Source organism: Salmo salar, chromosome 28 (assembly GCF_965601325.2).
Source record: "Salmo salar chromosome 28, fSalSal1, whole genome shotgun sequence".
NCBI lineage: Eukaryota > Metazoa > Chordata > Actinopteri > Salmoniformes > Salmonidae > Salmo > Salmo salar.
The window spans coordinates 12,992,012-13,135,000 of NC_138318.1; the positions used below are offsets into that span (position 1 = coordinate 12,992,012).

The 142,989-nt window shown below is 43.7% G+C and overlaps 1 protein-coding gene across 1 annotated transcript; it reads left to right on the top strand.

The window, feature by feature from the left end:
* The first annotated feature begins 5,760 nt into the window (after window positions 1-5,760).
* spata20 (spermatogenesis associated 20) lies at window positions 5,761-70,572 on the top strand. The gene is made up of 15 exons (XM_014179461.3): window positions 5,761-6,370; window positions 7,135-7,278; window positions 8,352-8,571; window positions 8,683-8,826; window positions 8,998-9,199; window positions 9,396-9,526; window positions 9,695-9,799; window positions 18,297-18,371; window positions 19,605-19,817; window positions 19,936-20,128; window positions 20,673-20,841; window positions 37,202-37,410; window positions 39,858-40,057; window positions 40,687-40,767; window positions 69,489-70,572. Exons 1-15 carry the CDS (start codon window positions 6,168-6,170, stop codon window positions 69,657-69,659), a joined length of 2,460 nt encoding a protein of 819 aa, XP_014034936.1. The 5' UTR covers window positions 5,761-6,167; the 3' UTR covers window positions 69,660-70,572.
* Window positions 70,573-142,989: the final 72,417 nt, after the last annotated feature.

The window sequence follows — 142,989 nt, forward strand, 5'->3', positions numbered from 1 at the left end:
TATTTATATAGCCCTTCTTACATCAGCTGATATCACAAAGTGCTGTACAGAAACCCAGCCTAAAACCCCAAACAGCAAGCAATGCAGGTGTAGAAGCACGGTGGCTAGGAAAAACTCCCCAGAAAGGCCAAAACCTAGGAAGAAACCTAGAGAGGAACCAGGCTATGAGGGGTGGCCAGTCCTCTTCTGGCTGTGCCGGGTGGAGATTATAACAGCACATGGCCTAGATGTTCAAATGTTCATAAATGACCAGTATTGTCAAATAATAATAATCATAGTAGTTGTCGAGGGTGCAACAAGTCAGTAACACAAGAGTAAGTGTCAGTTGGCTTTTTCATAGCCGATCTTTGAGAGTATCTCTACCGCTCCTGCTGTCTCTAGAGAGTTGAAAACAGCAGGAGCGGGAGCCTAGAGGAAAGTCTTTGTCCTCAGGCCTGGAGGGAAGCCAAAGTCCTTCCGCTACCTAAGAATTCTAAAGTGGCCTTTACTGGTTCTAAATGCTGACCTATCAGCTTGCTGCCAGCTCTTAGCAAACTGTTGAACAAAACTGTCTGACCAAATACAATGGTATTTCTCTCTCAAAAAATGTACAACAGACTTTTAGCATGCTTATAGAGAAGGGCACTAAACATGTACTGCGCTGACACAAATGACTGATGATTCGTTGAAAGAAATTGATGAGAAGATTGTGGGAGCTGTACTGTTAGATTTCAGCGCAGTCTATGATATTATTGACCTTTCAACCTCTGCCGTATCGTGGATTCAGAGCTCCTGTATCTAACACAACACAGAGGGTTTTCTTTAATGGAAGCTTCTCTAATGTTAAACATGTAAAGTGTGGTGTACCGGAGGGCAGTTCACTTGGCCGTCTACTCTTTTCTTATTTTACAAATGACCTACCACTGGCATTAAACAAAGCCTGTGTGTCCATGTATGCCGATGATTTAACCCTATACGTGTCAGCAACCCTAAACTAAGAGTTGCAGTCTGTTTTGGAATGGGTGGCCAGCAATAAACTGGTCCTGAACATCTCTAAATCTAAGAGCATTGTATTTGGTACAAATCATTCTCTAATTTATAGACCTCAGCTGAATCTGGTAATGAATGGTGTGCTTGTTGAGCAAAATACAGTATATTGATTCAATGGTTGTAAAGACGGGGAAAGGTCTGTCTGTGATAAAGAGGTGCTCTGCTTTTTTGGACACCACACGCCACAAAGCAAGTCCTGCATGCTCTAGTTTTATCTTATCTTGATTATTGTCCAGTCATATGGTCAAGTGATGCAAAGAATGACCTACTTAAGCTGCAGCTGGCCCAGAACAGAGCAGCATGATTTGCTCTTCATTGTAATCAGAGGGCTAATATCAATACTATGCATGCCAGTCTCTCTTGGCTAAGAGTTGAGGAAAGACTGACTGCATCACTTATTTTTTTATAAGAAACATGAATGTGTTGGAAATTCCAGATTGGTTGCATTAGTCAACAGCACTGACACACACTTACCCCTTCAGAACTGCTACCAGGGATCTTTTCACAGTACCCAGGTCCAGAACAAATTCAAGGAAATGTAAAGTATTATATAGAGTCATGATTGAATGGAACTCCCATCTCACGTAGTGCAAGTGAACAGCAAACCTGGTCTCAGAAAACAAATAAAGCAACACCTCACCGCGCAATGCCTCTCAATCAAATGTAATTCATAAAGCCCTTTTTACATCAGCTGATGTAAAAAGGGCTTGTGACCTACTTTTGTGTGTATGTACTGACATGCATGTGATAGATGCATGTACATACATATAATGTATTTAAATTGTAAAGTATTTTGTCTGTAATGTCTTTTTTGTTATGACAGACCCCAGTAAGACTAGTTGTCACCACTGGTGATGGCTAATGGGGATCCTAATAAAATCAAATAAACAGCTTTTGCTGTGTGAGGTTTTTTTAAGTCATGGTCTCTTCACACTTAATTCCTCTCTCTCCTCCCTCTATTTCTCTCTCTCTCTTTTCAGAATGTGGTGAACTGTAACATTAACAAGCCAGTAATGGTCTTCCACATCCACGGACAGGCCTGCACTCTCCCAGCCTCCACCTACATCCTGTAGGTGTGTGTGTGTAGAGCTGAAATAGCCCTGCAGTGACCATAATATTGTTTTGACTAGTTCTCTCTCTCTGCCACCCATACAGTCCCCCTACTATGGCTGACGCACTGGTCTCCATCTGGTAACTCCAACCTGTGAATCCTGGGTGGTATCAGACAGTACTATTCCATCTTCAACAGAGCCCAGAACATGGTGAGCCTTGCCTAGATAAATCGAAGATTGATCAGCGATGGATATCCCGTAAATCCATATGAACAACATTGTGTCTCTCAAGTGCAATATCTATTCTAAAGCAAGTTTGTGATTGGAAGTGAGGCATAGGGCTTTATGTGTATAATTGATTATTAGTTCACCAAAAATGATAAACTAAGGCGTAGCATTATGAGTAGTTTGATGGTCTTCTGTTTGGTTCATACATTGATTATGAATAAAGCATGCACTGCATTATCAAACCAAAAAGAATGTGCACCCATTCCCTTTCCTATAGTGCCACCATGTGGCCAATCATGTAACTACTCAAAGGCCCTAAAGTCAGTGTTGTCAATTTAGCGACTTTATCTCTATATTTAGCCAGTTTCTCTGACCCCTCCAGTGACTTTTAATCGGTAAAAAAAAAGAGGCTAGCAACAAATTCAGCTACTTTCAGGCTGCCTTTGGGGTGTTTTGCCACCGAGAGTTTCTACATTTACATTTTAGCCATTTAGCAGACGCTCTTATCCAGAGCGACATACAGTTAGTTATTCATCTTAAGATAGCTAGGTGGGACAACCACATATCACAGGCATAGTAAGTACACTTTTCCTCAATAAAGTAGCTATCAACAAAGTCAGAGCTAGAAGTGCTGTATATACTTTTTTGTGGGGGGTATTTAAGATACTCTTTGAAGAGGTAGGGTTTCAGGTGTTTTCGGAAGATGGGCAGGGACTCTGCCGTCCTAGCTTCAGAGAGAAACTGGTTCCACCATTGGGGTACCAGGACAGAGAAGTGCTTGGACTGGACTGAGCAGGAGCTGCCCTCCCGTAGGGGTTGCTCAGGTTGGGGTGTAGGGTTTGAGCATAGGCTGAAGGTAGGGAGTGGCAGTTCCTCTTGCTGCTCCATGGGCAAGCACCATGGTCTTGTAGTGAATGCGAGCTTCAACTGGAAGCCAGTGAAGTGTGTGGAGGAGCGGGGTGTCATGAAAGAACTTGGGAAGGTTGAAAACCAGGCAGGCTGCAGCGTTCTGGATAAGTTGCAGGGGTTTGATGGCACAAACAGGGAGGCCAGGCATCAGAGATTTGCACTAGTCCAGACGGGAGATGACAAGTGCCTGGATTAAGACCTGCACCGCTTCCTGTGTGAGGTAGGGTCGTACTCTATGGATGTTGTGCATGAACCTGCAGGAGCGAGTCACTGCTTTGATGTTTGCAGAGAATGACAGGGTGTTGTCCAGTGTCACGCCAAGGTTCTTTGCACTCTGGGAGGGCGACACTGTGGCATTGTCAACCGTGATGGAGAGGTCTTTGAGCGGTCAAGCCTTCCCCAGGAGGAAGAGCAGCTCCGTCTTGTCGAGGTTGTGCTTGAGGTGGTGGGCAGAGATGCGTGTCGCCATCTGGGTGTCAGAAGGGGAAAAAGGAGAAAAGTAGTTGAGTGTCATCCGCATAGCAATGGTAGGAGAGACCGTGTGAGGATATAATGGAGACGAGTGACTTGCTGTATAGAGAGAAGATGAGGGCCTAGGACCAAGCCCTGGGGGACACCAGTAGTGAGAGTATGTAGTGCAGACACAGATCCTCTCCACATCACCTGGTTGGAGCAGCCTGCCAGGTAAGATGCAATTCAAGAGTGTGCAGAGCCTGACACTCTCATCCCTGAGGGTGGAGAGGAGGATCTGATGGTTCACGGTGTCAAAGGCAGCGGATAGATCTAGGAGGATGAGACCAGAGGAGAGAGCGTCAGCTTTGGCAGTGCGGAGAGCCTCCATGACAGAGAGAAGAGCAGTCTCGGTTGAGTGACCCGTCTTGAAGCCTGATTTGTTAGAGTCAAGAAAATTGTTCCGAGAGCGATAATGAGAAAGTTGATCAGAGACATGCTCAAGTGTTTTGGAAAGAAAGGAAAGGCATACAGGTCTATAGTTTTTGATATCAGATGAGTCGAGTGTTGCTTGAGGGGGGCGACAGGCCATTTTGAAGTCAGAGGGGATGCAGCCAGTGGTCAGAGATGAGTTGATGAATGGGAAAAGGTCTCCAGAGATGGGCTGGAGAAAGGAGGAGGGGATGGGGTCGAGCGAGCAGGTTGTTGGGCGGCCATACATCACTAGTCACAGGATTTCATCTGGAGAGAGAGAGAGAGAGAGAGAGAGAGAGAGAGAGAGAGAGAGAGAGAGAGAGAAAGAGAGAGGCGTAGGGTAGTTCTGTGTGAGTGGGACAAGTGGACTCAATAGGCTGAGTGAATGTCATCAATCTTCTTTTCAAAGTGGATGACAAAGTCGTCCACAGAGAGGGAGAAGGGAGGGGGTGGAGGATTAAGGAGGGAGGAGAAGTTAGAAAAGAGAGTTTCCTATTGTTAGAGGTAGAAGCTTGAAATTTAGATTGATAGAAAGTGGCTTTTGCAGCAGATACAGACAAAGAGAAGGTAGAGAGGAGGGAGGGAAAGAATGATAGGTCCTCTGGAAATGTCATTTTCCTCCATTTTCACTCAGCTGCCCGCAGCCCTGTTCTGTAAGCTCGCAGAGTCACTTAGCCATGGAGCAGGAGAGGAGGGCCGAGCCGGCCGGGAGGAAAGGGGACAGTGCGAGTCATAGGATGCGGAAAGGGAGGAGAGTAGGGTCAAAGAGGCAGAATCAGGAGACAGAAGGGAAAAGGATTTAACAGGAGGGAGAAGGATTTAGCAGAAGGAAGAGATGATAGGATAGAAGAGAGAAGTGGGAGAGAGAGCGCGAAGATTGCGACGGCGCATTACCATCTGGGTAGGGGCTGAGTGACTAGGGTTGGAGGAAAGGGAGACAAAAGGAAACAAAAGTGATCAGAGACCTGGGGGGGGTTTGCAGTGAGTGTATTAGTGGTGGTATTGCTTGTCTTGTGAGTTGGAGGGGATTGGGAAAGGGTGAGGTCAAAAGAGGCAAAGAGGGGAAAGAGAGAGTTGGAAAGGAATTAATCGAAGGCAGACAACAGGAGGTTGAAGTCGCCAAGTATGAAGGGTGGTGAGCCATCATCAGGAAATTAGCTTATTAAGGTGTCAAGCTCATTGAGGAACTCAATGGTGAGCGATAGATGACAACAATGTTAAGCTTGAGTGGACAAGTGAAAGTGATGGACAGGTGAGGGGGAGAAAATATAAAATCTCCAGTTAGGAGAAATGAGTAGCCCTGTGCCATCCCCGCGACAACCATTTGCTCTTGGACTATGAGAGAAAACATAGTCAGATGAAGAGAGATCAGCTGGAGTAGCAGTGTCTGGACCTATAGGAGGACAGGCTCATTGTAATGGCTGGAATGGAATTAATGGAACTGAGTCAAACATGTGGTTTCCATATGTTCGATACATTCCATTTATTCAATTTCAGCCATTACAATGAGCCCGTCCTCCTACAGCTCCTCCCACCAGCCTCCTATGACAAATAAAGACTACAAGTATACTTAGCACTATCAGGAGTCCTCTAGCTAAAGAACGAAGCTATAGAATGATGCCTTTGGTAACTTTTCCCACCAAATTCAGACGCAAACGAGAGCGAGAGCAGCTGTCTGTGCAACAGAAGTCACACACACAGGCAAGGACGCACAAGTGGAGGAGATGTGCGGCGGGAGAGGGTGCGAAAACGCTACGTCGGGGACCGCATCTGTACTGCACCAAGGCAAACTGGTGCTGTGACGTCGTCGCGGCAACGGCCAAACATAGTCTAGCGACTTCTAGCGTCAAAACAAGGAGCCAATAGCGATTCTCACAAACAAAACAATAGTTGGCAACACTTCCCAAAGTCAGTGACAAAACTGTCATAGTTGGTTGGTCGGAGAGTTGCACTTGCTGTGTTTAAGCAAAGTAGGCAAACCTCCACTGAGCCAGCCCGCCCTTTGACAAAGCACATTGGATTAAGATGTTAAGACTCGCATGGGCACGGTCGTCGTCAAAAAATAGCCGCGTTGACCCAGCTCGCCTGCTAAGTATCGTTCTCCTGGGAGGTGACAACAAGCCGCACAGCCCAGAACAGAGTCGGGACATCAGCGGGCTGACACCACCCCCTGCCAGCGACAAGTCCCCCTCGCTGCTGAGTCCCAGGACGTCCCAATACTGCTTCAGGTAAAGTAGCTAATGAAAAGAGACATAACGTGACATCTTGCGACTGACTTGTCAAATTAATTGATTAATCGCTAACTAGCTAACGTTAGCTAGCTACAATAATGCAACGATTGATTAGCTGTGGATTACATCATTGTCTCGCGCCTGCCCGGGGAGCTAGCGGGTCACCAAGTGGTCTTGTACGAGCTGTTGTCAGCTAGCTAGCAGGCTAGATGCCATTCGTCCTTGGTCTAGCCAACTAGCTATTTACCCAATTGTAAATAAACCTAATTATACTCTTTGCAGTGTTGACACGATTGCCAGTGAACACTGGACACAACACGGTGATGCTTTACGGTGTGTTCTGCAGTTTGGAGAACTAAAAACCATGCTAGCTAAAAGGCTAGTGTTTTTAGCATGCTTGACAGCCAGCACTGTCTGGTTGTGACAGCTGTCACTTGATAGGGCTCGTGCATGGAGGAAGTAGCTACTGTAGCTAGCTAACTAGCTACAGTAGCTAACGATTATAGTAAGCTGCTACTGTCTAGCCAACATTGATATCATGAAGCACTCATACAATACATGCCAAGTATGCACGCAGTTCACCCAGCAATAACCTTCCTATAAACATAACAACATGTGACTTAGCTAACATGAACAGGTTTGATGGCATTGATGGCACACTCCACATAATGTTATTTTCAGTCAGTCATTTTGTTGTAGTTTACAAACAGTTTACCAATGATGATCAAAGTGCTACCTCTGTGTTTCACTTGAACCACCAGTATGACAAGCAGAGCCAGTCTGAGTATGGCGTCTGGGAGTGAGGGGCAAGGCAGCCCCCCGTCCACCCCCCAGAGACCCCCCAACCGCCTGGGACAGGAGAGGTCCCCTTACCTGCTGCAACACGCACACAACCCAGTGGACTGGTAGGTTAGACACACACACAATCCGTGGACTGGTGGGTTAGAACACACACACACACACACACACACACACACACAATCCGTGGACTGGTGGGTTAGAACACACACACACACACACACACACACACACACAACCCGGTGGACTGGTGGGTTAGACACACACACACAATCCGTGGACTGGAGGGTTAGTCCACATTATTCTCTTTCACCAGTAGGCTAAAACCTAATGAACTAAACTGAACAGAAATATAAATACAACATGTAAAGCATTGGTCCCATGTTTCATGAGCTGAATTATTATTCTCCCATATTATTATTCTCCCATATGCACAAAAAGCTTATTTCTCCCAAAATTTGTCCACACTTTTTTATATCCCTGCTAGTGAGCAGTTCTCCTTTTCCAAGATAATTCATCCACTTGACAGGTGTGGCATATCAAGAAGCTGATTAAACAGCTTGATCATTACACAGGTGCCCCTTGTGCTGGGGACAATAAAAGGCCACTTTAAAATGTGCACTTTTGTCACACAACACAATGCCACAGATGTCTCAAGTTTTGAGGGAGCGTACAATTGGCAGGCTGACCGCAGGAATGTCTACCAGAGCTGTTGCCAGATAATTTAATGTTCATTTCTCTACCATCAACGTCGTTTTAGAGAATTTGGCAGTACGTCCAACAGGACTCACAACCGCAGACCATGTGTAACCATGCCAGCCCAGGACCTCCACATCCGGCTTCTTCACCTGTGGGGGGTTGGGGGTGGTGCTGAGGAGTATTTGTGTCTGTAATAAAGCCATTTTGTGGGGGGAAAACACATTCTGATTGGCTGGACCTGGCTCCCCAGTGGGTGGCCCTGTGCCCTTCCAGGCTCACCAATGGCTGCACCCCTGCCCAGTCATGTGAAATCCATAGATTAGGGCCTAATGCTTTTATTTCAATTGACTGATTTCCTTATGAACTGTAATTCACCAAAGCCTTTGAAATTGTTGCATGTTGCGTTTTTATATTTTTGTTCAGTATATGTAAACTAATATAAGAGTGCCAGTTAAATACATTAATCTATCCCACCTCCCAGGTATCCATGGGGACAAGAGGCGTTTGACAAAGCCAGGAGTGAAGACAAGCCTATCTTCCTGTCAGTGGGCTACTCTACGTGTCACTGGTGTCATGTGATGGAGAGAGAGTCCTTCGAGGACGAGGAGATCGGAAAGACCCTCAGTGACAACTTTGTCTGTATTAAAGTTGACCGCGAAGAGAGACCTGATGTGGACAAGGTCTACATGACCTTCGTGCAGGTGTGTGTGTGTGGCTGTGTATGTTTGTGTGCCTGTGTGTGTGAACATGTAGTAATCAAGTCCCCATATCTGCTGTGTTTGTTAATCTGTGTTGCTGTCCCTGGTCTCTAGGCAACCAGCGGAGGTGGTGGTTGGCCGATGAGTGTGTGGCTGACCCCTGACCTACGACCTTTCATTGGGGGCACCTACTTCCCCCCAAAGGACAGTGGCCGGAGACCTGGACTCAAAACTGTCTTGACCAGAATTATGGAGCAGGTAATAACAATGTCCAAGCTGTATTTGAACTCTACAAATACAGCACTTCACAAAGTTCATATGTTTGTATTCAGTAGCCTACATGGATATGCCAAGTGGCTTATGGGGTGTGTGAGTGGCAAAGATATTAGTGCTGTAGCAACCGTGTGTGTGTGTTCCGCTCTCTCTCAGTGGCAGGATAACCGTGAAGCATTGGAGTCAAGTGGTGAGAGAGTTATAGAAGCTCTGAAGAAGGGAACCTCTATCGCAGCTAACCCCGGGGAAACCCCACCCCCAGCCCATGATGTGGCCAATCGCTGCTTCGTACAGCTCGCACACTCCTATGAGGAGGAATATGGTGGATTCAGGGATGCACCCAAGTTCCCCTCACCAGGTACATACGCACACAGGAGTTCTCCAGTTCTTTCTTTTTGTCTTTGCGTCTCTGTCTGTCTGACCGTTGCTCTCTCTCCTCTTTCTATCTCACGGTCTCTTTCTCTCTCTTTCCCCCTTTCTTTCTGCCTCTCTCTCTCTCTCTCTCTCTCTCTCTCTCTCTCTCTCTCTCTCTCTCTCTCTTTCTCTTTCTGTAGTGAATCTGATGTTCCTTATGTCGTTCTGGTCTGTGAACCGTTCGTCCACTGAGGGATCCGAGGCGCTCCAGATGACCCTACACACACTCCGCATGATGGCCCTGGGGGGTATCCACGACCATGTGGCACAGGTACACACTCTCATTCACACTAACGCCACTTTTGCATCATTCCTAGGACATGCTACTCCACTACACACAGCACACCACAACACAGTTGGCATGAGCAGGAGTAGAACGTTTATGTTGTATTTCTCATTCGTTTATTTCTTTCTCTCTCTCCATCTTCCTCTCTCACAGGGGTTCCATCGTTACTCTACAGACTCATCCTGGCATGTTCCCCACTTTGAGAAGATGCTTTATGACCAGGCCCAGCTGGCTGTGGTCTACATCAGCGCCTACCAGGTGTGTGCATGCGTGTGTTTGTGTGGCAGCCACATCATTTAACCCGTCTATACCATAATCGTTTTCCTGCCAAAAAAGTCTTAGTCAGCAGAATTCGCCTAGATTAATAAACTCTGTTAGGGGATGTCACATCATGTGAGGGGTATGTATAGCAATGAGAACCACTGCCGCAAAGCGTGCAATATTTTACAGCGAAACCTGCAGCAGAAGCGAACCTCTTCGTCCGCGGGAGGCTACAATAACTTAGTTTCCCGGGGAAGCTGTGAAGTGAGCTGTAGCCTCCCGGGGAAGCTGTGAAGTGAGCTGTAGCCTCCCGGGGAAGCTGTGAAGTGAGCTGTAGCCTCCCGGGGAAGCTGTGAAGTGAGCTGTAGCCTCCCGGGGAAGCTGTGAAGTGAGCTTTAGCCTCCCGGGGAAGCTGTGAAGTGAGCTGTAACATATTGTGTAATTGTGTGTGAGTCTGTATGCATAGTAATTATAAGGATACATATTTCGGTAAATTTTGCTGCCGACTAACGGCTCATTAACCGGTCAACAAACGGTAAAACAAATGTCAAACAGTAAAATGATGCGACCAACAGAAAATACTATGCATGCATACAAGAAATTAACATTTTTCAATAAGAGCTTAATGAAAACATACTACAATAGCAAGCCTATCGTCTTAGTCAAAAAGGCTCTAGCCAATTATTGAACATGCAACTTCTGTAATGCAGCTAATAAAAGCAAGATGGCGCTGACAGAGAGGGTGACCTCGCTTCTAGTCCTTAGGAAACTATGCAGTATTTTTTTTTTTATGTATTATCTCTTACATTGTTAGCCCCGAAAATCTTAAGTGTTATTACATACAGCCGGGAAGAACTATTGGATATCAGAGCGACATCAACTTACCAACATGACGACCAGGAATACGACTTTCCCGAAGCGCATCCTTTGTTCGCACCACCACCCAGGGCATTGGATCTCATTCCAGAGGCCGACCTAAAACAACGTCACCGCAGAAGAGGTAGATGGAGCGGCCTCCTTGTCAGACTTCGGAGGCGTGCACACCACCCACCTCTTCCGAGTATATTACTCTCCAATGTCCAGTCTCTAGATAACAAGGTAGACAAAATTAGGGCAAGGGTTGCTTTCCAGAGACATACTCTGTTTCAAGGAAACATGGCTCTCTCGGGATATGTTGTCGGAGTCGGTACAGCCACCGGGATTTTTTATGAGTCGTGCCAACAGAAATTAACATCTCTCTGGGAAGAAGGGCGGGGGGTGTATGCCCCATGATTAATGACTCATGGTGTAATCATAACAACATACAGGAACTCAAGTCCTTTTGTTCACCTGACCTGACAATCAAATGCCGACCATATTATCTCCCAAGAGAATTCTCATTGGTTATTGTCACAGCCGTGTATATCCCCCCCCCTCAAGCCGATACCACGACGGCCCTCAAGGAACTTCACTGTACTCTACGCAAACTGGAAACCATATATCCTGAGGCTGCATTTATTGTAGCTGGGGATTTTAACCTGTCTGGGCTAGGGGGCAGTATTTTCACGGCCGGATGAAAAACATACCCAATTTAAACAGGTTACTACTCTGGCCCAGAAACTAGAATATGCATATTATTAGTAGATTTGGATAGGAAACACTCTGAAGTTTCTAAAACTGTTTGAATGGTGTCTGTGAGTATAACAGAACTCATATGGCAGGCAAAAACCTGAGAAAAAGTCAACCAGGAACTGGAGGATCTGAGAATTGTAGTTCTTTCTAGTCCCTTTCGAAACTACAGTATCTGTGGGGTTACGTTGCACTTCCTAAGGCTTCCATTGGCTGTCAAAAGCCTTCAGAAAGTGGTTTGAGCATTCTCCTGTCACTGGGCAGATAATAGGAGCTCAGTTTCTGAGTGGACTGCCTGGCAACAAAGGGATTGGATATGCGCGGTCACGCTGTTCCTTCTTTTTCTCCTTCAATGAATACGCTATTGTCCGGTTGGAATATTATCGCAATTTTACGTTAAAAATACCACAAAGATTGATTTTAAACAGCGTTTGACATGCTTCTAAGTACGGTAATGGAACATTTTGAGGGCGGGTGAGGGCCTTGTATGCATCGTGGAAGTTAGAGTAGCAGTGATCCAGTGTATTGCCCGCACAAGTGCTACAATCAATATGCTGATAGAATTTAGGTAGCCTTGTTCTCAAATTTGCTTGTTAACTTCTATGGGCTAACCTGCGGGACACAGCCAGTGAAATATCAGGGCGGCAAATTCAAAAACAACAAAATGTCATAATTCAACTTTCTCAAACATACAACTATTTTACACCATTTTAAAGATACACTTCTCCTTGATGTAACCACATTGTCCTATTTCAAAAAGGCTTTACAGCGAAAGCAAAACATTAGATTATGTTAGGAGAGTACATAGACAAAAATAATCACACAGCCATTTTCCAGGCAAGGACATGTGTCAATAAAACCCAAAACACAGCTAAATGAAGCACTAACCTTTGACGATCTTCATCAGATGACACTCCTAGGACATTATATTACACAATACATGTATCTTTTATTCGATAAAGTTCATATTTATATCCAAAATCAACATTTTACATTGGCGCGTGATGTTCAGACAATGTATTCCCACCAAAACCTCCGGTGAATGTGCACATCAATTTACAAAAATACTCATCATAAACGTTGACAAAATATATAACAATTATTTAAAGAATTACAGACTACTCCTGGATGCAACCGCTTTGTCATATTTTAAAATAGCTTTACGGCGAAAGCACATTTTTCAATATTCTGAGTACATAGCTCAGCCATCACAGAGAGCTATACAGACACCCGCCAAGTTCGAGGCAACCTAAACTCAGAATTAGTATTAGAAATATTCTCTTACCTTTGCTGATCTTTGTCAGAATGCACTCCCAGGACTGCTACTTCCACAAGAAATGTTGTTTTTGTTCGAAATAATACATATTTATGTCCAAATACATCCGTTTTGTTCATGCGTTCAGAGCACTATCCAAAGGCATAACGCGCAAGCGCGGTACCAGAGACGAAAGTGAAAATGTTCCATTACCGTACTTAGAAGCATGTCAAACGCTGTTTAAAATCAATCTTTATGGTATTTTTTACGTAAAATTGCAATAATATTCCAACCGGACAATAGCGTATTCATTCAAGGAGAAAAAGAAGGAACGGCGCACTCGTGTGACCTCGCATATCCAATCCCTTTGTCCACAGGTAGTCCACTCAGAAACTGAGCTCCTTTTATCTGCCCAGTAACAGGAGAAGGCTGAAACAACTTTCTGAAGGCTTTTGACAGCCAATGGAAGCCTTAGGAAGTGCAACGTAACCCCACAGATACTGTAGTTTCGAAAGGGACTAGAAAGAACTACAATTCTCAGATCCTCCACTTCCTGGTTGACTTTTTCTCAGGCTTTTGCCTGCCATATGAGTTCTGTTATACTCACAGACACCATTCAAACAGTTTTAGAAACTTCAGAGTGTTTCCTATCCAAATCTACTAATAATATGCATATTCTAGTTTCTGGGCCAGAGTAGTAACCTGTTTAAATTGGGTACGTTTTTCATCCGGCCGTGAAAATACTGCCCCCTAGCCCAGACAGGTTAAACAGCCATCACTAACACAGAGAGGCTGCTGCCTACATACAGACTTGAAATCATTGGCCACTTTAATAAATGGATCACTAGTCACTTTAATAATGTTTACATATCTTGCATTACTCATCTCATATGTATATACTATATTTTATACCATCTATTGCATCTTTCCTATTCCGCTCGGTCATCGCTCATCCATATATTTATATGTATATATTGTTATTCCATCCCTTTACTTAGATTTGTGTGTATTCGGTAGTTGTTGTGGAATTGTTAGATTACTTGTGTTAGCAGTTGATGTTACTCTTCAATAACACAGACTCCAAAGCAAATCAGGGGGAGGAAAATAGGTGTATTCAAAGAGAACAAATCATGCAGGGAGGTAGATGTTCATGCTCCCCTGTCCTCAGTTATTCTCCTCTGGGATTCTCTCCACAGAACAAAGGGACAGGATGTAATTTTATAACCCAGCCATAGCCTGTGGTTGACCAATTAGAATTCCTTGCAATAAAACTCAGCCAATGGCCAAATAACGAGTATCCTATTTTAGGTTCAATGTATAAACAATTTGAACCATTGAGAACTTGCTATGAGTCCCGGACTGAAATTCCTCCCATGTCTCTGACCCATTGATATTACAGAAAAAAACACTATTTCCATTTATCGTTAGTACTCTCTTGTCCTCTGCATTGTGTATTTATCTTGAAATATTCTTACATTCCCCCGTAGACCATTTTAAAAAGAAATATACTTAAAATGTATTTTTAGAAAACAATAGAAAACATTTTTTTTAAATAGACAGTATAAAAAACATTAGCAGTAAGCATAAAATAATTTACATTAAACACCTTGCATTTCTATAAAACACAAAGGGCATATTTTACTTGCTGTTACATTAAGAAATAGATTTCAAACAAAGTTATAGAAAGTAAGTATTAACAGGTGTAATGATGATGTCCCTTACGATTCCTACCACATCCTGTATTAGGAGGAACTCACACAAAATAATAATTGTATTCAAGACAATAATATTCAATCATCCTATTGACAAGGTAATCATTCACCAAGTCCTTTAAAAGTGACCAGCTCTTCCACACTGGTATCAGACCCACATAGATAACTATTAGATAATATGTTCTGGCAGTCTGCCGGTAGTGAGGAATTATTTTTCCGTTCCACTGGTTGATAAGGACTTCTCTAATGAACACTTCACCGGTGATCTTGTATCATTTCAGGTACAGACGGTAGATTCTGATAATCTGTAACAAAGGAAACAAAAAAGTGAAAGTAACATGTCCTGGTTTCAAGAGAGATTGATATTTCACATATATTTCCTTAAGTAAGCATGTACCGATTTTCAGGAAACCGTTGGACATTTCACCTAGATATCCCTAATATGATGACTGCTGTATACAACATAGAAGCTTATCAGGTTCTGGTCATCTTACTATGCTTCTTCACCCGAGATTGATTAGCAATTAGGGGCCAATCAGTTCTTTATTCTCCAGGCTCCGCTTTGCCATCAAAATGGACAACCTTGCAATGAGTGACATGTATCCATCGTGAATTTCCCTGGACTTTCACAGCTTTTTTATTTTTTTATTTTTTATATTTCACCTTTATTTAACCAGGTAGGCAAGTTGAGAACAAGTTCTCATTTACAATTGCGACCTGGCCTGCTGACCTCGTTATGAGCAAAACTTGATAAGGACCTTCCCATTTTGGCCCTAATGTGTCTGTTACATATTTTTTTACCATCACCCACTGTCCTGGTTCTACGTCATGTCCCCCCTCGGGAGTTATTCCCAACGCCTCTTTTACTTGTCTGTCTGCTTCCCCTACTGCATTAGAGAGTTGTATGCAATAGTTAAGCATTGTCCCACTCAAAGTGAACGTCTGCTTTTCTCAAATCTAACGTGCCTGGTAGTGACATGGGTCGACCTGTGACGACCTCAAACGGACTCAACCCTGTGGTTTTGTTATGTGTTTCCCGTAATCTACATAATACCGTAGGCAATGCATCCGGCCATGCCATTCCTTGATGCATCTTTGAAAGTCTCTCTTTCAAAACTCAATTTATGCATTCTACCTGTCCACTCGATTGAGGATGATAAGGGCAGTGCAGTTGCCAGTCTATGTTCAGAAGACGAGCTACCTCCTGACACGCTTTTCCTGTGAAATTAGTACCTTGGTCTAATTGTTCCGGAAATGCCCATCTGGGAATGATTTCTCGAATCAGAATTTTAGCTGTGTGTTGTGCAGTTCCTTTCTTAGTAGGGTAGGCTTCAACCTTCAAGGCTTTTACTGTGAGAAACGATCAACGACCAGCACAACTTCGTGTCCTTTACATTTGGGCAGAGTGATGTAATCAAGCTGTAGATGTCTGAAGGGTCCGGTTGGGGCAGGCGCTCGTCGTGTCTGTACTTGCACTCGTCCTTTGGTGTTGTTTTCCATACAAATGTTGCAATTCGCCACAACAGCCTCAGCCTCTTTCCGCACACCAGGTCTCCACCATTTGCCCACACAACGATAAACTATCTTGTCCACAACAATGTGTCCCAGAGAGTGGATCTGTGTCATCAAGTAGGGTAGGAGTGCATTTGGCACTACACATCTCAGGTTGCATTTCCACACATCTTCTTGATTGAGTTTGCGTCCTGCAGCCATCCATTCCCACACTTCATCTTTTGGTGCACTGCTTTGCATATCTTTAATGTCTTGCAATGTGTCCAAGGTGTAGCTCCTAATCAGTTTAGGTGACAGAGATGTTCTCTTGGCAGCCGCCTTGGCAGCTTTGTCAGCTAAATCATTACCTTTACTCTCGTCTGTAAAGATTTTTCCATGTGCATTTTCAAAATTGCAACTTGTCCAGGTAACTGGTAGAGCCATCACCTCTGGTCCATTCTTCACAGGAGCTCCCAGTGATGTCATGAATCCTGTTTTTCCATATTTTTCCAAAATCATGGGTAACGCCAGAAGCATACCTTGAGTCTGTGTAGATATGTTTTTCCTTCAGCCTGTTTGCATGCTTCTGTCAAAGCCACCAATTCTGCCACCTGTGCTGATGTTTCTGCAGGTAACGTGCCTGTCACTATCACATTGTCCATTGTAGGAACTACCCAGCCTGCCTTCCTCACCCCCCCTCCACAATGCTTGAACCGTCTGTGTATGAGATAAACTCAGGGTTTTCCAACAGATGCCACTTAGTAAACCCATCAGAGAGCTGATCCAAAACCAACTCACAACAGTCGTGTTCAAGTAATGTGGTGTCTGTAGGATACATCAGAGTAGCTGGATTACATGGTGTGCCACGTTGTATGAGGATGTTCAGAGCTTCCAAAACAGTTGGAGGCTCCATTTCTTCCAACGAGCAGCTGTGACCTGTGCAGCTGGATTCATTGTCAAAAGAGTATGAACAGCATTTTGGCAGAATGTGTCTTTTCAACTATACCCATGTCCCATAGATCTTTAATCAGTACTTTAATAGCATCCATAGCTTCCTTGCTAATGGGATATTGTTTTGTGCAAGGTGGGGCAACACCTGACAAGCACACTGGTTCCATATCCAAAGTTCCACACTCATTTTTCTTCTTAGTCCAAATAGGATGGTTCTGAACTGTAGATCCCTGCAGTTGTCTAATTTCCACGTTTCCTTCCCTTCAGAGATGTTCAGTGTAGAGTCAAGTTGCATAATAACATCAAGACCTAAAATAGGTTGTTCAAATGAGCCTATCCACACCCCTTATTTTCAAAATATTCTTACACCTGTTAAATATTACTGTACTGCCGAAACTAGAAGCACAAGCATTTCGCTACACTCGCAATAACATCTGCTAACCATGTGTACGTGACCGCTAAAATTTGATAACATTATTTTCAACCATTTGCCAAAATGCAATTAGTGGAAAACACCCTTCTAAACAGCACACCTAATGCGAACGGTTCAATGTGACAAAAATTTTAATCTCGGTTAGAAACTAATGGCAACAACTAGGATGGGTTGCTAATATGACTAGGATTGTGCCTTTTCGCTTCTGGACAACGAAAGAAAGTTGATATGCAAACCAATACAACAGGAGAGAAACGCTGGTTAATGGCTGGAGGAAGTTTTTATAAAATAATTCACATTTATGGTTGGATTTTGGCCAGGCTACTCTGCCTCATTATTTGAAGTAAAGTAAACCGTTGATGTTTCAAACAATTATACTGCCTCAAGCTCACATTGTAAAGTGGTGGGTGATGCGCTGATAACCTGCCAACCATTGACTATAGCCTACAGTATGCACAAGAATAGTGATTAGGATTCACACTTTTTATGAGTTGAGATATGGTAGCTCTTTTTAATCGTGGCCATCAAAATGTTTTTTAACCTATAGACCAATAAGCACGACCGGTCAAATGTATTTTCAGCGGCTAACCGTTATACCTAATAGCAATGTATAGGACCATAGACGTGTCCCTTACCTTGTTGGTGGTACAGTAGAATAAATCAACACTGTAGAATACACCAACAAGACTGTCCTCTTCACTGATGTATTTTTCCAGCCTCGATGCGTAATATAGGGATATATAGGTCCTGTATTTGGGAGGTGTGCGACCAAGAGGTTGTTTTTTATAGAAGGTGTTCTACAGTGATTGGCTCAGAATACAGTTGTGATACAGGTGAGTTATCATTGCTATATGTTGTTGTGGGTGCAGGTCTCAGGAGACTGGTGCAATATTGTTAATTACAGTAGCGTGTGGTTGGTTGGGTTCCGGTTATGTAACAGTTGCAGTGTGATATGTTGTCTTCTCTGGGTGCAGGCCTGGTTGTGGTCTGCTTGTGTCATGGTTGCAGTGTGGTTTTGTGATATGTTGTCTTGTGTGGGTGCAGGTGTCGGGGGAGCAAGTCTTTGCTGATGTGGCCCGGGACATTCTCCTCTATGTCTCCAGAGACCTCAGTGACAAGGTGAGCCATCTCCCTCCTACCTCATTAACACCACTGTGTGTGTGTGTGTGTGTGTGTGTGTGTGTGTGTGTGTGTGTGTGTGTGTGTGCGCATGCGCATGTGGGGGCATGTGTGTGAGGGCCAGGTATCGCACTCTTTTAAAAAATGCCCCTGGATTACTATCAAGGTCAACCTGTTTCTCCCTCCCCCTGTTCCCTGCTCAGGCAAGGCGGTGGCCATCTTAGTTTGATTAATGTCTCGTCAGCCCACACAATTAAAACCACACTCATTGAGATCATTCTATTCACCAAGATTTATTATGTAATTATACGGTAAGGAATTACGCAAGGAAGGTAATTTACCACGGACACTGTTTCTTTTATACAGCTGCCTCAGTACAGGGCTTTCCCTCGAAAGCTCAGAGTCATTGTCGCAGAGAGAATACAGAGAATGTGCAGGCAATGGACAATAGAGTTGGCCTGAATTTTCCTTGTTTCTGGTTAATTTACCTACTGTTACACGGAGTAGTTGCATGTTATCTACCTTTAATCTCATGTGATGTGGGCACAAACAGCAGTTGATGAGTGAAACTTTTTTTTTTCTTCACACAATTATTAGGTAATAAGTTAAGTAGTTTAGACAGCACTACAGCTAGCTAGCACTTCCACACTCCAATTCCCTAGGGGGCAGCAGCTACCTTGTCCAGATGCTGAGCCTGGTTGATAAGCACATCAGGTGCTTCCAATTAGGGTGGTCGTCGGTCAGAGTCCCAGCTTGCAAGCCGTGAGGCTGCTGATTTTGTTTTGTGGCCATGAGGCCTTTCCTTTGTTTTTGAGTCTTTTAGTTTCGGCATGCCTTTTAGTTTTTTTATTTATGTTTCGCCACAACAAATAATAATCCGCTTGGACAGGCCGATCAAGAGAGAGAGAGCTGGCCCTGGACCATTTGCTGTCTCCTGGGTACATGCATTCAACACCTGGTCGCATACGATTGCTTTTCACATTTAATGCACACATTTATTCAGGTTACAAACAATGTAACTAGGCCAAGGACCCCTTGACAAAGCGAGTGCAACAATATCCTTAGGCAATTTTCTTGGTTTCGTAATCCATTACATCAGCAACAAAAAAATAAACATTCAATCCAAGGATCATGACCGGAACATTGGTTTAAGATTCATTACATTTATCTTACAGAAAATGATATTAACACTTTGTTCTCTAAACACCCCTTCTCTCTCTCTTGGGGGTTTAGTCTGGGGGCTTCTACAGTGCTGAGGACGCAGACTCTCTCCCTGCTGCGGGGGGAAGTGAAAAGAGGGAGGGGGCGTTCTGTGTGTGGATGGGGTCAGAGGTCAGAGAACTACTTCCTGTCGTGGTGGAGGGAGCAACAGGGGGCGCTACAGAGGCTGACATCTTCATGCACCACTACGGGGTCAAAGAACAAGGCAACGTCGACATGGAACAGGTGTGTGTGCGCGCAAGCTCGTTGGTCCCCAAGATAGACCTTGTCCTAAGTATCTTTTAAAGGATCATTAACATTTATCTTCTGTGTGTCTTCTGTAATTATCTTCTGGGTGTGTCAGGACCCTCATGGGGAGCTGCAGGGCCAGAACGTGTTGATTGTGCGTTACTCTGTGGAGCTGACAGCTGCACGCTTTGGCCTCAGTGTAGCAAAGGTCTCTGAGCTACTGGCCTCCGCTAGAGCCAAGATGGCCGAAGTCAGGAAGAGCCGTCCGGCCCCTCACCTCGACACCAAGATGCTGGCCTCCTGGAACGGTAAGAGCACACACACACTGCACCCAGGTCTCCATCTGATGCGGGAGTGTATCAGTATCTGTGAGGTAACGAAGCTAGGCGATTTCAGGAACCCTTCCATTAAACCTCTCTCCTCCAGTTAGTCCTTAATTAGTCAATCACTTCATTAATCAGCTGTCCCACAGTGCAGACAGCACTCTACTGGGCTTTGATGACTGGGCTGCTCCCTACCAACGCTTTGATACTGACATGAAAGATGGAGGGAGGGATAGAGGGAAGGAGAGAAAAGGAACCCAGCGACCAGGGGAACTTCAAAGCCTGGTAATCACCAAGTTGCTGCTGAACTGCCACCTCACGGAGTCACTGAGCTACTCCAGAGAGAGATAATGATACAGCGTTCCAGTATGGGACGATACCACAGAATTCCATTGAAACCATGTTGCTGGCAGTTGCTTGACAATATTTTGGGTTTGGCAATATGACAATGGGCTTCATAACCCTTTTCTCCCTCCCCCCTTTCTCTTGATCTCTTTCCTCCCGTATCTCTCCCTTGCTCTCTCTCCAGGTCTGATGTTATCAGGCTTTGCGCGTGTTGGTGCTGTGCTGGATGACAAGGCTCTGCTGGAGAGAGCGGTGCAGGCCGCTGGCTTCCTAAAGGAGCACCTGTGGGACGCGGAACGACAGATCATGCTTCGCTCCTGTTACCGTGGAGACGAGATGGAGGTGGAGCAGAGGTAAGATGGGGGGATAATGATGAGGATGTTTAGGTGACAAATCATAACTTCAGTACTTGACATCAATGTGTGATTTGCGCAAAAGTTTCAATTATCTGCACATATCGCAAGTGGGCAATGGACTAAAAAATCATAATACAATGAATTGGGCGGGTAGGTGACAACACATGAGGACCTTTCACCAACATTTATTTGACCCCATGTTATATAAGTTTCACAAACTAACACACAAATAAAATTGTATTTGTCACATGCTTCATAAACAACCGGTGTAGACTAATAGAGAAATGCTTACTTACGGGCCTTTCCCAACAGAAATAGTAGAAAAATAATAACACAAGGAATAAATAACTGTAACATGGCTATGTACCAGTACCGAGTTGATGTGCAGGGGTACGAGTTAATTGAAGTAGATATAGTGTATGTACATATAGGTAGGGAAAAAGTGACTAAGCAACAGGATTAGTGATGCACCGATAACCGATATTTTCCTTGCCCCCCCAAAAAAAAAACCGATACCGATAACTGATATTTAAAATGTTAGCGGCCTTTTAAGCATTCTAGTACAGTTAAATAGTTAACACACACGGACGCAGCGGTCTAAGGCACGGCATCTCAGTGCAAGAGTCGTCACTACAGTCCCTGGTTCGAATCCAGGCTGTATCACATCCGGCTGTGATTATGAGACCCATAGGGCGGCTTACAATTGGCCCAGCGTCGTCTGGGTTTGGCCGGGGTAGGCCGTCATTGTAAATAAGAATTTGTTCTTTTTATTTTTTTATTTTACCTTTATTTTACTAGGCAAGTCAGTTAAGAACAAATTCTTATTTTCAATGACGGCCTAGAAACAGTGGGTAAACTGCCTTGTTCAGGGGCAGAACGACAGATTTTTACCATGTCAGCTCGGGGATACGAATTTGTTCTTAACTAAAAGGTTACACACACACCACACTGACCAAAAAGTTATTTTGTTGGCATTTACGTATGTCCCATTACCAGTAAAACATAATCAAAACCTATTTCTTTCACTTACTTGCTGTGCTGTTTCGTTGTTCAGTCATTTCATTCTCAACCAGGAACGCCGTTTGGGTCTTTGCGTGTCAAAAAAGAAAACAATGACCAGTAGATAACACTATTTGATGTGTCAAATAAGCTTGTTGACCAATCAGGACCTGAAAATGACTTCACGTCACATAATTTAACGCGTTTATACATTTTTTACTTAGTGTAATCAATGTGTAATAACAATCACTTGTATTTCATGTCACAATGATTCATCGATACGTATGCTATGATGCTGGTAAAGTTGTCTCGCGCACCTACAGTACTGGTCATAAAAAAAAGTAAAGCTAGCTAGCTCATGGATGCAAACAATGTTGTTCCCCCAAAACATAGCAAAATGACATAATCTGTTTCAGTAGCTATAGCTAGTTAACTATATAACTAGGTGTCATCTAAAATAAGCATAATTTATAAGACAGTTTTTATTTGATTAATGGTGGTCGGACCCATCTATGTGAAGCTAGCCACAGTAAGGATTAGCCACAATAGTGGACTTTGCGGTTAGCCGTCAAAATAAAAGTATAGCATAATTCTACTATTTGTATTCATGTGCATCACTGTCAATGACATACTTTTCTTTTGAAGGCAAACCGCAAATTACACTATGGTGCCTAATCCTTATTGTGGCTAGCTTCACAACACATACCCAAGTCCGGTAGAGCCTCACTAGCCAGATGAAGCTAGCTGGCTGCTTATAATGTTAGCTTTGGGCAACAGGGTTAAGTAGCTGGCTAACTATTCATTTTCATGAACTGAAGTTCAATTTCAATAGGCGAACAACAAGTGGCAACCTAGCTAATACTTACAAGGATTCCTAAATCATTGCTAAGAATAATGAAAATGACAGTTTCTACTGGTCATTGTTTTCAGGCTGGTTGTATTGGTGCTAGCTAGGTACCAAGATAAAGCTAGCTATCCCAGAAGTTGCGTCGAACAAATGATGCTTTATTACCAACGCGGTATTGTAAAAACATTGTTCGTGGCCGTTGTTTGCAGACTTTTTTGTACAGCTTTGACAGGGCTTCTGTATCATTTTTGACACGCAAAGACCCAAACGGCATTCCATAGTATGTATGTCTTGAAGCTAATAGCAGTGATGCTATTACTGTGTAACTCCGGTAGGAATTCCATTATCTTGGCTTTAATGGATTTCGCCTTTTGAGTTGTCTCTCTGAAATGTTCTTACTCTTTCAAATGACTGCTCGACTTGTTGACTGATCGATCCACACAGTAGACATTGTGGGCTAGGTTATGAATGCTGTGTTGCACGTGTAGCGCAAAATTTTACGTGGCATCATTACAGCATGTACCTACGTTTATATAGGTCTGCACATCAGCTTTGACATCGGTTTTGCACATCGGTGTTAAACTAGACATCGGCCGATACCGATGTTGGCATTTTTAGCTAATATCGTCCGATTCCGATATGTTCACAGATATATCGTGCATTTCTAAAGAGGATAGATAATAAACGGTACCAACAGCTAATGTGATGAGTCAAAAGAGTTAATGCAAAAAGGTTCAATACAGATAGTCTGGGAGGTTATTTGTTAACTATTTAAATAACTATTTAGCAGTCTTATGGCTGGGGGGTAGAAGATGTTCAGGGTCCTGCTGGTTCCAGACTTGGTGCATTGGTACAGCATGCCATGCGGTAGCAGAGAGAACAGTATATGACGTGGGTGGCTGGAGTCTTTGACAATTTTTAGAGCCTTCCTCTGACACTGCCTGGTATAGAGGTCCTGTATGTCAGGGAGCACTACCCTCTGTACCGCCTTGCGGTTGGATGAAAAGCAGTTTCCTGTAGTCCACAATGTGCTCCTTTGTCTTGCTGATGTTGATGCACTTATTAATGAAGCCTGATGTGGTAAACTCCTCAATACCATCAGATCAATCCCAGGACATATTCCAGTCTTTGCTAGCGAAACAGTCCTGTAGCTTGTCATGGAAGTGGATATTGTATTATGTCCTTGATAATGTCCTTGAAGGCTCTGGATCCGCCATACACACTGGCTGGTAGGTGGGGGACCAACACATGGTTTATCCAGGTGTTGTGGTGGTTCCTGCCCCAGATGCGATGAGTGAGCGAATGTGTTCACAAACTGTGTAGGGCCCTATGAAATCCGTTTTTATTTGAATATATGTTTTTTTGCCTGATTCCGTTTTTTTCCCTAATTCTGTTTTCTCAGTAGTTTTTTTTTCAGGTTTTCGATCTCTAAAACACACTTTAAATAGAAAAACAAGTAAGTTGGATGTTCAAGTCCACAACAATGCTTGAACCACATCAGGAGACTCCTTTGAGGCCTGGGAAAAATCTAAGAAATGTTGGTTTTGGAGTGTAATGACCCTTTACTTCAAGTGTGCACTAGAGCCCTGCACGGACATGAATTTAAAGCCTGAGCCCCACCCATGCCCGCGAGGTTCAGGCCTTACACTACCCAAGCCCGATTGCTTCTGCCAAATTTAAGGCCCGGCTCAACCCGACATCAGAAATAACTTCTTTAGTAAAAACATTAGCTGCTCCTCTCTGTGTGTCACACGCTCCTGGCTCGCAGCTCGCTCATGGTGATCTGAGTCTAAGTATCCATAGCAATGGCTCCGCTTGGGCTGCTCTGCTCAATGAAGAGACACGAGAGCAGTTGGCTACTTTTCGTCACTCAGACATAACTCAAGGAACATTATTTTCTGTGAAATAATCTCTCCTGCCTTATATTTGACGAGGTTGAAGCACTTGTGTCTGAGTCAGATACGACTGTACTGCACAGCAGAGACTGAGACTGCGCAGCAGAGAATGGCTCGGCTTCAAAATGTTAGTGATCAATTTAGTGATACCCGAGCCCTGCCCATATCCTAGTTATTGATGGAAAAACAGGCCCTACCCAGCCCTAACCCAATTTGCTGTTGACTTTTCAGAAAGTTGCAGGGAATCCGAATCACTAATGCATTTAGTTCATGTCTTATGATGAACTTGGGCAAATTAATAACTTAATTAAGTTCAATAAATGTAGTTAATTTCCTACTAATTTCAATACATTTTCTAATATTGTTGAATTCCCTTTTAATGTCTGGATTCCGTGTTTCCTTCTGTGTTCTCCGCAACACAAATTTTATACGGCCCTAAATGTGGAAATGCCACTGAATCTGCAGAAAACCACGGCAGGAACCCCCACACGTGCGTGAACACATGCATACACACTCACTGGCCTGGTTCCAGTGGGCCCGTCTCATTCGTACTAGTCATTAGGGATGTAACGATTCACCGATACGCATCGGTCCCCGGCTCAAATGTTTAAGATATTCGTGCATATGTCCACGGGACCCCAAACCTATCCAAATGTAGCATACGCCGGTCAGGAAATCGATTTCAAACGTTACAAATCGCCGGGTTCGCCATTTTTTTTGTTGCTGCTTAAATTACTATCTTTTTAATTTCCGGAAATATCTCATATTTTGTGACTTCACATTTTGCATGCCGAACAACCCCAGGCAATATCAGTAGCCTAGTCAAACTGCGGGCTGTGTGCAGCTTTGTGCGCTGACCAACGAGAGGTAGGCCTAGTCCTGATCTGGTACATCTGCGTGTCACCTTCAGCATTTAAATGTTTGTGAAATTGCTTGTGCAATATTAGGCTTTATTTGTTGAGTGACAACCAATGTAATTTGCTAGGTTATTTTGATCAAATACCTAACATCCCGCTGGAGACACAACTCTCATCTGGCTGTAAATGCTGATCGGGACTTAGCCTACATTCGATTTTTATACATTTTTTGGGGTTGTTTAGCTTGAAACAATCAGTGTGTATATACACAGCTCAAAAAAATAAAGGGAACACTAAAATAACACATCCTAGATCTGAATGAATGAAATAATCGTATTAAATACTTTTATCTTTACATAGTTGAATGTGCTGACAACAAAATCACACAAAAATAATCAATGGAAATCCAATTTATCAACCCATGGAGGTCTGGATTTGGAGTCACACTCAAAATGAAAGTGGAAAACCACACTACAGGCTGATCCAACTTTGATGTAATGTCCTTAAAACAAGTCAAAATGAGGCTCAGTAGTGTGTGTGGCCTCCACGTGCCTGTATGACCTCCCTACAACGCCTGGGCATGCTCCTGATGAGGTGGCGGATGGTCTCCTGAGGGATCTCCTCCCAGACCTGGACTAAAGCATCCGCCAACTCCTAGACAGTCTGTGGTGCAACGTGGCGTTGGTGGATGGAGCGAGACATGATGTCCCAGATGTGCTCAATTGGTTTCAGGTCTGGGGACGGGCGGGCCAGTCCATAGCATCAATGCCTTCCTCTTGCAGGAACTGCTGACACTCCAGCCACATGAGGTCTAGCATTGTCTTGCATTAGGAGGAACCCAGGGCCAACCGCACCAGCATATAGTCTCACAAGAGGTCTGAGGATCTCATCTCGGTACCTAATGGCAGTCAGGCTACCTCTGGCGAGCACATGGAGGGCTGTGCGGTCCCCCAAAGAAATGCCACCCCACACCATGACTGACCCACCGCCAAACCGGTCATGCTGGAGGATGTTGCAGGCAGCAGAACGTTCTCCACGGCGTCTTGCCAATCTTGGTGTTCTCTGGAAAATGCCAAACGTCCTGCACGGTGTTGGGCTGTAAGCACAACCCCGACCTGTGGACGTCGGGCCCTCATACCACCCTCATGGAGTCTGTTTCTGACCGTTTGAGCAGACGCATGCACATTTGTGGCCTGCTGGAGGTCATTTTGCAGGGCTCTGGCAGTGCAGGGCTCTGGCAGGTGGAGGTAGCGGTCCTGCTGCTGTGTTGTTGCCCTCCTACGGCCTCCTCCACGTCTCCTGGTAGCGCCTCCATGCTCTGGACACTACGCTGACAGACACAGCAAACCTTCTTGCCACAGTTCGCATTGATGTGCTATCCTGGATGAGCTGCACTACCTGAGCCACTTGTGTGGGTTGTAGACTCCGTCTCATGCTACCACTAGAGTGAAAGCAATGCCAACATTCAAAAGTGACCAAAACATCAGCCAGGAAGCATAGGAACTGAGAAGTGGTCTGTGGTTAACACCTGCAGAACCACTCCTTTATTGGGGGTGTCTTGCTAATTGCCTATAATTTCCACCTGTTGTCTATTCCATTTGTACAACAGCATGTGAAATTTATTGTCAATCAGTGTTGCTTCCTTAGTGGACAGTTTGATTTCACAGAAGTGTGATTGACTTGGAGTTACATTGTGTTGTTTAAGTGTTCCCTTTATTTTATATATATATATATATTCATTGGCTATGTCATAGCAAATGTTCAAAGATAAATATTGATACATTACTAGCTCTAACACTTTTAATCTGCAAAAATGACTAATTAGTGAGTGATGGTGATTTCAGATCAAAAGTGGGGGGGGCAATGTTAGCTCCCCCCCCCCCCCCCCCCACACACACACACACACACTTTTGATCTGAAATGGTCATACCAGTGCGCTGGTAGATGCCCAGTTTCCCTTATGGCTCAGACATATACATCATTTTACACACACAAACAGACACACTCACACACAGACACACAGAGAAAAGTCAACTCAGACAGATCCAGCTCAGAGATGCCCAACTCATGAGCTCCATCACGAGCAGAATTTAGTTTAGAATGAGAAATGAATGTGTTTATTCAACAAATGTTACTGCATCGAATCGTATCACATCGAACCCGAATCACATCGATTCATTCCTCTAATCCAGGCCTGGGCATTTACTTTCCATGGAGGGCCACGTTAGACTATATTTTTGCCATCGTGGGCCAGAATCATATTACAGGATTGTACATCATGTGTATGGCTGTGTTGACAGATATATCTACTGTAAATCACATCCAGCTTTGCTACTTATTTTACTTTTTTAACATGCACAGAAATAAACCACATGTATTTTCATTATTAAACATGCAATGAACGACACAGAGGGAAAGTACATTGTGCATTCAGCACAACAGACAGAACTCTTGTTAACGGGTATGCACAAAAACACAAGAAGGAGAGAGAGCTCAACATTACATTTAAACTACTCAATCAGTGTGAGGAGTGTTAGTGGAATGTGATTCACATTTAACAATAAAAAATAAAAAAATCTCTTCATATTTTCAAACAGTCCATTTATATTTTCCAACAGGGCTATACATTTGGGTAAGTTTTTTTCTTTTCTTGCCTGAGTAGGCAAAATGTAATTAAACCATCTAGCGTACAGCGAAATAACAACAAGTCAAATACAGGTAGCCTAGTCAAATAATTCATATCCAATCACATTAACCGTTACTCTCTCGCGGGAATTCCACTAACGGTCCGTATGTAGCCAAACGTAGCTGCTGCTCATGTTGGTATCTGTACGGATGGCACAAAAGCCATGACAGGGAGACATAGTGGAGTGGTAACGTGCATGCAAGCAGTTGCTCCTGATACCACTTGGGTACACTACAGCATCCACCGAGAGGCTCTTGCTGCCAGGGGAATGCCTGACAGCTTGAAAGACATTTTGGACACTACAGTGAAAATGGTTAACTAAGTTCAGGGGCCTTGCTTTAACTCTCGTGTACTTTCTGCACTATGCAATGATATGGGCAGCGACCATGTAACGCTTTTACAACATACAGAAAGAAGTGCGCTGGTTGTCAAGGGGCAAAGTATTGACAGTTTTTTTAAATTGAGAGACGAGCTTAAAGTTCTTACTGACCATAATTTTCACTTGTCTGACCGCTTGTTTCTCACACGACTGGCCTACAGTGCCTTGCAAAAGTAGTCCAAATTGGTGAAGTGAAATGAACATTTTTTTTTACTTATTAATTAAAAAACGGAAAAGTGGTGCGTTCAACCCCTTTGCTATGAAGCCCCTAAATAAGATCTGATGAAACCAATTACCTTCAGAAGTCACATAATTAGTTAAATAAATTCCACCTGTGTGCAATCTAAGTGTCATATGATCTCAGTATATATACACACCTGTTCCGAAAGGCCCCAGAGTCTGCAACACCACTAAGCAAGGGGCACCACCAAGTAAGAGCCACCATGAAGATCAAGGAGCTCTTCAAACAGATCGGGGACAAAGTTGTGGAGAAGTACAGATCAGGGTTGGGTTATAAAAAAATATCTGAAACTTTGAACATCCCACGGAGCACTATTAAATCCATTATTAAAAAATTGAAAGAATATGGCACCACAGCAAACCTGCCAAGAGAGGGCCGCCCACCAAACTCACGGACCATGCAAGGAGAGCATTAATCAGAGAGGCAACAAAGAGACTGAAGATAACCCTGAAGGAGCTGCAAAGCTCCACAGAGGGGATTGGAGTATCTGTCAATAGGACCACTTTAAGCCATACACTCCACAGAGCTGGGCTTTACGGAGGAGTGGACAGAAAAAAGCCATTGCTTAAAGAAAAAAATGAGCAAACACGTTTGGTGTTTGCCAAAAGGCATGTGGGAGACTTGCCAAACATATGGAAGAAGGTACTCTAGTCAGATGAGACTAAAATTGAGCTTTTTGGCCATCAAGGAAAACGCTATGTCTGGCGCAAACCCAACACCTCTCATCACCCCGAGAACACCATCCCCACAGTGAAGCATGGTGGTGGCAGCATCATGCTGTGGGGATGTTTTCATCGGCAGAGACTGGAAAACTGGTCAGAATTTAAAGAACGATGGATGGCACTAAATACAGGGAAATTCTTGAGGGAAACCTGTTTGTCTTCCAGAGATTTGAGACGGATGGAGATTCACCTTCCAGCAGAACAATGACCCTAAGCATACTGCTAAAGCAACACTCGAGTGGTTTAAGGGAAAACATTTAAATGTCTTGTAATGGCCTAGTAAAAGCCCAGACCTCAATCCAATTGAGAATCTGTGGTATGACTTAAAGATTGCTGTACACCAGCGGAACCCATCCAACTTGAAGGAGCTGGAGCAGTTTTGCAAAAATACCAGTGGCTAGATGTGCCAAGCTTATAGAGACATACCCCAAGAGACTTGCAGCTGTAATTGCTGAAAAAGGTGGCTCTACAAAGTATTGACTTTGGAGGGGTGAATAGTTAGGCACGCTCAAGTTCAGTTTTTTTTGTGTTATTTCTTGTTTGTTTCGCAATAAAAAATATTTTGCATCCTGAAAGTGGTAGGCATGTTGTGTAAATCAAATGATACAAACCCCCTAAAAATCAGTTTTAATTTCAGGTTGTAAGGCAACAAAATAGGAAAAATGCCAAGGGGGTGAATACTTTCGCAAGCCACTGTGTCTGGGTGATGTTTTGTCTCGCCTGCATGATCTGAATCTATGATTACAGGGACTCTCCGCACCTTTATTCAATGTGCGGGACAAAATTGAGGCTATGATTAGTAAGTTGGAGCTCTTCTCTGTCTGCATTAACAAGGACAACACACAGGTCTTTCCATCATTGTATGATTTTTTTTTGGTGCAAATGAACTCAAGCTTACAGACATTGTCAAATGTGATATAGCAAAGCACCTGAGTGAGTTGGGTGCGCAATTATGCAGGTATTTTCCAGAATTGGATGACACAAACAGCTGGATTCGTTATCCCTTATGCAATGATATCGGCAGCGACCATGTAACGCTTTTACAATACACAGAAGTGCGCTGGTTATCGAGACACTTTTTTTATTGAGAGACGAGCTTAAAGTTTTTTTTACTGACCATAATTTTCACTTGTCTGACCGCTTGCATGATGACGAGTTTCTCACACGACTGGCCTATCTGAGTGATGTTTTTTCTCACCTGAGTGATCTGAATCTAGGATTACAGGGACTCCGCAACTATATTCAATGTGTGGGACAAAATTGAGGCTATGATTAAGAAGTTGGCGCTCTTCTGCATTAACAAGGACAACACGCAGGTCTTTCCATCATTGTATGTTTTTTTGTATGCAAATGGACTCAAGCTTACAGACAATGTCAAATGTGATATAGCGAAGCACCGGAGTGAGTTGGGTGTGCAATTACGAAGGGACTTACCTGAAATTGACGACATAAACAACTGGATTCATTATTCATTTAACATTTTTACATTTAAGTCATTTAGCAGACGCTCTTATCCAGAACGACTTACAAATTGGTGCATTCACCTTATAATATCCAGTGGAACAACCACTTTACAATAGTGCATCTAATTCATGTCCTGCCTCCAGTCCACTTATCAATATCTGAACAAGAGAACCTCATCGAAATTGCAACAAGCAGTTCTGTGAAAATGTAATTTCATCAGAAGCCACTGGCAGATTTCTGGTACTTACTGATCGCGCTGTTAAGACACTGATGCCTTTTGCAACCACATACCTATGTGAGAGTGGATTCTCGGCCCTCACTAGCATGAACGTAACAGGCACAGACTGTGTGTGGAAAATGATTTAAGACTGAGACTCTCTCCAGTACAGCCCAACATTGCAGAGTTATGTGCATCCTTTCAAGCACACCCTTCTCATTAAACTATAGTGAGTTATTCACAATTTTCGATGAACAAATAAGGTTTTATATGTAAGATGCTTAAATAAAATTTTAATGATTGATTATTATCATTTGTGCCCTGGTCCTATAAGAGCTCTTTGTCACTTCCCACGAGCCGGGTTGTGACATGCTCACACTCTTATGTTTAATAAATGTGTCATATAGTGTGTGTATGGCAGGCTTACAATGGCAACAAAAAAACAAACATTTGAGAGTGCATTGACCCTGGTGCTAGAGGGGATAAGCAGCTGGAGGTTGAATGTTTGAAGGGGTACGGGATTATAAAAAGTTTGGGAACCACTGCACTAGAGCGGTGTAGTCGGGTATAGTTTCTGACATCACTATGCGCAGGATTGCTGAGAGGTGAGAGTCGGTAAGAGATGATCTGTGTCTTGACTTGTTATATTTCATCACTGAAAATGTTTGTTCACATACGTAGGTTGACCCAAACAGTACAAACTTCTGAGCATGACTCCTAATCTTTGGAAAGTTTTGTTTGTCGAGAGATGCATAGAACCTCGTCAGTGACATTGTTTTGAGTAGTTCTCCAATCACTGCATCAGACTGAAGATCGATAAGCTGAAGTTGCAGGTCAGTGGGAGCGTTATCCACATTGAAGGTGAAAGGAGAGGAAACCAACAGCATGTCATTTTCCAACACTTTGAAATCCTCAAAACGATGAGAAAACTCACCGTTCAAAGCATGCAGCAGCGATGTATACTTCTCCCACTGGTCATCTGATAGGGAACAGACTAGTAGTGTCAGAAGGTGGGTGAAATTGTTTGCTTCTACTTGGCGGGTCAGGAGGAGTAATTTTCCCTTGAAGGCTTTGACAAGGCTGTACATCTGATGTGCAAAAGGCCCTTCCCTTGTAGTTTGGAATTCAGTTCATTCATGAGGGCCCTGATGTCCACGGTGAAGGTAAAATGAGCCAACCATTCTTTATCTTGCAGTTGAGGGAAATCCACATTTTCCTTTTATTTGCAAAAATTCAGCAATCTCCAACTTCAGGTCCCACATCCTTTTAAGCACCTTCCCCAAACTCAACCATCTCACGTTTGTGTGGTAGGGAAGATCTGCGTGACCCGACTCTGTCTCTTCCAACAGTGAGACAAACTGCCTGTGGTTTAAAGATTTTGCTCTTATGAAGTTTACCGCTTTAATGACTGTATCCACAGCATGGCTAATTTTCAGAACACATTTACAGAGCACCTCCTGATGAATAATGCAATGCAGGAAAATCATTTTCTGATCTGGATTTATCTCAGCTATTTGATCTTGTATCCTTTTCAATGTTTTTCCCTGTCAAGTTTGGGGACCCATCAGCGGTCACACTGGATAACTTTTCAAAACTCAGTCACAGCTTTGCCACACACTTATTAACCTCCTCCAATAAATATTTCCCTGTGATTGTGCTCTTCATTGACGGCACTGAAGCAAACTCCTCTATAATTTCAAAGTCTGGGGTTATGCCTCGTAAGAATATCAACAACTGTGCAGTGTCATGTGCACCACTGCTCTCATCCAGGGCCAAGGAGAAACAGGTGAAATCCTTTACTTTGTCTTTCAACTGTTGTTCCATATTTTCTGCGATGTCCTCAAAACGCCATGTCACTGTTCGTCTTGACAGGGAAACATTTTAAAACAGGTCTTTCTTGTCGGGGAAAAGTATTGCTGCGGAGTCAATACATTTTTTAAAAATGAATTCGCCCTCGGCTTCTCTGCGTGCTTTGTCTGGAAGTGTCGGGACAAGTTGTAGTCTTTCAAGACAGTGACACTCTCTTTGCACACTAAGCACATAGCTTTCCCTGATGCCTCAATAAAGAAATATGTTGATGTCCCCTCTTGCTGGAACACCCTACATTCATTGTCTATTTTCATTTCCTTTGAAGTCTTTGAAAAACACATTTTTGCGCAATTTCTCGCTAGCTACTATTTGTAACTGTGACGTGTATGTCAGCCTGTCAGTCACTGTTTGTCCTCGTGCAGTTGTTATTTATACGTGCCTTCAAAATAAATGTCCCACAAGCGGTGGGAGTTAAATCATTACACAAAGGCGAGTATTCATTGGGCTTTTAATTTGAATAACATATACGTTTTTCAAAACTTTACTATCCAAATTCTTTATGTGATCTGAACATGATTCCGTGGGCCGTATTGAATCAGGCCGCATACAGCCCCCGGGCCGGCCTTTGAACATAATCAAACCGAATCGTTTCAAACTTAAATGTATCGTTCCAGTATCGTATCGGAGCCCATGTATCGAATCGTCTTGAAAGGGAAAGTTGCACGTCCCTACTAGTCATATTCCCATGCCATCTGCAGGTAGCAAGTTGTAGAATGCTTATCTGGGCCTTTTCTCTCTCCGAGACTAGGCTGGGCCTAGCTATATCTCTTGACATGCCAGGTACACACAGGACAAACTAAATTGGCTGAAGGGTTGGCTAGGACGGTATAGAATTGGGTAATAGACCAAGAGGTGTTGTGGTGCTGTACTGCCTCACAGTATGATGCAGTTGTTACTAGGGAGAGAACTAGCCGGGAGAAATACTGTGGTTTAGAACAAGTTTTGACAGAGGAATTTGTGCAACACTGGTTAAACTTTGGTCCTCCTATCATGTACCCCTAACATTGTACATTTTTGGTCTAGCCCTGCAAAAACACAAGCTGATTCAACTAATCAAGGGCTCTTTTCCTCTCTCCCGCTCTCTTTCTCCCACCATTCTCTCCTTTTCAGTTATTATTGAACCCAAATCCTCAACTTTGATGGCATTCCAGTATTTGTTAACATCCCACCCCAAACTCTATTTAATGAGTCAGATGGGAAATACATAATCAGAGCTTTTCTCCCTTGTGACTTTGCTCTGCGTTTGAATTGTCTGCTACTAGGACGGCACAATGACTGTCTGTGACCTAGAGAAGGGTCTCTTTGAGACCGGTAAATGCATTAAAGTAAATTCTCAGTTTGAAATCATAAAAAGAGTGTGTGGGGGCCTCCCAAGTGGCGCAGCGGTCTAAGGCACTGCATCGCAGAGCTTGATGCGTCATTACAGACCCGAGTTCGATCCCAGGCTGTGTGACAGCCAGCCGTGACAGGGAGACCCATGAGGCGACGCACAATTGGCCCAGCGTCGTTCATGTTAGGGGACGGTTTGGCCGGATGGGATTTCTTTGTCCCATCTCGCTCTAGCGATTCCTTGTGGCGGGGCGGACGCCTGCAACTGACTTCGGTCGCCAACTGGACAGTGTTTCCTCCGACACATTGATGTGGCTGGCTTCCGGGTTAAGCGAGCAGTGTGTCAAGAAAGGTCGTGTTTTGGAGGACTCATGGCTCTCGACCTTCGCCTCTCCCGAGTCTGTAAGGGAGTTGCAGCGATGGGACAAGACTGTAACTACCAATTGGGAGAAAAAGGGGTAAAACGTTTTTAAATAAATCGGTGTGTGTGTGTGCTCAAGTGAACCAAATACATACTCAGGGTCGTGTGTACGTGCGCCTGTGCATTTATGTGTGTGTGTGTGTGTGTGCGCATATTCGCTTGTTTGTAGGTGTGTGTGTGTGTGTGTGTGTGTGTAAAGGCCTCTTCAGAGTCTGAAAGGTTTTCCATCTGATTGACTGGAGCTAGATCACGTGGGTTTCCAAACAGTTTTTCTGGCTGACAGGGGTGAGAGCAGAGACCCCCCCCCCCCCCCCCCCTCCACCTTTCTCCACATCACCCGTCTCCTTTTTCATTAATCCCTCTTGCTCTCTCTCATCCCATTAATTTCACCATCTCTCCATCGCCTTTTCCTCTATCTTCCTTACCTTCACACTTGGAGTAGATGACAGTCTGTTACCGGTGCATCCCAAATGGCTCTGGTCAAAAGTAGGTCACGACATAGAAAATGGTATGTAGCTGTGAGTCTCCTAACAGTTCCTCTCACCCCTCTCCTCAGCCTGGGAAGTCCTGTTAGGGGAAGTGTTAGCTGACCCATGGAAAGATGGATATGCCTTCTCCATCGCCCACCTCACCCCGCCACCGTCCCCAGACACAGGGCTATCTGCCCTCATGTCACCGTTTGTCCCCCACACTCACCTTCTCGGGGTGTCACCCTACGAGACAGGCTGGGAACCTAGGGGACACAGGGGCTGTGGGAGGAAGGTACTGGGGAGGTACTGGGGGTACGTGGTGGAGGGCAGGTGGGGGTGTTGGTGAGGGACTAACAGGAGCCTAGGAAATATAGTTCTGGAAGGGGGGTATAGTTTATATGAAGAGTTACTGAGGGTACTGGGGTTGAAAAACAAGATGGTAACAGCCAGTGTCAAAATGTCTTCTATTTGACTCACATAGACATTTGTTATACAGTTTATAATCAGTATTTCCATACAACTAGTATTTATAGTATAGTATTTATATATGATTTCTTGATTCTTACAGTGTATTCAGACCCCTTCACTTTTTTCATATTTTGTTACGTTGCAACCTTGTTATACAATTGATTTTAAATAATTTTTCCTCAACAATCTACACACAATACCCCATAATCACAAAGCAAAAACAGGTTTTTAGAAATGTTTGCACGTTTATAAATTAAAAACCCCCCGGCAATATCACATTTACATAAGTATTCAGACCTTTACTCAGTACTTTGTTGAAGCACCTTTGACAGCGATTACAGCCTCGAGTCTTCTTGGGTATGACGCTACCAGCTTGGCACACCTGTATTTGGGGAGTTTCTCCAATTCTTATCTGCAGCTCCTCTCAAGCTCTGTCAGGTTGGATGGGGAGTGTTGCTGCACAGCTATTTTCAGGTCTCTCCAGAGATCACGATCTAGTCTGGGCTCTGGCTGGGCCACTCAAGGACATTCAGGGACTTGTCCCGAAGCCACTCCTGCATTGTCTTTGCTGTGTGCTTAGGGTCGTTGTCTTGTTGGAAGGTGAACCTTCACCCCAGTCTGAGGTCCCGAGCGCTCTGGAGCAGGTTTTCATCAATGATCTCTCTGTACTTTGTTCAGTTCATCTCCCTCAATCCTGACTAGTCTCCCAGTCCCTGCTGTTGAAATGCATCCCCACAGCATGATACTGCCGCCACCATGCTTCACCGTAGGGAGGGTGCCTGGTTTCCTCCAGATGTGACGTTTGGCATTCAGGCCAACGAGTTCAGTCTTGTTTTCATCAGACCTGAGAATCTTGTTTCTCATGGTCTGAGAGTCTTTTAGGTGCATATTGGCAAACTCCTGTCATGTGCCTTTTACTGAGGAGTGGCTTCCATCTGGCCACTCTACCATAAAGGCCTGATTGGTGAAGTGCAGAGATGGTTGTCCTTCTGGAAAGTTCTCCCATCCCTACAGGGGAACTCTTGAGCTCTGTCTGAGTGACCATCGTCACCTCCCTGACCAAGGCCCTTCTCCTCTGATTGCTCAGTTTGGCCAGGTGGCCAGCTCTAGGAAGAGTCTTGGTGGCTCCAAACTCCTTCCATTTAAGAATGATGGAGGCCAACTAATATAAACAGGTGTGTGCCTTTCCAAATCATGTCCAGTCATTTGAATTGACCACAGGTGGACTCCAATCAAGTTGTAGAAACAGGATGCACCTGAACTCAATTTTGAGTCTCATAGCAAAGGGTCTGAATATTTTATATAAATAATGTATTTCAGTAAAGAAAATAGATATATACATTTGCTAAAAATTATGTTATTGTGTGTAGATTGATGAGGAAAATATGAATTTAATTCATTTTAGAATAAGGCTGCAACGTAATAACATTTGGAAAAAGTCAAGGAGTCTGAATACTTTCCGAATGCACTGTATCTCTCCTTTTGTCTCTCAGCGTGTCACCCATTGCTGGTTTCCTGGATGACTATGCGTATGTCATCTGTGGTCTGCTGGACCTGTACGAGGCCACGCTGCAACCAGAGTGGCTCCGCTGGGGGGAGGAGCTACAGGACCGACAGGACCTCCTCTTCTGGGACGCAGAGGGAGGGGGCTACTACTGCAGCGACCCCACAGATCCCACCGTACTGCTACGACTCAAACAGGGTCAGTTTCTTTCTCAATAATGTTGTGTAGAAAAGTAATGAAGAATGGCTCTTCAATATCACTTTAACTGTGATTTATCAATACCCACTCAATATGTCATGTTTGCCACGAGACTGGTGTTTTTCTGTCCTGGAGAAAAAAATACATGTTTGTGTAAGAGGGCCAGGTTTTATATTCTAAATGGCACAGCTCCAATCTCCAGTAATTGTACACACACAACTTTATTTTCGTAACATTTATGGACTTTTTGTTTTTTAAATTTGTATTTATTTATTTTTAGAATTTCTTTGGGGGGGTTACTTTTTACCCTTTTTTTCCCCCTCCCCAATTTCGTGATATCCAATTGGTAGTTAGTCTTGTCCCATCGCTGCAACTCCTGTACGGACTCAGGAGAGACGAAGGTCGAGAGCCATGCGTACTCCGAAACACGACCCTGCCAAACCTCACTGCTTCTTGACACACTTCTCTCTTAACCCGGAAGCCGGCCTCACCAATGTGTCCGGGGCAACACCGTACAACTGGCGACGGAAGTCAACGTGCATGCGCCCGGCCCGCCGCAAGGAGTCGCTAGAGCATGATAGGACAAGGACATCCCAGTTGGCCAAACCCTCCCCTAACCCGGATGACGCTGGGCCAATTGTGCATCACTTTAAGCTTAAAATAGCATTTGAACTAATTCAGGACATGAAAAAGTCCTGACTTTTCAAAGAAATTCTGGTTTTCCTACCTTTTCAGGATATTCAGGTGAATTGTTAGGACATTGAGGTACGGTAGGAAACACAAGTGCACATTCATACAAGCAGACAGACAGACAGGCAGACAATAGCACAAACACTAGCACAAACAAACAAACCACCTTGCCTCTTGGCTGATGTCGCTGTGCAAATGGCTCTGACAAGACATACCAAGGTAGAGAAAAAAAGTGAAATAGAAAGATAAAAAAGATGATAATTATTTTTGTTTTAGCCTGTTGACAGATTAAAACTGACTTGTGTTTGGTGTGCCTGTGTGTGTGCGACTCCACATTTGTATGCATGTGTGTCATGTGCATGTGTGTGGTGCCTGTGTGTGTGATTAGACCAGACGTGCGAGGCCTTTTCTCATCTCTGAGGATTGACGGGACCATTATGTTGCTCGCAATGTGTTGAATTCAGCACCATTAGTAATGGTGTGTGTGTGTGTGTGTGTGTGTGTGTGTGTGTGTGTGTGTGTGTGTGTGTGTGTGTGTGTGTGTGTGTGTGTGTGTGTGTGTGTGTGTGTGTGTGTGTGTGTGTGTGTGTGTGTGTGTGTGTGTTTCTGTCACAGAAAGATGGATTGCTCTACAGTCCAGTGCCACTGTGTATTTTACATTCTGACCCAAAGCTGTTTGTGTCTCACCCCGTTCCACCACTCTTTGCTGTGTGTGTGTTTCATCTCAATCCACTGTTCCGTGTGTGTATGATTTCTGCCATGGGGCTCAGGGTGAGGAGAGATATGAAAAACGATTTAGTGAACCCTATGTGGTTATGCATGACTGTGTGTGCATAGGCCTCCTGCCTTGGGGATCACAGTATGAAATTAAATGTATAAAATTATTTAGTGGACTATAGCCTCTCGCATGTGCACGTGTGTGTGTGTTTGTCAGAAGCCATCTCCTATCTGTCTGAATCAAAAGCGGATGGCTTGTGTGAGTCATCACCATCACCCATCATCCCCCCCCCCACACACACAGACAGACATTCACACAGACTCATGTGTTGGTAGACTGCTGAGAGGTAGCTGTGTAGCGTGAGATCAGAGGTCATGAGAAGTAAGGCAAGGGACCTCATGATACGATATTATCATGAAACTTAGGTGCCGATCCGATATGTATTGCGATTCTATTCTGTGATTTTATTGCGATTCGATGTTTCAAAACGAGCCACGAGAAAACTAGTTTTGATCAGTCATGGAAATAAAAGTGCTGAAAACATTGGCTCCATATTTAAAAAGAAGTTGGAAAACAAGCTGGTGCTGGTACAGCAAACTACCGCAAAAATAATATTGCAATATTGTTGATACGATGTATCATAATAATATCCTGATTTGTAACTATCAATTAAAGAACAGCGCTGGGATCTCATTGGCCACCAAAAGGAGATAAACACCAATCACTTAACAGGACTGAGTCATGAGGTCACCTGTCAGTCATTTCATGTCAACACACACGTCACATCTGACTCACATTGATGCACATACATACGCACACACACATACAGGCACACTCGGGCATAATCAGAACAAATGTTTTACCCAGCAAACGTATGTAGATGAGCTTTTTCTCTTACTGCAGGAGTCATTTGTCAAAGATATTTCATTTGAAAAAGTTGAAGTTTGCTCTGAGTCTGAATCAATAACAGTACACACTTTTTGATCTTTCACTAAACATATGAAATGAGTGTCTTTTTATGTCTCTCTGTTTCTCTCAGACCAGGATGGTGCTGAGCCCAGTGCGAACTCTGTGTCTGCCTTGAACCTACTGCGTCTGTCCCACTACACTGGTCGTAAGGACTGGTCACAGCGGTCACAACAGCTACTGGCTGCCTTTTCTGACCGGCTGACCAGAGTCCCCATAGCCCTGCCAGAGATGGTCAGGGGCCTGATGGCTAACCACTACACACTCAAACAGGTAACACAAATTGTACGGTCCACACAAACTCAAAGTTGTATAGTTTGGAGTGGAACAAACTAAACTTTTATCATACGACTGGATATTTGTGCTAAAAAAGGAGATGAAAAAACATGTAGCGAGAGAAAGAAAAAAGGCAAGAACATTGGAAGTGTTCTGTCCATCATATTTCACCTGCGGAGGAGAAGTCACCGAGGGGGCGGAGATAACAAGCTCTCTGTGTGTGTGTGTGTATGTGTGTGTATAAGTCAGATAGGGGGCGGATGATAACAAGCTAGGGATCAGACAAGGTTAGCCGAGCCCAGAACACACCTTCTCCTCTCTCGTTACTGCTACAACCACCACTCTGACCTCTAGCTCTACCTCTCTCTGGATCCTTCTCTCCTTTTCTCTCTTTTTCTCTTTCTCTCTCTTCTAATCCTCTCTGTCCTATACCTCTTTATTGCTCGGTCGCTCAGTCTTTCTCTGTCTTAGCAACTTTTCTTCATCATTCATTAATTCCTTCTCCCTTTAATGTTCCCTCCCTCCCTCCCCCCTCCCTCCCTCCCTCCCTCCCTCCCTCCCTCCCTCCCTCCCTCCCTCCCTCCCTCCCTCCCTCCCTCCCTCCCTCCCTCCCTCCCCCTCTCTAGATAGTAATCTGTGGCCAGAGGGATGCACCGGACACCTCCAGTCTGCTAGCAACAGTCAACTCTCTGTTCCTTCCACACAAGGTAAGAATTAAGGGCTCAATCCATTATTAGGCTGTTTTTAGTAGAAGTCCACCAGTACAGTACATCCTGACCAACCTCTCATAATTAGCTATTACTAGTTAGTTGTTTCTTACTGACACTCCACGTTGTGCATAGGAAAAGCCCTTAGCCGTGGTATATTTTCCATATACTACACCCCCTTGGGCTTTATTGCTTATTTAAATTATTTTGGAGTTATTTTGGAGTGACACATCCTCTTGTCCTAAAGTTTGTCTCATAATGAGTGTTACAGCAATCATACCAAAAGGTCAGGTTGTCAAATTCATCTCTCACACACACACACACACACACACACACTTTCATACTCACACACAGTCTCAAACACACACACACACACACACACACACAGCAGGGCTGGTTGTGACAGTGCCTGGGGTGTTGGCTAACCTCGTGTTGTTTAAATGTCAGGCACAGTGGCCTCGCTGTATCGCGAGTGATTATTAAGGCCTAAATGAATCCTAATGAAACTACTGATTTAGAGAACGACCGATATTGGTTTTTCACATCCGATACCAATTTTTGGAGGTCAAAGAGATCGATATGTTATGCCAATAATAAATATAATTCAATTTGAACATTTTGAGACATTTTCCCAGCGACAACCATGTATGCACTAACAAATACATTATACAACCATACAATCAATTTGACTTTGTTTTTAAAAATGTAACTACATAACAACATAATGTTAATAATTTATTTGAATGGTCAATCTCTTCATAAACTGGGTAAATCAAGATGGTATAGGCCTACTCACAATACAGGTGAATTCACATTCAATAGGAGTGTATTCATCCATTGAGGTATTGAGATCGTTTTGGCTGATTCCAGTGGTCTTTGGGGCTGCAGATGACAATCTGTTTCCCTTTCATTTGGGACCATGTTAGGCCTACTGATCAACAACATTTTCATATAAGTAGTCTATTGTTTTCTTTTAGAAAAAATATGCACTGTCTCCTGTCTCTACTCGCGCAGCCAGACAGTTGGGCTTGGGCGTTTCGTCTCGGCAAGTGAAAAACAATCAGCTTTGAAATTAGCATATTTTGCGTTATGGTTTGCTATCGCAAATAATGTTCTAGAGTAACGTTAGTGAACTGATGTTAGCTTCAAAGCTACATGTACATTCTGTATTTATTTTTTTATTGGCGGAGTAATCTAATCAATTACATTTGTGTCGATTTAGCTAAAATAGGCCGATCACATCTTTAAAAAAAAAAGATGAGACTAGTTGATTTGCAGCCAGCAGTGACGTAAAAATATTTTTAAGTACTACTTAAGTAGTTTTTTTTGCGGTATCTGTACTTTATTTTACTATTTATATTTTTGACTACTTTTACTTCTACATTCCTTAAGAAAATATTGTACTTTTTACTCCATACATTTTCCTTGACACCCAAAAGTACTCGTTACATTTTGAATGCTTCGCAGGACAGGAAAATGGTCTAATTCATGCACTTATCAACAGAACATCCCTGGTCATCCCTACTGCCTCTGATCTGGCGGACTCACTAAACACAAATGCTTTGTTTGTAAAGGATGTCTGAATGTTGGAGTGGGCCCGTGGCTTTCCGTAAACGAAAAAAACAAGAAAATGGTGCCATCTGGCTTGCTTAATATAAGGAATTTGAAATGATTTATACTTTTACTTTTGATACAAGTTATCTTTACTTTGCCTCAAGTATGACAGTTGGGTACTTTTTCCACCACTGGCAGCCAGCCACCATTAGGCTACTGTGAAGCTGTAGGCCTATTTCTAAAATAGGCCTAGTTGTTTCATTGTGTGAATAGTTTTTTCAGCAACCCTCCTTTTGTAAAATGGATACTTCTGGATTTTGGCAGTGAGGCCCTTTATCTACTTCCCAAGAGTCAAATTAACTTGTGGATATAATTTTACGTGTGGATACCATACGTCTCTGCGTGCATGTTTGAAAGAAGTTCCTAACTAGCGCATTTGCTAACTAGCATTAGTGCAGTGCCTGTAAGTCCCTCCAGTCATTGCGCTAAGGGTAGTTAGCATTGTCTCGTGAAACTACCTTTAACTTCCTTCATACTGGACCCAGATACAAAAAAATGGTAATCACCAGTTCACTTGACTCTGGGGAAGAAAATAAAGGGCCTCATTGCCAAAGTCCAGAAGTATCCCTTTAATGTATCAATTGCCCGTTACATAGCCTTATCATTTTATATCCAGTGCTTGACTTGAGCAGGAGGTCACCGGAGCTGAGTAGCCTACCAGCACCTCACATTTTCTACTGAGCTCATGTTCCTCATATAGAATATTAGCTCAAAAGTATTGTGGAGCTCTTGCACATATAAACAGTAGCCTACCAGTCCCAAAAATGAATAGGCTACCAGCACCTATTTCAGTCCTCCTAACTTTATTCATTTCATGTCATTATGAGTTTTATCAATTTCTTTGTTGTCTTTTCTTTTGTTCGCATGTTCGCATGTCGGGTTTCTGAGAGAGATGCATGGAACAATTCCAATGCCTATAATGGCAAATAGAGAAACGTTTCATCTCCTTTCTTTGCCCGGCAAAAATTTGGCCTTAGGTCTGTATAAACACATTACATGTAATTTCTAGCCTTTTACATTTTATATGACTGGAAACATCAGCAGAATCTTTTTAATACTACAGAAAATACAGGGTATAGCCTACCACTGACAGTCCACGCACTGCCACTGACAGGTCTGTGGGTTCGTTGTGTGAATGAATAAATGAATGAATTTGTTATCACATCACACCAGTGTTATCACATCACACCATAGCTACACATCGCTCTCACCATTCAAACTTCCACGACAGTTCATTGCCAACACTGTGGCCTATTTTATATCTGTTCGGCAAGCAAGTGGATCGATCGATGCTTCGCTCCTCGAATAGTTCTAGGTTTCAAACTATAGTACCAGTCCAAAGTTTTGACATAACTATTCATTCAATGGTTTTTCTTCTTTTTTTTTTACTATTTTCTGCATTGTAGAAATAATAGTGAAGACAAACTATGAAATAACACACATGGAATCATGAAGTAACCAAAAAAGTGTTAAATAAATCAAAATATATTTTATATTCTTCAAAGTAGTCACCCTTTGCCTTGATGACAGCTTTGCACACTCTTGGCATTCTCTCAACCAGCTTCATGAGGTAGTCACCTGGAATGCCTTTCAATTAACAGGTGTGCCATGTTAAAAGTTAATTTGAGTAATTTCTTTCCTCCTTAATGTGTTTGAGCCAATCCATTGTGTTGTGACAAGGTAGGGGTGTTATACAGAAGATAGCCCTATTTGATAAAATACCAATTCCATATTATGGCAAGAAGCCAAGAAAAATGACAGTCCATCATACTTTTAAGACATAAGTCAGTCAATCTGTAAAATTTCAAGAACTTTGAAAGTTTCTTAAAGTGCACAAAAACCATCAAGCGCTATGATGAAACTGGCTCTCATGAGGACCGCCACAGGAAAGGAAGACCCAGAGTTACCTCTTTTGCAGAGGATAAGTTCATTAGAGTTAACTGCACCTCAGATTGCAGCCCAAATAAATGCTTCACAGAGTTCAATTAACAGACACATCTCAACATCAACTGTTCAGGGGAGACTGCGTGAATCAGGCCTTCATGGTCGAATTGTTGCAAAGAAACCACTACTTAAGGATACCAATGAGAAGAAGAGACTTGCTTAGGCCAAGAAGCAATGGACATTAGATCGCTGGAAATCAGTCCTTTGGTCTGATGAGTCCAAATTTGAGATTTTTGGTTCCAACCGCCGTGTCTTTGGTGAGACGCAGAGTAGGTGAACGGATGATCTCTGCGTGTGTGGTTCCCACTGTGAAGAATGGAGGAGGAGGTGTGATGTTGTGGGGGTGCATTTCTGGTGACACTGTCTGTGATTTATTTAGAATTCAAGGCACACTTAACCAGCATGGCTACCACAGCACTCTGCAGCGATACGCCATCCCATCGGGTTTGCGCTTAGTGGGACTATCATTTGTTTTTCAACAGGACAATGACCCAACACACCTCCAGGCTGTGTAAGGGTTATTTGACCTAGAAGGAGAGTGCTGCATCCGATGACCTGGCCTCCACAATCACCTGACCTCAACCCTATTGAGATGGTTTGGGATGAGTTGGACCGCAGAGTGAAGGAAAAGCAGCCAACAGGTGCTCAGCACATGTGGGAACTCCTTTAAGACTGTTGGAAAAGCATTCCAGGTGAAGCTGGTTGAGAGAATGCCAAGAGTGTGCAAAGCTGTCATCAAGGCAAAGGGTGACTACTTTGAAGAATCTCAAGTATAAAATATATTTTGACTTGTTTAACACTTTTTTTCCCGTATGTGTTATTTCATAGTTTTGATGTCTTCACTATTGCTCTACAATGTAGAAAATAGTACAAATAAAGAAAAACCCTTGAATGAGTAGGTGTGTCCAAGTTTTGGACTGGTACTGTATATTGCTGTTCATTGTCTATATATAGCATAGGCTACCTGTTGAAGAGAGCGGTGAGTTGCCAGAGGATATGCATCAATTACAAGAAGGGAGCAGTGAAATATTCGCCAGAGTTTAGGCTACCCTTATCAATAAGTGATTTCACAGATTAAAATGTAGGTCTGGTGCCAACGTTACCACCCATTGGTTCACAAAAATGTGTCAACAGCAGATAGAATATGGACAGGCTGTGTGCATGTGTTTCTATTCTCTAATGGTTGTCAATTTCATCGTCATATACAGTAGCCTAGGCCTATATCACAGCTGTCTCCATATCTCCCTTAACTTTCCTTGTCAATTTATATGATGGGCTACATTGATTTGGCGTCATCCTATAGTGTAGACCAGTTGTTGATATCCTATTGAAAGGATTTGAAGCTAAGACGAGGTTTTTAATACGTTTTTTTTTTTGAGAGAGAGAGAAAGGAGAAATGTGATTTGAGTAAGATGCGCTGCAGGCGGCTTTGATTAATGGGTCCTTTTAGGTGGGTGGGTGTGCATGTATGAGTTTGCTAATTATCTCTGTCCATTCAGAAAGTTTCCTAAAATAAGTCGAGCCTGTCTGGACTTCATCTCTTTAATCAGGTAGAAAGAAAACTGTAGGCAGCAAGCGTCATGATGGTCGGCATGTGCAATTGAGGAATGATGACAGGTGCCAGTTTTGTATTTCCTCTCTTATTTAATGGGGAGCAAAAAATGAAACAGAATTCATCCTGTAGGATGATTATCCTAATATTTTCAGTAGCGTATTATTATATTATTATTACGGCGTCCTCTCTAGACACTTTTTAACAACATACCCTATTGCCACTGAGAAAGACCGCGGCAGCCTATACTTTACGAGTGGCTGACCACTGACACTTATGCACACCAACACACACACACACACTCAATACAATTCTATTGTCTTAATTGTGGGGTAGTCTGCTGCTGTTTAGCAGTCATTTGTTTGGAAAGAAAATGCTATAATGCTAATTTATTTAACATTTAAACATGTAACTTGGTGGTATCTCAGTTCAATGGGGTAATGGGAACATGTAGGAGATCACAGCATAGAGATAGACAATAAGGATTACCACCAGGACCAGTAATAACCAGTACAAATTAACATGTAGAGAGAATCTCTGCAGCGCTGGATAAGCCGTGAGTAGAATAATGCCGCACAAGAGAAGAGAGAGAATATAAAAGGAGACCGCTGGGATCCATATTCAAATGCACTAGAAGTTCTGGGAGAGGGCCATTTCAACTCTAGCTAAGAGGGTTAGGGATAGCGTGGGACCTCGTGATGTTTCTGGGGCTTAAAATGGAGAGCAAAGAAAGAGGGATAGAAAATAGAAACACTTGTTTGGGCCGATATCATCTTGAATGGAAGGAGAGATGTTCTCATTTTAACAAGCCTGTATTGAGAGAAAGAAGGAAAGAAAGAAAGAGGGTACCACAGACATGCATCTCCAGGTGCAGACAAAACAGAAACCCAATAGCAGTACCCTTGGACACACACACACACCGCAGGAGAGAGAGCCTTGGGTGGGCAGAGAGCTTATAATCTAACAGTGGTTCCCAACCGTTTTCTGAATTTTGCTCTGGCCCAGGGTTCCCCTGAAGTACCTCCTCATGTGCCAGTAGGCCTATGGTCTCATGAGTCTTCTCAAGTACCCCCTATGGATAGGCCAAGTACCCCAGGGGTCCTAGTACCCCTGGTTGCGAACCACTGATTTAATACACTAAAGGCCCCCTGAGAACAATATCGCCCCCTAGAGGGAGAACTACTGTTCCCATAACATCTGATAGGAGAGAGGGAGGAGAGGAAGGGAGGGAGAGAGAGAAGGGGGGAGAGGGGAAAAGCGGTTGAAAAAGAGTGAGGATAAGGTGGAGGTGAAAGGGAGAAGAGAGAGTGAAGGACAGATGGGAGAAAGAGAAGAGAGCGAAGGAAAGATGAGGCAATAAAATAACAAGGGAAGTGTTCTCCACGACACATTAGGCAGAGGGAGAGAAGATGTAGTTTCATTCAATCCTAATCATGAAGTAATCTGCCGGTCAGGGCTGAGGCAAGGCAGGGTTAATTGAGGGGAATGAGCTGTGTACAGTTTGATGCATTTTAACATAAGCGCACATACTTTGTTTATTCCATTTATATTCATTGCTATAGTCTAGAGCCCTCAAACTCAACTCTGGATCTCGAAGCTTGTTCCACAGTGTTTTTTCATTGTTTTAAACCTGGGACACCAGGTGGGTGCAATGAATTATCAGGTAGAATAGAAAACCAGCAGGCTCCGGACCTCGTAGCGTAAGAGTTGAATATCCCTGCCCTAGAGTTTAGATGCTCCCCTAACCCCCCCATATCAATTAATGCTTCAGACAGTGATGTGTAAAATCGGCCTTGATTGTAATTGCTGTGTGCTAAATGTTGGTAGATGTTCTATTAAAGGCCAATATGGGTTGATTATCAGGGTTGCTGGTTGTGCCTAACCTTTTTCTCACATGGGTTTTTACGACGGTTACAAGTAAACACACATCACCTTTTAACAAGTCCCCGATCTCTGTTACACACGCCCTTTCGCACTGGATCTCTTTCCTTTTCTCGCTCTTTCTTCTTCTTCTATAAATCACCTTCCTTTTCACACCCTCTCTCTCATTCACTTGCTCTTTCTATCATAGGGGAATAGGGATTAGCAGTATTTTCCACTAGTGCCGGCTGTCGGCTATACAGCCCATTACCGAGTCTTTTTCAGCCGGGTACTTTCTCCACTTAAATTGACTAGGCTATTCAGATAAAAGGTCTGCTGAGCCCGCTCCTGCTAGAATGCTGGAATATGCATATCGTTCAATCTTGGTAGGACAGGCGCCTGTCAGTCACAAAGTGAGCGATGACAGGGAAACACTGATGGTTTGACCGTCTGCTGTCAGTCCCGCCTCCCGGTACCTGGATGTGTGTGAGCGCTGTGGTTGCAGTCGAATTCCTGCACTGAGGAAGAGCGCATGAATTTGCACGTCCCATATGTGTTACTTATGAGTTGAAATCCACATAGCCTATTGTTTTCTGGCACATTCATTTATTTTATTTCACGCGCAGGGCCCGACATTAACGATGGCTCGCTGGCCCGGGGCCACTAAAAACATGTTGGGCCAGTGGATCTCGTCAGTCACTGGCCCAAGAGGGCCAGTAACTTTTCAGCGCCTTTTTGCATTCCAGTTCAACATTTACCTGCTCTGTCGCAGTCTACCATTGAAGACTACACGCGTAAATGTCATGCTATTTGTATTTGAGAAATCTGATTGGCTGTTCATTCAAGCACCACCACGCAACTTCTCGAGCAGTACTGATGTCTCACTGAGCTTATTTATGTTAAGGAAAGTGATTTGCAAAAGTTAACCTCCAATAGTGAACATACTAGCAATATGCTAGCTACTGTTGATAGTCTGCAAAAAGAAAGCTTAAAAAATACCCTGGGCATTCCTCTTGGCTAGCCTACTGTAACCATGTCATTTCTCTTTTGGTATATTTTTGGTTTGGGCTAGGCCCTTTAGTTCCAATGAAGGCAAATCTTAACAGCACACTACAGCATATAATGTCATTCTAGACGATTCTGTGCTTCTAACTTTGTGGCAACGGTTTGGAGAAGGCCCTTTCCTGTTTCAGCATGACAATGCCCCCGTGCACAAAGCGAGGTCCATACAGAAATGGTTTGTTGAGATTGGTATGGTAAAACTTTACTGTCCTGCACAGAGCCCTGACCTCAACCCCATCAAACACCTTGAGGATGTATTGGAACGGCGACTGCGAGCCAGGCCTAAGCGCCCAACATAAGTGCCGAACCTCACTAATGTTCTTGTGGATGAATGGAAGCATTTACCCGCAGTAATGCTCCAACATCTAGTGGAAAGCCTTCCCAGAAGAGTGGAGGCTGTTATTGCAGCAAAGGGGGAACCAACTCCATGTTAATGCCCATGATTTTGTAATGAGATGTTAAATGAGCAGGTGTCCACATTCTTTTAGTCATGTAGTGTACATACTTTAGAAACAAAAATTAATACAATGCAATTCTAAAGAGTAATGACTTGCATTGTTAAATTATATTCCACAGATTTTGAATACATAACATAATAACCAAATGTAGCCTTTTTAATAGACCCTGATGACCCCAGGTTAGCATGCTTTCTCTCTGCATTTAAAAACTACACCATGTCCGGGCAAGTAGAAATTATGTTCAGGCCAATACATTTTTGGCCAACTGGCCCGACCGAGCCAGTGAGAAACAAAGTTAACGTTGGACCTTGGCGTGTTTCATATGCAGCCCCAGAGTGGTGGCACATAGGCTATTTAATGTGCTTTGATTGACGAACAGCAAGCTTGACTAGTTTATAAAAGGTGTCGAACTGACTGAATAAAGTAAATCTCATATATCCTTGACATTCATAAATCATACAACGTAGTTGTTCATATAAGTAAATCAGTCAATTGAAATACAGTGCCTTTGGAAAGTATTCAGACCTCTTGACTTTTTCCACATTTTGTTACTTTACAGCCTTATTCTAAAATGGATAAAATAAGAAATTGTCCTCACCAATCTACACAAAATACCCCCATAATGACAAAGTGAAAAGGTGTTTAATTTTTTTTTTAAATTAAAAATATAAAAACAGATACATAAATAAGTTAAGTATTCATACCTTTTGCTATGAGACTCGAAATTGACCTCCAGTGCATCCTGTTTCCATTGATCATCCTTGAGATGTTTCTACAACTTCATTGGAGTACACCTGTGATAAATTCAAATGATTGGACATGATTTGGAAAGGCACACACCTGTCTATATAAGGTCCCACAGTTCACAGTGCATGTCAGAGCAAAAGCCAAGCCATGAGGTCGAAGGAATTGTTCATAGAGCTCCGAGAGAGGATTGTGTTAAGGCACAGATCTGGGAAATGGTACCAAAAAATGTCTGCATTATTGAAGGTCCCCAAGAACACAATAGCCTCCATCATTCTTAAATGGAAGAAGTTTGGAACCAAGACTCCTCCTAAAGCTGGCCGCCCGGCCAAGCTGAACAATCGGGGGTGACCAAGAACCCTATGGTCACTCTGACAGAGTTCTAGAGTTCCTCTGTGGAGATGGAGAACCTTCCAGAAGCACAACCATCTCTGCAGCATTTCACCAATCAGGCCTTTATGGTAGAGTGGCCAGATTGAAGCCACTCCTCAGTAAAAGGCACATGACAGCCCGCTTGGAGTTTGCCAAAAGGCACCTAACGGACTCTCAGACCATGAGAAACAAGATTCTCTGGTCTGATGAAACCAAGATTGGCATTCATGCCAAAGAGTTCAAACGTCACATCTGGAGGAAACCTGGCACCCTCCCTATGGTGGCGGCAGCGTCATGCTGTGGGGATGTTTTTCAGCAGCAGGGACTGGGAGACAAGTCAGGATCAAGGCAAAGATGAACGGAGCAAAGTACAGAGAGATCCTTGATGAAAACCTGCTCCAGAGCGCTCAGGACCTCAGACTGGGGCGAACGTTCATCTTCCAACAGGACAACGACCCTAAGCACACAGCCAAGACAACGCAGGAGGGGCTTCTGGACAAGTCTCTGAATGTCCTTGAGTGGCCCAGCCAGAGCCCGGACTTGAACCCGATCGAACATCTCTCAAGAGATCTGAAAATAGCTGCACAGCAACGCTCCCCTTCCGACCTGACAGAGCTTGAGAGGATCTGCAGAGAAGAATGGGAGAAACTCCACAAATACAGATGTGCCAAGCTTGTAGCTTCATACCCAAGAAGACTTGATTCTGTAATCGCTGCCAAAGGTGATTCAACAAAGTACTGAGTAAAGGGTCTGACTACTTATGTAATTGTGATATTTCAATTTTTTTTTAATTATTCTAATAAATTAGAAGAATAATCTAAAAACCTGTTTTTGCTTTGTCATATGGGGTATTGTGTGTCGATTGATGAGGGTAAAAAACTATAATTAATTTTATATTAAGTCTAACTTAACAAAATGTGTAAAAAGTCAAGGGATCTGAATACTTTCCGAATGCACTGTACATTTATAAGGCCCTAATCTATGGAGTTTACATGACTGGGAATACAGAAATGCATCTGTTGGTCACAGATTCCTTTAAAAAAAAAAGTAGGGGCGTGGATCAGAAACCAGTCAGTATCTGGTGTGACCACCATTTGCCTTGTGCAGTGTGACGCATCTCCTTTGCGTAAAGTTGATCAGGTTGTTGATTGTGGAATGTTGTCCCGTTCCTCTTCAATGGCTGTGTGAATTTGTTAGATATTGTTGGGAACTGGAACACGCTGTTCACGTCGATCCAGAGCATCCCAAACATGCTCAATGGGTGTCATGTCTGGTGAGTATGGCACATTCGCAGCATCCGTGAATTGTGTACAGATGCTTGCAACATGGGGCCGTGCATTATCATGCTGAAACATGAGGTGATGGCGGGGGATGAATGGCTCGACAATGGGCCTCCAGGATCTCGTCATTCATATCTCTGTGCATTCAAATTGCCATCGATAAAGTGCAATTGTGTTCGTTGTTCGTAGCTACCCATACCATAACCCCACCGCCATCACGGGGTACTCTGTTCACAAACCGCTCGCTCACCTAACACCATACAAGCTGTCTGCCATCTGCCCGGTGCAGTTAAAACCAAATTAATCTGAGAAGAACACACTTCTCCAGCGTGTTAGTGGAGGTGAGCATTTGCCCACTGAAGTCAGTTACGACACCAAACTGCAGTCAGGTCAAGACCCTGGTGAGGACAGCGAGCATGCAGATGAGCTTCCCTGAGACAGTTTGTGCAGAAATTCTTCAGTTGTGCAAACCCACAGTTTCATCAGCTGTCCGGGTAGCTGGGCTCAGACAATCCCGCAGGTGAAGAAGCCGGATGTGGAGGCCCTGGGCTGGCGTTGTTCACACGTGGTCTGCGGTTGGACATACTGCCAAATTCTCTAAAACGACGTTGGCGGCGGCTTTTGGTAATTGAATGTTAATTTATCTATCTGGCAACAGCTCTGGTGGACATTGCTGCAGTCAGCATGCCAATTGCACGCTCCCTCAGCTTGAGACATCTGCAGTGTCTTGAGTCAAGTATTCACCACATTTGTTATGGCAAACCTAAATACGTTCAGGAGTAAACATTTGCTTAAGTCACATAAGTGGCATAGACTCACTCTGTAAAAACTGAGGATGGATAAACAGCATTGTAGTTACTCCACAATACTGACCTAAATGACCGAGTGAAAAGAAGAAAGTCTGTACAGAATAAAAAATATGCCAATCATGCATCCTGTTTGCAATAAGACACTAAAGTAATACTGCAAAATATGTGGAAAAGAAATGTACTTTTTTGTCCTGAATATAAAGCATTATGTTTGGGGAAAATCCAACATCACTGAGTACCACTCGTCATATTTTCAAGCAGGGTAGTGGCTGCGTCATGTTATGGACATGCTCATCATCAGCAAGGACTAGGGAGTTTTGTTTGTATAAAAAAAGAGCTGAGAACAGGCACAATCCTAGAGGAAAATCTGCTTTTCAACAGACACTGGGAGACAAATTTGACCTTTTAGAAGGACAATAACCTTAAACCCAAGGCCATATATACACAAGTTACTTACCAAGACGACATTGAAGGTTCCTGAGTGGCCCATTTACAGTTTTGACTTAAATACGCTTGAAAAACTCTGGCACGACTTGAAAATGACTGTCTAATAGTGGTGCAACGGATCACAAAACTCATGGTTCGGATCACGCTTTTGAGTCACGGATCGGATCAGCAAAAAAAAGGGAGACAAATATAACTTTGCTTTCCATTTATTACTAAAAGAACACTTAAAGCAAGAAACTTTTCAATGTTTAAATAAAATATTAAAATAAAATATTCAATGCTCAATTGTTAAATTAAAGTGCAATATGAGGCATGATACCTTCTTCCTTTGAACAATAGTGAATGAAAAAATAGCCTGTGTCCACATCATCAAACAAAAGTACAAAAAGAAAGAAAGCAAAGCAGACCTGAGCTTATAAATTACAATTATTTTTCAAAAAGATGAGGATGTCTACATTGTCTGGGGAGAGGGTAGACTTATTTTCAGTCACTTTGTCCCCTGCCGTGGAGAACACCCTCTCGCTAGGAACTGAAGTGCCAGGCACAGCCAGGTAGCATCTTGTCATCATGGCAATGTGAGGGTATTTACGCTCATTGCTTTTCCACCATGCCAGTTGATCATCATCCATTGGAATGCCGCTTGCTGCCTTGTAGGACGCCAACTCCTCTTTGATGGTATTTGCAAACGTCTTGCCTGTGTCCTTGCTCGCAAAGGTCTCCCCGAAAAGCTCCTTCATGGCTTAATTATTTTGAGGAGATGCCTCTGATTCTGCTCCTGTCGGCTCTGTGGCTTGACCCTGCAGAAAGAAATGACTTGATCTATTCAACTAATTATTTATTTTCATATTTCATAGAACTATAATTGTGGCAATAACATTTAATAAAAGCCATTATTATTCCAAGTAAAAAATGGATGATTCTAATAGCAATAGCATTGACTAAGATTAGACTGCAGTATATTTATTATTTAAGTAATTCACTCTTATTTTTTCTTTTCTTTTACCTCTTCAGTGACCACAATCTCAGCGTTGAGATCACTGTATGTCCTCCGGTGTAGGTCAGGGTCTAGGTGAGACAGGGACTTAGACCTTGGATCCAGTGCAGTAGATCTATGAAGGTAGTCCTGTACATTAGGGGGGTATCTAGGGTTCAGGTCCTCTCTAATGGCAGCCTTCACATCTCTAGTGATGGTGCTGTCTTCCTCACTTGGGGCCATGGATTGTAGGATCCTTGTTTTCAGAGGTAGGATTCAGAGGTAGGATCATGGACACAGACGGTGCAGTTTCAGTGCTCAGATTGTAACCGTTTTGAGGGGTTTGAGCACCTGGAGAACCTCCTCTGCCACTTTCACGTCATCATGAGACAAGGTGACGATGTCTTTGTTTTTTTCAGGGTTTTGTCTGTCAGTGCAGAGTATACAGCTGCCTGCTGCTCAAGATAGCTCTCCAACGTGTCATAAGTGGAGTTCCATCTTGTTGTGACATGGTGTATGAGCTTGTGGGTCAGTAGCTGTAACATTTCCTGCTTGGTGTTAAGCACATGAGTGGCTGTTGTGCTCCGGTGGAAAAAAGAAACCACCTTCCTGATCCTCCCAAGGAGGCGGTCCATCTGGTTCACTGAGATTCCCCTTTGGGATGCTAAATTGATCACATGTGCAAAGCAAGCTATCTGTGGCCCCAGTCCAGCCTATATCACTGCATTTACTTGATTCTTGGCATTATCTGTGGTGGTTGGGATATTGCTATTGGGCCTCTCTAGCTTCCACTCTGCTTACTGCTCTTAGCAGTACCTGCGCCAGATTTGTGCCTCTCATAGAGGGGGCATGTCTGTAGCACCGGACATCACATCTCCCACTCCTCTGTGGTGTAGTGAGCAGTCAGTCACGTTGCTTTCTGTTACCCTGGAGGACCACTCCTCTGTGGTGTGGTGTAGTGAACAGTCACAGTCACGTAGCTTCCTGTTACCCTGGAGGTCCACTCCTCTGTGGTGTAGTGAGCAGTCACAGTCACGTAGCTTTCCGTTGCCCTGGAGGTCCACCCGTCTGTGGTGAGGGCAACAGAGGATGCCTTGGATAATTCGTCGACAATTTTTATATTTACCTGCTCATAAAGATCTGACACGATCTTCATACTGAAGTGGGTGCGCCAGGGGATTTCGTAGTGTGGCTCAAGCACTTTCACCATATTTTTAAACCCTTTGTTTTCCACAACAGAGTATGGCCTCATGTCTGCAGAGATAAACATCCCAATAGATTTGGTGATGGCTTTAGCCAGGTCTGATTCTGCAGCAAAAGGCTGCTTAAATGCCGCGGTGAGAAGTTGTCTCTTGGCTGAGTTGGCTCCCGTCACTGACACACCAGGGTGATGACGCTTTAAATGTGTTGCCACGCTCCATGTATTTCCATGATCATACGGCTTTCTTGTGGCACAATGCCTACACACCGTAATGGTGTTGTCCACCACCCTTCTTCCGTCATCATATTTGACAGGGAAGCCAACATGCTCCAATACATGAGACTTAAATGAAGCGGGAGGCTTTCCCAGTCTTCAGTTCTTTTTTTCTTCTTTGCTTTTTGCAACGCGAGCATCCAGGATTGATTCGTTGGGATTCAACATGCCCCCTTCACGTGAACAGTACACACAACTGCTTTTTTTTTTTTTAAATGATCAAATCATCCTTCAGGCTTCAGAGTAAAACGCAGCACGCATCTGTCTTGTCTTTATCTTTTCACTGCAACTCTGCATCGAGGTTTAGGGAATTATTACTTTAAAAAGTAACAGCGGCAGAAAAACTGTTTCTAACTATGATGGTTCAACTTTGCAATTGATCTGCGGTTCACATGCGTGCCGAACCGTGGGGAGTGATCCATACGGATCAGCTACGGTCCGGTACACCACTACTGTCTAACAATGATGAACAACCAACTTGACAGAGCTTTAAGAGTATAAAAAAGAATAATGGGCAAATACATGTATTGACTCGGGGGGGGGTTGAATATTTACTTAATCAAGATTAGATAAATATTCAACCCCTTGAGTCAATACATGTTAGAATCACCTTTGGCAGCGATTACAGCTGTGTCTTTTTGGGTACGTCTCTAAGAGATTTGTACACCTGGATTGTACAATATTTGCCCATGTATTATTTTTTATACTCTTAAAGCTCTGTCAAGTTGGTTGTTCATCATTGTTAGACGGTAGTGGTGTAACGGACCGTAGTTGATCCGTACGGATCACCCCCCCACGGTTCGACACGCACGTGAACTGCAGATCAATTGCCGAGTTGAACCAAAGTGGTGTTGACAGTGAAGTAGTCAAATGCTGCTGTCTGTGTAGCAAAGCCCATGTTTAACACCTGCTTCATTCTTCAATCATACCTGGATTGTAGATAGCTGAAAAAATGCCTCTTAAAAGAAAGCTTGAAGCCTAAAGGCCCAGACAGTCGAAATTAAGTTTTCCCTGTTTTTTCTATAATATTGTACGACAGCTGATGAAACTAACACTGTACAAGTGTGAACACATTTGATCAGTGTTATTTCCTGATAGTTGCTGGTTGAAAATACAATCTAGCATTAGAATGTACCAGAGGCCACCAAAATCGAGCATGTTCAGCAAAACATACATTTGAACACCTCCCAGCCCGGGGGAGCCTGGCTGGCTACTTTGTCTTGTGGAAAACATCTCAGTTAGACTGTATGTACCTCCACTTTAAACTATACCTTTTCTAGGAAGACTGTCTGCACTAGTACTGTCTGCAGTACACCATTAGACCCAGAGAAGAGCATGAGAAAGGTTACTCTAGGTCGTTTCCTAGGGAGTGTACTAAGTAGTGCAGCAGGGAGGGATTCGGGTATGTGGAGGGGTTGTTAGGGCCCTTAAATGTCTGTGGCAGGTGTTGAAGGGGCCCTTGGAGTACTTGTATTTGGGAGGGTTGTTGGGGGTGGTATTTCGGCGTGTCTGGGGGTTCCTTTCAGGTGATTTGGGAAGGAGGGAAACGGGTAAGAAAGGACAAGAGCGGAAAGGGGAATGGAGAGATAAAAGACGAGAAGGCAAAATAAGGAGAGGACTCAGGAGAGTTAATGGAAAGAGAGGGATGAGAAGAGGACAGAGGTGTGTGTGGCCTCTAACAGCCAGGCCTTTAGAATGGTCTGTAATAAATGCTGGAGACAAATTACTTCTCTAACAACACCTCTGAGACACCAACTGAGTGAGGGGGAGGGAGGGAAGGCGGGGGAGAGATGAAGGGGGGAATTAGTAAGATGGAGGGGTGGAAGGGATGGGGGAAAGAGGGAGCAGGAGAGCTGAGAGAGGAGAGAGGAGCACTGGTAACAACCCTGCTGTCGACACAGAGGATTACAGCAGATTTAACCAGCATAGCACAGTATGCCACCTTACACACTACTGATCTATCACTACTGCTTCTCTCTCTTTTACCAACTCCCTTCACTTATTCCCGCTTTTCTCTCATTCGGTCTTCTCCCTTACATTCTCTCCTCCTTTTTCTCTTATCCTCTATCCTCCCTTCCCTCTTCCCCTCATGTCTTTTTCTGAGCTGTAGGTGTTCTCGGAGCTACCCAGCATGCAACAGCTTGACTCGTCCCCCACCTGCTCTCCTCCCTTCTTTCCTCTCCTCCTCCTGTCGTCCAGTTCTGTCGGGGGTTCTCATCGCCCACTCTGAGAGAGTGCGTGTGTGTGTTAGCCATTGTATTGCACTCTGTTAATCGCCTGCTGAGCCTATCGACCAGTCAGAGGCCAGACCATAGTTTGATTGACAGCTCTAGACATTCTAGCAGACGGATTCCATCTCAGGGAGCTGTCTGCAGCCTTCCCAACATCTCCATTTCTCCTTCCTTCACGATTACACTCCAATCAACTCCTATCATCATCACTCTATCGTCACGTCTCCATCCATCTGTCCCTCACCTTCTCGTCTCCCGTAGGGAAAAGAAAGAGGGAGAAGTTGGGATGGATGGGGGGGGTGGGAAGGAGAAGTGTGCATGTGTGAAGTTTGCGAACTCAGTCAGTGTTTAAACTCCGACCAGTCTCTGCCAATGACTCCAGTTCTAGTCCACGTCAGATCCTCTCTGGCTGTCTCTCTCCGTGGTTTCGTCTCCTGTTGTCTGTCACTCCTCAACAAGCTCAGCTCTTATCCACACTGCAGCTGTGTAAATAATACCCACGGCAAACTGATAAGACACACACGGACCCTAGAGAATCAGGAATATGTAGCCAATCGCGTTTGTGCGTCGGAACAATACAGAGTGGGGATGTTGACTGATTGTAGAGGCTGATACACACACAAACACCCACCAACTCTGGAGGATGCAACCTATGTGTGTGTGTGTGTGTGTGTGTGTGCGTGCGTGAGTGCTTTGGAACAATAGGGAGTGGAGGTGTTTGTGGTGACTGATACACACTCACTTAGGTAGCTAGTCAATGGCGCCGAGCAAGCATCCTCTCCTTCAGTCTTTTCTCTCTTGGCAGTCCTATAGGGTCTGATAGCATCTATCAGCGTCTGAGACTGAGATCTGTCTCTCTCACTCTCCGCTACCTCTAACTCAACCCTCTCTTCTTTTTCTGTCTCTTTCCCTAACTCTCCTCCTCTTCCTCTCCACTCTCTTCCTCTCCTCTCTGGCACTTCTTTGACACACACAAATGTGCTCGTGCGCACACTCACTCTCTCCAGTTCCAGTGGACTAATCGTATTAATGGATTAAATCAGGGTTTCCCAAACTCGGTCCTAGCCTTCGCACTACACAGCTGATTCAAATAACCAACTCATTATCAAGCTTTGATGATTTGAATCAGCTGTGTAATGCTAGGACAAAAAAACAAAATGTGCAGGACCGAGTTTGGGAACGCATGGATTAAATAGCTTAATGCCATTGATTGGCCAGTGAGTCCGGACAAGACAGGTAGGCCCTGGGCGGCTTTCACCACTCGGTGTCCAGCTACTAATTCAACACTCTAATTTAGTGTGTACCTAATCTCGTCCACTAGCACCGTCTGGTTTCACAGTTCCTCAGAACGAGACTTGACTGGAAGTGTGAGGCAGGAGCGGCTGAAACAACCACTGGTTTTAATTGGCTGATCTCTGTCAATTACCACCGAGCATAGCTCTTACAAACTCGCCCTTACTAACTCGCTCCTACATTGTGGACTTCAAAGCGTGAGCAGCGCAAGTGATTTTCACAAAAAAACGAAAAGTACAAGTCTTTAGAAATAGATTTCACAGATAACCGTTATATGCACGAACTCGGAATCAATTGGGCTTCCCCCAAAATAATATGGTCAATGTGGTAGAACGTTTATTTTGATTTGCTGATTTTCTGCATTTTTAACAGTCCCATCTAATACAGCTGTAGCGGGCTCTCTCCCTGTCCCGCCTCCATTTTAACCACACCCCTTTTCAAGTCCCACTTTGTTGCACGGTGTTACCAGGCTCTGTGCCACCAATTAGTGTGTACCCAGTTCCAAATCGTCCCGAGCATAAGACCACCCTCGCAGCCTCTTCAGTCCTTCACATACTCATTTTCAGTTTAGTGTGAAAGCAGTAGTTTGACCCAATCTGATCTTTTGGTAATTGCTGAGCTGTGGGTGATAACGTTAGTGGGACGTAGGTGGAATGAACAGGGACTTTTTAAACGGACTAATGTCCCAGTGGTATTTTAGCATTTAGAGAGAATAATAATTCCTAGGCAAGTGCCGTTATTTATTATGGATAAATGAGCGTCAGTCTTAATGATATCTTTTTATCGACGCCTAACTTCAACACCACTGGTTTTGAAGCGACGTAGGCTGTCCGTGGTTGGTTATACGGAACGCGGTAGGGCTTCCGGTGTCTCCTCACCGTGTGATCTAGTAGACGGTCTGTAGACTCGCTGATAGAACTCCTAATTCACTCGGACAATATCCAGACCCTATGTCCACAACTATACCTCTCACTCTCTCGCCTGGTCTCTCTCCCTCTTCCTCTCACCCTCCCTCTCGTTAAATATTACATTAATAAATGTGTCTTGTGATGATGTGAGCGGCTGACTGCGTGTGTGTTTTGCATGTGTGCCCGCTCTGTTCGCCACACACGTCAGAGCGGTGTCTGTGTTGCCTGTGGGGATGTCCAGATGCCAGGTTGTTTCAGTGACTGAACAGGTCCTCGACTCTGTGTGAGTGAGTGGGTGTAAGTGAGAGAGGGAGAGGGAGAGAGAGAGGGAGAGAGAGAGAGAGAGTACGTCTCTTCATGCATGGCTGCACAAAGCCCAGGATTTCAGAGCTGTTATGCTCATCACTCTTCCTCAGGTGTGTCAGAATTCGGGAGCTCATATTGTGTGTGTGTGTGTGTGTGTGTGTGTGTGTGTGTGTGTGTGTGTGTGTGTGTGTGTGTGTGTGTGTGTGTGTGTGTGTGTGTGTGTGTGTGTGTGTGTGTGTGTGTGTGTGTGTGTGTGTGTGTGTGTGTGTGTTTATTAGTGGCAGTGAAGGTAGGCTACACTATGTTAGTTGTATTACTCGCTGTGTCATAAGCCTGGGCCATCTGTTCTCTAGCGCGTGCGCACGCACACACACGCACACAGGTGGGACAGCTCATAATATCTCTCCACTGTTGAAACTTCATGGAAGAAGTGGAGTTTGGCACAAATACAACGCAGCGGTGTATGTGCCTGCGGTAGCAGGGTCAGTCAGAGTATGAGGGGACGAAGCCTGTGGGAGTTTAGCAATGCTGTTGTGTGCAGCCAACTGTGCCGTCTGTGCTAACGAACTACAGACTCACTCACCTAGAACACTAACACACATACACACACAGACTACCAATCCAACTATACACACACTCACATAGAGCCTTTGCCATGTATTGTCCCCAGGTGTATGACATGTTGTGCTGGATATAGATAGAAACATGACCTCCATAGGGAGGTTACTTACAAGTGTGTATGCTATCTGACAAGTGACAGATGAAGAAAGAAAGAGACCGAGAGAGAATAAGAGTGAGGAAGAGAGAGAGAAAAGAGGTGGGAGTGGAACAGAGAGAAAGAAAGAAAGAAAGAAAGAAAGAAAGAAAGAAAGAAAGAAAGAAAGAAAGAAAGAAAGAAAGAAAGAAAGAAAGAAAGACAGACAGACAGACAGACAGACAGACAGACAGACAGACAGACAGACAGACAGACAGACAGACAGACAGACAGACAGACAGACAGACAGACAGACAGACAGACAGACAGACAGACAGACAGACAGACAGACAGACAGACAGACAGACAGACAGACAGACAGACAGACAGACAGACAGACAGACAGACAGACAGACAGACAGACAGACAGAAGGGTTCAGTAGAAGGGTTCAGCAGGCTGGGGAAATCCTTCTTTGGTCTCCATGGCAACAGTCATGCTGTTCTGCCCACATTCCATCACACTTCTCGCCAGTGTTCCCCGAAGATAAATAAAATAAAACATATTTTGGTGTTATGCCAAACAAAAGCTCTTTCTCTCGCTCTGTAAATATAGTTTCCTGCCACGTCTCTGTATTAAAGCCCACTGCTCACTAAACCTGGGGCCTTGTTCCAAATTCACTACTAGCCCCTACTCCCGAGTCATTTCACTCAGATCTGAGAGGATAAGCACTGAAAAGGACATTTTACTTAGAGGGAGAGTTAATTACAACATTTTTAATATCCATCCAATCCTGTCAGATCTATGAAGAGCCAAGGGGTTAGGTGCTAGGGACTAGCAGTTGAAATGGAACCAGCCCATTAGTGACATGACAGCAACAAGAAGCTTGATCCATGTAGATAAACTAGAGACCGACCACAATTCCTCAGGTGAAAGGTCAGCAGCGGGTCACCCTCTCTCTCCTCCTCTTCTCATGAGTCCTCCTGTTCTCCATCCATCCCTCCCTCCATCTTTCTCTCCCCCACTCTTTGGGGAGCCAGATTGTCTGACAGGCTAAAGGAAGTGACACGCATTTGACAGGAAGCAGACTGAGGAACATTGATGTCCTGCTGCCTCTCAGTGACCACACACACACACACACACACATTCTTTCTTACTGTAACTGGAGTGATGGGGGGCATCGACCCTAGTCTTATGAAGTTATTTCGGGGAGAGGGGGAGGCACAGGGAGGTGGAAAGGTGATCGATATGAATGTGGCGCTTCCTGATGAGAAGTCTGGAAAACAGCCCCCCCTACCTCCACACACATACACACACCCTAGTCTCACACACTGTGAGTCATGCACAGTGCAGAGCTGCCCTCGTCGATAAAAAGAGTGATTGTTGATTGAAAAAGCTACCTCCTTGTTATCATCACCCCCCCTTCTCTCTGATAGGGCTACATTCTCGGAAGGGTAGGGTTAGGGTACAGTATTGTTCCCTGGGGTACAACAATGTCAAAATACACAATGTACCTTCAGAGGTACACATAATCTCACATGGTACTATTCGGTACCATTTAGTGTACATGTGTGGATAATTTAGTGTACATTTCTGTACCCCATATTTTTCGGAAACATAATCTTCAGTGCGCCGTAGAATTGGCGCCTTTCCCTATGTTGCTATGTGCATAATAGCAAAATTAACCAGCATATTGGGATTGAGAACAATACAGCGGAGGAAGCAGAGACGAGGAAACAGCCCTTGCCTTAAGCCCTATTTGGACGGGATTAGTTTTACTGTGGGTGGTCGGGTAATGTAATTATGTGCACAAGCACAAAACACCACATCTGTAATTTTAGTTCCGTTCGAATCTGCCATGTCAGTAATTTGTACATGGCAGGAGAGTAACAATTCCAGCCAGAATAACTTACTGTTTTTGGGAGAACTCCAAGGTTCTCTGATAATACTAGTCCCATGCGAATCATCATCCCTGTGTTTTGAGAGAAATGTCTGAGTTTGACAGGTTTTGCTCACGCTTTGAACATGAAACAATAACTGATTCGATAAATTGATCGTGCTGCTCATAGCCTACAGTTGAAGTGGGAAGTTTACGTACCCCTTAGCCAAATACATTTAAACTCAGTTCTTCACAATTCCTGATATTTAATCCTAGTAAAAATTCCCTGTTTTAGGTCAGTTAGGATCACCACTTTATTTTAAGAATGTGAAATGTCAGAATAATAGTAGAGAGAATTATTTCTTTCAGCTTTTATTTCTTTCATCACATTCCCAGTGGGTCAGAAGTTTACATACACTCAATTAGTATTTGGTAGCATTGTCTTTAAATTGTTTAACTTGGGTCAAACGTTTCGGGTAGCCTTCCACAAGCTTCCCTCAATAAGTTGGGTGAATTTTGGCCCATTCCTCCTGACATAGCTGGTGTAATTGAGTCAGGTTTGTAGGCCTCCTTGCTCGCACACACTTTTTCAGTTCTGCCCACAAATGTTCTATTCGATTGAGGTCAGGACTTTGTGATGGCCACTCCAATACCTTGACTTTGCTGTCCTTAAGCCATTTTGCCACAACTTTGGAAGTATGCTTGGGGTCATGGTCCATTTGGAAGACCCATTTGCGACCAAGCTTTAACTTCCTGACTGATGTCTTGAGATGTTGCTTCAATATATCCACATCATTTTTCTTCCTCATGATGCCGTCTATTTTGTGAAGTGCACCAGTCCCTCCTGCAGCAAAGCACCCCCACAACATGATGCTGCCATCCCCGTGCTTTACGGTTGGAAAGGTGTTCTTCGGCTTGCAAGCCTCCCCCTTTTTCCTCCAAACATAACGATGGTCATTATGGTCAAACAGTTCTATTTTTGTTTCATCACACCAGAGGACATTTCTCCAAAAAGTTATTTGTCCCCATGTGCAGTTGCAAACTGCAGTTTGGCTTTTTTATGGGGGTTTTGGAGCAGTGGCTTCTTCCTTGCTGAGCGGCCTTTCAAGTTATGTTGAAATAGGACTTGTTTTACTGTGGATATAGATACTTTTGTACCTGTTTCCTCCAACATCTTCATAACGTCCTTTGCTGTTGTTCTGAGATTGATTTGCACTTTTCGCACCAAAGTATGTTCATCTCTAGGAGACAGAACGTGTCTTCTACCTGAGCGGTATGATGGCTGCGTGGTCCCATGGTGTTTATACTTGCATAATATTGTTTGTACAGATGAACGTGGCACCTTCAGGCGTTTGGAAATTGCTCCCAAGGATGAACCAGACTTGTGGAGGTCTACAATTTTTTTTCTGAGGTCTTGGCTGATTTCTTTTGATTTTCCCATGATGTCAAGCAAAGAGGCACTGAGTTTGAAGGTAGGCGTTGAAATACATCCACAGGTACACCTCCAATTGACTCAAATGATGTCAATTAGCCTATCGGAAGCTTCTAAAGCCATGACATCATTTTCTGGAATATTCCAAGCTGTTTAAAGGCACAGTCAACTTATTGTATGTAAACGTCTGACCCACTGGAATTGTGACACAGTGAATTATAAGTGAAATAATCTGTTTGTAAACAATTGTTGGAAAAATTACTTGTGTCATGCACAAAGTAGATGTCCTAACCGACTTGCCAAAACTATAGTTTGTTAACAAGAAATTTGTGGAGTGGTTGAAAAACGAGTTTTAATGACTCCAACCTAAGTGTATGTAAACTTCCGACTTCAACTGTACAAATGAAGGGACTACATGTATCAACTTTCACAGTAAATGTTTTTGTTCATGTTTTCTGCGTATGATTTGAATATTGCAAAATCCGTCAATAAAAAATATTGCGCCTTTTAAATGTAACTTATAGATCGCAATGCAGAATACAACTGACCTAAACATTTGAAAATGATAGATTCACTTTCGCATCCATAGCCTTAAAACGCATCTAAAGTGCAAGTGCACTGTTTAGCTCACATCTGAAGACTGGGGGACATTTAGAACAAAATATCCTAATGATTATGATCACACTTCCTCAATTCAAATATTATGGTAAAACTATACCAAAGATGGTTTGGTATGGTTTTGAAATTTGTGAAACAAGCTCAAGTTATCAATGTAGCTCTCTTATCGCCTGGACTTGTTGAAATATCTTCACGCCTAGAAAAAACCTCCATGGTTACGTCATAACTGTACATTTATTGGGGGGAAAAGAAAGAATTACAGGGGGTTCGTCCAAATCGTCCAACGGAATAACAGACGTTGTGGGGTAATAATTACATAACCAACGTTCTCTAGTAATACTAGTCCCATGCGAATAGGGGTTAACCTAATTGTCTGAGAAAATTGAGGAGAGAACAAACCAAAACTTAATTAGGTCTGTAATCAATAGCCTAACTGTTAAATATGCCTGGCTTTATACATCATCCATATACAATGCCTTGAAAGTATTCAGATCCCTTGACTTTTTCTACATTTTGTTAGGTTTCAGCCTTTTTCAAAAATGTTTTATTTTTTTGGGTCCTCATCGATCTACACACAATACCCAATAATGACAAAGCAAAAACTGTTTTTTTACACATTTTTGGCTAATTTATTAAAAATAAAAAACTTAAATATCACATTTACATAAGTATTCAGACTATTTACTCAGTACTTTGTTGAAGCACCTTTGGCAGCGATTGCAGCCTCAAGTCTTCTTGGGTATGATGCTATAAGCTTGGCACACCTTTATTTGGGGAGTTTCTCCCATTCTTCTCTGCAGATCCTCTCAAGCTCTGTCAGGTTGGATGGGGAACATTGCTGCACAGCTATTTTCGGAGAGCTATTTTCAGATCTCTCGAGAGATGTTCGATCGGGTTCAAGTCCGGGTTCTGGCTGGGTCAATCAAGGACATTCAGAGACTTGTCCCGAAGCCACTCCTGTGTTGTCTTGGCTGTGTGCTTAATGTCATTGTCCTGATGAAAGGTGAACCTTTGCCCCAGTCTGAGGTCCTGAGCACTCTGGAGGAGGCTTTCGTCAAGGATCTCTCTGTACTTTGCTCCGTTCATCTTTGCCTTGATCTTGACTAGTCTCCCAGTCCCTTCTGCCAGGTTTCCTTCAGACGTGACGCTTGACATTCAGGCCAAAGAGTTTAATCTTGGTTTCATCAGACCAGAGAATCTTGTTTCTCATGGTCTGAGAGTCTTTAAGTGCCTTTTGGCAAACTCCAAGCGGGCTGTCCTGTGTATTTTACTGAGGAGTGGCTTCCGTCTGGCCACTCTACCATAAAGGCCTAATTGGTGGAGTCCTGCGGAGATAGTTGTCCTTCTGGAAGGTTCTCCCATCTCCACAGAGTAAATCAAGAGCTCTGTCAGAGTGACCATCCGGGTTCTTGGTCACCTCCCTAACTAACCAAGGCCCTTCTCCCCCGATTGCTCAGTTTGGCCGGACGGCCAGCTTTCGGAAGAGTCTTGGTTGTTCCAAACTTCTTCCACTTAATAATGATGGAGACCACTGTGTTCTTGGGGAACTTCAATGCTGCAGAAATGTTTTGGTACCCTTCCCCAGATCTGTGCCTCGATACAATCCTGTCTCGAAGCTCTACGGACAATTCCTTCAACCTCATGGCTTGGTTTTTGTTCTGACATGCACTGGCAACTGTGGGAACTTATATAGACAGGTTTCAATCAGAATTTACCACAGGTGGACTCCAATCAAGTTGTAGAAACATCTCAAGGATTATCATTGGAAACAGGATGCACCTGAGCTCAATTATGAGTCTCATAGCAAAGGGTCTGAATACTTATGTAAATAAGGTATTTCTGTTTTTTATTTTCAATACATTTGCAAGCTTTTCTAAAAACCTGTTTTCACTTTGTCATTGTGTGTAGATTTGAGGTAAAAATATATTTTAGAATAAGGCTGTAACGTAACAAAATGTGGAAAAGGGAAGGGGTCTGAATAGTTTCTGAATATACTGTATATCTACAGAAATAAGACATATCTTGCTTCTGTTGCCTGTTTCAGTGTTTGTTTAATACCCTAATGATTCTGTGAGCACCAAGCCTCATGCAATGGCAAAATGTTGGATAAAGCAATTTCACAGATTTGGCTGTTTTTAATCTTTGCTTTGCTGTAATAACAGCTTCACCATGTTTTTCTCTCGTTAGAACAGACTGGTATTACTCATCATTTATTTAGTGTTCATGCTGTTCCAAACAGGCAGAAAAATAATATTGTTATCTAACAGCACCTGTTTGTCAAACATAATATATACACAGCTCTCGCTCCTTTACCCTCCTTTCTCTTGATCTCCTTCTTATTGCTATTATTTCAATGAGTATTATTATGATCATCATTATAATATTAAGTAATGTTGTTGTCATTAGTAGCCTTGTATAACCACCACCAGTGGACCTAAGGGCACATCCTGTTTAGTAATAATACTGTAACTTAGGCCTATATATGCCATCAAATCCAATCACATTTTATTAGTCACATACAACAGTGAAATGCTTACTTGTGAGAATAAGAGATAAAAGTAACAAGTAATTAAAGAGCACACAGCATTCGAGACATTCATGCTTTGAAATGAAATCAAGCATTTTAGTGTTAAAATTAAATAACAAAGGGAGCTTTGAATAATTAGCCTAAACAATAAATGAACCTTAATTCACAAATGCATGATACTGTTTTTAGTCTGCCGTAATAAAGGCTTTATATATATTTAGTTTTCTGTTAGAACAGACTCTCTGGTACTCTCTCTTATTTATTTAGTGTTGTTTACACTGTTTCAAATGGTCAGAAAATAATTATATTGTTATCTAACAGCAACTGTTTGGCACACAATACTCACACAATGCTTGCTCCTATACTCTTTTTTTTCCCCCTTTATCTCCAGTAGTTTCCACAACTAAGTCAAATGTCTTCCATAGATCTGACTTCCCCTTTCCCTCCTGAGCAACCAGTGAACATTCGGCCATTTTGAGTTTATTTTTCACTTCGTACTCATCCATTTTGCTGTCGACATTACCGTGTTCAGAGTTTGTTATAACCAATGTATTGATGTGATTATGATATATGTCAGGCCCTATTGCGATGCATACATGTTTCACATAAAGATAGAAAGGGTTGTGGGAATAGGGAATGTTTTTCCTAGACAAATTAGGGATTTCGGTAACAGAACTTTTGTCGGAAACAAATAAGAAACCTGGCTAAAAATGGCTGTAATTATGTTGCACCTTCAGCACAGACAGCGCAATAAACACTTGCTGTGGTGCCTTTTCGCTGCAGTAGTGAGGAGAGCGAGGCAACGTGCGCCAGTCACACAGGCACAAAGCTGTCATATTTTTCCAACACAGTGTGACCACCGGGTGCTTTCTTGAGTCATTTGTATGTCTTAATTATTTCATCAAACAGTGTGCTTAAGGCATCAGACAAGCTCAGTGCCTATGTTGGTTGTATTCAAACACACAGCTTGTGTCTGTCTATATATGGAAAAATAAGTTTAAACATTTCGACCAATCGATTGGATGACTCTCGGTCAGGATGACTCGGTGGACCAACATTTTTTTTAGTCGGGTACAGCCCTACTGCATTGACCCTTTCAATAACTTCACCATGCTCAAATGGATATTTTACCTATCTACCAATCTGTGCCCTTTTTTTGCGAGGCATTGGAAAACCTCCCAGGTCTTTGTGGTTGAATCTGTGCTTCAAATGCACTACTTGATTGAGGGACCTTACAGATAATTGTATGTGTGGGGTACAGCGATGGGGTAGTCATTATTAAATCATGTTAACCCCTATTATTGCACACAGAGTGAATCCATGCAACTCGTTATTTGATTTGTTAAGCACATTTTTACTCCTGAACTTATTTATGTTTGACATAACAAAGGGGTTGAGTACTTCTTGACAGAAGACCTTTTAGGTTTTCATTTTTAATTAATTTGTCAAAAATTCAAAAAACAAAATTCCACTTTGACATTATGGGTTATTGTGTGTAGCCTAGTGACACAAAATCTCAATTTTAATACATTTTCAATTCAGGCTGTAACAACAAAATGTGGAAAAAGTCAAGGGGTGTGAATACTTTCTGAAGGCACTGCACTGCATGAAATGTATTGTCATAGAGTTTAATTTCAATTATAAATATTTACTTAGTGAAGGCTAAAGTGGTTAAAGCCATTTAATGCAACAACCATGTCTGTCACTAGCAAACAGTCATGAGTGGTACTGGTAACAAAGAAATTCACTTGAAAGGCACCCTGGGAAATATGCAAGTAAGGTTTTATACACTACAGTGTAAGAACAACACCCCCAAAAATGTTTAGAGGTACATTTTTGCCACATAAAAGGAACGACTTTGTCAATTTGGTGGTAACCTAAAAATACAAATGTTTACCTTTTCTAAAGGTACGCTTTTGTACCTCTAGACTACGTGTAAGAAAGGTACTTTCTCTTCCACCAAGGTACACTATTGGCTCTTTTAAGGTACAAACTGCAAGGGTACAATTATGTACCTATAACTAAAGGTACAATGGTTGTACCTAACAGGGTACCACAACAGTGACAAGCGTTTGTACCCTTTTAAGTACACTTGTGTGTACAATATATACCAGCATTTGCTATTCCTCTGTCTGCCTCTCACTCTCTCTCTCTCTCTCTCGCTCTCTCGCTCTCTCGCTCTCTCTCTCTCTCTCTCTCTCTCTCTCTCTCTCGCTCTCTCGCTCTCTCGCTCTCTCTCTCTCCAGGTCCTGATGTTAGCTGATGGGGAGACAGAGGGCTATCTGTACCAGCGTTTGCCCATCCTCTCGTCCCTGACCTGCCAGGGTGGCAGTGCCACAGCGTACGTGTGTGAGGACTTCACCTGTGCCCTGCCCGTCACAGACCCACAGGAGCTACGCAGGCTACTGCTAGAGTAAAGAAGAGCGGGAGGGATGGCGAGAGAAATCAAGGGAGATAGGACCAGATGAACCCTGTCCTAACTTGCTCCAGCTAACCCTGTCCTAACCCTGCCCCGCTCACCTCTACCTCTACCGTAGTTTAACCTCCTGCACAGCAGGTATAACACATCCCTCTGTAACCCTACAGTAACCATACTCTCCCTGGCCCTTGCCATAAGGGCCAAGTCTAAATGCTCTGTAGATAGTGGGACCCACCACGTATATCAAGATGTGGAGGCGCGTATCTCTAGGAGTCACAAGCCAGCAGTTCCAATAACAGCAGTTGTCTGCATAACTTAGTCACAGACCTACTAAAGCAATACCAAGTAAAGGCCGTATCAGTTCTTCAGCAGTATACTAATAAGCTATATGTAGATGTCAGTGGAGGCTGCTGAGGGGAGGACGGCTCATAGTAATGGCCGGATTGGAGTCAGTGGAATGGTATCAACCAATGGCAACCACGTTTGATACCATTCCATCGACTCCATTCCGGCCATTATTAAGAGCCGTCCTCCCCTCATCAGCCTCCACTGGTAGATGTTGATTGATAGTGTCCCAGGGATGCATTGAAGAATTGGTCTGAAGATGTTGTAGAGAACTCTCTTTATGGATGAACTCATACAGAATGTTCTTCTCCTTTCCTGATATCATCACACAAGCTCTTGCATGGAGCAGACAGGAGAAGCGCGTGTGTGTGCGCGTGTGCGTGCTTGAATGCGCTATGAACTGCCCTTTTCTCTCCATAACTCACCCCCGTAGCCTGTTAATGCCCTCTAGCATGCTATGACACCCAAACTATAGTATAAAGACCCATAGATGTATAGACTATGCATACGATGTATGGAACACTACAGCTCTAACTCTGCAAATAAACAGTACTTGAATACTGTTATTATTCTGTTCTGTGTTTACTAAATGTGTGGGATGATGGATCATCAAGTGTAACTAGGGGGCCGCGATTCTGAAAGGTAAACAAAATATACACTGGAGTCTAAAGGCACCTTCTTTCCATATCCTACTCTCCCGACTCCCCACCTTGTCTGACTTTGGCTCTCTCAGTAAGATACTGAAGTATGAGGTACCATACATTTCCATGTCCCCCCCCCCCATCACTTAGCGTGATGTGTATCCTGGAATGTCACTGTGTGAAGCGTCCCTAAGAAGCCCATACAGCCAATCTCTCCTCAACCAATGTAAACAGGAATGCAGCCTATGAGAAGAGTCCCCTGTCCATAATACTTATCTCCATCTTGCGCCTCAGACTCCTGTACTATAAATACCCACACTGGTACTGGTGTTTTCGTCTCTCACTGTCTCACTGCTCTCTAGGATTCATACTGAGGAATGTAAAGTGTGTGTGTGTGTGTGTGTGTGTGTGTGTGTGTGTGGGTGTGTGTGTGTGTGTGTGTGTGTGTGTGTGTGTGTGTGTGTGTGTGTGTGTGTGTGTGTGTGTGTGTGTGTGTGTGTGTGTGTGAGACAGATGGGTCCGGGGATGTTGGAGGCTGAAGCGAGGGAGCTCGTCTCTGGAGGTCCCGCTCTGGGCTTTGGAAGCGGCAGAAACGAACACAGAAGGAAGGAAACCACAAGATGAGGAGAGGAAGGAAAACTAAATAAGCGAAAACCGTTGTGTCAAACCACCTCCATCTTCCTGTCCCCTAGAGAGAGAGTAGGAGAAAGAGAGAATGGGGGGGCTGAACTGTCCCACCGAGCCATCTACACTCGTTCACTTCTCATCCCTTCTTTCTCGCTGCCAAACCCCTCCCCAACAGAGATGGCGTGGGCCACGAGAACGACAGAATGAAAGAACACATGCTGGCAGACAAGTGCATCTGTGGAGGAACAAAGGGAGGGAGATGGAGGGAGCAGAGGGATGGGAAAAGAGAGAGGGAGGGAGATGATGGAGAGGGAGACCAGGATGAACAGAGAGCAAGGGATGCAGAGCGAGAGAAGGACGAGGGGGCCCTGTGTTCTGTTCCAGTTATGTCGTGTCCTGACTTCACTTGTTACTTGTCAGATTGGCTTCTGTCACCCTTTTGTCACTTTGCCTCATTTTCTCCTCAAACGCCTGTTCTCCTCTCTGCCTCTCTCTCCATCCCCAGCCAATGGTTTGTGAGGCAGGTTAGGGATGCTTCTACCCTTCTGCAGTTCTTCCTCTGTACTGTATCTCTGTCTCCCTCCCATTCGCCTGTCATATTCAGCTCGCTCTCACTCTCATTTTGGAAGGGATCGCATATGGAAAATGCTTCTCTAGCTCCTTCTCTCATTCCCACCCACCCCTCACTCTCCTTTCCTTCTGTTCCTCATAGAAAGACTTGCAGACAGAGAGATGCTGCTGTTGTTCCTTTCCTCCTTAACTCCCTGCCCGTCCCTGTTATTGGGAGTTAATTGTTTTGATGAGCTACACCAGCTACATTTTAATTAGAGCCTAGATTAGTGTTTGACCCTGGCTCACCCGTTGCCTTGGTAATTATGAAACTGTAATCTACATGGCATGGATGAGTGGAGACAATTTACCTGCCCAAGACCAAGGGAGTGGCAGAGGGTGTGTTTGTTTGTGTGTGTGTGTGTGACCGCTCCCTCAGTCTGCCAGGCTGATAATGAGGCCACAGGGGCCTGAGCGACATGCCAACCTGGAAAGAGAGAAAGAGGGAGGTGGAACGGAGAGATACAAAGTGCTGTACAGAAGAGAACATAACAATGATGAGAGGTAGAAAAACAGGAATGCAGAAAGGGAGGGAACAGAGCTCTATATTGAAGAAAAGAAGATGATTGAATAAAGAAGAACCAAGGACAGAGAGCAGAAAGGTAGAGAGATCTCTGTCTGTCGAAAGGAGAGATAGAGGGGGAAGAGAGAATCCGTGGAGCTGTATACAGTAGAAAAACAAAACAGACCTACCACAAAGAGATGGAAGAAGGAGAGGAGTAGTTTTATCATATCCCAATCTCGTGATGGGACATTTTTGTCCGTCTTGAAATAAGTGAGAGAAATGTCTGTTCCATTTAAGGAAACATGGCCAATAACAGTAATGTTAAGTTGCTGGCTATGTGGAAACTTTTCCAGGAATCTTAATAAGAAAAGGTTACCTGAGGCCTTCCGATCACTGGGAGTCCTCATCAGACCTCTTTTCCCTGTGCGTGTGTGCGTGCTTTCACAGCAGAGCCAGGCAGAGTTGATGAGTGGTGTGTATTGATTTTCCTCTCTTGGAGGTCTGGGGCTTTTCCGGCTAGTACCGGTGGGCTACCTGCTCCGTGTGAGTCTCACACTCTCTCTCACACACACACACACACACACACACACACACACACACACACTAGTAACAGGCAGCAGGCACATCAATCACCTCACTTCCTCACACACAGACTCACGCACACACACCTGCATTTCTTTATGTATGCAACTTACATGTGTGAGTAGCTACAAAAAGTATCACCCCATCTAAATTGGGGGTGGTGGTCATTTTGCATATATACAGTGCCTTCAGAAAGTATGCATACTCATTGACTTATTCCACATTTTGTTGTTACAGCCTGCATTCAAAATTGATAAAATATTTTTGCTGACCCATCTACACACAATACCCCATAATGACAAAGTGAAAACATGTTTTTAGAAATTTTAGTAAATTTGTTGAAAAATGAAATACAGAAATGTCTAATTTACATAAGTATTCAATCCCCTGAGTAAATACGTTGTTTTGCAGAAGTGCATTTGATGGCGATTCCAGCTTTGAGTCATCTTGGGTATGTCTATATCAGCTTTGCATATCTGGATTTGCAGATTTTCTCCCATTCTTCCTTTCAGATTTTCTCTCGCTCTGTTAAGTTAGATGGGGAGCAGCCAGCTCTAGGCAAAGTCTGGGTAGTTCCATATTTCTTCCATTTCCCAATGATGGAGATCCTGTGATCTTCGAAACTTTCAACACTCTAGCAATTGTTTTCTACAAACAAGAAAATGCTCACCCAGAAGCGGTGCTCCTAGTGGCTGGGGACTTTAATGCAGGAAAATGTATTTGTTTTACCAAATTTCGACCAGCATGTCACATGTGCAACCAGAGGAAAAAACTCTAGACCACCTTTACACCACACACAGAGATGCAAACAAAGCTCTCCCTCGCCCTCCATTTGGCAAATCTGACCATTATTCTATACCCCTGAATCCTGCTTACAAGCAAAATCTAAAGCAGGAAGTATCAGTGACTTGCTCAATACGGAAGTGGTCATAAACACTCCTGCTACACTACTGGACTGTTTTACTAGTACAGACTGGAATAAAGGCTAGAGGCATAGCCTTTTCTTAATTGTTACTATTTTCTACATAGTAAGTTCTTGAAATGTTCTGTATTGACTGATCTTCATGTCTTAAAGTAATGATGAACTGTCGTTTCTCTTTGTTTATTTCAGCTGTTCTTGCCATAATATGGACTTGGTCTTTTACCAAATAGGGCTATCTTCTGTATACCAACCCCACCTTGTCACAACAGAACTGATTGGCTCAACCTTAAGAAGGAAAGAATTTCCACAAATTTACTTTTAACAAGGCACACCTGTTAATTGAAATGCATTCCAGGTGACTAACTCATGAAGCTGGTTGAGAGAATGCTAAGAGTGTGCAAAGCTGTCATCAAGGCAAATGGTGGCTATTTGAAGAATCTCAAATATAAAATATATTTTCATTTGTTTAACACTTTTTTGGTTCCTACATGATTCCATATGTATTATTTCATAGCATTTATGTCTTCACTATTATTCTACAGTGTAGAACATAGTAAAAATAAAGAAAAACCCTGGAATGAGTAGGTGTTATTTTTTGACCGGTAGTGTATGCAGCATCAAAATCCTGGAGATTTCCGGACAGTTCCTTGGACTTAATGGTATAGTTTTTGCTCTGACATGCACTATCAACTGTAGGACCTTTATATAGTGTGTTTCTTTCTAAATCATTGTCCGAACAATTGAATTGGCCACAGGTGGACTCTAATCAAGTTGTGGTGACATCTCACCTGAGCTCAGTTGGAGTGTCATAGCAAAGGGGTGTGAATTCTTATGTAAATGAGATATTTCTGTATTTCATTTTCAATAGATTTGGAAACATTTCTAAAAACGTGTTTTCACTATGTCATTATGGGGGATTGTGTGGAGATGGCTGAGAGAAAAAATCAATGTAATCCATTTTTAATTCATGCTGTAACACAACAAAGTGTGGAATAAGTCAAGGGGTATGAATACTTTCTGAAGGCACTGTAACTCGGTTATAGTATTCTGGCATGGAGGGATAGAGGGGAGGTGAAGACAGATCTGTCCATCCATATTCATCAGCATCAGAGGAAAGGTCACAGGGACAGGGCCACGAACTCACACGCACAGAGACATACGTCCACTACACACCACTGCACTGGACTGATATTGAAGCAGACAAGCCCAAATAGAGATCTAATAGCTGCTTATCCCACACCCTGGGTGCATCCCAAATGGCACCCTATTCCCTATACAGTGCACTTCTTTTGACCAGGGCCCATATATGTCTGGTCAAAAGTAGTACACTACAAAGGGAACAGGGTGCCCTTTGGGACACATTCCCTATCACTGAGTAGAGTATTCTAGAGGACACTGATGGATAGAGGGAAAAGAGGAGTAGAGGGGGAGTACAGAGAGGGGGAGGAGAAAGAAGAAAGGGATTGAACACGGAGGATGGAGGCAAAGCAATGGAGGGAGATGGGGAAAAAAGATAATGGAGGGAAAGGGGAAAACTGAAGGAGAGATGGGAAGGGTTTTACGTTTCTCCTCTACATCATGTTTACTGCTGTGGGATCCTGGAGTCCCTACATGGGAGATTGGAGAGAATATATCATGTGTTTTTATAGGCTCCATCAACATGTTATCACAGCCTGCTGGCATTCTATTGCCTTTTGCCTGCTGTTATGTTGGGCTATAAAGATTGCATTGGACATACAGTAGCAGTACCATTAAACAGTGTGGCGAAGCCCTCTTGGCCATAGAAGGAAAATGGTTTTCAGTCCCACAGCAGAACGATGGATCTGGCACACATACTTACAGATAATAACGCTTCTAAACTCAGCAAAAAAAGAAACATCCTCTCACTGTCAACTGCGTTTATTTTTAGCAAACTTAACATGTGTAAATATTTGTATGAACATAACAAGATTCAACAACTGAGACATAAACTGAACAAGTTCCACAGACATGTGATCAACAGAAATTGAATAATGTGTCCCTGAACAAAGGGGGGGTCAAAATCAAAAGTAGCAGTCAGTATCTGGTGTGGCCACCAGCTGCATTAATTAAGTACTGCAGTGCATCTCCTCCTCATGGACTGCACCAGATTTGCCAGTTCTTGCTATGAGATGTTACCTCACTCTTCCACCAAGGCACCTGCAAGTTCCCGGATATTTCTAGGGGGAATGGTCCTAGCCCTCACCCTCCGATCCAATGGGTCCCAGACGTGCTCTATGGGATTGAGATCCAGGCTCTTTGCTCGCCATGGTGAACACTGAAATTCCTGTCTTGCAGGAAATCACTCGCAGAACGAGCAGTATGGCTGGTGGCACTGTCATGCTGGAGGGTCATGTCAGGATGAGCCTGCAGGAAGGGTACCACATGAGGGAGGAGGATGTCTTCCCTGTAACACACAGCATTGAGATTGCCTGCAATGACAACAAGCTCAGTCCGATGATGCTGTGACACACCGCCCCAGACCATGACGGACACTCCACCTCCAAATCGATCCCGCTCCAGAGTACAAGCCTCGGTGTAATGCTCATTCCTTCGATGATAAACGCAAATCCGACCATGACCCCTGGTGAGACAAAACCGCGACTCGTCAGTGAAGAGCACTTTTTGCCAGTCCTGTCTGATCCAGTGACGGTGGGTTTGTGCCCATAAGCAACGTTGTTGCCGGTGATGTCTGGTGAGGACCTACCTTACAGCAGGCCTACAAGCCCTCAGCCCAGCCTCTCTCAGCCTATTGCGGACAGTCTGAGCACTGATGGAGGGATAGTGCGTTCCTGGTGAAACTCGAGCAGTTATTGTTGCCATCCTGTACCTGTCCCACAGGTGTGATGTTCGGATGTACCGATCCTGTGCAGGTGTTGTTACACGTGGTCTGCCACTGCGAGGACATTCAGCTGTCCGTCTTGTCTCCCTGTAGCGCTGTCTTAGGCGTCTCACAGTACGGCCATTGCAATTTATTGCCCTGGCTACATCTGCAGTCCTCATGCCTCCTTACAGAATGCCTAAGGCACATTCACGCAGATGAGCAGGGACGCTGGGCATCTTTCTTTTGGTGTTTTTCAGAGTCAGTAGAAAGGCCTCTTTAGTGTCCTAAGTATTCATAACTGTGACCTTAATTTCCTACCGTCTGTAAGCTGTTACTGTCTTAACGACTGTTCCACAGGTGCATGTTCATTAATTGTTTATGGTTCATTGAACAAGCATGGGAAACAGTGTTTAAACCCTTTACAATGAAGATCTGTGAAGTTAATTCAGAAAAATCCAATTATCTTTGAAAGACTTCCTGTTAAAGGGCCGTTTCTTTTTTTGCTGAGTTTACATGTTTACTGTCAGAGTTGGCATTCCCGTTATATTAAATGTATTTTGCATTCTGTGTATCTCAGTGTTTATCGTGGAGAAGGAGCCTAACTGACATGTGGTTGTTGACATGTGGTTGTTGACATGTGGTTGTTGAGATACATATCCATGTGTGTAGCTGATCAATTCACATTCTCAAGAGCAGAGTGAACCTGGAATTTAGTCTCTTTCTTCCATGTGCCAGCCACTACCCTATCCCTGGTTACCTGAGTGGTTTAGCACTTACATATTGTGTTTGATATCTTACACGTGTGTGTGTGTGTGTGTGTGTGTGTGAGTGTTAGTTACATCACTACTAGTTCCTCACCAGAGAGAAAGAACAGGAGGGAAAGAAAGAGAGAACAAAAAAATGCAGTGGACTACGTGTATGCTTTCTCTATCTCTTTCCTTCTCTTTCTCCCGCTCCTTTTGTTTCTTTCCCAGCTATAATATCTATGGAGTGTTTCCAGGGCTAGTTTACATGTTGGAGAGGGGGATAACTAGAGCGGTTGAGATTACTGGGGAAGAGAGAGACTACAGTGCCTTGCAAAAGTATTCATCCACCTTGGCGTTTTTCCTATTTTGTTGCATTACAACCTGTAATTTAAATGGATTTTTATTTGGATTTCATGTAATGGACATACACAAAATAGTCCAAATTGGTGAAGATTGTAAAAATTGTAAAAAATAACTTGCTTCAAAAAATTCAAAAAAATATAAAACGGAAAAGTGGTGTGTATTCACCCCCTTTGCTATGAAGCCCCTAAATAAGATCTGGTGCAACCAATTATCTTCGGAAGTCACATAATTAGTTAAATAGATTGCACACAGGTGGACTTTAAGTGTCACATGATCTGTCACATGATCTCAGTATATATACACCTGTTCTGAAAGGCCCCAGAGTCTGCAACACCACTAAGCAAGGGGCACCACCAAACAAGCGGCACCATGAAGACCAAGGAGCTCTCCAAACAGGTCAGGGACAAAGTTGTGGAGAAGTACAGATCAGGGCTGGGTTATAAAAAAATATCAAACTTTGAATATCCCACATAGTACCATTAAATCCATTATTAAAAAATGGAAAGAATATGGCAACACAACAAACCTGCCAAGAGAGGGCTGCCCACTAAAACTCACAGACCAGGCAAGGAGGGCATTAATCAGAGTCAACAAAGACACCAAAGATAACCCTGAAGGTGCTGCAAAGCTCTACAGCAGAGATTGGAGTATCTGTCCATAGGACCACTTTAAGCCATACACTCCAAAGAGATGGGCATTACGGAAGAGTGGACAGAAAAAAGCCATTGCTTAAAGAAAAAAATAAGCAAACAAGTTTGGTGTTCGCTAAAAGGCATGTGGGAGACTCGCCAAACATATGGAAGAAGGTACTCTGGTCAGATGAGACTAAAATGTAGCTTTTTGGCCATCAAGGAAAACGCTATGTCTGGCGCAAACCCAACACCTCTCATCACCCCGAGAACAACATCCCCACAGTGAAGCATGGTGGTGGCAGCATCATGCTGTGTGGATGTTTTCATTGGCAGGGACTTGGAAACTGGTCAGAATTGAAGGAATGATGGATGGCGCAAAATACAGGGAAATTCTTGAGGGAAACCTGTTTCAGTCTTCCAGAGATTTGAGACTTCAACGGAGGTTCACCTTCCAGCAGGACAATGACCCTAAGCATACGGCTAAAGCAACACTCAAGTGGTTTAAGGGGAAACATTTAAATGTCTTGAAATAGCCTAGTCAAAGCCCAGACCTCAATCTAATTGAGTATCTGTGGTGCTACTTTAGTATTGCTGTACACCAGCGGAACCCATCCAACTTGAAGGAGCTGGAGCAGTTTTGCCTTGAAGAATGGGCAAAAATCCCAGTGGCTAGATGTACCAAGCTTATAGAGACATACCCCAAGAGACTTGCAGCTGTAATTGCTGCAAAAGGTGGCTTGACAAAGTATTGACTTTAGGGGGGTGAATAGTTAGGCACGCTCAAGTTTTCTTGTCTGTTTCACCCCCCAAAATATTTTGCATCTTCAAAGTGGTAGCCATGTTGTGTAAATCAAATGATACATATTTTAATTCCAGGTTGAAATGCAACAAAATAGGAAAAATGCCAAAGGAGGTGAAAACTTTCGCAAGCCGCTGTAGTTCATCATCTTAGCCTAGTAATCTGAAAGGAAGAGAAATTGACCCCCCCTTCTCTCTCTCTCTCTGCCACAACTTTGCGCCATATTCAGCAATATAAGATTCTCCATACAGTATATTGCTATATTGAACCAAATTGATATGACATTTTCTTTCATCAACCTCACTCCTATTGACTATTGAGTTTACATAGTTTTCTTGAATGAGTAAAAATAAAAATCCTAACCTTGTAACCACATTTATGACACAGTCACATTAAAAAATACCTATTTTCAAATGTCAATGATTTATTTCAATATTCTATAATCAATATCCCATTTCCAAAGCAAATGTCAAGGGTCACATTGGATGTGGCTTGCACAGAAAGGTAAGATCATATCAATGACTTTGGTTATCAATGGTAAAAAGATACCATGGTACCACAGAGGCAAACTGATGTCAGAGTGTACACACATACACTCTCACACACACAACACACAGACACACATACAAACATGAACACAAAGGAGAACAGAGAACAAGCTGCCCAAAGGATGTAGCTTGTATGAGTGTCCCTCTGTCCCTTTGCTTGAATTTGCTGTGTGTGTGTTTGTGGGTCCCTCAGCTAGCCCTTGACATTTCCTTGACATTTGTTGACATTTCTAATGTGTTGCAGAGCCATGTAAAGCAGAGGAACTAACTGTGAGTTCATAAAAAGTGGTCTGAGAATACTGATGACCAAATGTCACCAGGCCCTGACCATCTGGTGTGGCCCAGTTACAGAGGTGAAGGACTGGAGTCAATTTAGTCATTATACACTGAGTGTACAAAACATTAGAAACTCCTTCCTAATATTGAGTTGCACCCCTTTTTGGCCTCAGAACCGCCTCAATTCGTCGAGGCATGAACTCTACAAGGTGTTGAAAGTATTCTACAGGGATGCTGGCCCATGTTGACTCCAATGCCTCCCACATTAGTGTCAAGTTGGCTGGATGTCCTTTGGGTGGTGGACCATTATTGATACACACAGGAAACTGTTGAGTGTGAAAAACCCAGCAGCGTTGCAGTTTTTGACACACTCAAACCAGTGCGCCTGTCACATACTACCATACCCTGTTCAAAGGCAGATCAATCTCTCGTCTTGCCCATTCACCCTCTGAATGGCACAAACACACAATCCATGTCTCACTTGTCTCAAGGCTTAAAATCCTTCCTTAACCCATCTCCTCCCCTTCATCTACACTGATTGAAGGGGATTTAGCAGACATCAATAAGGGATCATAGGTTTCGCCTGGTCAGTCTATGTCATGGAAAGAGCAGGGGCGCTTAATTTTTGGTGCACTCAGTGTACAGTCATGCTGGGGATATGTTGTGGTCATTGACTGGTCATTATCATTGTCAGACAATAGATGGGGGAGCTGTCTCAAAAAGGATTGGATTTTAATGAAGGTTGAGTGAGATTTCATATGGTCGTCTTTATGGTCTCCTTCACTAGGTCTCCTTCACTAGGTCTCAGTTACTCTCTTGGTTTTCACTTACTCTCTTGGTCCAGCCTATAGTGCAATGTGTCTTTGAGATTACAGTTAGTTAACTATTACGGTAAGCCTGCTTAAAAGAATATAGCATGGTGACACCATACAAGGCACAGTTTACAGTAATATCACCAGGAAGTCATCATGAACTTTATACTTCACAGAGCAAAAATCAACGGGGCACACATTCTTTAGTAATGTTCTCTTTATTCATATCACGTCAATGAAATTACGACCAACTAGCTAGCCTTCTGATGGAAATTATATGAAGGAATTTTATCTTCAGATGCCAGGCCGGAGCGGACTGTTATTGTTAGCATATGGTAATGTATGAGTCACTCTCTCTGTAGGAGAAGACAAGACTGCCTAACTGACTAACTGGAGGTATTTATAGACCTCAGTCCTTCCCCGAACTCTTGCTCCCTACAAAACTATCATCTAATACCCATCCCTCCATCTTCAGAAGAGATGGGAGATTGGGAGAGAGATGGAGAGATGAGAACAGAAAGATAGAAATATGTTAGGCTTAGAACGAACAGGACAAGTTATCAAGTACACTGAGAGAGTGGATAAAGTCCACTTATGGAACAGAATGAATACATTTTGGCTGGAATTCTTTCAGTTTTTCTGATTTTGAGGACATTTCACGTCAGTCTTGCCTTTGTCTATTTGTGTTCGCGTTGGCTAATTGAATCATCATAGAAATGTGATTGTTTCTCAAATCAATATCAAAACCCTAATCTTCCCAAACATAAAGAGAATGATGCGTCAATCATGCAATCTTTTAATTTGGTTTGATTTTGCCTCCAGAGTGATGGGGAGGCTTGCACAACACACACAGACACACATTGACACAGTGATGTCTAGGCTTGCCCTCCTGGCTAACAAACGCTTCTAATAAATCCCTCTGCTGTAATCTATGGGGCTAATATTTCTCTCTCGCATAAACAGATTTAACCACTCGTCAGCAAAGGGATATTATTGAGAATGTGATTACTGTGTTCATTGACTGACTGTCATGTCAAGGTCCAAGGTTGGGATAGTATCAATAAAGAGAAGACACAGGGGGTCCATACTTGCGAACTCTGGCTTAAACCTCTGGCTTAAACCTCTGGCTTAAACCTTTGTCTTAAAATGTTAGCTGGTAGCTTTTCTCATTGGCAAACATGACACAATTAGCTGCCCAGGGAGTTGTCATAGAAGGATTCATTTTTATTGGCTACCTCTGGGCACACACATGTTGAATCGATGTCCCACCTGTTTTGAGCCCCACATTTTTAGGCTTTCCTGTTTTGCATGTTATTATGGCATTAATACGTGTCACATATCAGTTTGCAAACAATGTAAAAAAAAATTATATATATCATTGAGTTAATCACTGCGTACAAACATGGTCTCGTTTTTGTTTTCTTGAGTAAGGCAGCTCCAAAGGCAGCTCATGAAGCATGATTTGTGTCGGGAATAAACGAGCTCCGACTGGGAAAATACGCTTTGAACGGTCATCCAACTAAAAATTGTGAATCCGGCCTAAATACGGAGAATGACAGACTTTGATGACAAAATTTGCCCGTGAAGGACCGCCGCACCACCTTCCTGTTCAAGTGAGCACAGCACAACAAGGTGAGTCCAAAAATATATTGTATCCTGCTGCATAAAGGATGTTCTATGCCATGGAGATATAGATACTGTAGCTAAGAAAGTAATAGTTAGTGTATGTTGTGTAATAAGATGTTAGTAGTCAATTTGCATCACCCTAATAATTTGGTTTATTTACCCCTCTTAATTTTGCCTACTGTTCTGACTTAGTTGTGCACATGTAGCCTATAACCTGATATAGAGAAATGTAATCATCAAATATTGTAAGAGATTTCATTGTCTGCCCCCTTTATTTATGCTACGGTTCTGACTTGGTGTACAGGGAGAACACTGTAAGAACGGACCATGTTCGGAATTCTGTCATGGGACATTTCAAAAGTGCTAAACACATAGTTATATTGACTACGTCCATCCTAGCTCGCTCATTAATGTCCTAATTGAAATTACGGATTACGCTTGTCGTCCCCTTATACCATAGTTTGTACATCTCAATTGTCATTATAAACCACATTTGTGGTCAGCCATATCAGCTATGTTTTTTAAAAGGCAGTAAATGAGGCTGCCAGGCAAGGCTCCGCTGATAGCCAGGTGTAGCAGTGGTAAGATGTTGGGACTGCTGTTGGGACAGCTTGATGTAGCACCGTTTGTCACCGTTATAGTGCAATTAATGTATTGTTTAGTGTTGTGTTGTGTAGTGGCTTTGCTGGCATGCATCCCACTTTTATTCATTTTTGCCCCACCAAGATTTATATGCTAAAATCACCACAGTATTGAACCAGGGTGAGTATTTCATAATAAATAGACATGAAACAGTCTGGACAAGAGAAACAAAACAACATCAATGCAGACACAGGGATGAAACTGAGGAAGTGACAGATATAGGGGAGGTAATCGGTGACGTGATGGAGTCCAGGTGAGTCCGATGGAGCGCTAGTGCGCGTAACGATGGTGACAGGTGTGCGTAATGAGGAGCAGCCTGGTGGCCTCGAGCGCCAGAGGGGGAGCAGGAGCAGACCTGACACCTGTTGTGAATGTATTATTAGAGTAGATACATCACTAGCAGGACATGAAGCTAGGGAAAGGGTGTAACGGGACATTCCAGGTGAACAAAAAGGAGAGCATTCCTTGATAACATCAATTTAAAATAATTTTGGTTTAATTACAAGTTGCAACAGGGAGACACCTCCAGCACAGAAGCAGAGAAAATGTCTAATGTGCCTTCTCTGAGAAGGCCCTTATATATTATCACTCAGTACCAAGTGCGCTGTAAATACCAGCACGAGAGGCTTGTAGGAAGTCACAACATCAGCTGCTACAGAATCACACTGTGTCACAGATACAGTACATTATCAGTGTGCCCTTGGGTCAGTCTGGCGTCAAACTTTAATCATAACATTCAACACTGGCAGACATTTGATACTGGCAGTTAAACAGGTCAAAGGTAGGAACATCAGTACTTAGACTAACAAGTGTAAACTACTTAATGAAATATTGTACTTAAACATGCATGGTTAACTCCTGTTTCCGTTTCCCCAAGGGAATGCATCTGTGTGCCCCTTTCTGCACATACAATCATGTTTATTTCATATTAATCCATATCAACAGTAAATCAAATACAGCAAAATAATTAATTAAATAATTAGGGCTTAACCGGGGTGTGGACATGAAGCTAGGGTTAGGATTTACCCTGATCCTAGATCTGTGGTTAGTTTCAAGACCATAAACTGCAAGTGTATCAGCCCAGTGAAAAGATTGATAAACTGCAAGTCAAATTCCTTTTTGATTACGTTTTTAGACTCAAAACAGGGCTGTGACCACAGGGAACATGGATAAAAGCTGGGGATCCTTTTTCATCTGGAGGTTTTGCAGCGGAAAGCAAATATTTGCCTAGCTCCTCGTTATTGTGGTCGTAAGTCTTCCCAGATCGCTGGGCAAGAACTGATGGACCTCTCTCTCTCTCATTCCCTCTTTCTCTCTCTCTCTCCCCTCTATCGCTATCTCTCTCTCATTTCCTCTTCCTGTCACTCTGTGTCTCTGTCACTGTCTCTGTCTGATTATCTCTCTCTCTCTCGCTCTCTCTCTCTCTCTCTCTCTCTCTCTCTCTCTCGCTCTCTCGCTGTCTCTCTAATGATATGTGAATTGGTTGACAGGGGGAAAGACCAAACTGGAAAATCCCCAAGAGATCAGATCTGTCAGGGATAACACACACTCCACACATGAGAAAAACACACACCCACAGATGGACACATACAGATGGACACACACAAACTCACCTTGTAACACCTTTCTGCTACATCAACATCTGAGATGTCCTTAAGATGTGTGAGAACAGGATTGGGACAGCCTGGCTTTGAGGGGTTATGGAGATTACTGTACACCTCTAACATCTGGTTCCCCGTCTGCTTCCCCTACTCTCTGATCTGGCTCCTATCAAAGACCCACTGCGAATCAGACAGCAGAATTTACATAGTGGTCGCCCCTCATGCAACGGAACGTACAAACACACACACACCATACTGTAGACTAAGTATACCAAACATTAGGAACACCTTCCTAATATTAAGTTGCACCCCCCTCCCCCTTTTTCACTCAGAACAGCCTCAATTCGTCAGGGCATGGACTCTACAAGGTGTCGAAAGCGTTCCACAGGGATGCTGGACTATGTTGACTCCAATGCTTCACACAGTTGTGTCAAATTGGCTGGATGTCCTTTGGACCATTCTTGATACACACGGAAACTGTTGAGCATTAAAAACCCAGCAGCGTTGCAGTTCTTGACACAAACCGTTGCGCCCGGCACCTACTACCATGCTCCGTTCAAAGGCACTTTTAAATATTTTGTCTTGCCCATTTCCCCTCTGACTGGCACACATTCACAATGTCTCAATTGTCTCAAGGCTTAAAAATCCTTCTTTAACCTGTCTCCCCTCCCCTTCATCTACACTGATTGAAGTGGATTTAACAAGTGACATCAATAAGGGATCATAGCTTTCACCTGGATTCACCTGGTCAGTCTGTGTCATGGAAAGAGCAGGTGTGCTTAATGTTTGTATACTCGGCGTACATACACCCACGAACTCAGACCCACACACAGGCAGGCATACACGTGCACACACACACACACATTCAAAGAGGCCAGGGGGGGGGGGATTAAAGAGAAAGACAGAGGTTGAAGCAGAATGCCTGGATGCCTGGACAGGAATAAGTATAAGTAGGCGATCCATCAGTCAGAGCCCTCGGTTCCCTTGAATGAAAGGTTGAAAGAGAGGATTAAGGAGAAGAAGGAGGATGAATAGCAAACGGAAGAAGATAAGAGGAAATAGGGAAGTAAAAATTAGGGGTGGGAAGAAATTTCAAAAAGAGAGGGAAGAGGCCATGAAGAACAGTGGAGAAAAAGCAGAGGAAGAGGGATGTGGACACATAGTACACAACCCCAAAAAGACAAACACACAAGCACGTGTAGGCACACACCGTGTGAAAAATATGCACGCCCACTCCCTCCTAGTGTCCACACTCAAACTTTTCCGTCATCCAAATAATTTAAAACACACACGTCAGAGGAATGGAAATATTGATCTCCCTTTCCGCCGCTCATTTTTCTGGGAAATTAACTAGAAGACAGATGCTGAGCCTGGACCTTTTATTTAATCTTCATTAGGGAATATATCATTTAGAAACACAACTTCTAATTATAGTCCCCGTGATGGAAAAGCAGGCACCCCGTCAAACTTGTGTGTGTGTGTGTGTGTGTGTGTGTGTGTGTACAAGACAGAATAATAGAGATTGGGTGTTCAATCACATGAACAAATAATCACTTCTGTTCTTTTTTATTTAGATGATTAACATGAGTGCTGGTGTGAGACGCTGGGTTGGAACACGTGCAGACTTCTATTGAGAGAAGCAGGCCAGAGATTTTCAAGACTTCTGACAATAAAGTCACGTTCTTGTACTTCTGTATGCTGTACCCATCATGTAGTATGCATGTGTGTTTGTGTTTGCGTGTGTGCGTGTGCGTGCATGTGGTTGTCAGGTGCATGTGTACAGGTCCTAGCCTCTTTGCTCTCATTTGGGGGGTAGCAGCTGTCTCGACTCTCTTCCCTCTTTCCTCCCCCTCACAGAAATGGGGTGATGCCTGCTTAGGTCAGAGGTCAGATGTACCTGTGCCCACCCCTCCAACACACCCCTTCATACCCTCGGCTGTCAGAAGTAACAATGTAATGTTGACCTAACAAGGGACGGGGGGAGCTGGAATGAAACAGATCTTTCTCCAGTCTTCCAGACAGCTGTCTGCTGGACAGAAGAAGAAAATAAAGAGAGATGGAAAACAAAGTAACCTGACAAGGTATAAAGGCCCACCAAAGTTTTGTGAAGGTTTGTTAGAAGAACAAAATGAAAAATAAAGTTAAGTCTTTGACGGAAATGACAAGATGTATTTTACTGACTCAGAGGAGGCTGGTGGGAGGAGCAATAGGAGGACGGGCTCATTGTAATGGAATACATGGAATGGTATCAAACACATCAAACATACGGAAACCAAATGTTTGACTCTGTTAATTCCATATCAGCCATTACAATGAGCCTGTCCTCCTATTGCTACACCCACCAGCTTCTTCTGGACTTCATGGTTCGCTAATATTGAAATGGAGAGGGACAGAAATTATAAAAGAGAGTGATGGTAAAAAGCCTATGTTGAAAAGACGAGGGAGTAAATGAGGGAGAGAGAGAAAGAGGGAGAGCGAGAGAGAGGGGAAGAAATGGGCCGATAAGAGTGGCAAAGAAGGGCGTGAAATAGATAAAAAAAGGACAGCAGGATAGGAGAAAAGAGGGAGCATGTAGAAATAAAAAGTGAGACTCAATGTAATGAATGGTGTGACTAAGACATGTAAACCAGAGGATAATTAGAGATTATTAATGTGGCTGCTTTCCAGACTATAGCACCGCGCTTCATTAGGTAATATGCCATTAACGCACACACACACCAAGCACACACTAAACACCAAGCACACACTAAGCACACACACCAAGCGCACACATACGTACCATTAACGAAGCATGTCAAGGGCTCAAAGGATACCTTCATCACAAAAAATGATCAATTTCTGTACTTTCACTGCCATTCTCACTCTTTATTTAATGTTGTGTCTCTCCTCATTTCTGTCTAATGCTCCATTTTTTTCACTTTCTTTCTGTTCTTGTGCTTTCCCATTATTTCCGTTCTTTATAATAGAATGAAGAATATTCCAGATGGACCTTATGCAACATTACAGCTTCATTGCTTCTAATGGTGGAAGGGTGTGTGTGTCCGCGCCGAGTGTGTGTGTGTGTGTGTGTGTGTGTGTGTGTGTGTGTGTGTGTGTGTGTGTGTGTGTGTGTGTGTGTGTGTGTGTGTGTGTGTGTGTGTGTGTGTGTGTGTGTGTGTGTGTTGCTGACTGATTGTTCAGTATTTTGGTAGAGCCTGATGTCCAGGGACAGGTTATCAATACTATACAATACATATAATCACTGTTCCTTTAACTGCCTGAGAGAGTGCCCTTACACTTTTTGGGCGGAAAATACATGTGGTTTTCGGACACATGTATGAACACATGTTTGAACAAATCACGTGACAAATGTAAGGGCACTCTCTCAGGCAGTTAAAGGAACAGTGATTATAGATATTGTATAGTATTGATAACCTGGCCCAGGGTCTATTAATATCCTGAACAATCAGACAGCAACACACACATACGCTTGGGCGCGGACACATATAGGCCTATTGTGATGACACATACATTTTCCACATGGTAAAAAAAAAAAAAAGACACGGACACGTGTGAAATTTCACATGGATTTCTTTTTTACACATTGCCCAGTTGCTGCAAATTTCACCACTTTTTTGGGGGGGGGTTATGGTTGGACACAGCAGCCTTTTAACCCCATATGGGCCTTGCTGGCAGGTTTCCCCCACAGCTCCCTCTGCTGGGATCTCTTGATTGTGCCAAAACTGACTGTGAAGTTCTAATTATGCCCACATGTGCGCTATTGTTGTTGTGACATTGATTGCCATTGCCTTGCACGCTGAAGAAGGGCTCATACCCCAACCATTCGTGCAGCAATAAAAATTTACCGGAGTATTTCTGTTCTTTGGATCATATTCGAGGATCCAGCACTCGATTTAAGTTTCAATTAACTGGAGTCGAGCACGTTATTTATCTTTCCTTGCAGGCAGATGCCATGTTGTTCTCATGACAGAGGGGATCTCACTGTTCCCATGCTTTGGGACAGCGGTTAGGAGCCAAAGTGTTTGTTGATTTTTCTGTTTGGATGTTGTTGTCTGTCAGAGTAACTTTTGTTTTTGAAAAGTGGGATAAGAATTAGGACATTTGGTCAAATCCACCTCCTCGGGAGCAATCAAAAATATCCACTGTATTTCCTTTGCCTCCCGCCGTGCTCCACGAGACCTTCTCCCCTCAGCTGTGATTCTCCCTTGGTCACCCTACTGGAGCTCCAGTTCAGGGGCCCCACACAGCGCCCCGTCATCCCAGGGAAGGCAGCTCGTCCTGGGGTGACTTTCTCTCAGAGGCGATTGAAGGATCCTGGAGCTCTACAGGAGCCAAAAATCACAGAGCTGGAGAAGACTCAAAGAAAAAGATGAAAGAAGAGAAAGACAGCTCTGAGGGGCCCTTCTGTCTCTTTCCTTCTCCTCCTCCCTCTGTCCCTCTCTTCTTTTTCTCTTTCTCTGTTTCTTCCTCTGCTTCCCCCCTTCAATAACAACTTTTCTTTTAATCAGTTTTTGTTAGTGAAGAAGTTGTACTAATTAGGGAGGGAAATAAAAAGAAAATGAAAACAGAGGAAGAAAGGAGGAGAGGAACAAGAGGAAGAGCGTTCTTCTGTCTCTGAGGTGATCTATTAGTGATCTGATCCATGCCAGACCTCTCATGAGTTGAATGAGTAGTGAGCTACAGAACCATGTCATTACCGCAGTATAAATAATACAGAACTCAAATATTCCAGTTTCAGACAGACGGTGTTCTGTATCCTAGGTTACGGAGAGTTCTGGTTGGTGGGCATATGTCAGTCCTCTTTACCCAATAGTCACATAGAAATGTCTAAATACAGCATTATACATTTTTATGTCATAGTTGGTATCATACACTATTATGATGTAATTTGATACCATCCAGTTGTATTACTGTGTAATTGCCCCATCGAAGGTGTTAAGTGTTTAGATTGATATAGGCTTTTTGTTAGCCAGCTGCCTGCCTGTCCTCTAGGGTTTGTATTGATGTATTGACAGACGTACAGACAGATAGTACACAGACCAGCCCAGTCCAGAGCAGACCAGACTAGCCATCTCACGGGTACACCATTAGAACACAGTGTCAGGGGTGAAATCACTTTGTTTTCACAGTAATGTAGGCTTACAGTAGGGTGTCGCAAAGTGCATTACGGTTCAGTAAACTGATTGTGCAATGTAATGTAAAATGTAATGATCAGTGTGTACATTCAGCAATAAGTCGTCTGTGTGCCCTAAGACCCGCTGAGCTCAAGCCTATAGGTATTTTATCTGGGTACTAGCATATGTGTTGTGGTCTCAGGCAAGGATACACATCATTCAAACATGGTTTACGGTTCATGTAAAATCTTTGTTACATCTTGTCCGCACCTAGTAGTGTAACGTAATGGGCTAACAAAGTATTGAGCATTAACATATTGAGTTAACACAGTATGTAGCATTAACGTAATGGGCTAACACAGTATGTAGCATTAACGTAATATGCTAACACAGTATGTAGCATTAACGTAATGGGCTAACACAGTATGTAGCATTAACGTAATGTGCTAACACAGTATGTAGCATTAACGTAATGGGTTAACCCACCATGTTTGCATTAACGTAATGTGCTAACACAGTATGTAGCATTAACGTAATGGGTTAAGCCAGTATGTTTGCAATAACGTAATGGGCTAACACAGTATGTAGCATTAACGTAATGGGCTAACACAGTATGTAGCATTAACGTAATGGGCTAACACAGTATGTAGCATTAACGTAATGGGTTAACCCAGTATGTTTGCAATAACGTAATGGGCTAACACAGTATGTAGCATTAACGTAATGGGCTAACACAGTATGTAGCATTAACGTAATGGGCTAACACAGTATGTAGCATTAACGTAATGGGTTAACCCAGTATGTTTGCAATAACGTAATGGGCTAACACAGTATGAAGCATTAACGTAATGGGCTAACACAGTATGTAGCATTAACGTAATGGGCTAACACAGTATGTAGCATTAACGTAATGGGTTAATTTAACACCATAAGAAGAGAGCTGCTGAGGAGAGGAGGAGGGTGATAGGAGAGTGATCAATGGAGTCATTACCTCTGTAGGATAAAGTTCAGTCACACAGCCTGGGGAGGGGTACCAACGGGTCATTAACACACACCACACACACACACACTTAAAGCATTTCACTGTAAGTAACATTTGATTTGATTTTGAAACACACACACACACACACACACACACACACACACATGCATGTGGTCCTGAATGGCTTGCTTTGTAGAGCAGGGCACTTGCACTGCCAAGGTTGTGGGTTCAATTCCTGTGGCCACCCATTATTTACACCTCAGCCCACCTTAGGTAAGAGAAGACATTGCAGAGAATGAAAGACAGAGTTTTGACTATAGAGGAGAAGGTGTCAGACAATAAGATGGAATATATAGAATGTAAAGATCTATAGCGTCATTCACGTTGTATCTGAGCAGTCCGTTGCACTGTGCCAGATGTCATTCATTTCAGTGGGGACCGTCCACAACGGACTGGTATCGCAGAGCCCCCTTGCGGTTGAAGGCTCCGTTGCGAAATGGATGCAGCATACTTAGAATTTTTACGAACTTTGCGTCATCATGAGTGCAGCCAGAATCTGTCAACAGAACAGGAAGTTACCAAACCAAACCACAGATCAAGATGAAAATCTATGGTTTTAGCCAATGGCTTTATGGGATAGCTAGCTTGTAAACAATGGCACATTCCTGTAAGGGAGTACTATTATAATAGTAAAGTTAAATAATACACATTGGCTGATAAGCTAAATGTATGACTGTTGGCTCCCGTTTTAGTTTCTTGTGATGGTAATGCCGTTTGTTTTTGATGATAATTATTAAGTAGAGGTCGCTAGCCTAGCCTACCTTTTAGCTAGCTACAGTATCTTCAACCTAGCTTACCTTTTAGTTAGCTACAGTACTTAGATCGCTGGTCTGTAAGCTAGCTTGAATTGCAAGAAAGTTAAAGAAACAATTTGTGGAAAAAGAAACTAAATGAACATGTTTTATTATCACCTGAAACAATGTGTCTCTCCTGTCTTGAATGAAAAGGTCATATTTTGCAATCTTCCTAAATAAATGTGATCTCTGACGAGAGACTTGGCTCTCCTCCATATTGTCTTGTGTTGTGAAACCCTATGCTTTGCCTATGCTCTCCGTCCAGTAGAGGAATGAGATTGGGTGAAGATGACGTACGGCGTGATGAAATACGCCACAATGTGTAAGGGGCATACTGGTGAGGTGTCCTACAAATGTACATTTACATTTACATTTACGTCATTTAGCAGACGCTCTTATCCAGAGCGACTTACAAAATGTAAACTTGTTATTCTAGTCATACTAGAACCCACATCACCAGCAGATATTACTTGTGAACCGAAATGAAACAAATCTAACAACAGACCCCTTTGGGACTATCGAAGAGTATTCCTATTAATCGTTGAACTTCAAGGAAAATAACATGAATTACATTGAAAGATCAATGAATAACTGTATACGTATGACAAGGCGTGTATGGAATGCCATGAACACACTAGAATTCATTCTATGGTGGGGATATTGTGCGTCATCAGCATTGATGCAGTAAGTCACAGTTGTCAATAAGGTGTAGCATTTTCAATATTCAAATCAACAACAACTACCTTCTTTAGGGTGGACCTAAATACATGCTGTGTACTGGCCTCTTTCACTACACACACCGAGGTAGTCGAGCGGAGAAAGTTAGCCATAATGCTCAAATGATGGATACGCTATTGGATAACTAACAGCTAGGAAGGATATGGAATGGAAATGGGTTGTAGATATTGATTTCTCACCTACTCTTGGATCAATAATTTTAAACAATAATGAAAATAAAGTGTTACGCAGGGCAGGGTGGTAAGATAGGGAGGAAATAAAAGAGGTGTGATTCTCTCTCGTTGTGTGTGTGTGTGTGTGGTGTGTGTGTGTGTGTGTGTGTGTGTGTGTGTGTGTGTGTGTGGTGTGTGTGTGTGTGTGTGTGTGTGTGTGTGTGTGTGTGTGTCTCGTTGCAAATCAAGTCATGTGGCTAACATTGATCTGAAACACAGACTCCAGAGTGTGGCTTTAACTGTACTCTAACTACTTCATGTCTCACCATAGATGGCAGTGTGGTAGGGACAAACTGGCTCTACATGACTGCCTTTTAATAGCTATGGTATACCAGCCAGGAAAGAAATCACTTGTGAGATGAACATTATAATCTGAGATAATGCACATTCAGTGCCCTAGTTTTACCTGTTCAACTCTGAGATGTTCTGAATGTGCAGCAGCAGCACTATGAAAACCTCCCCACTAAAATATTTTCATTCCAGGAGAGGCAGAGGTATCTCCCTCTGTCAGCTGAACAGACAGTGAAATAACTGACATCTAAATCCCATAGCAAAACACACTGGCTCTCTGCCTCGGGCTGTGTTGCTTCCTAAACCAACCAACTCTGTCCTCCAGAGAGAGAGAGAGAGAGAGAGAGAGAGAGAGAGAGAGAGAGAGAGAGAGAGAGACACTTGTGTTTATTATCTATTTCACTTGTTTGGCTATGTAAACATGTGTTTCCCATGCCAATAAAGCCCTTTGAATTGAGAGAGAGAGAGAGAGAGAGAGAGAGGAGAGAGATCTTCCTCTCACTGCCACCCTCACCGGCTGAACACGCGCACCCCTTGCACGAGGACGCCTGGCTGCCGCGCTTTCCATCCGCCGCATTCCAGAACAGTTCTCCGCTCCTCTAGCGCGAGACCAATCGAGCCGTGACATCAGCCTCGACCACATACACACAAGCGCGCGCGTGCACACAAGCATGCTGTATCCTATGTCGCTGGCTCTATGTTGTTAGTACATAATGCTTCTCAGTTGACTGCTGCTGATGTGGAGGATTCCTGCTGATAACTTAAAACTGTTATATTTGCTATTATAAACTGGCTGGTTCGAGTTCTGAGTGCTGATTGGTTGACAGCCATGGTATATCAGACCTTATACCACGAGTATGACAAAACATTTATTTTTACTGCTCTAATTACATTCATAACCAGTTTATAATAGCAATAAGGCACCTGGGGGGTTTGTGGTATATGGCTAATATAGCACGTCTAAGGGCTATATCCAGGCACTCCGCGTTGCTTCGTGGCGAAGAACAGCCCTTAGCGGTGGTATATTGGTATATTGGCCATATACCACAAATAGACTATTGGTGCAGAAATATTGTATAACAGATCACACGTGTGAAGGTGACGGTGGAAACGAAGGCATCGTTTATATCACATGGAAACATTTTTTTTTCTTAAACTTCCCATAATAAACCTGTCGCCCAATCATCAAGTAGCTTTGGTTAGATACCAACACTTCCTCGCTTATCATTGGCCAATAGTTGACAATCGGATTCCAGCTGTTCCCCCTCCCTCCTGATACATTTGAGACGGACACATTTCTAGGCCAATAGAATAGTAGAATTAGATATAGTCCGTTTCTGGTTGGTGTATTGGCGGTTAGGGAGGAGAAGTTGAATCCAATTCCAGCTGTGCGTGCGTTCTGAGGAGCGGATTCTTGGTGTGGGCAGCCTCGCCGAACGAAAAGAGTCAGGAGAAAGAGAGATATAGGGAGATACTTTTGTGTGGTTATGTCGGTAACAATGTGACGGAACCTTAAACACATCAAAGGCTGCTACATCATTTCACACGCGCTGCACCCATACCCCGCGTATACGCAAAGGATGCCTTATGGATGTGTTATTAGAGCGGAAATGTTAAGTACTGTATTTAAATTATGAAACACTTTTAGGCTGGGGTACATACAGACGCTAAAACACCTCATGTTTGGATGAATGGAGTGAGCATCTTTGGATAGTAAAACCGAGGACGAAAACGAGGAGAAAACGAATTGTTTGTTGATAGTCTTTTTTGGTATTGATTTGAGTTGAGTTGTTTTGACTGAAGTGGGAAAGAAGGGGAGAGGGAAGGAATAGGAGAGCCAACGGTGGGGATTCTGCGAAAACGCCAGACCAGGACTTGTGTCTGGAATCTGACCAGGATTTAGACAGAATTCCAAGATATTACAAAGGGAAAGGTTATATGAAGAGTCCGTGGAGTTCCGAGAGAGCTCGAGACTAAAAACCATGCCTGGCGCATGATGCCCATAAACCCGCTGTAGCGACCACCTGGAAACTATACAGCCCGCGAGACGCACGCACGTACCGACTCTTTTCCTCCCCTCCTGCTCGCTCTTCTCTCTTCCCTTCTTCCCTGCACGCGCGATTCATGCTGCACTTTTGCCACGAGAATCCATCATGCGATGACTGAGCGCGCTTTGGGCACAGCTACTGATTCTATTACAGGTAATACATCAACAATTACAACGATAAAAACGCCTGTTTTTGTTATTGATTATATTATGTGGTTGGTTTGCGCAATTCCAAAAGCAAACGAATTTCGTTTAGTAATCCATTGATGTTGCTAAAACGCATGATTGAAGTTTGAAAAACAAGAATATGAATAATTGTTCATTTCTTAAAGATGCAGTATGGCATGTGATACAGTGTGGTGAGAAAATACATGGGGACGGGAATCCCTCTATCCAAAATTACGAGGCACTGCAGCTCGGTTGGACCGATATTTGTTGCCAAATGTTGTGAGAAATTTGGGTGACATAGAATTATAAACAAGTGTTGATCGTTGTTAAAAACAAATATAGTAGGGTAGTGTCAAAATAACGACATATTTTCGTTTAAAACGGACTTCTCTATTGGAATAAACGCATTGGGAGGTGAATGCATATTTGAGTGAAATCTAATAACGGATCCCGCTGCTCCCTACTATATTCTGCTCCAATATTTGGATTTAATTGTAAGCATATGTCTTGGAGACCAGAAACCCTTATAAAGAATGTTATACAATCCTGGTATAAAATCTTAATAACACGTTTTTCGTTTTTCCCCAAATATCCTTTAATCTATTTGAAACTTCCCAATTAGGCTATGCAACGAATATGAATTTATCTATCAACAATAACAATAGTCCTCCTAAATAGAATCATTCTACACACACTTTAATGATGCCTAAATATGTAGACAAGTTTTTTTTGTGTGCATAATCCTTCTGTCATTCCTAAACTATGTTTATGTTTTGCCCAAATATATGGAAATAATTATGGACATATACAAGTCATTATGTTGAGCGTCTTTAGACGGCTTTATAGTTGAATGTTGAAGCATTTCTATGTTGGTGATGTTTATGAAATCATATGTTTATATTTCCTCCACCCCTCCATCTCAGGGGGTGAATGATGGATGAGGATGGGGGAAATATCCCCGGTGACCTCCGCGCCAGGGACACAGAGGGGCGCTCCTCTCTCCCCAGAACTTTCATACGGCTCAACGACCTGTCTGGGGCCGGAGGAGGAGGCGTAGAACGCGGCGAGGTGGAGCCAGTATCACCGGGACCTGATGGACTCTCTACATCCGGGGAGGAGGCCTCGGCAGGCGGGGAAGATGAGCTGCCTCACCCCACCCTGGCTCCCGTCGTGTTTTTCTACCTGAAACAAACCACCCCTCCGAGGAGCTGGTGTCTGAAGATGGTCTGCAACCCATATCCTTTTACTTAGAAATAATAGCTGTCAGTTCACTCATGTGTGCTCTGCTCGGATCATGGGATCATCTCTTATATATCCATACCCGCACACACATCTGTGAAGGTAAGATGCACCTGCTTTTGGTTATGCGCTCATCCAATCCTCTCAGATCTACGTAAGTGCCTTCGGTTTAAGTCTTTGAGGTTGAGTTGGGATTCAGAGTATCTGGGTAGGTCTATAAGGCTTTATGGAGACCCATGTGAAAATCATGCCTCTTATAATCTCTCTGTCTGTTAATGTTATTGCTGGCAAAGAAGTCGGATAAATTTGCCCTTAGAAGCTTATTTTAGGTCCGTTTTTTGAGTTTCAAGGATCATAACTTCAACCTGGAGTTCAACGGACATCGGGTCTTAGTTCAGGGGTCAATCCATGGCTTGCACCTATCGATTTGTCCTGCTGGATATCTGGTGACCTCATGAAATTGAGGTCAAATATGACTGAGTATGAATATTGCTCTGCAATATGGACAATATAGCATTGGCTGCAAGGCCTTATAAAGAACAGAGGCCATATATTGATTGCTGTGTCTCGAGGGGTTGCAGGCCTATACTTGTTCATTTCACATTTCAAATGATTTGCACCTGATTTATTTTATAATTTAGCATTTTTCCTGATTAGAATTGATTGATTAATCATAATTACAGTAGGCAGTGAAAATTGATGGCCCTCCACACACACACACACACACACACACACACACACGCGCACACGCACGCGCGCGCACGCACACACACACACACACACGCACGCACGCACGCACGCACGCACGCACGCACGCACGCACGCACGCACGCACGCACGCACGCACGCACGCACACACACACACGGTTTCATCAGAAGTCAGTTCTTGTAGGGCTGAAAGAGGTTATGTTCTAACTCATTTGTTGATACATACCTGTGTTGTTGTTTATTGACCGCTAGCTCTGTGTTGTGTCTCTGTGTCTGCGAATGTTACAGTAGTGGAGTCTAGTCCTTTATTAAATCATACTTGAGAGAGAAACCGGTTATCGATTCATAAGAGCACATACCCACATTGATTTAGTTCACCCCAGAGAGGGGAGAAGAGATATAACTAGCTTGGTGTGTGTGTGTATTATGGCAGATATGTGGAGCATACCTCGTCTTCCGTGGGTTTTTTGTGTTACAGTGGCGGTGTGTGTGTGTGTGTGTGTTGCGAGGCTGCAGTGTTTAGGTAGATGCTCTTGGAGCAGCAGCCCTCTGAAGGGGAAAGAATGCTGGTTTGGCATGTGTATGTGCTGGCTTACACACACTGTGATGTCTGCTGTGGACCAGTGTGTGTGTGTGTGTGTGTGTGTGTGTGTGTGTGTGTGTGTGTGTGTGTGTGTGTGTGTGTGTGTGTGTGTGTGTGTGTGTGTGTGTGTGTGTGTGTGTGTGTGTGTTGTAACACAACCCAATAGAATTGACTTCTTTCACCTGATTATCCTCTCGCCGACCTTTATCTCCTCACCTCCAGTGTTAGTGTGTCTCCCACCCATCAAAACTCTCAATGAGATGCTCGTCTCTCACGTCCTCTATCTGTCTGTCTGAGTCTGTCTCTGTTTCTCCACTGTGGTTCGTATATGCAGACAGTATACTCCCACACCAACTCTTCATCTGCCCCCCCCCAACCCCCCTGCACTATCACAGAACCCCTCCTCTCTGCCGTCCGTCTCCCTCAGTCTCCCTCAGTTATCAGCGGTATGCGTCGTCAGTGGGGTATTTCTCTGCTAGAGGTCACAGCCATTGCTCTCTCATGTCCATATCTGTAAATGCCAGCAGAGCTTCTCCTTGGTTCCCTTTCTACTCTGTATCAGAGGACCAGGGGCCTCCAGGGGCTTTAGGAGCCACAGGGAGGAACAAGGCCCCCAGAGGGAGCTCATTACCAGGGCCCCAATTTGAGGAGTGAGACCCTCCATCGCTGGGAAATCCTTTGACACACAGCGCTCCGTAGAGAGACAGGCTGGCTGCTGAGGGCTACAGGCCCAGCACCGAGCCAAGAAAAAGGAAACAATCTGTAGGGAGACATTGACTGGCCAATCAGTTCTGACCTCTAATGCTTTGATGTTGTGCTTGTGCTCTATGAGCCACGACACATGCTTTGTTCACCAGGACCCCTGTAAACTGCAGTGACATTGACATTAGGAGGAACCTGTGCCGTACCAAACAGAGGGACAAGTGGTTGTGATGTGGCGGTAGGTAATTGAAGGGATGCTAAGTTGGCCTTTGGAGAAGTCGGAGAGGCCAAACAATGTGAGAATATACAGACCGAGCGTCTAGAGCGGGAACTGGCTGCCTGCTAAATCCCTGCTTAGAGAAACAGAGGGGGAGGGAGGGAGGAAAAGAGAGATAGAGAGCGGTAAAGAGAGAGATGGAGGGGGGAGAGAAGGAGAGAGATAGAGGGGCGGGGGGAGAGCGGAAGAGAGAGAGAGAGAGAAAGAGAGAGGGATGTCACTACAATTATCTGACCCGCTGTGCTGCTATATGATGGCGATGTTTAACATGGTCGCAGTGTAGCCGAGACGTAAGTGTGTGTGTGTGTGTGTGTGTGTGTGTGTGTATGTGTGTGTGTGTGTATGTGTGTGTGTGTGTGTGTGTGTGTGTGTGTGTGTGTGTGTGTCCAGGGCTGGGTGGCTGTTATTTTGACATATCTGCTCCATGTTTTGCCCTTGCTGTGTTTCTGTAGCAATTTAGGAAAAGGTCAGCGGTTCTGTAATACTTTATAATCTAACTGAGATCGATCTGTCTCTGTACCCCCCACAGAGCTTGTGTGTGTGCGTGCGTGTGTGCTACTGAAGTCTCATCGCTGTTCAGGATTATGAGAGAAAACTCACATAGTGTACATACCACCACACCGGGGCACACTAGAGCCAAAGCTCTCCCAAACAGGGTTAGGACTCAAGAGTGAGCTGATCCTAGATCATTGTCTACGGGCAGGTTCTACAGGCAGCCTCTGGTGTCCCCTGACGGCCCCTGGCTATTGTATCCAGGGCTTGTCTGAGGTAATTAGGACCCCTGGACACTCACACTGACATTTAGGCCCAAATGAAGGACCCCCAGGGTGTCTACATTGAGTGATGTGGGGCCCGGCGCGTTGCCTGCGTGAAATTCCCCCTCCTGGTTTTGCTAATGATGACCGCATGTGTTGGGGAGAGAGGTCTCTGACATGCACGCACGCACGGACACACACACACACACACACACACACACACACACACACACACACACACACACACACACACACACACACACACCCACACACACCCACACACACACACAGGACTCCCGTAGGTGTCTCCTCTCTGTCGGACAGCAGGGTGGTGCCAAGGCCGTCTTCTAAACATGGAGGAAAGGAGAGTGGGAGCACATCCTTCCTCTCTGTCCTTTCTTCTCTCTCTCACTTGCTCTAACAAACACTCCCTCCCTCGCTCCTTCACACACAATCTCTCTCCATCCTTCATCCTCCCTCCTCTTTCTCTTCCTCCCCCCATCTCTCTCCCTCCGTGTCCCCTACTGATTTAGTACCAGGGGGTTGTGTAGTCCAGTCTGCAGAGAGAGAGCGAGTGAGCTGACCGATGGCTCTCCTCTCACTAGCACTCTATCATTGTTTTGGCTGCGGTGAGAACTTAGCGCCTCACGCTAGCTCCCATGCTAATGATTTATCGCCAGTCAATGCCGTTTCAGCAAGCTTGCTGCCTTCATCTGGGTTACTCTGTTATTGCACTGGAACACTGATATGGGCCAATATTGAAGGACACACAATAATTGATTCGTTTTAGAGTCACAACACTTTGGACGTTATGTCTTAATCAATTATTGATGTCGATATGCTTTGTTTTTACGTCTCCCTTTGTTTCTTTTCTTTCCCTTTGAATCTCTTGCTCCTTCCATATCTCCTTCACCACCGTAAGAGGAACAAACAACAGTTGTGTGTATTACAGTGCGTTGGGAAAGTATTCAGACCCCTTGACTTTTTCCACATTTTATTACATTAGTCTTATTCTAAAAATTTTTTTTTTTTAATTGACTCATCAATCTACATGCAATACCCATACTGACAAAGCAAAAACAGATTTTTTTGCAAATGTATTAAAAATAAAAAACTTAAATATCACATTTACATAAGTATTCAGACCCTTTACTCAGTACTTTGTTGAAGCACCTTTGGCAGCGATTACAGCCTCAAGTCTTCTTGGGTATGATGCTATAAGCTTGACACACCTTTATTTGGGGAGTATGTCCCATTCTTCTCTGCAGATCCTCTCAAGCTCTGTCAGGTTGGATGGGGAGCATCGCTGCACAGCTATTTTCAGGTCTCTCCAGAGCTGTTCGATCGGGTTCAAGTCCGGGCTCTGGCTGGGCCACTCAAGGACATTCAGAGACTTGTCCTGAAGCCACTCATGTGTTGTCTTGGCTGTATGCTTAGGGTCGTTGTTCTGTTGGAAGGTGAACCTTCGCTCCAGTCTGAGGTCCTGAGCACTCTGGAGCAGGTTTTCATCAAGGATCTCTCTGTCCTTTGCTCCGTTCATCCTGACTAGTCTCCCTGCCGCTGAAAAACATCCTTACAGCATGATGCTGCCACCACCATGCTTCACCATAGGGATGGTGCCTGGTTTCCTCCAGACGTGACGCTTGGCATTCAGTCCAAAGAGTTCCATTTTGGTTTCATCAGACCAGAGAATCTTGTTTCTCATGGTCTGAGAGTCCTTTAGGCGCCTTTTGGCAAACTCCAAGCGGGCTGTCATGTGCCTTTTACTGAGGAGTCGCTTCTATCTGGCCACTGGCATAAAGGGCTGATTGGTAGAATGCTGCAGAGATTGATGTCCTTCTGGAAGGTTCTCACATCTCCACACAGGAACTCTGGAGCTCTTTCAAGGTGACCATCGGGTTCTTATTCACCTCCCTGAACAAGGCTCTTCTCCCCTGATTGCTCAGTTTGGCCGGGCGGCCAGCTCTAGGAAGAGTCTTGGTGGTTCCAAACTTCTTCCATGTAAGAATGATGGAGGCCTTTGTGTTCTTGGGGATGTTCAATGCTGCAGACATTTTTTGGTACTCTTTCCCAGATCTGTTCCTCAATACAATTCTTTCTCTGAGCTCTACGGACAATTCCTTCGACCTCATGGCTTGGTTTTTTCTCTGACATGCACTGTCAACTTTGGGACCTTATGCAGACAGGTGTGTGCCTTTCCAAATCATATCCAATCAATTGAATTTACTACAGGTTGACTCCAATCAAGTTGTAGAAACATCTCAAGGATGATCAATGGAAACAGGATGCACCTGAGCTCAATTTCGAGTCTCATAGCAAAGGGTTTGAATAATTATGTAAATAAGGTATTTCTGTTCTTTATTTGTAATAAATTTGCCCCCAAAAATATTCCTGTTTTTTACTTAGTCATTATGGTGTATTGTGTGTAGAATGATGAGGAAATTGTATTATTTAATCCATTTTAGAATAAGGCTGTAACGTAACAAAATGTGGAAAACGTGAAGGGGTCTGAATACTTTCCGAATGCACTGTATCTATTTCCTTTATTAGATAATAAAAGGTGAAATGAACACTTACTGAATCTGGAGAAAATATGTTCTGCTCCACATTGTCCTCCTGTTTTACTCTCTTCTGCTGTTAAGAGCCTGGCTCTAAGAGCGAGAGAGAGAGAGAGAGAGAGAAAGGGATAATGTGTCTTTTTTTGTGATACATTTGTTATTGTTGACAGTTGTTGCTTAACAGGTATATGCACTGCAAATAGACATAGTAACTCATATATGTTCGTAACGTTCATAATGAATGTATTATTATTATTGAGATGCAGCGACATTGGCTCACAGAGGCAGATGTGACTCGGTATCTCAATGTCAATGACACCTGAGTGCTTATATATGTTAGTAGTGTCAACATCATTTCTTTATATACTGGTACATATATTATCCATTGACAGTAAAGTATGTTATATGAATATGCACAAAAGGGGAAAAAAACGAAAGAAAGGTGTCTCACGGCCTTAAAGGGATACTTCGGGATTTTGGCAATGAAGCCCGTTATCTACTTCCCTAGAGTCAGATGAACTCATGGACACTATTTTTATGTCTCTGTGTCCAGTATGAAGGAAGTTAGAGGTAGTTTTGTGAGTCAATGCTAACTAGCGTTAGCACAATGATAGTCAGTTAGCGCGCAGAGACATCAAAATGGGGGGTGGGGGGGGGGGGGGTCCAACTAAGTTAGCATGTGGAATTGTTTTAAGATGGTCATATCAAGGATCATTTAGCTTTTTGATGTGACATTTTAGGAGCCTTTTAGCTATACAATTATTTGTTGAAACATTGAATTTGGTTGTAATGCAGTTAGCGCATATAATAACACATTGAACAGATTCATACATGGAAAAACAGAAGGTCAAAAAATAAATACGTTTGTTTTAAAGTGTTTTTCCTGTATCTGAGAGAAATGAGAAAGATTAGAACATTATTTATATATACCCGTATTTGACAAAAACATTTGGGCACTAAACTACTTCCATATGTACTTCCATTCATTTTTGTAAAAACTGATACCAGGCTACCTTCAGACGAATCTTGTGAGGCTGGTGAGTGTCCTAGAGCAAAACAACCACCATGTACGTGTTTGTGTCTCAGCTTTCCATAGAGGGGGCATATTGTATTGTATTTTGCATTGTATTATGTATGTGATACGTGGTTGGGATACGACTGTGATATGTGTTTGTCTTGCCTGGGTATCTTAAGATGAATGCACTAGCTGTGGGTCACTCTGGATGGGAGCGTCTGCTGAATGACTCAATTGTAATGTAAATGTAGTGCTATGTATATTTATGTATTTTATTTGTTGTGTTGTTTCCTGTTTGGACCCCAGGAAGAGTTGCCACTGCCTTGGCAGCAGCTATTTGGGGATCCTAATAAATAATAAAACATAAATATTAGTGTGTAGCCCAAACTGTTCGGACACTACAGAAAGAAGTTGGCAGATCGGCGGTACTGGCTTCAGACGAGTCCTTTGATGCTTGTAGGGGTCGTAGAGCAACACGGAGAACACCATCGTGCTCGTAAGTCTCATCTTTCCATAGAGTGGTCATATTAGTTCAGATATGACAGACGTTTTTATGAGAAGACTGATTTTCGGTATGTCTCATGGTCTGACAAACACCGCTATAGCTCAGCCACCATCCATCACAAATGTGGAAGGCCAATGCAAAAAAACGGATGTCTCTATCTTAAACAGACGGATTTTGATGGGGATTTTTTATTATTATGCTAATTCGATTTATGTAGAGGCGCGATACAAAATTAGATGTAGGTTTATTAAATAATACGTGATACAAAATTAAGATTGGCAAAAGTAAAATAAAAATAGGAAACTGTTCAAAAAGACTGACAAAACAAACAAAAAACTCTGAAAGAGTTAAACAGAAAGTCCTGCCCAATATAACTTGGCATAGGCAGGTTGTACTAGGCTCTGACCAGCCTCCACATCCTCTTATCAGACTGTGCAAGTCGGATTGCTATACCATATGATGTGGTTAGCGGATATGTAAAATACCTATCCAGGCATTGTAAGATCTGGCAGGCATCAGCAACACCTGGGCAGAGGAACGTGACCAGAACCTGGACAAACCTTGGGTCAACAATCTATGGGAAGAAAGTCTAATAACCCTCAGCAAAAATACATAAACAGGCACAAAACCTCAATACAATGTTCTCATTATCACTTAGTAGACATTAACTATGATGAACATCATTTTAAGGCAGACTTATATACATGTATGGGCCTATTCCCACCTGTGCCCCCAAATACTGGCACGCATTCGCGCAAGCTCTAGGACGCACAGTGGAGCACATGACAAGCCGGTGCGGTGAGGAGCGGGAACACAAACAAAACAATCAACGATATGAAATTAGATTAAATTAAAGAAAACATCTACCACGTAAGTGTCTGAGAATGTTTATGAGTTCCTAAACACCGCATCCACTCAGAGGATCAGACAGCAGATAAATGACATGAAAGAAACAAATGTTTGCTTGACAAAATAAACGGGCAATATTAGCAAACTGAAACCATGTAGCCTAAATTAACATGAAACAGAGCTGTAAATGAACATCTGGGCTTTGGAAAAACCGCATTGGTAAATTCATAACTTGTTGGGGAAATTAAATACAGGATAGATAGATGAGCATGAAACTATTCCAAGGGACAGATACGCGTTGGGGATGGAGCGGTAAGAGGAACAGATAGAGCTAGTGTGTATGTATCTGATAAGTCTATAAAACAATGAAAGGTGAAGGGAACACCTAGCTAATCAGCAGAACATGTCTTGTGCTCTTCTTCCTCTCTTCCTCTTCCCCTCGAGTTAAACGCCTCGTGTTGGCTCGAGAGAGAGAGAGAGAGAGGAAAGAAAGGCCCCCAGTTGGAGAGTAGAGTGGGGTTTCAGAGAGCCTTTTTAAGAGGTTAAAAAAGTAGGTCTGTACCAGTGGAGGCTGGTAGGAGGAGCTATAGGAGGACGGTTCATTGTAATGGCTGAAATGGGATGAAAGGAATGGAGTCAAACATGTGCTTTCCATATGTTTGACGCGTTCGATAGCGCTCCATTTATTCTATTCCAGCCATTACAATGAGCCCGTCTTCCTATAGCTCCTCCCACCAGCCTCCACTGACCTGTACCCAGCTACTTTATTTTCATATTGTCTCCCTCCTTTTCCTTTCCTCTCTCGAAATTCCAGTCGTCCCCCTCTCTCCCGTTTCTCCCTCCACCTCTCCCTACTCTCTCTGTTTCTCTGGAGAATTCCATGCGTCTTGGAATGCTTGATGCTTGAGTCTGATCATTGCTGAGAAATGCTATGCTTATCACAGGTGTGGGCGTGTCTGTTTGCAGTGTCAGATCTACAGTACAGGATGTATGTATCATGTATATGTAAGTATGGTAATAACAAACGTTCTCTCTCCATCCCTCCGGAGGGTTGCTACATGACATGTCAGTCACATGAAGTACAACATTCCCATTACGTTTGATTAACTATTTATATGTCGTTACGCACGCAACGATTCCCTGTAGGGGGTGTGTGATGTATGTGTGTGATTCACATGGCGTGCAGACTGTAGATCTCCCTGCTATGTATTTTGGATGTGTTTGTTTTCAAAAATATGTGTTTGAGTGTGTGTTTGTTTGGGGAAAACGAGGGGAGTAAGGGGGAATCTGATACACATCCTACTTCAAAGGATATTAGAACCCTACTGTTGTCAGCAGCGGTGTGGGTTTGTGTGCGTGTGTGTGTGTGTGCGTGGAGATGCTAGCACAGCGATTGCCTTGGATGTATTGGCCACAACACTCAACACTTTGAACAATGTTATACAACCAACAAAGACTTCAAGACTCATTTCAAGGACTGATTCAACACAGACACATTTTCCTGTTCATCAGTCAGTGTGTGTGTGTGTGTGTGTGTGTGTGTGTGTGTGTGTGTGTGTTCTATCGCAGGTAAAAGAGGACTATTAATTAAGAACAGGCCCATTACTGAGTTCCGTATTCACCGGATAGATGTGTCTGTGCTACTGTGTTACTGACACCTCTCTCTCTCTCTCTCTCTCTCTCTCTCCTTCGCTCGCCCTAATTCCCTCTCTCTTTCTCGCTCTCTCTGTCTACCTCTCTGTCTCTATCGCTCTCTCCCTCTCTCCCTCCCTCTCTCCCTCAATGTTCAGATCACAGGAGTTGTTATTCACACATTAATTGGCACATTCATAGCCAGTGCCACCGCCACTGATTTACACACACACACACAGACACACACACACACACACACACACACACACACACACACACACACAACACAGACACACACACACACACACACACGCACACACTATTGGCTATCGGTGTGCTGTGCTTTCATAATAAAAATAATGCCACCGCCACTGATTTACACACACACACACAGACACACACACACACACACACACACACACACACACACACACACACACACACAGACACACACACACACACACACACACACACACACACACACACACACACACACACACACACACACACACACACACACACACACTGATATACTGTGTCAGGTGGTTGTCATGGCAGGTAATCCTGTCTCTCTGCAGTCAATTAATCATTATACATTTTGGGCTTCAGGTCCAGCACAGTTGGTCAATCTACAAAAGTGTTTGTTCATGTGTGTGTACATGCCTTTATGTATACAGGTGTATGTTTTTGGTCGTCTGTCTGTCTGTCTGTCTGTCTGTCTGTCTGTCTGTCTGTCTGTCTGTCTGTCTGTCTGTCTGTCTGTCTGTCTGTCTGTCTGTCTGTCTGTCTGTCTGTCTGTCTGTCTGTCTGTCTGTCTGTCTGTCTGTCTGTCTCTCTCTGTCTGTCTGTCTGTCTGTCTGTCTGTCTGTCTGTCTGTCTGTCTGTCTGTCTGTCTGTCTGTCTGTCTGTCTGTGTCCGTCCGTCCGTGTGCGTGTGTGTGAGCACTGTATGAAGATACGCAACGCCATAAACTTCTAACTGATGAGCCTATATATCTCCCCCATGCTGTGACAATATTCATGATACCATGTTCACTATGTAATACTTCCATCAGTACCAGCTCTAATACTCTCTATAGCAGGCAGGGGATCCTGCAGTGTATGAGTTACTGTATAACAGAGTTTCTCTGACCTGTCAGCATTTGTGTGTGTCTTGTGTGTGTGTGTTTGTGTGTGTTGTGTGTGTGTTTGTGCCCTTGTGTTGTCAGTGTATGAGAAATGTGTCTCTTTGCATTTTGACTTAAGTCAGGCACACGGTGTGACTATTTGGCTATGTGTGTCTAATATGTGAATGCGTGGGTGTCTGTGTGTGTGTGTGTGTCTGTGTATGGATGTGTGTGTGTTCTTCTGGGTGGGTATGGGAATGTGCGTGTGCTGGTATTTGTTGTTGTATTTCTTTATTTGTCTTGTCAGACATGTGTAGTGCTCTTCCCCCATGACTCTAGTGGCCTAGTTAACAAATGAACATGAAGCCAGTTAAAACCACAGACTGACTCCCTATTATGGGAGGGAGTGAGGGAGGAGAGGGAGGGAGGGAGTGAGGGTGCCAGGGAGGGGAGAAGGAGAGTGGGAGGAGGGAGAGGGAGGATAAAGGGATGAAATGAGAAAGCCAGGGAAGGGAGAGACGGAGGGGATGTCAAGAGAGGAAGAGCGGAGAAGTAGCAAGTAAAAGAATGTTAGAGAGAAACGGAGACGGACAAGAGAGGGAGAAAGAGAGAAAATAGAGCGATACCTTTACTGATGTGTTTGCATCAGTCCCTTCCCGAGTATGTCTGTGTGTCTGTCCCGCTCCCCGTACGCGTGTGTGTCTGTCCCTCACTCAGTGCTTGTGTGTGTCTGACCCTCTCTGTGTGTGTCCCTCTGAGGGCATTCCTCATTCCTCGATTTCAAACCCTCCCTACGCTCTTTCTTTCTCCCTTTTACCCCTCACTCTTTCCCTCTCTCCCCCACGACTGCCTCTCCTACCCCTGCTGTCTTTTCCTTTCTCCCCTATTCTCCCTCCTAACCTCTCTCTTTCTCCATCTTTCCCCTTTTCCCCCCCTCCCTCCCTCCCTCCCTCCCTCCCTCCCTCCCTCCCTCCCTCCCTCCCTCCCTCCCTCCCTCCCTCCCTCCCTCCTTCTCTCTCTCTGTGGGCTGCCTGTGTCGTGAGATGGCTGTTAGTTTATGTAGGCTTCTAGCCAGGATTTTCCTACCAGCTTTTTCTCATTAAACCATTGTAGGAGAGAAGAGGGGGCTTGGATGCACAGAATGGCATGAGAGGGGTATGAGGAGAGGGAGGAGAAGGAGAGGGGGCAAGATGGGGGGGAGAGAGGGAGAAGGAGGAGAGGAGAAGGAGAGGAAGGAGAAGAGAGGTGATGAAGAGACGGGGGAAAGGGAAGAGAAGAGGGAGAGATAGGGGGTGAGGGGGGAGGAGAGGGAGTGGGAGGATGTACAGTATGTATGGTTTAATGTGCTATACTTGTATTGGGCATCTGAATCTGGTTACCTTCCTTTGCTTAGTTCTGTCTGCGTGCCCAGACTTACCTAATACCTAAACCCCCCTCTCTCCTTTATTTCTCTCGCTCCCCCTTCATTCGCTCTCTCTTACTCCTCCCCCTTCTCCTTTCCCTCTTTAGCCATACTTTCCCTCCAACTTTATTTTAGTCAGACCTATTTGTTCTTTGATTTCCTTTTAAATAGGGGCCCCTCTTGTTTTGTTCTCCCTCTCTCCTTCTCCCTCTCTTTAGTCATATTAACCCATTTCACAACAAGCTAACAGGCAGACTGGTAGCTGTTTTATACTTCCTTTCTGCTCCCTGTTTTTTTTTCTCAGGTGTATTTTATTCTTCCTCTCTTCTGTCCTCCCTCACTCTTTGTCTCAGCATATCTCCTTCCCTGATTGAGGTGATTTAGGTACACATTTCAAATATGAACAGTCCAGGGATATTTTATCCCCGAAATGACACTTTTGGATAACATAAATAGGAAACAAATGAAATAATAACAATAGGCTACACCAACATTCGTTTCCGTTCATACAAAGTGTGGGGTAAAATGCCACAGTAGATTTGCCGTGGTAAACTATTTATATTTTATGGAAGGTTTGTCAAATAGATAAATTGCCATTAGTCTGTTATTAAAAAAGGTTGTACCGATGACAATACCAACCAGACGGCAAACAAAGTGTACCTTTGATATCTTGAAAGACTTTGGTTGGAAGCAGGACTGAGGCAACACCGACATCATCTTTTATATTCGGTCAGATCCGCTTTAGCCGACATCTGCATAGCGATTGTTTTGGCAGTGTTGGAGGTGGAACGGCGTTAGAACTGTCAAATCCACAATCTTCTCCTGGCGTTATACCTAAACCCGACATTCCCATTGGCTGCACAGAGTCGCATTAAGAGAAGTCCCAATGCAGCCTTGTTTACAAGTTGGAACACTGGAATGTGTGATGTAATCTACACATTGATTAAGCTCATAGAAATTCTCATTATTTCATTGAATGATTTTCAGTTTGAGCTTCATTACTTATGTGCAGTCATCACTTTCTCGTTCTGAACGTCTAACGTGAGTGGGACGGGTGTGGCTTCGTGACAATGACTACGAGCAGCTGCTCACCGATTTGACAGCTCCAACGCAGTTACCCCGCCAAAACATCCCTCCCAAAAAATCAGATATGCAGTTGTCGGCTATCGCCGGTTAACGCTAAACACTTGATCTGATTGAATCGAGGCCCTCAGCTGGTGATAATGTAGTGCCATCAATGGTTGCAATAGGCCCCATATTACATTATATTCCTAATAGGCTACATTCTGACTCCCCATTAGCCTATCCATTGTCACATAATGAAAGGAGTGAAAACTGATAATAGGCTACTGTTTCCCTGGCTGAGTTGATGAGCTCAGTTGATTGACAGATGTAAGCCTACTGTAGACTGATAAACTCTCCTTCAGTGTGGTTGCTCCACCACGTTTTATAGTTAGGCTATGTAGAATTTGTCACTTTAGTTCTGGCCTTTGGTGTGGATTGAAAGCCTGTATTCTGTGGCTTTAATATTTCATTTCATAAAAGCTGTCAAAATGTTTATGCATTTAAGCCTATCCAAAGATGAGTTGAGCTGGGACACTTTTCTTTGATGTGTGAATTATCAGACTGTTCGTTTTACTTCTTGAAAAGATTTACATAAATGCAATTAACTTGTTGGCCTAATTTAGGCAACAGGCCAGGGCTCTCCAACCCTGTTCCTGGAGAGCCCCCCTCCTGTAGGTTTCTTCCAACAATCCTTGCTCCTCTCCCCCATAAATCTGTCATCATCATCCATAACTTTTTAATAATATGAAAACGAGTCTCTTTTTGTCACACCGCTCACCCTCGTCAGGATTCAAACTTGTGAAAGGGTTAATGTGTTAAGCCTAAACACCACAAGAGTAAAATTTGGTTATTCCCAATTAAGAGAAAGGCCTTCATTTATACATTTAAGATCCATTTTACGTCAAAAACGTAATGTTAGGACGAAGTTGATTTGATTGTAAATCAAGGAAGTAATTGAAGACAGAATTGTTGGAAGACGTGAGAATGACAAATATACTCTAATTGTTTGAAATCAGTGCACATACAGTAGCACACGTGTTTATACAGTGGAGCATTCAAAGACTGACATGAATTGATCTCAATGTAATGAAAGTATTCAGCAAAGGGCTTTTGTGCCTGGAGTGAATCGAGGAAGGGAAGAATACTGTTGACTAATACATCAATAAAAATGATGCTGTATAGCTTGAAAAATAGTAATACAGTTAAATAAACACCACAGAGGGACAAACAAATGAACACAAATAATTACAATTCTATATAATGAACTGAAAAAGGGGAGAGACTGATTGCTGGCTTCATCAGAATGAGGAGGAGCAGAGGACAGGGGCTGACTGAGGAACAGCCGGGCATAGATGTCCTGTATGTGGAGGATGAACAGAGGCCCAGCCAGGCACAGGTGTGGAGGTCCCAGACAGAGACCCAGATGGGCTGGGTTGCCACCTCTGAGCAGTACAGTCCTCCTGGCTGAATTCATCCAGAGACATAACCCTGGTTCACTCTCTTTTAGAACTGTGTCTCCTGAAATGGCAAGCATCCTGACTGTCAGACATCGAATCAAATTAAATCAAATCCCAGTTTATTCTTCATATACACAGGATACAGCGGGGTGTAAACGGTGCAATGAAATGCTTACTTGCAAGCTACCTATCAACAGTCTAGTGAAATATCAAAATATCAAAAGTAACAACAATAACACTAAGACAAGTGGTAAACAAATATGAAAAGTTATAAAGTAGAAGTAAAACTTGCAGTAACGGTATGCACTATGAAATGTGCCATTGTCAACAAGTAGATCAAGTGAGCAGTACAAATAAATAATAAATAATAGCAGCAGTGTGTGTGTGTGTGTGTGTGCGTGTGTGTGTGTGGTGCTATGGGATGCCAGGTCTGACAGAAATCCTATTTTTAGGCCATGTGTCTGACTGGAACTCAGGTGGCAGTGACATACACCAGACTGACCGCTAGCCTTATCTCACTACCGCACACACACACACACACACACACATACGCATACACACGCACACACACACGCGTACGTTCGCTGACTGGCACACACATGCAGTCCCCCTTCCCTCTCTCTCTTTCTCACCCCTCCCCTCTCTCTCTCTCTCTTTCCCCTTCTCGCCCCTTCTCTGCCCTCCCTCTTCTTCACACCCCTCTATCCCTTTCCTCGCCCCCTTCCTCTCTCTTCTTCTCACCCCTCCCTTCTTCTCCCTCTGTCATCGGGGCTCTAATCAGAGATCCCGCGCCTGTCTGGGAGGAATGGAGGAAGGGATGAGAGAGAGAGAGAGATTTCTTATTATAGATAACCAACCAGTGATATAAATACTTCTGGGGGAAGAAGGCTTATGTAAGAGTCATGATCTTTCTGGCCTCGCTGTCCAGTATGTGTGTGTGTTCCGGCCAGAGCCCTCTCACTGCCCTCTCAGTCTAGGGTTCCTCGGGTTCTCAGTCACAGGTGCTCTGTATTTGTGGCTTCTGTGTGTGTGTGTGTGTGTGAATGTGTGCTGCAGCCAATGCCTATCCCTCTATGTTTAGTGTCTAAAGAGCTGCATCGATCATTAACTGGTTGCGTCTGAGCAGTGGAGTGTCCCCGTATTTTTGTGTGAATGTGAGTGCGTGTGTCACTATCCCTGTCGCCTCCTCTTCTCTCCAGTCCCCCTGTGATGTTTGTACTGTCATTAAGAAATGTCCTCCAGCAAGAAGACCCCATTATTTACTGCTCATTCACGTCTGCCAACGACTGTGTGTGTGTGTGTGTGTGTGTGTGTGTGTGTGTGTGTGTGTGTGTGTGTGTGTGTGTGTGTGTGTGTGTGTGTGTGTGCTATGTATCTGTGCATCGATGTGACTTTTTATATCTGAGCACGCGTGTTTATGTATGTTACCGTCTGTGTGTGTGTGTGCTATGTATCTGTGCATCGATGTGACTTTTTATATCTGAGCGCGCGTGTTTATGTAAGTTACCGTCTGTGTATGTGTACGTGTGTGTGTGTGTTTGTGTCCACTGTAATGACTTTGCCTCACGTCATTGCCCTTTACCAGATACATTTTTGTTCATGTCTCTGACACGACAACACACACACACACACACACACACACATAAACACACAAATACACCCACACACCCTAGGATTCAGCACTAGCTCAAATGGCTGTGACATTTACAGTTTCCCAGTCATTACACCTAATCTCCCTCGAGGATGTGTGTGTGCGTGTGCGTGTGCGTGTGGGTGTGAACATGCGTGCTTGTGTGGGTGTGAACATGCCTGCTTGGGTGTGGATGGTGTCGACACCCTTACAAAAAAGATGTGAAATTTGCAGTTCCACATGTGAAACCCCCTTTTTGACATGTTATAATCGCATTTTCACGTGAAATAGCTGTTTTCAAATGTTGAGCTTAAATTTCACGTTAGCACCACCTTTTTACACGTGAGAAGGAAAACATGTTTTTTTGCTGTTTTCACATGTTAAAAAATGTCACATGTGAAAATCAAGTTTGCAGTTTCACATGTAAGAAACATTCACATATGCAGTTCACAGGTGGTGGTGGTTCCTCATAGAAAAGGTGGTGTTAACATGTTACAGTAGCAATGTTTCCACATACGGAATTGCAAATTCTATAATGCCATTCTGTTAAAAGGTAATTTAGCCTACCTGAGTATAATAATTCAAGTTATTTAAAAAGAATAATGTGTTAATTCATATTATTTTATTATTTCTGAGTGTTAGTGCTGCAGGCACACACGTCTCTTGTTATTAATTGGTGAGGGATCATTGGAAGAAGCCCAGTTAAAAGAACAGAGAAGCTAGTGCTCTGTCTCCTTATTTAACAAAAAGTAAATGAGTGCTGTCAGAGATAAATCAGGTAACTAAAAATGTTTTTTTTTTTTATTGCACCATTCTTTTTAATCGCATTGTCTGAAAGTGTTCAAAATACTCCAAATACATAATCTATACAGCTAAAAACAACAATGCGATGTCAAAACAAGTTGACGTTGAGGTTAAAGAAAGTGTGTTTATCAATTTACCTGATTTTGCTAACCGTTACTTTGGAGGAAATCAAGATGTTAAAATTGTTGTATTTCCATTTAAATAAAATTAAAGGTCAATTTGAACAAATTAGTTTGACAGTCCTAGTTGACATTAAAATTAGAAGATGCACATGCAGCGAACATGAGTCGGTCATGAGTTGGTCATGGTTGCTCATGGTCACTTGATGAGGCACCCCCCGCCTGCGACTTGAAAATTAGTGTTGGCCCTTTTGGTCGAATGGTCAAGACGTTGGCGTCTCCCGGGTTCTAATCCCACCAGTTACAAAAGCACACATCTGAATCTTATAGACTGGTTCGTTGTTTAGCAACAAAACTGACGCGTGCACAACTACGGGAAAAACAGACAGGGTTGGCTTAGACTGTTGACAACATGTCAACTGTATTTAATCGCCAGTGTTTATTGAAAACATAAATACATTTGTACAATGAGCACTTTTTAATCTCAAATACATCGTTACAGTTGCTGGTTAGCTAGCTAGCGAATGTTTGCCATATTAGTGACATCAGTCAAAACACCTCAAAACAAGACATGGTATCAAGAACAAGACAAAACTAGCTGAAACAAGCCACCTACGATTCCACACATGGCAGCTTCTTGTCATTGTTGCTAGCCATCTGGCCATCCAGAATCACAACATCAGAAAGACTTCTGCCCCATTGAACCGTGCACATCGTTTTTGTGACGTTGCCAGCTAACCCGTCAATAATATCACATGTGAAATGTTGGGAAACCACATGTTTGTTTTTACCATGTGATTTGAAACTTGCGTCCGAAAAACCACGTTTGACTTTCTTTTATAGATTTTTTTACTTCTCTATCACGTGTTCTTTTCAAGTGATTTTTCATGTGTTTTTTGTTGTTGTTGTAAGGCCATACCTAGAATCAGATTAAAGCATGAGGGTGACGATAACGCCGGTTAATATATACTGTAGTCCTCTTCTCTTCCATGTATACCAGGGGCTTTGATGGGTGGGTTGATTTGCATTTGATATGCATTTCTTAGAAGGTAGATCTCATCTGCTAGCGAGCTGTCTTGTTGTCTTTTGATCAGTAAGAGAGGGTTTCTCGATAGTTCTGCCTGTACTACAGTGCTATGGTGGAGACTGTTCTCTGTGCTTTCCAGTCTGGTGTTGTAGACACACAGGGAAACCCTGTCTGATTTCTAGAGGTTTCTAAGGGGGTGGGGGTCTGTATGGGTGTGTGTACGCATGGGGGGGGGGTTGTTTGTGTGTGTGTGCGTGTGCGAGAGAGAGAATGTGTGGGAGGTTATTTATATGTATGTTTTATTTTTATTTTTTATTTAACCTTCATTTAACTAGGCAAGTCAGTTAAGAACAAATTCTTATTTACAATGACGGGCTATGTGTGTACTTGGGTATCTTTTGTGTGTGTGTGTGTGTGTGTGTGTGTGTGTGTGTGTGTGTGTGTGTGTGTGTGTGTGTGTGTGTGTGTGTGTGTGTGTGTGTGTGTGTGTGTGTGCGTGTGTGTGTGTTTCCGACACACAGCGTAGGGAGGGGAGCTTCGGTGCTCGGTTCGTGTTTCTCGTTAACATTTTCTGTTCAGGATTTCCTACAAGATGTGGCTACAAAACTAGTTACAGACTCTCTCCCTCTTTCTTTCTCTCTGTCTCTCTCTCTTTCCCTCTCTCTCTGTCTCTCTGTCTCTCTTCCTCCCTCGCCTTTCCCTCTCCTCGCAGAAGACAAAAAGAACGAGAGAAAAAAAAAACAGCGAGAGAAAGAAGGAAAGAAGTCTGCTTTTAATTTACTGAGCGCTGCTTGGTTGGTCCTCCCTCGCTGGGTCCTAGCTCCCATCAGTGTACTAGTGGGCTGTGCCAAGCGCCTGTTTAAAACAACACAAATTAAATTAATAAATAAAGGCAGCTCCTCTGGCACACTGGCATGGTTCTGGAACACTAGAGATTTGGTTGTGTGTTTCTTCACAATGTCTCTTATGTTCGTTAGAAGTAAAAAGTGAATAGTCGTGCTTCTGCCTTCTGTTTTGAAGTTGTTTTGATGTTGTTTTGATGTTGTCTTCGGTAGTGTATGTGTTTGTGACATGTGTCTGTTGGCTTGTGTGTGTGTAGTTTTGGCATAGTGTGTATGATAGTGTGTGTTGCACTGTGTGTGTAAGCATATGTGTATTCATGTGTGTGTGTGTATTGGCGTGTGTGTTTTCCTTGTGCGGGTGAAGTAGCATCAGATAAGATGTTTTGGAGGAAGTTGACAGCTGAAAGTAATTAACGTGGCACATAGTGGAAAGGCCCCTCACAAAACCCACCATGTGTTACACTCAAATAGTTTTCCTCCTAGACCCACCGTGTGTTACACTCAAATAGTTTCCCTCCTAGATCCACCGTGTGTTACACTCAAATAGTCCCTCCCCTCACAAAACCCACCACATCTTCCACTAAAATAGGTTCCCTCCCAGACCCACCATGTGTTACACTTACCTAGCTTCCCAGTGCTTTCCATTCCACTGAGGTAGACTGTGAAATAGTAGTGAAGGGTATACCATGGCTTAGATAATAGAGATAGGGAATTTTCTTTATATATCACTTTTCATATCAAAAGTCTTCATCAAAAGTCTTCACATGTTTCATTTATCTCAACTAGACACACACACACTCATCCATACACACACACACTCTCCGCTCTATCTGCAGGCGGTCTGAGGAGTGGGCCGTGTCTTTATCTGCAGACGTGCTGCTTTTTAATAGAATTTATGATGAGTGCACTTCAAAACCATCCTCCTAAAATGAGACGACGGGGACCGTGTTTATCAGCGCACAGGAACTAAAATAATAAAAACAGGTAATTATCAGTCAATACAAGCAAGAAATGCGGATGTGGCCTCATTTGGGTTTTACTATCTTTTTTTAATGAACAGTAATTAGATGAGTTGTAGTTATGGAGGGGATGAGTTGGGGATAGAGAAGGATGCTGGGCTATTCTCTATCTTCTCCGCTCACACTACTCTATCCGTCCTCTCCCTCTTTCCTTCTCTGTCAGCTCTCTTCCCACTCTCCTCTTCTCTCAACACCAAGTCCAAAAATGAATTGCTTTAATGATGGTCCAGCTGAGAGATTGAGAGAGTTTGACAAACGTAATCATGCAAGAAATTTCATCTGCTTGACCATTTCTGTCCCCCATGAAAAAAAAAATGTCTGGAGAACAACTCACCCAAGCGTGAAAAAGAACATCAGAAATGTAGGCTTGCAGGGAGGGGAATATTAGATCTAATAGAGGTATTTGAGAAAGGAGAAAGGAGGTAAAGTGAACATTTTGTCCAAATAGAACTCCAATTGTCCTGATAGAAAACTAAGAATCCATTCTGATTGGCTCTTCTGGCTCATCGGAGCAGCTGATTGGTCAATGCTCTAATAAGGAAGTTGTGGCACAAAAGTCAACTACTTCTGACTAGACCATGAAGGTACAGTAAATGGGAAACTGTAAGCAAAGAGAGAGAGAGAGAGTGAAGCAGAGAGAGAGTGAAGCAGAGAGGGAGGATATTGAGAAAGAGAATGAGAGAGGATGTGTCCCACTGGGCAAAAACTGGTTGAATCAACATTGTTTCCACGTAATTCCAACCCCAAAAATCAATGTGATGACACTGAATCAATGTGGAAAACTAATTGGACTTGCAAAAAGTAATCAACTTAAGGCCATTTCATATTTTGAACCTACATTTTTTTATTGATTTCACTTTGAATTCAGGTTAGTTGTCAACTCATCCAAAAACTAGACGTTGAACTGACGTCTGTGCCCAGTGTGTGTGAATTATTAAAATAGGCCTTCCAGAGCCAGGATAATTTGACACCATGTTCACCATGAGGACATGTCACTCAACATGAGCTCCATAGGGATCTGTAGGGGTCAGTCAGTACTGTATGTGAGTGGGTGCAGGGTTGGGTAGGTTACTTTGTAAATGTACAGTTACTAGTTACCTGTCCAAAATTGTAATCAGTAACGGAACTTTTGGATTACCCTAACTCAGTAATGTAATCCGATTACTTTCCCCTTAAAAGGCATTAGAAGTAGACAAAAATGAACAATTGAATGACATCTATTGCAGGATAAATCAATCTTAGAGTTTACATAGCTGGCCATAAATGGATGTTGCATTTTACTTTATGGGTTAATAAGTAGGCTTTTTCGAACCCATTGCTTTCTACTTTATTACAGATAATAATACAAATAGGCTATATCTTTACATTAAAAACCAAAGTCTGTCAGATTTCCAGTCACTCCATTTAATTTAATATCCCTTGATCTTCAAGAATAGGACGTGGAAATATAGATTAGCCAAATTGTTTAACTTGAGCATAACCCAAAAACTAAGGACTTATTAGCCTACTCTGTTGTTTATGATTTTGTTGTCATGGAGGACTAATTGGGTTCATTGCTACCAGTTGCTGCTCTTAGGAAATGGCATGTTTTGAGCACAACCGAAAAGTGATATTTACATGTGAAAAATTATTGCCATATGCTACATTTGCTATAGGCCTATTGTTTACGTTTTTGTTGGTGACACTTTAATATCTCGATAGTTTGCAGCTGTTTAAGTCTATCAAAAGTGAGCGAATATGAGCATGTGTCCGTTAAGCACATGGATTATTTTTTTTTTTTATCAGCACAAATTAGATTGAGCAAAAAGGAGTTCCACTGGTCGCAAAAACAATGATTGATAGGCAACTTCTTCAATTCAACCATTATTGGGTTAAAATACACATATACATTTGTGAACTGCCATCAACAACAACATCAATCTGTAAGGCGCATATAGCTAAATGAAAGAGCAGCGGTGTGATTCACATCATTACGCTATAGCTACAGTGCATTCGGAAAATATTCAGACCCTTTGACTTTTTCCACATCTTGTTACATTACAGCCTAATTCAAAACATTTCTCTCAGCAATCTACACATAATACACAATAATGACAAAGCGAAAACAGTTTTTTAGAATTTTTGGCACATTTTTTAAATCTAAAAAACACAAATACCTTATTTACGTAAGTATTCAGACCCTTTGCTATGAGACTTGAAATTGAGCTCAGGTGCATCCTGTTTCCATTGATCATCCTTGAGATGTTTCTACAACTTGATTGGAGTCCACCTGTGGTAAATTCAATTGATTGGACATGATTTTGAAAAGCACACACCTGTCCACGTAAGGTCCCACAGTTGACAGTGCATGTCAGAACAAAAACCAAGCCATGAGGTCGAAGGAATTGTCCGTAGAGCTCCGGAAGAGGATTGTTTCGAGGCACAAATATTTTTGCAACATTGAAGGTCCCCAAAAACACAGTGGCCCCCATCATTCTTAAATGGAATAAGTTTGGAACCACCAAGACTCATCCTAGAGCTGGCCGCCCTGCGAAACTGAGCAATCAGGGGAGAAGGGCCTTGGTCAGAAAGGTGACCAAGAACCCGATGGTCACTCTGACAGAGCTCTAGAGTTCCTCTGTGGAGATTGGAGAACCTTCCAGAAGGACAACCATCTCTGCAGCACTCCACCAATCAGGCTTTTATGGTAGAGTGGCCAGACGGAAGCCACTCCTCAGTAAAGGAGTTTGCCAAAATTGGCACCTAAAGACTCAAAAACAAGATTCTCTGGTCTGCTGAAACCAAGATTGAACTCTTTGGCCTGAAAGGCAAGCGTCACATCTGGAGGAAACCTGGCACCATCCCTATGGTGAAGCATGGTGGTGGCAGCATTATACTATGGGGATGTTTTTCAGTAGCAGGGACTGGGAGACTAGTCAGGATCGAGGCAAAGATGAACGGAGCAAAGTACAGAGAGATCCTTGATGAAAACCTGCTCCAGAGCGATCAGGACCTCAGACTGGGGCGAACGTTCATCTTCCAATAGGTCAACGACCCTAAGCACACAGCCAAGACAATGCAGGAGTGGCTTCTGGACAAGTCTCTGAATGTCCTTGAGTGGCCCAGCCAGAGCCCGGACCAGCTCTAGGAAGAGTCTTGGTGGTTCCAAACTTCTTCCATTAAAGTATGATGGAGGCCACTGTTTTCTTTGGGACCTTTAATGTTGCAAAAAAAATGTGTTACCCTTCCCCAGATCTGTGCCTCGACACAATCCTGTTCCAGAGATCTACTTATTATATGAATTTTTAAGCAAATGTTTACTATTAAACTTAGTTTGGCTTGCCATAACAAAGGGGTTGAATACTTACTGACTCAAGACATTTCAGCTTTTCTTTTTTTATACATTTGTAAAAATAAAAAATAAACATAATTCCACTTTGACATTATGGGGTATTGTGTGTGGGCCAGTGACCAAAACAATTCTAAATGTTTTAATTCACGCTGTAACACAACAAAATGTGGAAAAAGTCAAGGGGTGTGCAAACTTTCTGAAGGCACTGTAAATGGTGGTTTCTTCCCTGTCTTCTCTCTGGCGGTGGCGAGAATGATGAAGAACTATTGGCTACGTTTCTGCACTGCGGAGGCCCGTCGGAGGCTTGACCACTTTGGCCAGTCACAATGTTGAAAATAAAAACGAATTCATAGTGTGTCTGCCTTGATGTTCATAAAACTCCACGGACCCGCTCTCTACTCTTGCACAGTGGAACCCAGAACGATGTGTGACCACTTGGTTAAGGCGACACTGTTCTGTCGAGGACTCCCAAACCAGAGTGGGCACCGCAAAGCCCAAGGAGCCTGACCCTCTCTGGAACTTGCTGTAGCCCTGCTTGGGATATTTAGCCCACGTCGGCTATTGGCCCATTCTAGCTTGCTATGTCAGGGTGGGCAATTGGAAATGTGAACTGGACGAAGTTGGAAGTAATATTGCATTTAGGTTATAGTTTATTGAGATCTATGAATACACCACATCAAAAGCCTGATTTTATGGCTGTTTTAAAATAATTAGTAATGATTTATGTTCACTACTGTACTTGGTCAATTGATTTGATAGCATGTTTAATCTATGCAAATACATTCTATAAATTGATAGTTCCCCTCTATGTTTTCTTAAATTCTGTAATAGGGTATATTTTAACCATGTGTTCAAGCTAATCAAATCAAAGTTTATTTATGATACAGTGTGTCAACTACACAATACAATGAAATAAAACTCTCCTCGCAATATATTAAGCTACACTGAACAAAAATATAAACGCAACATGTAAAATGTTGGTCCCATGTTTCATGAGTTGAAATAAAAGATCCCAGGAATTTTCCATACACACAAAAAGCATATTTCTCTCACATTTTGTTCACTAATTTGTTTACATCCCTGTTAGTGAGCATTTCTCCTTTGTCAACATAATGATTAAACAGCATGATCATTACACACACCTTGTTCTGCGGACAATAACATGCCACTAAATGTGCAGTTTTGTCACACAACACAATGTCACAGATGTCTCATGTTTTGAGGGCGCATGCAATTGGCATGTCCACCAGAGCTGTTACCAGATAATTGAATGTTCATTTCCCTACCATAAGCCGCCTCCAATGTCGTTTTTGAGAATTTGGAGGTACCTCCAACCGACTTCACAACCGCAGACAACATGTAACCACGCCAGCCCAGGACTTCCACATCCGGCTTCTTCACCTGCGGGATCCTCTGAGACAAGCCACCCGGACAGCTGATGAAACTGTGGGTTTGCACAACCAAAGAATTTCTGTACATACTGTTCCGAAACCATCTCAGAGAAGCTTATCTGCGTGCTCGTCGTCCTCACTAGGGTCTTGACCTGACTGCTGTTCGGCGTCGTAACCGACTTCAATGGGCAAATGCTCACCTTCGACGGACACTGGCACACTGGAGAAGTGTGCTCTTCACGGTAAGGGCGTGGATCAGAAAACCAGTCAGTATCTGGTGTTACCACAAATGGCTACATTTGTCAGTACAAACTTTGATTGAGGAAATTATGACCTAAGAAAATAGCACTGTACCACTGGTCATCAAAGTGGTCTCTGACTTGTGGTCAGACTCGCTCAGGCAGAACAAACTTAAACTCACACCTTTTTCCCAAAGCTGATTTAAAAGTTATTGAGAAAACAGAAAGTCATAATCATACATTTTTGTATTGGTCCTCTGTGGGAATCAAACTAACAACCCTGGCGTTGCAAGCACCATGCTCGATCAACTGAGCCACACGAGACCGCATAATGGATTACATGTCATGGAGTTAGTATGCTACAAGGCTAGGGGTCAATGGTTACATAATCCGTAACAACCCCATAACATTTTATGTTCTTATAAAGGTATCCTCTTGACCCCTCCTCATCCCTTCCTCTTCTCCGTTCTTCCCCCTCCCCGAGTTAAACAAGATGTAGTACAATAGCAGGAGAACAAAAGCACATCCAGGTACTTTTTGCACGTGCTGGAGTTGTAGGTGAATCCATGAAAAATGTAAATAAAAACGCTGCACACTGCTGCTCATCAGACTGAAGGGCCGAAACATTGTTATAATAAAATAATCTGGGAGCATGAGCAGCAGTGTGCGGCACTAAGCCCATGAGCAGCAGCCTTGTAACACTAAGCCCATGACTTCAGGGCCAGGGACACATCCATAACCCTAACTCCACTGACAGACAGGTAAGGGTCAAGGATGGGTGTAGCACTGAGATATTATACTGTGAACTGCTCAAGCCCAATCATAGTCCAAATAAATGCTACAAAAACATCTGCTTTAAAATGTGAACAGAAGTGCTAGTGAGTCATGTGAGATTATTTGAGATGTAGCACTATGTGGCTCTGGTCAAAAGTAGTGCATTCTATAGGTCATTATCACTAAAACGTCACAATAAGGTGCAGAGTGTTCAATTTGCCTGCTGGGGGCAAGGAGACCCCCAGCTCTGCTAAAATCATTGACAACTGAGTGCCGTTTTCAAGGGATTGTTAAATAAATGTTAACTGTTTGGTTGTAATAGCATCACCTCTTGAAGAGCATAGTCAGTACATTTTGTCCCCCTTCACGATTATTCCATGCAAAACAATTGAGCACATTTAGCTCTATCATCAGAGTTATACAGCAAGTAACTGCCTGCTTTTCATGATCAGTAAACATCAATTGATCATGTCACTTCAGATACGTCAGGGTAGCCTCACGATATTTGTTAATATTGGCAACCATTAATTGGATATTTGAGTGATATAACAAAAAGTAAACTATACCTGACAAGCATGCGTGGTTTAGGTTAATTTCCCGTCCTTTGTGGGCAGTGGCGGTTCTAGACCATTTCAACTGGGGGGGCCAAGCTGGGGCCAGTTGTACTGTTAGAGGGGCCAGTTACAATAGACGTTATTGTTGTCATATCGTTTTCTTCACTGCATTGCAGGCATTATCCTTCCCCAAGATGGCATAGCAGTCAGACGTCCTTTGTCCTCCTCTTGTCGTGTCCCGTGTATATATATATATATTTATATATTTTCTTCACATATCTTTTTATATATTTTTTTCTAAAAACTCAACCTCAAAACACTCTCCTGCAACCTGCCTCACCAATAAAAAATAAAAAGTATTATTTACCTCAAATCTGAAATCCACAACAGAAGCTAGCCAGAGGTTAGCTAACATTGGAGTTCAGCTAGCCATGGTTAGCGGTCATCACCTATCCATTAGCTCGAAAAGTTTTGTACAGCGCGACTCAGACCAGAGCGTAACGGACCTATTCTCTCTCCATATCCCCGGATTTCTACCGCAGGCTCTGGACATTTACACCTGGATCTTGCAGCTAGCTTGCTGCTACCTGAGTGACTATTGGCAAACGTCGGTCCCGGAGCTAACATAAATTATTCCGGAGCTAGCCAGCTGAAGAGTTCCATCAGCCACTCCTGGGCTACAATCACCTATCCGGACCCGTTTTACTGCCGATGCGGAGCCCCATCGGGCCTTCACGACTGGACTACAGACGTTATCTGCCCGAGGGAGTTATCCAACTGGCCCCTCCGTCGCGACGTAACCCGAACGCCCATCTGCGGCCCGCTAATCGTTAGCTGTCTTATCGGCTGCTATCTGAATAGGTCTGTCTATCAGACAATTTTCTTGGGCCACTATAACTATAACTATTTTGCCAATTGAACTGGTCCCCCCCTACCACACGGAACCCTACTAATCTACAGACGGGAATGCACGAGGTGGCTAAAAACAGACCTCCCTCCATCTTCTACCAGCTTGCTATCTATGGCTCGGCTAGCTGTCTAATTCTCACTGGACCCTTTGATCACTCGGCTAAGCATGCCTCTCCTTAATGTCAATATGCCTTGTCCATTGCTGTTCTGGTTAGTGTTTATTGGCTTATTTCAATGTAGAGCCACTAGCCCTGCTCATTATACCTTATCCAAACGTTCAGTTCCTCCACCCACACATGCTATGACATCTTCTGGTTTCAATGATGTTTCTAGAGACAATATCTCTCTCATCATCACTCAATGCCTAGGTTTACCTCCACTGTATTCACATCCTACCATACCTTTGTCTGTACATTATACTTTGAAGCTATTTTATCGCCCCCAGAAACCTGCTCCTTTTACTCTCTATTCCGGACTTCACAGACGACCAATCCTCATAGCTTTTAGCCGTACCCTTATCCTCCTCCTCCTCTGTTCCTCTGGTGATGTAGAGGTGAATCCAGGCCCTGAAGTGCCTAGCTCCACTCCTATTCCCCAGGCGCCCTCTTTTGATGACTTCTGTAACCGTAATAGCCTTGGTTTCATGCATGTTAACATTAGAAGCCTCCTCCCTAAGTTTGTTTTATTCACTGCTTTAGCACACTCTGCCAACCCGGATGTCCTAGCCGTGTCTGAATCCTGGCTTAGGAAGTCCACCAAAAACTTTGAAATCTTCATCCCTAACTACAACATTTTCAGACAAAATAGAACGGCCAAAGGGGGCGGTGTTGCAATCTACTGCAGAGATAGCCTGCAGAGTTCTGTCCTACTATCCAGGTCTGTACCCAAACAATTTGAACTTCTACTTTTAAAAATCCATCTCTCTAAAAACAAGTCTCTCACCGTTGCCGCCTGCTATAGACCACCCTCGGCCCCCAGCTGTGCTCTGGACACCATATGTGAACTGATTGCCCCCTATCTATCTTCAGAGCTCATGCTGTTAGGTGACCTAAACTGGGACATGCTTAACACCCCAGCCATCCTACAATCCAAGCTTGATGCCCTCAATCTCACACAAATTATTAATGAACCCACCAGGTACCACCCCAAAGCCGTAAACATGGGCACCCTCATAGATATCATCCTAACCAACTTGCCCTCTAAATACACCTCTGCTGTTTTCAACCAAGATCTCAGCAATCACTGCCTCATTGCCTGCATCCGTAATGGGTCAGCGGTCAAACGACCTCCACTCATCACTGTCAAACACTCCCTCAAACATTTCAGCAAGCAAGCCTTTCTAATCGACCTGGCCTACCCTGGAAGGATATTGACCTCATCCTGTCAGTAGAGGATGCCTGGTTATTATTTTTAAATGCCTTCCTCTCCATCTTAAATAAGCATGCCCCATTCAAGAAATTTAGAACCAGGAACAGATATAGCCCTTGGTTCTCTCCAGACCTGACTGCCCTTAACCAACACAAAAACATCCTGTGGCGTTCTGCATTAGCATCGAACAGCCCCCGTGATATGCAACTTTTCAGGGAAGTTAGAAACCAATATACACAGGCAGTTAGAAAAGCCAAGGCTAGCTTTTTCAAGCAGAAATTTGCTTCCTGCAACACAAACTCAAAAATGTTCTGGGACACTGTAAAGTCCATGGAGAATAAGAACACCTCCTCCCAGCTGCCCACTGCACTGAGGATAGGAAACTCTATCACCACCGATAAACCCACTATAATTGAGAATTTCAATAAGCATTTTTCTACGGCTGGCCATGCTTTCCACCTGGCTACCCCTACCGCAGTCAACAGCACTGCACCCCCCACAGCTTCTTGCCCAAGCCTTCCCCATTTCTCCTTCTCCCAAATCCATTCAGCTGATGTTCTGAAAGAGCTGCAAAATCTGGACCCCTACAAATCAGCCGGGCTAGACAATCTGGACCCTTTCTTTTTAAAATTATCTGCCGAAATTGTTGCAACCCCTATTACTAGCCTGTTCAACCTCTCTTTCGTGTCGTCTGAGATTCCCAAATATTGGAAAGCAGCTGCTGTCATCCCCCTCTTCAAAGGAGGGGACACTCTTGACCCAAACTACTACAGACCTATATCTATCCTACCCTGTCTTCGAAAGCCAAGTCAACAAACAGATTACCGACCATTTCGAATCCCACCGCACCTTCTCCGCTATGCAATCTGGTTTCAGAGCTGGTCATGGGTGCACCTCAGCCACGCTCAAGGTCCTAAACGATATCGTAACCGCCATCGATAAGAAACAATACTGTGCTGCCGTATTCATTGACCTGGCCAAAGCTTTCGACTCTGTCAATCACCACATCCTCATCGGCAGACTCAATAGCCTTGGTTTCTCAAATGATTGCCTCGCCTGGTTCACCAACTACTTCTCTGATAGAGTTCAGTGTGTCAAATCGGAGGGCCTGTTGTCCGGACCTCTGGCAGTCTCTATGGGGGTGCCACAGGGTTCAATTCTTGGGCCAACTCTTTTCTCTGTATACATCAATGATGTCGCTCTTGCTGCTGGTGAGTCTCTGATCCACCTCTACGCAGACGACACCATTCTGTATACTTCTGGCCCTTCTTTGGACACTGTGTTAACCACCCTCCAGACGAGCTTCAATGCCATACAACTCTCCTTCCGTGGCCTCCAACTGCTCTTAAATACAAGTAAAACTAAATGCATGCTCTTCAACCGATCGCTGCCTGCATCTGCCCGCCTGTCCAGCAACACGACACTGGACGGTTCTGACTTAGAATATGTGGACAACTACAAATACCTAGCTGTCTGGTTAGACTGTAAACTCTCCTTCCAGACTCACATCAAACATCTCCAATCCAAAGTTAAATCTAGAATTGGCTTCCTATTTCGCAACAAAGCATCCTTCACTCATGCTGCCAAACATACCCTCGTAAAACTGGCCATCCTACCGATCCTCGACTTCGGCGATGTCATTTACAAAATAGCCTCCAATACCCTACTCAACAAACTGGATGCAGTCTATCACAGTGCCATTCGTTTTGTCACCAAAGCCCCATATACTACCCACCACTGCGACCTGTACGCTCTCGTTGGCTGGCCCTCGCTTCATACTCATCGCCAAACCCACTGGCTCCAGGTCATCTACAAGACCCTGCTAGGTAAAGTCCCCCCTTATCTCCGCTCACAGGTCACCATAGCAGCGCCCACCAGTAGCACGCGCTCCAGCAGGTATATCTCTCTGGTCACCCCCAAAGCCAATTCCTCCTTTGGCTGTCTCTCCTTCCAGTTCTCTGCTGCCAATGACTGGAACGAACTACAAAAATCTCTGAAACTGGAAACACTTATCTCCCTCACTAGCATTAAGCACCAGCTGTCAGAGCAGCTCACAGATCACTGCACCTGTACATAGCCCATCTATAATTTAGGCCAAACAACTACCTCTTCCCCTACGGTATTTATTTATTTATTTTGCTCCTTTGCACCCCATTATTTCTATTCTACTTTGCACTTTCTTCTACTACAAATCTACCATTCCAGTGTTTTACTTGCTATATTGTATTTACTTTGCCACCACAGCCTTTTTGCCTTTACCTCCCTTATCTCACCTCATTTGCTCACATTGTATATAGACTTATTTTTCTACTGTATTATTGACTGTATGTTTGTTTTTACTCCATGTGTAACTCTGTATTGTTGTATGTTGTCGAACTGCTTTGCTTTATCTTGGCCAGGTCGCAATTGTAAATGAGAACTTGTTCTCAACTAGCCTACCTGGTTAAATAAAGGTTAAAAAAAACGACAACAAAAAACATGTTCATAATCTTTAGTGTTCCGCGTTGCCACTGTCTAATAAAGAATGTAAAAAAAGAACGATAGCAAAAATGTGTTATGTAAAAATTATTTCATATTCCACATTTAGGGGTGCCACAAGGGGGTTCAAAATTGTTGTCACAGGGGCACTGGCCCCCCCCGCCCCCCCCAGAACCGCCCCTGTTGGTGGGCTCTGCCTGTCAAGCAGCAGAAAGGTTCATTTGCCGATGTACTGGTAGCTGATTATGTTTACTTTGCAAGCTACCGGTAGAAACCTTGTACTGTTGGCTAAACATAGTGGTAAGTAGACATAATGTACTTTTTTCTCCAACCAACGAAGGCCTACCTAGTGAAGTTAGCTGACATGATCATATCCCCTTTTCAACATTGCTTTTAAGAGTGTTTAATCATGATTACTGCTGACATACATAATAGGCTACATTGATTGATGAACCACGTCAAATTGGCTAGCTAGTTAATAACAGATTATGTCAATATGGTACGTTAACAAACTAGCTTTAAGGGGATAAACTACCGGTAGAAGGCTATATTTGCTTGCCATCTATAGTGGTGATGACAGTAGTCCGACAGACAACTTTACAATACCAGGACGAGGACTTTCTCTTTCCAAAAGCCTAATCTCTGATGAAGCAAGCTAAATGGCACAGGTTGTTTGCTTAGCTAGCTAGCTAGCTACATGCCAAATGGATAGACTACCCTCACGTATCTGAAAATACAGAGTGGAATAATGGGAAATGTGTAGTTCTGACTATGCTCTTCAAGAGGTGATGATATTAAAACCAAATATTTATTGAATAATCCCTTGAAAACGACACGTAGTTGTCAATGGGGGGTCTCCTTGGATCAACTCAAATGCTCTACACTCTATTGTTTTATTGATAATGACCTATAGGGAGTAGAGTGTCATGTGAGATGTCCCCCCTTCCTTGTCATACTTTAGCCATGATGAACAGAACATGTAGACCGTCGTACAGTCTGTAGCCATAATGAGTCGTCAGTTAGACTGAGACAGAGATGTCTGGGAAATACTGTAAGCACCCTTATAAATCAGACAATCTTCTGAATTATTCAATACATTCTAACCCTGAGGAGATCTGGAGAGGGATGGAGAGATGGAGATGGAGAGAGGGAAATGGAGATGGGAGGGATAGAAATATATAAATGTGCCCCCATTAGAACCCAAGTTACTGAGAGGGATGGAGAGAAGGGGAGTGAGAGAGAGGGAGGGAGGGATGGTGAGAAGGGGGAAGTCAGAGAGAAGGAGAGCTGGGTGCTTTGGCATCGACTCTGGGATTTGCAATATGGTGTTTTTTTTTTTTTTTAAGTGTTACTCCCCCTTCCTCCGCCTCCCTCATGTCCCCCAATAACCTTGGTCTCTTCTAACACAAGACAATTAGAATATGCACAACTATATCTTCCTCTCTCTCTCTGTATTCCCTTCTCTATATTCTGCCCTACAAATGCAAAATGTAGTAATTATGTTTTTTACTGCAAAATCAGACTTTTTTATGTCTAGACTGACAGCAATTTCTGATACTCCACGATATGTTCTGATCAACTGGCTTGTTCTAGTGTCGGGAAACGAAATACCACAATCAGATAATATACTTGCCCATTACAACAGATCAAAGATTTTTTATCAAATTCGTAGTTACTGTGTTTTGTCTTTGTAGGGCAGTCTTCCTGTCTCTTGTTATCCCTCCCTCTCCCTCTTTCCCTCTCTCTCCCCTGGGTTTAGCTGATATAGGTGTGTAAAGTTATAATGGACGGAGTGTGGGGGTTACTAAGATGATAGCTTGTGAACATCAGCCTTGTTGAGTTCAAATTTTGACCTATGGGTGTGGCTGTTGGGGCCCACCTGAGCACAGACACATTACAATATCTCTCTCTCTTTCCTTTCCCCCCTTTCCCCCCTCTGTTTTTTCCTTTCACTCCACAGGTTTTTCCATCCTTCTGGTATGCTAGCTCACCTTCCAGGGTTGTCATGGTGACAGTAAAAAAAATTCAGGAACTTCTCTTACAGGTTTATCCCTCCCTCCCTCCCTCCCTCCCTCCCTCCCTCCCTCCCTCCCTCCCTCCCTCCCTCCCTCCCTCCCTCTCCTCTTTGTTATGGCCTATTTCTCTCCCTCTCTTTCTCTCCTTTCTCGCTCTCCATCCACCCAGTGGTGGGGTATGCCCTCGTGGCTTAGGGCTAGCTCAGTGAAGTGTGTATGCGTCTCTGGGTTTACTCAGTGAAGTGTGTGTAGCGGTTTCACGCTCTGCTCGCTGTGTAAAGCTATATGTATTTCTGTCAGGGAGATGCAGGCTGCCTCGCCTCACACCCCACAGTACAGTACAGTAGAGGAGAGTAGATGGGGAACCCTGAGAGAGAGAGAGAGAGAGAGAGAGAGAGAGAGAGAGAATTCAGAGAGGGACCCGAGCCATATTATTCTCCTGGCCCCCATGAACTCATCACAACCTAGCTAAGATTCCCGAACCCTCCTTGCCTTACACTTTGTACTCACACCAGCATTGGTTCTACTTCATACCTTTCAGACCGTCAGTACGGTTTGAAGTATGGATTATGTCCCTCGCAGTTCGAGTAAAAATAACAACAAAGTCAAGCCGGTGAAGTGACAGCTTGGGAGGACGTGCCCCCGCGGTTCATATAAAACCGGATTTCTTCTCGCAAAGTTGGCTCAGTGTATCGTGCAAGTTGTCTGCTCCGCGGCTCCCGTTTTTCAGATTGCATCTTCCCAAGTCCCGGTAGGGTAAGCTAAACTCTGTGTGAGTTGTGTGTACTGTCCGTCTGTCACCAACAGCCTGTGACCTGTGGGTCAGAGTGCGAAATTCGCCCTCCGAGGCCATGTGACAGCTCTCCCCTACCTATCCCTTTTATCACAGGATAGCAGGCTTCCTTGTCTTGTGCTGACTTAGCCCACCAACTAGTGTGTGTGTGTGTGTGTGTGTTGGACACCGTACTCCGGTGCTAACCTTGTCAAGATATCCTCCACTGCTGTGCTCATTATCGAGGCCACCGGGAACTAGTCGTCCTTCGACTATTTAAAACTCGAACGGGTCACTTCCCTAGATAACCATGCCTAGGAAGGTTGTTAGCCTAGCCAGCTATAAAACGTGAGATTCGGATTTCCTCCCCCTGGTATTCCCTCTCCTCTGGTATTACTAGCATGCTAAAAGCTAGCTAGCTAGCTAGTTTACCAACTCAACCTACAGTAGCTGCCACTGTGTGTCGTCAGCTAGGTTACCAATTCCACCTTAGCTGCCACTGTGTGTTGTCAGCTTGGCTTAAGACGGCCATTTGTGTGTGTTTCGCATAAATAAGCCACCTGTTCCAGCCTTCTGGTCATAGCATGCTGTACAGCTCCCGCCAGACTATTCATTATTGTAGCTCTCTACTCTTACTGTGTATTGTGGTAGCTGTTGTATACAGTCTCCGGTTACTATTACATTCATTAATTGATGAATCAGTATGTTGCATAACAAATATATTTTTCTTTATATTTTAATTCATTTTCGTCACATTCTGAACTGAGAGAACACTACATCACCAGGATGTTGGGCATGCAGGGCTGCTCCTCTTGTGGAGCTGAAATACAAGTAGAAGATGGTCATGACTTGTGCCCTGCCTGCCTAGGTGTTGGTCACTTGCGTGAGGCCCTTTCTGACCCCTGCATTAACTGTGCCGTCCTGCCTGTGAAGGTGAGGGAAGTGCAGCTAGCCAGAGTTGAGGGCCTGTTTTTCACAGATTATTTACCAGCGTCCTCCGTTATTCGCCAGGACCCACCCAGGGTCATCAAAAGAGGGAAAGCCTACCAAACTGATGGCGCCCCACGGTGAAAAGGTACAAAAATAAGAGCCTTACTCAGAAGGTCGATTTCTTATCCTCTGAGATTGAGCAGTTAAAAATGCTTTCCTTCAAGCCCCATGAGTCGGGTCCCTCTAGCACACCCTCCAGCATGGGGGATGCAACAGAGAACTCAGATAGCCAGTATGATGACCTGCTGGTTCCGAAGAAAGACATAGGCTTCCGTCCAGTTCTGGATTTAAAATGGTTCAATGTTTTCCTATGTTGTGGACGGTCGACGTCCTCCAGTCCGTAGCAGCAGGGGAATGGTTCACGTCGCCAGGACCCACCCAGGGCCACCAAAAGAGGGAAAGCCCACAAAACTGATGGCGCCCCCCGGTAAAAAACATTCTCCAGACCGTAGCTGCATGGGAATGGTTCACGTCCCTGGACTTAAAAGATACTTACTTTCACGTTCCTGTGTTACCGGAACACAGGCACACCAGTTTGCGGTATTACCCTTCAGTCTCTCCCTGGCTCCTTGCGTCTTCACAAGATGTGTGAACGCAGCCCTGAGCTACCTCCACTTACAGGGGATTAAGATCCTTCCTTACCTCGACGACTGGCTCATCTGCGCCCCCTTTCACGAGTGTGCGGCCGAGGGCACAGAGCTGACACTTGACCCACGTCACTGCACTGGGTCTTATCGTGAACAATGAAAAGAGCAATTTCAACTCCCGCACTATGAGGGCAGGTATAACACCTCAGTGTGTGGACAGCATTCTTCTTCTTCTGCAGCAATTCCAGTTGAATGCATTGGTGAAGGTATGAACGTTCCAACAACTGATGGGCATGCTCGCGGTGGCCTCTGCGGTGACACCGTTAGGCCTGCTTTCTTTAAGGCCACTACAAGTGTGGTTCGACGACCTCCACTTGGACCCCAAGCGGGACAGAAACACCGAAATACAGGTGACAAGAGCGTGCTACTCTACTCTGTGGCCGTGGAGCAAGAGAGCCTTCCTGACTACAGGTGTCCCTCTCGGATTAATTCCGGCAAGGCGGTAAGTAATGACGACCTACGCTTCACTAACAGGCTGGGGAGCAGTGTGGCAACACAGGTCTGTACGGGGAGAGTGGTGCCCCCGCTGGAAGAAAGAGCACATCAACATGCTAAAACTTCAGACAGTTTACCTAGCCCTGAATCACTTTCTGCCGGTTCTCAAACACAAACATGTCCTGACACGATCAGACAATACATCAACAGTGTTCTACATCAACCATCAAGGGGGAACGAGGTCTGTACGCTCCCTACAGGTGGCCCAACAACTCTTGATATGGTCCCTACCACATCTGGTCTTCCTACGAGCCATTCATCTCCCTGGCAAGGTGAACGACGTGGCAGAGTTCTTGGTGCGACAGAAACCGCCCCCGGGGGAATGGAGACTTCACCCCCAAGTAGTGACGATGATATGGCAGTGGTTCGGAACAGCACACGTGGACCTGTTCGCCTCAGAGCAAACATCCCACTGCTCCCTCTAGTTCACTCTGGCAGAGTCCAAGAGCCCCCTGGGCATGGACGCTTTAGCTCACACATGGCCAGAGGTCCTACTGTCTGCTTTCCCTCCGGCTCCCCTGATCTTAGCAACGCTGCACAGGGCCTCTCAGGCTCAGCACAGGCTGATGCTTGTAGCCCCCAGATGGCCAACAAGACCCTGGTTTCCAACCCTCCTCAGTCATCTGGAGGGAGGGCCATGGCAGCTCCCTCAGACAGGATCTGCTCTCACAGTTGGATGGCAGGATATGGCATCCCAGCCCAGACCAACTACAGCTATGGGTGTGGACTCTGAAGAGCCCGACCCTCTACTGATCGTTCTCAAGATTGTACAAGGTCAATGTCGCATCCTGCCACACCATGGGCTCTGTCGTTCTTTCCAGTGGCACTGGTGCATTAATCAGAGGTTAGTAGTGCTATTCCTTGTGACCTTGTTGGTATGAGTCATCCATACTTTCAACCGTACTGACTGTCTGAAAGGTATGAAGTAGAACGGAAGTTACGAATGTAACTATGGTTCTACGAATACCTGGAAGACCGTCGGTACTTTCCTGTCGCTCTGAATCGTTTGGGCGAGAAGATTCTCTGAAACACTGCGTGGTCTGTCGTCTAGTTTTTTATGAACCGCGGGAGCACGTTCTCCCACGCTGTCACGTCACCGGCTTGACTTTGTTGTTATTTTTACTCAACCTGCGAGGAGCGCGAGGGACATAATTCATACTTCCAACCGTACTGACGGTCTGACAGTTATGAAGTAGAACCATAGTTACATTCGTAACTTCCGGTCTGCCTATCATCTGAAAAACACATACCACAAATATCGCAGGAAAAGAGTTAAGAGAATTTTCAGTGGTTGATTGTATTTTCTGACACGTTTCTTGTCACAGAAAAATGCAGATGATTCTCCAGGGAACTTAGAAGAGTCATACGAGGCCGAAATGCTATTGCAGATTCTCGAAGGAAAGTGTTGTGTAATCAGAATAAGAAGCAGAAGCTACAGAAGAGAAAGAGAGAGAAGGTGCTAATGGGACCCATAGAGGTGATGAGATGTTGACTTGTGGAGACAAAGCTTTGCTAGCTGGCTCACTGAGCTGACAGCCTTTCTACTGGCATGACAGATCAGAGAGAGGGGGGAAGGAGAGAGGGGACGAGAGAGGGGGATGGAGAGAGAGAGGCGGGGGGGGGTAGAGAGAGAGAGAATGAAACAGAGGTGGCAAGAGGGGTAGAGAGAAAGAGGGAGAGAGAGGAAGAGAAGGAGAATATGGAGTGAGATACACAATTATGGAGATTGGAGTGGTTGAGAGGGATAAAAAAAAAACATGATGTGAGTGTGTCATACATTTCAGTGTGCATGTGTGTGTGTGTGTGTCCCCCAAGGTGAGTCACCCATCCAGCAGTGACAGAGACTAAATGAGTGTGTGATGACTGACCAGTGTAGCGAGAGCAGTTCTACTAATGACTGACCGTAACACACTCAGCCCACAGCCATCGCTGGCCTTTAGCAAGTGTAGCCTAGGTCAAGTGCACAATTCAAGACTGCCTTTTCCCGCTGAAATAAAGCCCAGGTATTAGGTCAGTGTTCAGGTCTCGGTCCCGGGTTACCTCTTGGATTTAGGCCGATACCTTAATCCATTGATGTGTGCAGTATGCTTAAAGCTTGATCCAGAATGAATACATCTTGAATTGTGTGGGTGGTACGGAAGTATTCTGTGTATTTCAAGGTGTTTCATCAGCCAGTTTGTACAGTAGGTATGTTACATGCAGAATACACTGTATCAGCAGGGCTGTAGGTAGACAATCTTATTTATTTTCAGACCGTATAATCCTCCCACCCACCATGCGTTCATATCTCACATTCTCTGTTTATATCTACTTTACTGCTACAGAATACCACCTCACCGTCTGAAAAACGTTTTCGTATTTGTCAAATCTCACACACACACAAACAAAACATGCGCATACGCACGCACACCCCCCCCCCAAACACATACCCACCTCCCACCCCCACACAGACTCTCGTGTGAGTAGAGTAGAGCAGCCATCCATATAGCCTCATAACGCCTCATATATATTCTTCTATATTCCCCGGGGCGTTGTAGTGTGTCTCATATATGAAGCCGTTGAGCAGGAGGGAGTAGGTGTGTGCGCGCGTGCGTTCATGAATAGTGTAATTTTTGCTTGTAGACGTGTGTAGCAGTGTCTTTATGTGTAGATCCTACTAGGAATTTGACAAACTCTAAGAAAAATTCATAGACTTCCACCTGAATCCACAATGCAGCTGCTCTGCTGCCAGCAATACTGAAATTCCACCTCCAAGGTTTGCATTTCACCACCTTCTCATTTAACTTCTCAAAGTATTGGCATACGGGACTTCGCTGCTGTCGCTTGCCTTTCTCTGCCATTTTTCCAACTGTTAACGACAATGACATAGTGGTGGAGAGTTGACTCCAAAATAATTTATTCCTTGACTCCTTGTACGTCGGCTACCAGTGTCGACTCCCATTTCTGAGTGTCGAGATTTAATTCCGCTAGGAATCGGCTCCTTGACTCCTAGGATTCAGTATTTTTGGAGCGGAGGAAACGGATTACTTTCCGTACTTCCGAGAAAACAAACACTCACATCTTTCATAGCAGGCTATCTAGGGACGGCGAGAGAGGGGAGGGTCACGGTATAGGCAGGTCGGCCACCAGCCCACCAACAGAGTCAGAACCATGCACTAGGCCTATCTATCGGTAATCAAAAGCTGTATCTCGCAATGGAATGCTGCATCTCAAATGTATTGGCTTGCAATGTCTTGCAACTTCAGCAAAGCAGGGCATATCATCAGACCTAAAACTGAACACATACTCGCATCATTAGCGAAGAGAAAGAGCAAGCGAGCCAGCGCGAGGGAGGGAGAGAGAGGAGGGGGCAGGCAGAAAGAAATGTGTTCATATGTCTTGGTAATCTGTATCTCTCAATGTCTTGTCTTGCATACCTTGCAAATTCACCAAAGTATCCTATAGTTCGCCAAAGTATCCTAAAGTTCAACGATCCTAATTTCGTTGAAATGTTATAACGTTTAAACGTTCACACCCCTAGATGCTAATCTATTTGTGTATGAGATCTCCATTTCTGCATTCCACCGCTCACAACAATATAAACAGATGATGCAGCAGCTGTTTTATCATTAATGAGTAGAGAGAGACAGAGAGACAGATATAGAGAAACAGATAATGGGAGAGACGGATAAAGCGATAGAGATATGAGTTAAATGAACATGAAGATTCGTCTTAAAGAGATACTTGCACAGTGATTTAAAGGATTGCTTCTCTGGGGGAATATCGTGTGTGTGCATGTATATGTGTATTTGTGCATACATTTGGACGTATTTAACTATACTTGTGGGGACCAGAAGTCCCAAAAAGAATAGTAAACGAAAAATAATTGACCAACTGGGGACATTTTGTTAGTCCACAGAAGGTCAAATGCTATTTCTAGGGGGTTTAATGTTAGGGTTAGAATTAGGTTCAGGGTTAGTAGCTAAGGTTAGTTTTAGGGTTAGGGTTAGGAGCAATGTTCCCTCAGGACTGTCGCGCAGAAGAAATATCAGCCCGCGCAGAGAAGCACTAGATTGAACTTCACTCAACTTTCTAGTTTTCTCCTTTGTGATTTGTGATTGAATCAATACAATATTAGCCACTTCCATTGCAACATACCGAAACAAAACAAACTAGGCAAGAGATTTTCTTGTAAGCAGAGCGCATTGGAGTAGGATTCTTTCTATTGCATTGACAGGCACGACTCAGGCCCATACTCTACATAGACAATAACCAATCAGAGCATCAGTATCCCTATATGCAAATAGACCATTGACATATTTCACTTTGAACTGGACTATGTCTACAGCATGAGTGGTCACGAGTAGATGCAATTGTTTTGAGATCAAAGCAAGAGCTGCATGTAGCCATGTGTGTACATTTGTTCATATTCTTTGCCACTAAGTGAGCTCTTCCTACAAGAGCACAAAACGTCTGCATTTTTAGACATCTTTGAAAAGCAAGTCAGGTAAAGAGCTTTTTTTATGTCTTAAAGGGGCAGTGTTGTATTTTGAGACAGGCTTTAACAAGCTAAGTAGCCAATAGGCAGAGCATTGCATAATTTGTCTGATTCTCTGTAATAATGCTATGAGAATAACAATGAATTTATAAGTGGTGTCTTGCATCAAACAACAACATTTTCAGTCACCTTCTTGTCTGAAGGACAAGTGGATAAACAGGTTAATGTCAATTCCTACATGTTTATTTCAAAAGTCTCATGGAATGTAGACCTACATTGAACACCACACATTGGCTGCTGTAGGCTGAATAATAGAACAGCTATTTCCATGTTAAAATGTTATGAGATGCATTTTCGCCATATATTTGTTTATGGTAGGTCACTCTGGTAGGCCTACATTATGACCAAATAGCCACAGTAGCCTACTTGGCCACTGTTAAAACTGTAACTTAAAGTGGGTACAGCCTCAGTGTTCACAGTAAAGTTGTTGCACAGAATTTTCACAATGTTCAGGTTTGTGCTCAGCAGACCTGAAACTTGCTCAGTGCCGAACAAAATTAGAGGGAACATTGGTTAGGAGCTGGGGTTAGGTTTAGGGTAAAGGTTAGGTTTTGGGGTTAAGGTTAGGGTTAAGTTTAGGTTTTGGGGTTAAGGTTATGGTTAAGTTTAGGGGTTAGGGAAAATAGGATTTTGAATGGGACTGAATTGTGTGTCCCTACAAGGTAAGTTATACAAGAGTGTGTGTGTGTGTGTGTGTGTGTGTGTGTGTGTGTGTGTGTGTGTGTGTGAGTACAGACAGAGTTCAACCTGGCTCTTTCTGATATGATAATGACAGTATTATGCAACTTAAGGTCATACAGTAAGTTAGCCTCCTTTTGTCCAATAGATTATGGCTCAATCATATCGCTCTACAGCTCTAGCCTTCAGTTAAACGAAGGGCTTTGTGCGTGTGCGTGTGTGTGTTTGCATGTGATATGTGTGTGATGTGTGTGTGTGTTTCTCTGTATGTGTGGCTGGCTTACTGGAGAGTGCAGAGATGGCTAAACATTTCTTTCTTTTGTATGAGTGTATTAGTGTGTTATGAGAGCAATGCATCTTTTCCAGCCGTCATGTTATTTTCCTTATCTCCACTGGAGTGCAGAACATCTCAGACAGTTTGGTAGACTACACCTACACTGTACCATTAAGACCACAGGAAATCACAGTTTATTTCAGGACACCTACACTGTACCATTAAGACCACAGGAAAACACAGGACACCTACACTATGGTGATGGATTACCTTTGCTGAGGGATATCATCATTTACTTCCACCACTCCTCTCTGGTGATGGCGGAGTGTGTGTGTGCAGGCGGGCAGTTTGCTTTGCTAAGTATACCTTGGGGAATGTTGTGTGTATGTAGCTAAGCTTTATCATGGGTGACAGTGCTGTGTGCCTCTCTGCTTATGGAAGATTTAATGCTCTGTGTGTGTGTGTGTGTGTGTGTGTGTGTGTGTGTGTGTGTGTGTGTGTGTGTGTGTGTGTGTGTGTGTGTGTGTGTGTGTGACAGCCCCAGCTAAGCCAACCAATCCACCACTCTACACACTCCCAATCTACTCAGCAAGTAGACATTGTCATCCAGCACACAAATACACACATACATATAGTCCATGCATGAGGAAAGTGTGGCAGACGTACAAACATGCCCACTCTAAAGTATTATACTGTCTGTACAGTGCATTCGGAAAGTATTCAGACCCCTTGACTTTTTACACATTTTGTTACGTTACAGCCTTATTCTAAAATTGATTAAATTGTTAGTTTTTTCTCATCAATCTACACACAATACCCCATAATGACAATGCAAAAACAGTTTTTTAGACATTTTTACAAATGTATTCAAAATAAAAAACAGAAATATCACATTTATGTAACAATTCAGACCCTTTACTCAGTACTTTGTTGAAGCACTTTGGCAGCGATTACAGCCTCGAGTCTTCTTGGGTATGACGCTACAAATCAAATTTCAAATCAAATCAAATGTATTTATATAGCCCTTATTACATCAGCTGATATCTCAAAGTGCTGTACAGAAACCCAGCCTAAAACCCCAAACAGCAAGCAATGCAGATGTAGAAGCACGGTGGCTAGGAAAAACTCCCTAGAAAGGCCAAAACCTAGGAAGAAACCTAGAGAGGAACCAGGCTATGAGGGGTGGCCAGTCCTCTTCTGGCTGTGCCGGGTGGAGATTATAACAGAACATGGCCAAGATGTTCAAATGTTCATAAATGACCAGCATGGTCAAATAATAATAATAATCACAGTTGTCGAGGGTGTAACAAGTCAGCACCTCAAGAGTAAATGTCAGTTGGCTTTTCATAGCCGATCATTGAGAGTATCTCTACCACTCCTGCTGTCTCTAGAGAGTTGAAAACAGCAGGTCTGGGACAGGTAGCACGTCCGGTGAACAGGTCAGGGTTCCATAGCCGCAGGCAGAACAGTTGAAACTGGAGCAGCAGCACGGCCAGGTGGACAAGGGACAGCAAGGAGTCATCATGTCAGGTAGTCCTGAGGCATGGTCCTAGGGCTCAGGTCCTCTGAGAGAGAGAGAGAGAAAGAAAGAAAGAGAGAAAGAGAGAATTAGAGAGAGCATACTTAAATTCACACAGGACACCGGATAAGACAAGAGAAATACTCCAGATATAACAGACTGACCCTAGCCCCCCGACACATAAACTACTGCAGCATAAATACTGGAGGCTGAGACAGGAGGGGTCAGGAGACACTGTGGCCCCATCCGACGATACCCCCGGACAGGGCCAAACAGGAAGGATATAACCCCACCCACTTTGCCAAAGCACAGCCCCCACACCACTAAAGGGATATCTTCAACCACCAACTTACCTTCTTACCAACCATCTTACCAACTTACCAACTTACCGAGTATAGCCCACAAAGATCTCCGCCACGGCATAATGCTTGGGCTCTCTGTAGTCTGTACAGGTGTAGACATCTCTCTTCAGGAGGGGCCAAGATAGAGAGGAAGAGGCTACTGGTAGTTTGGAAATGCATCGTTAGAAGAAAGGAGAACAAGGGAAAAGAGAGTGAAGAAAGAAACATAGTAGAGATACTATGTGAGTATCTTGGCACACCTGTATTTGGAGAGTTTCTCCCATTCTTCTCTGCAGATCCTCCCAAGCTCTGTCAGGTTGGATGGGGAGCGTCGCTGCACAGCTATTTTCAGGTCTCTCCAGGGATGTTCGATCGAGTACTAGTCCGGGCTCTGGCTGGGCCACTCAAGGACATTCAGAGACTTGTCCCGAAGCCACTCCTGCGTTGTCTTGGCTGTGTGCTTAAGGTTGTTATCCTGTCAGAAGGTGAACCTTCTCCCCAGTCTGAGGTCATGAGTGCTTTGGAGCAGGTTTTCATCAAGGATCTCTCTGTACTTTGCTCTGTTCATCTTTCCCTCAATTCTGACTAGTCTCCCAGTCCCTGCCACTGAAAAACATCCCCACAGCATGATGCTGCCACCAACACGATTCACCGTAGGGATGGTGCCAGGTTTCCTCCAGACGTGATGCTTGGTCTTCAGGCCAAAGAGTTTAATCTTGTTTTCATCAGACCAGAGAATCTTGTTTCTCATGGTCTGAGAGTCCTTTAGATGCCTTTTGGAAAACTCCAAGCGGGCTGTCATGTGCCTTTTACTGAGGAGTGGCTTCCGTCTGGCCACTCTACCATAAAGGCCTGATTGGTGGAGTGTTGCAGAGATGGTTGTCTTCCTGGAAGGTTCTCCCATCTCCACAGAGGATCTCTGGAGCTCTTTCAGAGTGACCATCAGGTTCTTGGTCACCTCCCTGACCAAGGCCCTTCTCCCCCGATTGCTTCCATTTAAGAATGATTGAGGCCACTGTGTTCTTGGGGACCTTCAAACCTGCAGAATATTTTAGGTACTCTTCCCCAGATCTGTGCCTCGACACAATCCTGTCTCGAAGCTCTACGGACAATTCTTTCGACCTCATGGCTTGGTTTTGGCTCTGACATGCACTGTCAACTGTGGGACCTTATATAGACAGGTGTGTGCCTTTCCAAATCATGTCCAATCAATTGAATTTACCACAGTTGGACTCCAATCAAGTTGTAGAAACATCTCAAGGATGATAAATGGAAACAGGATGCACCTGAGCTCAATTACGAGTCTCATAGCAAAAGGTCTGAATACTTATGTAAATAAGATATTTATGTTAAATGTACACACATATCTAAACACCTGTTTGTAGATTGATGAGGGGAAAAAATGATATAATCCATTTTAGAATAAGGCTGTAACGGAAAACAAGATGTGGAAAAAGTCAAGGGGTCTGAATACTTTCCGAATGCACTGTAACACAGAGGCAGACTCTATCCCCCTGCCCTTATCTCTCTTTTCATCCCCTCCCCTCTCTCTGTTTCCCATTCACTCTCCTTAGAAACTAGATGTACAGTACCTGTATCTGTAAAGCAGGTAGCTTTATCTCTTTCAGACTGAGTTATAGTGACTCAGTGTGGAGTGCAAGGCAGAGTCAGAGGTGACCAGGTCTCGGGTCCTCCTCTCCCTCTCGCTCCATTCTTTCTCCAGTGAGTAATGGTGTTATTACTGTACAGACTGTAGTAGCTGCCTGCCTGGGCTCTCTGTAGTCCGTACAGGTGTAGACATCTCTCTCCAGGAGGGGCCAAGATAGAGAGGAAGAGGCTACTGGTAGTTTGGAAAGGCACCGTTAGAAGAAAGGAGAACAAGGGAAAAGAGAGTGAAGAAAGAAACATAGTAGAGATACTAGGTGAGTATGGGATGAGGCAGACTAGATTGGAGTGAAAAGATGGATAAAGAATAGAGAGAGATATAAAGAGGGAAAGGAGGAAGAGATAGAGAAGACAGAAAGTTAGTGGCTGGCTCCTGGTAGCTAAGGTGGTGCTTCTGAAGAACAATAAATACTCAACTCCATCTCTACATTCCAGAGCTGGTTGTAAAGACTCTCTGCCTCTAAACCTAGAGCAGTGCCAGTCTCTTTCCCTACATAGGCCCCTCTCCCTTCTCTTCTCCTGTATTCTCCTCTCCTTCCCTCCTCTCCCCTGCCTTCCTACTTCCTCTCTGGTATTTTAGGACACAAAAAGCAAGGTGTTTCTGCTCTTCAACACGGTACGTAAGTCAGAGCTAAGTGCTCTAGATCAGTATCCACTCTGGTCTGGTACAGTCCTATACTAGCCCCATAGCTGCCAGCTGCCAGCCGATCTGATCTGACCCGGATATGAGGAAATACCTCAAATGTCTCTGATCCCAGAACATTTCCCAGATAAAAAGCTTGTGTGTGTCTGTGTGTGTGCGTGCGTGTGTGTGTGTGTACACACACACACACACACCACACACACACACACACACACACACACACACACACACACACACACAGCCCAGAGGAAAGATTGTCTAAACAAGCAACGTTGAATAGGTTCTGGCCCCGACGCAAGAACAACAAGTCATTTTGGTGTTTCCTTCGCCAGAGGGGCAAAACAAGGTCAGGGGATATAATCACCTCAGTTGGGCTTCATTCATGGCCTGCTCTCCTCCCTCTCCGGTCCCTGCTGTCTGCCCCCAGACCCATTTCACATTCCTAGCCTTCTTTATGCAGTGTGAGATTCACTTACTGACATGATGCAGTCTGGGGTTTTTGTGTACAGTTTATGTCCTCATATAGACGTCTAATACGACGATAAAACATAGAAAATACAGGGATAATACAGCAAAAATACTACGATAATACAACGATAATACAGGGATAATAATACAGCACACACTGTATATAGACTTTTTTCTATTGTGTTATTGACTGTATGTTTGTTTTTTCCATGTGTAACTCTGTGTTGTTTGTGTCGCACTGCTTTGCTTTATCTTGGCCAGGTCACAGTTGTAAATGAGAACTTGTTCTCAACTGGCCTACCTGGTTAAATAAAGGTGGATTTTTTTTAAATAATAATAATAATACACTGATAATACAGCGATAATACAGTAAAAATACTACGATAATACAGGGATAATACAGCAATAATACAGGGAAAATAC

What these genes read in the sequence shown, in the direction of transcription:
- spata20 (XM_014179461.3), top strand. Translation starts at nt 6,168, where the DNA reads ATGTTAAGACTCGCATGGGCACGGTCGTCGTCAAAAAATAGCCGCGTT. An exon ending in TCCACGACCATGTGGCACAG is followed by an intron (nt 9,527 to 9,694) that starts GTACACACTCTC and finishes CCTCTCTCACAG; the next exon opens with GGGTTCCATCGTTACTCTAC. An exon ending in GAGATGGAGGTGGAGCAGAG is followed by an intron (nt 20,842 to 37,201) that starts GTAAGATGGGGG and finishes TTTGTCTCTCAG; the next exon opens with CGTGTCACCCATTGCTGGTT.